Genomic DNA, 132,118 nt, shown 5'->3' with positions numbered 1-132,118 from the left:
CAATGAAATGTCTCCTAGTGTGGAAGATGGTTCACATGTACCATGGTAACCTCACCCTTCACAAAAATGCAGATAAAAACTTGAAATGACACTGCCAATTACTTATTCACCTACAAGAGGCAAAATTAAGACCTTTTCAATTTTACTAAGGGTTATCTGGTACTTTCATTGATTCATTTTAAAATAAACTATTCTTTTGATATCTAGAGAACAAATCTGAAAATAAACTGAAACACTGACTTAAAATTTATCAAATGCAATCATAGAAAAATAAAAATTCAGTAAACTGAAAAATTATTACTTGGAAAAAATAAATCCCATAGACATTACAGCATCCTATGCAGCTTAATTCTGTAGCTTTGCCATTTGCTTTATTGTTTGACAAACCTACTAACGTTGCAGGTCAGAATATGTTGCACTCATTTCCTAATTCCAAATCCTACTGTCTTCATTTAGCAATCTAGGAAAAAAAAAAGCAGTCTGAATTATACTGGTACTCTGCATGAATTCAGTGCCACCTGCAAAGGTCCAACACTTCAGAAAAAAGTAAACTACGCTTATTATACAACTTACTATCCAAGGAAGAGTCCTGTGTATTTGCCTTCATTTCACAGACTGAAATGCAAGTAAAACTTTATCCTGGATTTTGTTGGCAGACATTCTGTCTAAATTATCCTGGGAAGCAAATTTGCCAACTAAGCCAACTAAGGCCGAATGGTTTCTGCTGTCAGTTTTCAGAAGTGGTCTGTGATAGAAGAAGCACATAGGGGAGCTGGTCATCTGTCTGTGGTGGTACTCTTAAAGGTTTAAGATTCACAGAATCACTAAGGTTGGAAAAGACCTTTAAGACCATCCAGTCCAACCACTGACCCACCACCACCACCACATCTCTCAGTGCCACTGTTCCTGTGGAGCAGTCTTTCTTTGATGTAAGCAGCTATTTTTCATCTCTGACACAGCAGCCACATTTTTCCAGCAGTGAAATTTTCCTGTCAGACTTTGCTTGCTTCCCAGGCAGCTCATTTTTTCCTTCCCCTCTTCTTTCAAACACTGCCTTATCTAACCTACTACAAGTTAAAAACACTGGTATACCACAGAAGCCATGCCAGCACACCGGGATTCCAGACACTTTATGAAGCAGCACAATGAGAACCGGGCGGTACCTCTCATGACACTGATGCACAGAGTTCACTTCTGCAACTTCCTCGCTTTTATTTATTTGTTTGTTTGTTTACGTGTTTCTTAAGGGACAACGATGGAGCGGGATTAACCGCATACCGCCCGGCAGCGGGACGTTCTTAGCTGGAGCTGCCGCCGCGGCAGATGTTTCCCCGGGGTCTGAGGATGTGAAAGCACCACGCTTTCGCTCGCCGGAGCTCAGAGGTGCTCCGCGCTGCGGCCGGGAAAGCCCCTCCGCAGACTTCCCCGCGGCGGTCGTCCAGCGCGCAGCCCGGCCGCCGGGTGCCCGGTGGGGGTCGCTAACGGCTGCCGAGCAGCGGCACGGCGGGCGATGGCGGCGCAGAGCGCGGCCGGCGGAGGGACGCGTGGCCGCCCCCGGGCAACGGCTGCTGCCATGTGCGGGCCGGGCCTCCTCCTGCTCGGCCTCCTCATCGTCCTGCTGCAGGGGGTCTCGGCAGGTACCGTGCGCCTTCACCGTACGGTGACAAAATCTCACAGCCCGTCTACACCCACCGGTAGACGCAGGAAAGCTAAAGGGTTATTTTCTTCAAAAGCGAACAGTGAGTGCTGAGGGGAGAGGTGTTTCTCCTTTCTGCACGCCGGAGGAGCGGTATGCCTGCGTGCAGGCAGCTTGGTGAGGCAGCTGGCGGCTCGGGGACCCAGCTGAGAGCCGCACCTCTGTGTCATCAGCTCTGAAGAACAGAAGTAGTTCTGTAGTAGGACACCAAGACTGCACTTGTCGGGAGTGATTCTGCTGATCTCCTATCCAGCACGCGTGATTGCAGCTGTCAGCTGACACCTATTGGGAAATTTGGTCGTACAGCCTTGATGCTAAAACTGGGATTGCCTTGAAGTCACAGACCGGCAGAGGTTGGAAGGGACCTCTGCACATCAGCGAGTCCACCCCTGCTAAAGCAGGTTCCCTACAGGAGAGTATCCTGGCAGGTTTTGTGTGTCTCCACAGAAGGAAACACCACAGCCTGTCTGGGTAGCCTGGTCCTTTGTGAGGTTTTGAAGTCTGAACGAAACAAGTTGCTTTGGGTGTTCTGGTAATATTAAACTAGATTACTCATTTTAGACATCAGTGTGTTTAGGTGCCAGATCTTTTTATTTGCCAATCTGCTCATTTGGCCAAGTTTCACTAACTCCTTTCTGAGGACTTTTCCATGAGCAAGTGCTGTTTATCTTGCTCCATGACTTCTGCTCTGAACAGTTTTTCTTGTATTCCCACAAGCATGATTAGTGGTGAAGTTCTACTCTGACAAAACAAACAAACAAAAAAAACATAATTAGCAGCATTTTAGTATTTATTCACTGAAGCATCGCTCTTGTATTATTTCCTCTATCCTAGATTTTAATAGGCAGAATAGACATTATCAATTCCAAAAAAGACATTAATTTTAATTTTGTATCACTGAGAAGTTACTGTTATACTCTGGATTCAGATCAATGTAAAGAATATGAACCTTTCAAACTATTTTTTGTTTCGTTTACTAATGCTTGCATTTGGGGGTTTGTGTGGTTTTCCTTACACAGCACTTTCCATCAAGAGGCAGCTTGGAAATGCCAGCTGTCATTAAAATACTTGGATATAGGAAAACACTTGTCTGTTAGCACCATTAGGTAAAGATAAGTAGTATTGCTGTTTATATCTTCTTTTGGTATGGAAATCTCTTTAAAAAAATTACCTCCATACATAATTACTTTTAAAAAAATTCAGCAGTCACCATAACTTAAATCTCTTCCTGTAATTTTACAAGTTTCATTTATAAATGAATTGAAACTATGCCAATTGCACATTCTAGCAGTACAGCATTTTACTCATTAGTACACTGTTTAATTAGTTAAGTCTCATTTTAAACCCTACTTCCTGCCATTGGGCTTTTCAGACAAATATCATTTTCTGATCAACTATTCTGAAGATGACTAATTTTGCTACCATAGTGTTCATTTTAAGACTGAAACGGTCAGGATAAAGTATTTTATGAAATGGTTGAATTACTTCATGTGAAACTTAGAGCTGCAGAGTGGCATTCCCTCTCAACTGACTGCTCCTGTAGTCATTATTAACCTAACCAGATTCTTCCTTTGGGCAGGGAGTGAGAACAGACCCTTTACATGGCACTGTTGTAATGCCCCATGGATCAGGGAGGAGCAGGGGAGCTTTGTATGTATGCAAGTACAATCCATTTGCTGCTTCTGATCTAGTGTTGAGATGTTTCCCCTGCAGACAGAACTCCTTAGAAATACAGGGATGTAATCTCTCTCTTACTTTGAGGACTTTTTCTCTTGGGTAGAATTTATAGTTCAGCCAAATAGACGTTCAGTGCAAGAAAACGGAGTGTTAGCATTTTGCACTTAAACTGAACTCCCTACAGAAACTGTGGTGTAAGTTAGAAGGAAGGCTGTTGAGTTTAACTCCAGAGGATTTTAGAGTCCATTGATGACTAACATACAGATGTGATACTCAGGTAACAGATACCATATGTATCACTACAGACAGGGAAATGAATTCCTTTGCATTCCAGTAATAATCAGTTTTCTCTGCGTGGCTCTTCAGGCAGCTGGGAGGTTTTCCTCAGCCTTGGAGATGAATGGCTTAACTTCTCTGTTTCTGATAGTGATACAAAACTAGTTTTCTTCATCTATATTCATCTGCTTTTGTTATGCCTGTAAGGAATGCAGTACAAGGAAGGGAGAATCACACCCTGTGCATTGAGCTGCTTAAAAAACTTATGTGGAGAATTAATAAAGAGATCACCTTTATTTTTCTCAAAAAATGAACGAATCTTAGCTTTTCCCATTGCTTTTTAAGTGCTGTTGCAATTTGAGGAGATGGAATAGTGTCTTTAATGACTTTAAAATGCAGTTTAAGTTCTTATTTTGTTCTATCTTTATTGTGGTTTTGCTACATTTTCTTTGGAATGACCTCATAATACTTTTTCTGTGATAAGAATCTGTTTAAACTGATCGTATGCACTCTTAAACTAGTGAGTGAAAATGAGAAGATCATTTGTGCTAGAGACTGCCTGAGGAAGAGCCATTTAAAGTGATTAGGAGGAGAGGAAAGGAATTCAAGTAGGAAACCTGAAAAAAGGCTTCAAAAAAATTTCAAGTCAGTATACGAAGTGAGGGAAAGAGCATGTTGAGGTCAGACTCATATGTGGACAGAAGCACTTACTGACCGAAATGACCACCACACAAATGAAGTGTATGCACATGAAAGAGCAGGCAAATGTGATGTCCTTAATGATGCCAAAACAGTAATTTCAGTAGTTTTTTACACTGTCTTCCTTCAGTAACTACATTCTTTGAACTTTTTCTAATTCGTTTTATGTAAGCAGTGCAAGAGCTCCATCTCTGGGTTTAAATTATTATTGTAAAAAATCACTGTTTCCCATGAAGAGCTATGTATATCTGCTCCAGTGCACTAGAGTTCTGGAAGACAATATAAATATTCCAATTAGAATTTCAAATCTGTTTTGTTTTATAATTATAATTATTATTTATATTTATAATTGAAATCCTCCAATCCTTCTAGGAGGTCTTTGGGGAAAATTAAGTTATTTGAAAAGTTTTTACTCCTAAAAAAAAAAATAAAAAAAAAAATGTTGTGAATTGCTACTTGGTAAAGCAACATTATGAAGTAAATTAAACTGTTATCTGCAGAAATCCATCATATATGATACTACTTGTTATTTTCTTTCAATTTTCTTTTTCTACTCCACAAGTATTTTGAATAGAATTGTTTCCTCAACTGGCAAAAATAGGCAGTTCTTTTAACTTACCTTGATTATCTTGCCCTGGTTGCTAGAGAGTCTGACTCCCTTCTGTTTTCCATTGCAACAATGTATGGTAAGGGAGTACAGTTACCAGTTTCATAATAAATGTGGTGAATTGGTGATTTCCCATTATTGTTCTAATCAAGGTAAATCAAAGCAAAGCTGAGAGTCAACCCAGTCTTTCTTGTGTACCAACAAGTGCTGTAATGGGAAATGAATTTACTAGCATATCTGCTACTGGCTTCACTTGATATCTATCGAATCTAAATTAGCAACAAGCACAGTTCTGGTGCCACATAACTATTAAGCCCATCTTTGTAAAATTATTGCTACTAATTATATGTTCAGTTTTTTATTGCCAACTTTTGTGTTGAAGACTTTATATTTCTCTGATATTTACTTGCTTTCCCAGGTTCCCCTAAGGAATTCAATCTCACAAGCATGCCTTAACTCTCAGTAACCCATATTCTTTCTAAACATGAGGTGGAGACAAAGAACACAAGATACTGAGAGGTCTGTTAGCCAGTGTTCTCTTTCTGCTGACTTTCTGCAGCATATCTCGAATATCTGTAGAAGATACTCAGATCTGACTTGTGCTAAAATGCCCGCCTGATACTGCACACTGACAGATCATTCAGTTTTCTTTCAGAAGTCTTGCATCTCTTATAAAGCTTTTCAGTTGTTAGGAAAGGTCTTTTAAATCTCTGTTTAATGTAGAAGATGCAAATTAAAACAACCATTAAGAGCTTATATTTTAATTTCATGGAGGAAATTAAGAAAATCACATTAATAACAGAAACTATGTTTGTTACCTTGTTAGTGGTCAGTACACACATTGACTGACATCTAGACTGAGCATATCATAACAATGCAGCTAAATTTTATCCCCCTTTTGGACAGTATCTAATCCCCCTCATTATAGAGAGCCTTCATATGAAATGTGACAGTTCTTTTGTAAAAATTAGAAATATATTTAAAGCTAAAAATGAGAAACATGCCCTGTGTAAGACATTAGACAAATATAAAGTTAATACCTATTGAAGAACAAGTCCATAAAGGGTGTACATTGACCTGAAGCACGCTGTTTGCTTTTTCAGAGAAATGTAGTAGTTGTGTTGATGCAATTGTTTTATCTTTTAACAGTTCAGTATTCAAGAAGTGCAGAGTCAAGAAGCAATAGCTTAAAAATAGTGGGATCCATCTTATTTCCAGGTATTTTTCTTTAACCATTATGTAAACGCCTTCTACCACAAAAGTGCCCTTCTCTGTCATACTCCTTGTTGTTTAATTATTTAAAATGCCTTAATTAAATACAATTCTGTACTGACTTACCTATGTTACTATGATTTAGTAGGCCACAAAAACACGTATTCCTACCACTGATTTTTTTTATTCTTGCAATTTTTATAAAGCAAAGACAGTTATTTTCCAGAATTGTTCTGAAAACAACAGCATTCTTTGTACTCATCATTCTAACTGTAAGACCTTTGCTCCAAAATACTGCTTTCTCCCATTGTAGATATTCCTCCTGCTTTTTACTTTCTGTGTACACAGAACCTGAGTCTTATGTTATATTCTACAATAACAATTAAGAAATGTTAAGAATTAATTGCTTAATAAATCACGTGTATCTAACTCCAGTACATAATACAGTCACTTTCTTAATAAATAAAACAATTGTTAAAAAATTTGAAGATTAAAGAGGCTGTTCCTCATTGCCATATACTTATGTTGCCATCTCTTTAATGCACATCTTGTACTTGATTTTGGTAATACACCTCCCCCTAGTTTTCTCCATCTGTGTTTACACTTTCAGCTGTACTAATAGCATACCTAGAGGTGTTAAGTCAGCGCAAAATTCTTTTTTTCTGCCTTGAGAATAGTAACATATATGTTTCAGCAGGGCTGCTACTAAGAAAGGAGAACGAAACTAAGACAAAATAAAGTTCTGTTCTAGAAGATGCACATTCAGCTTTGCTGGATATTTCTCCAGACTTGACTAATGTGGGAGTTAGTATAAGTTGTTTTTTAGACTGTTCCATACAAAAATAATCAAAAAGCAGCTTGTGCATACAGAATAGATTTTGTCAGCCATGGGAAACAAACAAACTTATAATTGGGCATGTAGCAGTGAGATTCCTTTAGATAAATATTCTTTTTTGCAAACCTCTCTGGCATTTTACCTCATATTCAGAACAGAACTTCAGGTCCTAGAGTTGCTTCATGGCTATTGTGGTCTACTGTAAAATGAAAGATACACTTTCAGATTCGTGGTTAAAACTTTGAAAATACTTGTTTTCTTTCAGTGCAAATGGAAATGAGTCAGAAACCTGTGTGGTTTTTTTCCCCTTTGTGAGTTCCACTTGAAGTATAATCCTTTAATTTCCCACTTGTTCCTTGTATCATGCTGCTCTTCTCACCCAGAACTAACGTCATAAACAAATGAAAGCATGGCTTTGCAAGGTGAAGAATAATAAAAGGTGCTATATGACGCAAGGCATTTCTGATTAGAAAGACTGGGACATGTCCTCCTCCCTCCGCCCCTTTCCGGGTTAAAAACTGAAGTGACATCTGCAAATGATGTTTATTTCTATGATATTCTATTGTACATTTAAAAAGATACTCATTTCTGTTTTCTGCATTACAAGCCACAGTAACAAGCTTATTATTAGCTGGGTTGGACATTCCTCCTGTTCTTAACACTATCAAAATTCTAAATGTATTTTTCTGTATCAAATGTTAATATTTATGTCTGTATTCTGCTTAAGCAGTCTAATACTGTGCTGTGATGTTAAGAGGTTTTTCATGTTTTAATGACAGGAAACAATCATGCTTAAAGGGGAGAGAAAACTGGTGCCATTGCTACTACTTGACGTAATGGAAAAGTGAAAACTGTTTTTCTAAATGTTAATTCCTTCCTGCATCAAATATCTAAACAATTTTCCCCCTGCAGGGAATCTGAATGGCATGGTAAAATAAATGGTAATTTGTATATTTGATTCAATTCCACTTATTAAGTCAGATTCTCTAGACCACAAATGTAGTGGTTGTAGTGTTTATACTAGTTGTGGCTTTTCAACAGCATTAGGATAGCACGGTATATTCATGTTTGGAGTACTCTAGAGTATAAATATCTAGCATCTCATGCTTCTGAAGAACACAAATGGCTTGCAGAATGTCATTAGGAAGGGAAATAAAACAAACTATACACAACAAAATTACATTTACTACTGTCTTAACATTATATATCTCACTGGTAGGATAGCAGTGATAAGTATTTAATGCTAATAATAAACTTTTTTCAGTGAAAGTTTATGTCAAGTTGGATCACAGCAGTCCACATATTCTATGTGTTACAAATCACCTGCGAAACTCAGAATTGATTGATCCAGTATTCCGGTGGAGTGGACCAGGTGGTTATCTTTCTTCGGGTAAGAATTTATTTTCTTTCATGGCCCTCTGCACTCTCTCTCTTCTCCTCCTCCTCCCCCTAAAAAGAATCATGATAGTTAGAAAGATGGAACTGTGAATGGAGGAGAATTGAGAAGATTCTATGTTTATATGTATATTATATAAATGATAAACAATATACATATAAATGATAAACTTTCAAGTTTTAGGATAAAAATTCAGGATAACCAAAATAAAACACTGGAGATGTCTGTAGAAAATGGTGCCATCTCTAAGGAGTACTAGACAGGGCAAGGTGTAATGAAAGCAACAGAGGCTGAGGGTGACATTCTTTGCTGCACTGAGAGACAGCTGGGACTGTTCTATAAGGATAGAGCAATAGAGTCATAGGTAGCGTGATAGAGCCCCACCTCCTGCTCAATGACAGGCAACTTTCAGACATGAAGTTGCATATGGCCTTGACCTCTGGAGTTTGGAGGATCTCTACCCATGGAGATTTTCTGTCCTTTCTCTGGAAATTCTTCCATTTTATTTCTCATTTTCACACAATATTTACCTTATTGCAGTTTTTTTGGTATTGCTGCTTATTTTTTTGTGATGTATCTCTTCAAGGGAGTGGCTTAATCTTTCCTGTAACTCCCCCTAGACAGTGAAGCACTGCAATTCCCTCCCTAGATTTCTCTGGGATACACATCCTAGTTTCCACTGCCTGTTATCCTGTGCTCCAACTCCCTAATCATCTTACAGGCTTCCTGCTTTACTCACTCCAGTTTGTTAGCATCTGTCTTGTACTGAGGAGTTCTACAGTGCCAAAATGAGTACTGAAAATAATCACTTTTAACTGCTGGCTGTACTATTGTTGATACACCCCAAATCACATGATATGAAAACAGTCTGCGGAAATACAGTGACATGCTTTCTTGGTTCTGGTGTTTGCTAATTATCCACTTGGATGGAATACTGAGTAGTTGGGCTTTTGGACAGATCCAGATATGGCCACTCTAGTAGCAGTAGGAGCAAATTACTTATTTTTTTTATAAAGAATAGTATCAAAATTACAGATAAACCCTAATGTTTCCCATTTCCATGTTTTTGAAGAAAACTTTATCTACAGTTGCATCAACATTCAGTAGGGACAAAAATGAAGTAATCTTTGCTTCATAATAGTCTTATCACATGTCCTGACTCCTTCTGTGACTCCCAAGCCTGTCTCTTAACTCACACCAAATAGAATAATAATTACAGTTATGACTTCATTGTCAGGTTTGCATTTACAAATACACCTGTAGGATCAAATCCTGAATGTGCAAAGGAATTTGAAACTGCAGAAAAAGGGAAAATTCAGTTGCCATGTGAGTTATAGAAGGGGAATCTACAGGGAAACAGTCAACTTAAAGACTTTGTGTTGCAGCACCAAGCATCTTCCCTACACAAAACAAAAAACCCATGAAGAATAGTTCTTAAGCAATCTTTCTTCTCTGCTAGATTCTGAAGTCATAAAACAATCTCCTTTGCCAGCTTCTCACCATGCTTTGGTATCACCGTTCCATTAACTTGCTCTTCCCAGTAGTTGCAAAAGGCTGCGTGGGGACATTTAAAGTTACCAGTGTTGATTGCCAAAGTCATAGCTGTACATTTTCTCACAAAAGAAGACCTCCTGTACATTGGAGATGTTTCTAAATACCTCAGCTCACACATCTCAAAGGCTGCTTCTGTATCTGTTTTTTTTTTTTTCCACTCATCACCAGCACAGTGGATAAACTTAGTGCAGAATTTGCTTGCAAAATGCCTGACTGATCTCTCTTTTAGCACAACTTCCCCAAACAACTATGCTGGGGAATTATGTCTCAGGGCTGATGTCTAGAAAGATTAGCGCTTTCAAAGCATCATATGCCTGAGGGTTCCTAGTTGGCCTCTGACTTGAATAGCTGAAATCTGGAATTTGTTTATGCAGTCTCATTGAAAACAGCATCTTAAAGCTCAACTACTTTTTTTTTTTTTTATTAATCTATATTTACAAATCTGTAGTCAACATTCAGCATCACAGGAAAACCTGGAAATGAATACTAGGTTTGGAAGAACACTTGCAGAGCTATCTCTAATAAATTTATGCTGAACTCTCTCTGTTTCAAGATTTTGTGCACAAGTTAAGTTTAACTTTTGCAGATAGTTTCATTGAAGTTGGTATTTCACACTAATAGTGAACTTCACCCAACAGTAAATCAACAGGAAGTCACCAGGCAATTTCTATCTGACTTCTGGAACTACTCTCCATTCTGGACCACTTTCTTAACTGCAAAACAGATAACTGATTTGATGACATATGGTTTCAGTTTTTGTCTGAGTTCATTTCAAGAGTGTCTAATCTGTTACAGTATTTTTATCTCTGTCTCTGTTTGCTTTTTTTTGTGTTGGAAAAATTAATGATCAGATAGATTATCATACTTCCTCCTTCCTTTTGCTTCTCCATAGGCTTTTAGAAAAAGCTAATCAATCCTGATTGACTTCTTAGATCTAATTTAAGTAGACCACTGAGAGCAAATAGCAAAAATAATTTGGAATGAGAAAGAAAAAAAAGAAAATTATGAGGTCTTATTATTTTATTCTCTGGTTTCTTGGGTTCTTTTGGCTTCCATTACATGACTTCAGTAGGCTTAAAAGGATTTAAAGTGAAAATTTCTAAGACGGAAACAAGGAGCCAAAAACAGTGCTGGAATATATTGTATGTAGAGACATCATGGTGACAATAATATGAATAAAGCACAATAAAGATGGCGTGCTATCTCTGTATGGTAAAATGGAGCAAATACATTTCTTTATCTTGTTCTGAGTAATGCTCTTTTTATCTATGAGACTTTATTGTGTTATCTGAGTTTTATTTATTTATTTATTTATTTATTTATTTATTTACTTACTTACTTACTTACTTACTTATGTGGTTGTAATGAGCATTTCTCTGTGAAAACTGTGGGAATTGGCTTAATCTTTAGAAAGGTTCAACCTCACTGCTTACCACTAATAAAGTCTGACCTTAGAAGCCCTGGATAGATATTCATTCTCACCAGAATTATCAACAGACTACGGTTTTGAAACTTTGCCAGTAGAGAGAGTAAATTTTAGTTTTGGTGCTGTAATTAATGTGAAATGAACAGACCTAACTTCAGGTGTAACACATTGAAGTACATTAGGAAGGTAATATGTAATTGAAAAAAGATGTGATGGCAGTCTTGAAGGACTTCTGTTCTCCCATCAACTAGATGTTGGACAAACGTCTTAAATGCTCTGTACAGCTATTTTTCAGGAAATGCTAAAAGACACAGAAATATTCAGGGGATTTCCTGACACTTTGCATTTATTTGTTATTTCAGGTTATGTTAAAACAGATACTCATTTCAACTATCATATATAACTTCACAATTTAAGTACATTGTTTAAAATATTATTTATTTCAAAGATTTTTCTTTTTTTTTTTTAATGCTTATTGGAATTTGCTGACTTGTACTTCTTTGCTGCAGCAAGGACTGTGACTCACACATTCTACAGCAGTGATTATGTTCAGTTCAAAGATCTCAAATATCCAGCACAAATATATTTTATATGATTGTTCTTTTAGAACCTTGGGGGATGGTGTTCACAAAAAAACTGTATTTATTTATTAAGCATCAATGATTTTTCTTTAGTGATTAGGAAATAAAAATAGTAGCTTGCTTTACCTCTGAGTTTTTCTCTGATCAAAGCAGCTGGCACAGCCCTGGAATTCCACCGTCGGTCCTGGCTGGTTTCCTCTTGGAGTATCATATGCCTCCTGTGAGCAGTCCGTATCCCCTTTCCTGCTGTGGGCACCCGCTGGTGAGGTTTCACATCACTGTAGTCCACCAGGGATTCAATAACTTTTCCAACACCAGGCTGCAGCTCAGCATCCCCTCCTGCGCTTACAAAGCCTGAGCAGGGATCTACTAAAGGCACATCATCTCGGTGTGGGAATAAGGGGTAATTCGGCCCAAACGGAGGGGTGTCTGGATGGAATTTAAGGAAAGAATTGCTGTCTTTCTCTTCAAAGCTGGCGAAGTCATGTCTGTTCTCAGGACCTTTCATAAATGGCATGCACATCTTCTTGAACAGATTTTGATACTGTTGGTGATGCATCCTGTGAATTGGTTCAATTGACATGGCAGCCCACCTTTCAGCTCCATGAGAAACCATGGTCATTCTCTTCTATTTCTCTTATGTGGCAGCAAATTCAAAAGAGTCCGCTTACTCCCATTTCCTCAAGTTCCTGAAGTCTTAGCCAACAAACCAAAGTAAAAATAAGGGTCATCTTCCAGAACATCAGTACTAAGAATTCATAAAGACCAAAGCAGTGGCTTAAGTGGTGAATTCCTTCCCGAGAAGGGGATTTATCAAAAAGGTGCAAAAAGAATGGTGCTGCTAAATTAACAGTGAGTCTTTTTGTTGTTTGGTGACTATGGAAGCTACTTCACAATGAAATGTCTCCTAGTGTGGAAGATGGTTCACATGTACCATGGTAACCTCACCCTTCACAAAAATGCAGATAAAAACTTGAAATGACACTGCCAATTACTTATTCACCTACAAGAGGCAAAATTAAGACCTTTTCAATTTTACTAAGGGTTATCTGGTACTTTCATTGATTCATTTTAAAATAAACTATTCTTTTGATATCTAGAGAACAAATCTGAAAATAAACTGAAACACTGACTTAAAATTTATCAAATGCAATCATAGAAAAATAAAAATTCAGTAAACTGAAAAATTATTACTTGGAAAAAATAAATCCCATAGACATTACAGCATCCTATGCAGCTTAATTCTGTAGCTTTGCCATTTGCTTTATTGTTTGACAAACCTACTAACGTTGCAGGTCAGAATATGTTGCACTCATTTCCTAATTCCAAATCCTACTGTCTTCATTTAGCAATCTAGGAAAAAAAAAAGCAGTCTGAATTATACTGGTACTCTGCATGAATTCAGTGCCACCTGCAAAGGTCCAACACTTCAGAAAAAAGTAAACTACGCTTATTATACAACTTACTATCCAAGGAAGAGTCCTGTGTATTTGCCTTCATTTCACAGACTGAAATGCAAGTAAAACTTTATCCTGGATTTTGTTGGCAGACATTCTGTCTAAATTATCCTGGGAAGCAAATTTGCCAACTAAGCCAACTAAGGCCGAATGGTTTCTGCTGTCAGTTTTCAGAAGTGGTCTGTGATAGAAGAAGCACATAGGGGAGCTGGTCATCTGTCTGTGGTGGTACTCTTAAAGGTTTAAGATTCACAGAATCACTAAGGTTGGAAAAGACCTTTAAGACCATCCAGTCCAACCACTGACCCACCACCACCACCACATCTCTCAGTGCCACTGTTCCTGTGGAGCAGTCTTTCTTTGATGTAAGCAGCTATTTTTCATCTCTGACACAGCAGCCACATTTTTCCAGCAGTGAAATTTTCCTGTCAGACTTTGCTTGCTTCCCAGGCAGCTCATTTTTTCCTTCCCCTCTTCTTTCAAACACTGCCTTATCTAACCTACTACAAGTTAAAAACACTGGTATACCACAGAAGCCATGCCAGCACACCGGGATTCCAGACACTTTATGAAGCAGCACAATGAGAACCGGGCGGTACCTCTCATGACACTGATGCACAGAGTTCACTTCTGCAACTTCCTCGCTTTTATTTATTTGTTTGTTTGTTTACGTGTTTCTTAAGGGACAACGATGGAGCGGGATTAACCGCATACCGCCCGGCAGCGGGACGTTCTTAGCTGGAGCTGCCGCCGCGGCAGATGTTTCCCCGGGGTCTGAGGATGTGAAAGCACCACGCTTTCGCTCGCCGGAGCTCAGAGGTGCTCCGCGCTGCGGCCGGGAAAGCCCCTCCGCAGACTTCCCCGCGGCGGTCGTCCAGCGCGCAGCCCGGCCGCCGGGTGCCCGGTGGGGGTCGCTAACGGCTGCCGAGCAGCGGCACGGCGGGCGATGGCGGCGCAGAGCGCGGCCGGCGGAGGGACGCGTGGCCGCCCCCGGGCAACGGCTGCTGCCATGTGCGGGCCGGGCCTCCTCCTGCTCGGCCTCCTCATCGTCCTGCTGCAGGGGGTCTCGGCAGGTACCGTGCGCCTTCACCGTACGGTGACAAAATCTCACAGCCCGTCTACACCCACCGGTAGACGCAGGAAAGCTAAAGGGTTATTTTCTTCAAAAGCGAACAGTGAGTGCTGAGGGGAGAGGTGTTTCTCCTTTCTGTACGCCGGAGGAGCGGTATGCCTGCGTGCAGGCAGCTTGGTGAGGCAGCTGGCGGCTCGGGGACCCAGCTGAGAGCCGCACCTCTGTGTCATCAGCTCTGAAGAACAGAAGTAGTTCTGTAGTAGGACACCAAGACTGCACTTGTCGGGAGTGATTCTGCTGATCTCCTATCCAGCACGCGTGATTGCAGCTGTCAGCTGACACCTATTGGGAAATTTGGTCGTACAGCCTTGATGCTAAAACTGGGATTGCCTTGAAGTCACAGACCGGCAGAGGTTGGAAGGGACCTCTGCACATCAGCGAGTCCACCCCTGCTAAAGCAGGTTCCCTACAGGAGAGTATCCTGGCAGGTTTTGTGTGTCTCCACAGAAGGAAACACCACAGCCTGTCTGGGTAGCCTGGTCCTTTGTGAGGTTTTGAAGTCTGAACGAAACAAGTTGCTTTGGGTGTTCTGGTAATATTAAACTAGATTACTCATTTTAGACATCAGTGTGTTTAGGTGCCAGATCTTTTTATTTGCCAATCTGCTCATTTGGCCAAGTTTCACTAACTCCTTTCTGAGGACTTTTCCATGAGCAAGTGCTGTTTATCTTGCTCCATGACTTCTGCTCTGAACAGTTTTTCTTGTATTCCCACAAGCATGATTAGTGGTGAAGTTCTACTCTGACAAAACAAACAAACAAAAAAAACATAATTAGCAGCATTTTAGTATTTATTCACTGAAGCATCGCTCTTGTATTATTTCCTCTATCCTAGATTTTAATAGGCAGAATAGACATTATCAATTCCAAAAAAGACATTAATTTTAATTTTGTATCACTGAGAAGTTACTGTTATACTCTGGATTCAGATCAATGTAAAGAATATGAACCTTTCAAACTATTTTTTGTTTCGTTTACTAATGCTTGCATTTGGGGGTTTGTGTGGTTTTCCTTACACAGCACTTTCCATCAAGAGGCAGCTTGGAAATGCCAGCTGTCATTAAAATACTTGGATATAGGAAAACACTTGTCTGTTAGCACCATTAGGTAAAGATAAGTAGTATTGCTGTTTATATCTTCTTTTGGTATGGAAATCTCTTTAAAAAAATTACCTCCATACATAATTACTTTTAAAAAAATTCAGCAGTCACCATAACTTAAATCTCTTCCTGTAATTTTACAAGTTTCATTTATAAATGAATTGAAACTATGCCAATTGCACATTCTAGCAGTACAGCATTTTACTCATTAGTACACTGTTTAATTAGTTAAGTCTCATTTTAAACCCTACTTCCTGCCATTGGGCTTTTCAGACAAATATCATTTTCTGATCAACTATTCTGAAGATGACTAATTTTGCTACCATAGTGTTCATTTTAAGACTGAAACGGTCAGGATAAAGTATTTTATGAAATGGTTGAATTACTTCATGTGAAACTTAGAGCTGCAGAGTGGCATTCCCTCTCAACTGACTGCTCCTGTAGTCATTATTAACCTAACCAGATTCTTCCTTTGGGCAGGGAGTGAGAACAGACCCTTTACATGGCACTGTTGTAATGCCCCATGGATCAGGGAGGAGCAGGGGAGCTTTGTATGTATGCAAGTACAATCCATTTGCTGCTTCTGATCTAGTGTTGAGATGTTTCCCCTGCAGACAGAACTCCTTAGAAATACAGGGATGTAATCTCTCTCTTACTTTGAGGACTTTTTCTCTTGGGTAGAATTTATAGTTCAGCCAAATAGACGTTCAGTGCAAGAAAACGGAGTGTTAGCATTTTGCACTTAAACTGAACTCCCTACAGAAACTGTGGTGTAAGTTAGAAGGAAGGCTGTTGAGTTTAACTCCAGAGGATTTTAGAGTCCATTGATGACTAACATACAGATGTGATACTCAGGTAACAGATACCATATGTATCACTACAGACAGGGAAATGAATTCCTTTGCATTCCAGTAATAATCAGTTTTCTCTGCGTGGCTCTTCAGGCAGCTGGGAGGTTTTCCTCAGCCTTGGAGATGAATGGCTTAACTTCTCTGTTTCTGATAGTGATACAAAACTAGTTTTCTTCATCTATATTCATCTGCTTTTGTTATGCCTGTAAGGAATGCAGTACAAGGAAGGGAGAATCACACCCTGTGCATTGAGCTGCTTAAAAAACTTATGTGGAGAATTAATAAAGAGATCACCTTTATTTTTCTCAAAAAATGAACGAATCTTAGCTTTTCCCATTGCTTTTTAAGTGCTGTTGCAATTTGAGGAGATGGAATAGTGTCTTTAATGACTTTAAAATGCAGTTTAAGTTCTTATTTTGTTCTATCTTTATTGTGGTTTTGCTACATTTTCTTTGGAATGACCTCATAATACTTTTTCTGTGATAAGAATCTGTTTAAACTGATCGTATGCACTCTTAAACTAGTGAGTGAAAATGAGAAGATCATTTGTGCTAGAGACTGCCTGAGGAAGAGCCATTTAAAGTGATTAGGAGGAGAGGAAAGGAATTCAAGTAGGAAACCTGAAAAAAGGCTTCAAAAAAATTTCAAGTCAGTATACGAAGTGAGGGAAAGAGCATGTTGAGGTCAGACTCATATGTGGACAGAAGCACTTACTGACTGAAATGACCACCACACAAATGAAGTGTATGCACATGAAAGAGCAGGCAAATGTGATGTCCTTAATGATGCCAAAACAGTAATTTCAGTAGTTTTTTACACTGTCTTCCTTCAGTAACTACATTCTTTGAACTTTTTCTAATTCGTTTTATGTAAGCAGTGCAAGAGCTCCATCTCTGGGTTTAAATTATTATTGTAAAAAATCACTGTTTCCCATGAAGAGCTATGTATATCTGCTCCAGTGCACTAGAGTTCTGGAAGACAATATAAATATTCCAATTAGAATTTCAAATCTGTTTTGTTTTATAATTATAATTATTATTTATATTTATAATTGAAATCCTCCAATCCTTCTAGGAGGTCTTTGGGGAAAATTAAGTTATTTGAAAAGTTTTTACTCCTAAAAAAAAAAATAAAAAAAAAAATGTTGTGAATTGCTACTTGGTAAAGCAACATTATGAAGTAAATTAAACTGTTATCTGCAGAAATCCATCATATATGATACTACTTGTTATTTTCTTTCAATTTTCTTTTTCTACTCCACAAGTATTTTGAATAGAATTGTTTCCTCAACTGGCAAAAATAGGCAGTTCTTTTAACTTACCTTGATTATCTTGTCCTGGTTGCTAGAGAGTCTGACTCCCTTCTGTTTTCCATTGCAACAATGTATGGTAAGGGAGTACAGTTACCAGTTTCATAATAAATGTGGTGAATTGGTGATTTCCCATTATTGTTCTAATCAAGGTAAATCAAAGCAAAGCTGGGAGTCAACCCAGTCTTTCTTGTGTACCAACAAGTGCTGTAATGGGAAATGAATTTACTAGCATATCTGCTACTGGCTTCACTTGATATCTATCGAATCTAAATTAGCAACAAGCACAGTTCTGGTGCCACATAACTATTAAGCCCATCTTTGTAAAATTATTGCTACTAATTATATGTTCAGTTTTTTATTGCCAACTTTTGTGTTGAAGACTTTATATTTCTCTGATATTTACTTGCTTTCCCAGGTTCCCCTAAGGAATTCAATCTCACAAGCATGCCTTAACTCTCAGTAACCCATATTCTTTCTAAACATGAGGTGGAGACAAAGAACACAAGATACTGAGAGGTCTGTTAGCCAGTGTTCTCTTTCTGCTGACTTTCTGCAGCATATCTCGAATATCTGTAGAAGATACTCAGATCTGACTTGTGCTAAAATGCCCGCCTGATACTGCACACTGACAGATCATTCAGTTTTCTTTCAGAAGTCTTGCATCTCTTATAAAGCTTTTCAGTTGTTAGGAAAGGTCTTTTAAATCTCTGTTTAATGTAGAAGATGCAAATTAAAACAACCATTAAGAGCTTATATTTTAATTTCATGGAGGAAATTAAGAAAATCACATTAATAACAGAAACTATGTTTGTTACCTTGTTAGTGGTCAGTACACACATTGACTGACATCTAGACTGAGCATATCATAACAATGCAGCTAAATTTTATCCCCCTTTTGGACAGTATCTAATCCCCCTCATTATAGAGAGCCTTCATATGAAATGTGACAGTTCTTTTGTAAAAATTAGAAATATATTTAAAGCTAAAAATGAGAAACATGCCCTGTGTAAGACATTAGACAAATATAAAGTTAATACCTATTGAAGAACAAGTCCATAAAGGGTGTACATTGACCTGAAGCACGCTGTTTGCTTTTTCAGAGAAATGTAGTAGTTGTGTTGATGCAATTGTTTTATCTTTTAACAGTTCAGTATTCAAGAAGTGCAGAGTCAAGAAGCAATAGCTTAAAAATAGTGGGATCCATCTTATTTCCAGGTATTTTTCTTTAACCATTATGTAAACGCCTTCTACCACAAAAGTGCCCTTCTCTGTCATACTCCTTGTTGTTTAATTATTTAAAATGCCTTAATTAAATACAATTCTGTACTGACTTACCTATGTTACTATGATTTAGTAGGCCACAAAAACACGTATTCCTACCACTGATTTTTTTTATTCTTGCAATTTTTATAAAGCAAAGACAGTTATTTTCCAGAATTGTTCTGAAAACAACAGCATTCTTTGTACTCATCATTCTAACTGTAAGACCTTTGCTCCAAAATACTGCTTTCTCCCATTGTAGATATTCCTCCTGCTTTTTACTTTCTGTGTACACAGAACCTGAGTCTTATGTTATATTCTACAATAACAATTAAGAAATGTTAAGAATTAATTGCTTAATAAATCACGTGTATCTAACTCCAGTACATAATACAGTCACTTTCTTAATAAATAAAACAATTGTTAAAAAATTTGAAGATTAAAGAGGCTGTTCCTCATTGCCATATACTTATGTTGCCATCTCTTTAATGCACATCTTGTACTTGATTTTGGTAATACACCTCCCCCTAGTTTTCTCCATCTGTGTTTACACTTTCAGCTGTACTAATAGCATACCTAGAGGTGTTAAGTCAGCGCAAAATTCTTTTTTTCTGCCTTGAGAATAGTAACATATATGTTTCAGCAGGGCTGCTACTAAGAAAGGAGAACGAAACTAAGACAAAATAAAGTTCTGTTCTAGAAGATGCACATTCAGCTTTGCTGGATATTTCTCCAGACTTGACTAATGTGGGAGTTAGTATAAGTTGTTTTTTAGACTGTTCCATACAAAAATAATCAAAAAGCAGCTTGTGCATACAGAATAGATTTTGTCAGCCATGGGAAACAAACAAACTTATAATTGGGCATGTAGCAGTGAGATTCCTTTAGATAAATATTCTTTTTTGCAAACCTCTCTGGCATTTTACCTCATATTCAGAACAGAACTTCAGGTCCTAGAGTTGCTTCATGGCTATTGTGGTCTACTGTAAAATGAAAGATACACTTTCAGATTCGTGGTTAAAACTTTGAAAATACTTGTTTTCTTTCAGTGCAAATGGAAATGAGTCAGAAACCTGTGTGGTTTTTTTCCCCTTTGTGAGTTCCACTTGAAGTATAATCCTTTAATTTCCCACTTGTTCCTTGTATCATGCTGCTCTTCTCACCCAGAACTAACGTCATAAACAAATGAAAGCATGGCTTTGCAAGGTGAAGAATAATAAAAGGTGCTATATGACGCAAGGCATTTCTGATTAGAAAGACTGGGACATGTCCTCCTCCCTCCGCCCCTTTCCGGGTTAAAAACTGAAGTGACATCTGCAAATGATGTTTATTTCTATGATATTCTATTGTACATTTAAAAAGATACTCATTTCTGTTTTCTGCATTACAAGCCACAGTAACAAGCTTATTATTAGCTGGGTTGGACATTCCTCCTGTTCTTAACACTATCAAAATTCTAAATGTATTTTTCTGTATCAAATGTTAATATTTATGTCTGTATTCTGCTTAAGCAGTCTAATACTGTGCTGTGATGTTAAGAGGTTTTTCATGTTTTAATGACAGGAAACAATCATGCTTAAAGGGGAGAGAAAACTGGTGCCATTGCTACTACTTGACGTAATGGAAAAGTGAAAACTGTTTTTCTAAATGTTAATTCCTTCCTGCATCAAATATCTAAACAATTTTCCCCCTGCAGGGAATCTGAATGGCATGGTAAAATAAATGGTAATTTGTATATTTGATTCAATTCCACTTATTAAGTCAGATTCTCTAGACCACAAATGTAGTGGTTGTAGTGTTTATACTAGTTGTGGCTTTTCAACAGCATTAGGATAGCACGGTATATTCATGTTTGGAGTACTCTAGAGTATAAATATCTAGCATCTCATGCTTCTGAAGAACACAAATGGCTTGCAGAATGTCATTAGGAAGGGAAATAAAACAAACTATACACAACAAAATTACATTTACTACTGTCTTAACATTATATATCTCACTGGTAGGATAGCAGTGATAAGTATTTAATGCTAATAATAAACTTTTTTCAGTGAAAGTTTATGTCAAGCTGGATCACAGCAGTCCACATATTCTATGTGTTACAAATCACCTGCGAAACTCAGAATTGATTGATCCAGTATTCCGGTGGAGTGGACCAGGTGGTTATCTTTCTTCGGGTAAGAATTTATTTTCTTTCATGGCCCTCTGCACTCTCTCTCTTCTCCTCCTCCTCCCCTAAAAAGAATCATGATAGTTAGAAAGATGGAACTGTGAATGGAGGAGAATTGAGAAGATTCTATGTTTATATGTATATTATATAAATGATAAACAATATACATATAAATGATAAACTTTCAAGTTTTAGGATAAAAATTCAGGATAACCAGAATAAAACACTGGAGATGTCTGTAGAAAATGGTGCCATCTCTAAGGAGTACTAGACAGGGCAAGGTGTAATGAAAGCAACAGAGGCTGAGGGTGACATTCTTTGCTGCACTGAGAGACAGCTGGGACTGTTCTATAAGGATAGAGCAATAGAGTCATAGGTAGCGTGATAGAGCCCCACCTCCTGCTCAATGACAGGCAACTTTCAGACATGAAGTTGCATATGGCCTTGACCTCTGGAGTTTGGAGGATCTCTATCCATGGAGATTTTCTGTCCTTTCTCTGGAAATTCTTCCATTTTATTTCTCATTTTCACACAATATTTACCTTATTGCAGTTTTTTTGGTATTGCTGCTTATTTTTTTGTGATGTATCTCTTCAAGGGAGTGGCTTAATCTTTCCTGTAACTCCCCCTAGACAGTGAAGCACTGCAATTCCCTCCCTAGATTTCTCTGGGATACACATCCTAGTTTCCACTGCCTGTTATCCTGTGCTCCAACTCCCTAATCATCTTACAGGCTTCCTGCTTTACTCACTCCAGTTTGTTAGCATCTGTCTTGTACTGAGGAGTTCTACAGTGCCAAAATGAGTACTGAAAATAATCACTTTTAACTGCTGGCTGTACTATTGTTGATACACCCCAGTATGCAGTTAGCCTTCACTGTTGCAAAAGTGTGCTTCTGAGTCATGTTCAGGGTCCACTTGGACTCCCAGGTCCTTTTTTTTGCAGGGCTGCTACCAAAAATCTTGTCTGCAACTGTACATTGCAACTGTATATGCTACTCTTACTCTGTTCCAAGTGCAGGATTGCACTTGTGCAATTTGATTTTTTTTGCATACTTGACAAGAAGGCATCCTGTCCTGTAATGTAGGTCAGTGGTAAAGATTCTAATCAGTACTGGTGCTTGTAGCAGCCCTGGAGAAAGTCCCTCAGATATGGCTGCTAGTTACAATTTGAACAATCAAGTAATCTTCTAAATGGAGATCCATCCAGATCTTTTTAATCTATGTTGACTGTTCATAGTCACAGTTTTGGCATTCATGGGTCTTGAAATGGCTTTTGTTAGTTCCATCTTTGAAGGGTTTTGAGGTGAGAATGGCTGACTTGTGATTCCCCATTTCCTCTGGTCTGTTTTGAAAGTGGATGTGTTATTTGCCTCTTTCTGATCCTTGGGGCCACATTGCCATCAAAACAGACAATCTCATTCTGGTCTATTAAGCTGTGTATGTCAAGCTCACTTCAGTAAGTCCCTAACATCATGCTTCTCATTTCCTGTAGCATCCCCTTAAGCTCTGGTAGAGCCTGGGACAAAGCTGGAAGGCATCTCTTGCCAGGAAAGAGTAAAACAAAGAATGTTTACTACCTCACTGTTTCCATGTTCTTTGTCACTGTGTCATTCAGCTCCCTTCATCCTTGGGCTAACACATCTGTTGCTCTTCTACTGCATGTGTCTATGTTGGCTCTTCACATGCATTGCCAAGGTCAGTTTCTGACAAATCTCTTCACGGCTCGTTTAAGGCTAACATTTTTCATAAAGATGCTTCTGATGAAACCATTGTTGTAAGCTGCTTGTATGGCAGGAAAACTACCAATCACTGTTTCTTCATTGAATATGTTGGGCTACTTGTACATTTTTTACAATTCCCACATAATGAGAAAGATTTCTTAGAGATCATGACCTGCTCATGAGCAACATCTTTCCAAGTGTGAGCAGGGAACCTAAGTTCTGTTTTTTATTTCCCTCTGTATATGTCTCATTTATTCTTTAATGTAATTTCGGTACCTTTTTTTTTTAAAGTACACTGTGATTAATTTTAAACCTGTTTAATCTCTTAATTTAGTTTATAGTTTAGGTTATTAAGTATTCACCCTTTTATAATGGCAGTGTTAGTGAATTCTGTTTGCTTTCTTCTTAATCTGTACTGGTGTCTGTCAGACCTCTGTCCTTGGTGTTTGTGTATTTTCAAGCAGCTTTTCCTGTTGTGTGATCTGAAGTACCGTTGATATCATAGTGATTCTTCATTCTTAATCCGCTACATGCCAGCATTCATAGTAGAGCATCTCAAGTTTCTATAGAATCTGACACTGCACTGGTTTTGCTCTCAATCTGATAACAGGCTTAACCTCGAGGATGAATTTATAGCATTCTTTGCCTCACAGTTAAAGATGTTTTTGCTTTTACTTAAGCTTCTGGGCTATGTCACTTTACATGAAAATGTTAATCTCTCTTGAAATGAATATGTAGTGGTTAGCTGTGTGTCCTGCATTGTAAATGATATATTTTGATGCCCAGTTTGTGATGCATGACAAACACTTTATCAGATATATTGTCATGTGTATATGTCCTGAGCTTAATGTGATCAGACAGAAAGCAGCCTCCTGATTCACAATTAACAAAAATTGTCCTTTTCAGTCCTCTGGCTTCTGCTTACCCAAATGACAGTTTCGACAGTGTTAACTATGCAGAAGAGAAGACCGTGGAGACCTCAGACTTTCATTTGACGGGTTTAAATGTTTTCCTGAAGACTGCTTCAATAATATCTCAAGTTGCTGTGCCAGACTTGGATGACTAGCAAAAAACTAGGGTGGCGGGGATTCTTGGCTCTGTGGAAACTTTAGATACGCTAGAATCAGCAGCAGGAGGGCAAAAACCATTTAAAAAAAGAGAAGAAAACATATCTTTTCCTGACAGAGCTTTCTATAGAGATGTGAGGATTTTTTTTAGGAAAAAATGTAGAAAAAACGTAGTAATGAAAGGACTTCAACTTCAGACAGAGAGATGGTTCCTAATCTCCTAGGGGTGCTGTCACATTCATTTTCTTTCAACTCAAGTATAAACAAACACTTAAGTTTCTAGTTTATGAACTGTTTGTTGTGTGAGAGAATTTTCTTGCCAGGCCTTCTTTTATAGTGGGAGTCTAATTCCCTCTAAGTGGTAAAAATCACATGGACTTCTGTGTCCAGTTAGTCTCTAATATCTATCATAATGAATCACCATATTGGAAGGAAATTAGCATTCATAAGCATTTATCTCAGTGTGTTCATATAAAATAAAAATAATCCTGTTAATGGGAACATAGAATTATGAATCCAGTCATAGGAAGAGTAAGAAAATGCTGCTTCTTGAAACATTTCAAAATAAATGTACGAACTGTGATAGAAAAATGAATTTATCTTTCAGACAAACCACCCAAACCACTCACAATAAAAAGGTGTATTGTGCCCACCAAATTTGTCAAAATATATACATAGAACATCACGACTACAAAAAAAACTTACAAGGAGCAGTAAAAACTCTGCTGTTTGTAGTCATTAACAAGCAATTCTGTTTTTTGAATCTTTGTTCTAGTTCACATATGTGTTGTCGAAAGAATAATGAAAAACAAAATACTGCACAAAATTTCTTTTTAAATCATTTTTTAAAATTTACCATTTTTCTTCAGTTAGCAGAGTGACTCTTTTGTATTAAGATCTGGAAATTATACTTTGAAGTTTTTGAGACATCAGATGACTGAGAATAAGAGTATTTTAAAACACACTTTAAACAGAAAAATTGCGTTTTATGTTCTGCATCCTAAAGTTTCACTGCATAAAAAAAAGAATTTTGGAGGGTGTTTAAATAGAAATAGTTAAATAGAACAGAAAATATAAGAAAGTATCTCATTCTTTTTGCTAATGCAAACATTGGAATAGGTTTGTTTTACTTCGGTGAAACCTAAGAATAAGTAATTATAGGAAAGTTACTGTTTTTTATACACATTGCCACCTAACATACTCATGGAACCTGGAAAATTATCTAACTTCCTCTCATGGAACAAAAATAACTTCTCTTTTATTTCGTATCATGCTATTTTATGTTGACCACAAGGAAACTCTGAACATGATCACATCCTTTGTCCATCATGTATATGAAATGCCTCTTGTGTAAGAGAAGCACATTAAATCATATCATGTCATCTGTATCACAAAATGTGACATGAAATCCAAACTCATCTTACTTATCTTGTTCCAGCAGAGTAACAGAGAAAAAAATACTAGATTTAAGAAGAGAGTGCATAAATCAATTGTTTTTCAAGTTTCATTTAAAGGTAATTGTTTTTTTTCGTGTGAATCCAAACTCACATGAGTAGGCAGTATGCGTCCAGATAATCCCACACAGCAAGGGATGTTTCCCTAGGAAGAAGGAAAGAAAAGGAAGGAAGAAAAGTGAAACAATATTTTGATTTTGTGATCCATACAAAGATTCTTTACAGACAGATGTACCATTGAAACAGTTAATGACTACTGTTGTAAAGTTCTGTTCCTTTCTCGTATAGAAATATTCATTGTTCAAGGTAGGATAAAATTCTAAAATAAAACCAGTGACTTAATCCATTAGAAGAACTGCTTAACTTTCCTACTTCTATTCACAGTTCATACATTTTCAAAAAAATCTTTGTGATCATATCTCTTCACTGGACGTCCAGGCTTTGTCTTTTCTGGATTTCTTTGTCATCTTTGAAATTTAGTCATGGATTCTGTAGATATAGCAAATCTGGTTGTGTTACATCTTAAAGGCGCTCCAGCTAGGGCAGCTGAATATGCCAAAGATCCAAACTACGTTCTTAAATGTATGCTAGTTTTCTTACAATATTCTTCTGCTGGCTATTTCAGCATTCGGTAGCAAATGACATCCTAGTTTATAGACTCAGTTTTTTCAACCAGGACTTGAATCATCATCTTTATAAACACAGTACATATGAGACAAAACTAAGTTGATAAAATGTTTAAATTGATTCTTGAGGAACAAAGTTGTCTCACACCCTCTGGCTAGGTGTGTGAAAAGAAGTGCTTTGATCAAGCTACTTTTTTTTAATATCTTTCTTAAAATTGTACAGCAGGAAAATCAGTAAGCATCCAGAGTAACAGTATTTTGTTAGAATAAATAGGAGTGTGGCTTTGAAGTGAATTGCTTAATTTTGCTTACTTACCACATTTTATTTGGATCGTGGACTGGTTGTTGGGTGCAGAAACTGGATTCCTTTTGAATAAAGCTAATTGGAAAGGTCAGCTTTGAGAGAGAACACATGTTCTGCCTGTAAAACCATATTAGGACTAATCTAAAGTAAGGACCCTAAAATGTGTTCAATATAAATCTTATGTCCTTAGGATTCACTTTTTCAGTCAAAAAATACATGTTTTTCACATTACTCTAACTGTCTTAGATTTCATACTATAGATAAAAGGCCTAAAGTACTTAGAATATTAAAAGTTTTTTTTTCTTGGGCTTCAAAAAGCAAAACAATCTGTTCTCAAAATATTTTATCCAGTGAATATTTTACCTTCAGGTCTGTTATAATCTGTGCTAATCTAGTGATTCCTAAGGTTTTCTTTGACAGCTACCAAGATAAGCTACTGTTTAAGAAATCCTCAGGCTTGTTGTCACTGTCTTCAAGTTAGGAAAGTGTTCATCAAATGTCATCACGTAACCCACAAGCAAGCTACATGGGAGAACTGCATTTTCTCATACTGACAGCTAACTTTATTTCATTACATTTTACCAGAAAATAGCAGTGTGCAAGTATCACCAACAGGAACTTTAATATTTGGACACTTCAGATCTGACCTGAGTGGACTTTATACTTGTTCCCTTGTTTATAAGCTTATTGCTGGACAACCTGATAAAAGACTCACGATAAAATATCTTATTTATGGTAAGTTATTAATGTTGTTAAGTATGCTGTTACCTTGAAGAAGATTTTCTTTTTAAATATGTTTTGCTACTTATAAAGAAGTAATGCTTATTTAAAATTTAACTTGGAGAGGTAAAGACATTTGGTTTCTCTGGATAAATTTTTTTTAATAGCTGTTGCTACCAGGCAGTTCATTTAATGGCATTTACAGAGCCTTAAATGAAGGTCACTTTTTGACTAAGAAATTTATGAATACAGCTCTTTTTACAAAAGAAACATAAAACATAGTGGAATGGAACAGATTGAACAGATAATAGTCCTTAATAACATAAAAATAGTATAATTTAAAATGAAATTATTCTTTAGGAGACGAATTTTAGCACGGCCTTATTTCACACAGGTTAATGGCTTAATTATTAATTGAATGTGTTTTTAAATTGTAAATTATGTATCAAGTAATTACATAATTAATTAAATAATTCCTTCATAACTAGAGATAGGACAAGATGGAATGGCCTCAAGTTGCGCCAGGGGAGATTCAGGTTGGATGTTGGTAAAAATTTCTCCTTTAAAAGAGTGGTCAGGTGCTGGAATGGGCCTCCCAGGGAGATGGTGGAGTCACCGTCCCTGGAGGTGTTCAAGAAACATTTGGATGTTGTACTGAGGCGTGTGGTTTAGTGGGGAAATATTGGTGGTAGGTTGGCAGTTGGATGGGATGACCTTGGAGGCTTTTTCCAACCTTGGTGATTCTATTAATCTATGACAATACTGGTAGCTTATTCTTTCCTGTTATGATTACATATCCATTTGTTAAGAATGGCTGATGAAGTGAAATATTATAAAGACAATATCATTTATTCATTACTAGATCTCTTTTCCTTCCTTAATTCTTGAGGAGGTTTAGGTAGGAGTTTGTATTGTCTTAAGCAGGAATGATGTCTGACATCAAATTTGAAATGTGTATCAGTATTCATTTAAAGGCTTGCTAGAGCACAATAACCTAAACTAGCCTCTGATGTAAATTAATTTGACTCTGGCCTTAGTAGCCTTGATATAGAATAACTATAACCTTTAACAGTTACCTTGTCTGAGAGAACTAGAAGAAATTTATTTCAATTGTGATGGGAAAGTTTACAGTTTTCAGTAATGCAGTCTTACATTTTTCAGGAAGGATACAATCTAAATACTTGCATACCAAATTCAAAATTCAGAATATGCAGCAGCAAGTGAAAGGAAATGAGTGAAGCAAAATCAACGTGGAGAATCTAATTAGCTGTCTTGATTGGATGCCATATTCTTGATATTTTGATGCGTTACTGCCAGCATTTAACAGGATACAGGAAAGCTGGAGAGGAACTCTTTATCAGGGAGTGTAGTGATAGGAAAAAGGATACTTGTTTTAAGCTAGAAAAGGAAGGAATTCTTTACACAGGATGAGTGTGGTGAGGCACTGAAACAGGATGCCCAGAGAAGCTGTGGATATCCCATCCCTGGACGTGTTTCAAAATCGGGCTCTGGGCAACCTGGTCCAGTGGAATGCATCCCTGCCTATGGCAGGAGGCTTGCAACTACATATTTAAAGTTCCTTCCGATCCAGACTGTTCTATGATTCTATTAGTTTTTTGTTTCTTTGTTTGTTTTATTTTTTTCTTGTGGCTGGTTTGGTTTCTATTCCTTCATTTTTCTTCTCTGCAAATCTCCCTCCTTATTTCTATGTTTCTACCCACACCATGACCCCTGTTCTTCATTCTTCTACTTCTGTTTTCTATTTAGCATTCTATTGATATCTAGCTGATAGTAAGCTTTGGGTAAGTAGAGTGGTTATCATGAAGCAACTAAACTCATGCATTTGATGGTACATTATATCTGTGAAAGATGCCCAAGTGTGCATGTAGCTTTGCAGTAAAGTTTAAATAGCTGATTCTTCATTAAATGTAAATTTCATGTCTGTATGATAGCTTGTTCAGGTACTTACATTGATAGAGAAGGAATTTAGATTCAGTTTTTACATCCTTTAAAATACTTCTTTGTAATAGTTGACTAAGAAGAGTAAAAGACACTACTATAATTAAAGATAATGTGTGAGTTGAAATACTTCACCACATACTACAGGCTATTTTCTAACATGCTTCTTATTCTTGATGCTTCTAATATAGTTTACTGTTGTTTAAAAAAAAACAAACCACAGCCAGCAATAAAGTAACCTATGGATATAATTAAGATATGGACTTGTAAAATCTCGTGTTTCTGACTAGCCCAGAATACATTATTTTATCATTAAAAATTAGTTCAAATTAGTTCAAATTAATTTTGTTTATAAGTTAAGAATTTAAATCGACAATTTTATTTGCAAATATGTGAGTAACTCATTTTTTCATACATTTTCCTCATCATCATTTGCATTTTTTCCTGCAGCTTATTCTGATCCTCAGTATTACTATGAATTGACAGTCCAGTACCATGCAGCCCCGTGCAGTAGTTTTCATAATACTTCTTTTGGGAAGGCATTGCTTCAGATACTAAGCAAGCTTGTTGCTGACCTTTCATGTGAGATTTCATTAATTAAGGCAGAATGCCACCATGTAAAAATGCAGAGAGGAGGCCTACAGAGCGAAATATTCTTTACATTTTCAGGTAAAAATCTGTCTTGGATTTAGAGAATGGTTAGATGTTAGATAATTGAACTTACTGCTTATATGCTGAAAGTGTTATGTGTATTTAATTTTTCTAATTGTAGAAATGCTTCAAGGTATTGCATATGAATCTGCTGTCTGTAACAAAAAGCAAGATGATCTACTCGAAAGTGTGTTTTTTACATTATTTCATTAGAGTACAGAACTTTTTATAGCTTTACATAGATCAATATATATATATTTTTTATTTATTTTGCATCATAAAACTTTATCATGTTCCTTGTTGCACACTATCATGGGAAGAAAAGTGATGCATTGTATTCCATAACTCCCTGGATGACCTTCCTCTTGTCAACTATTATAGATGTATAAATCTCTCTATGGATGTGGTTTGGAGTTAAATGAGATGAATCTCAGTGCAGTTCTTTCTTTAAGTGGCAACAGTAAAAGAGGGATATTTAATATTTTTCCATTTTTTTTTTTTTAAATGGACGGAGTATAAAGGAGAAGTAGGTAAAACCGATTTACAAAAGTGCGGGGTTGACTTTGGTATTTGTAGTTTCCTTTAATCACGATTAAAAGCAAATAATCAGGTGGTTTTGTCAGATGTCACTAAGCTATAGGATATTTAAGTGTTCTTACTGAGTGCCATTGTATATTGTAATAATTACAAAACATTATATCTGATATATCTGATATTCAGATCTTTTTATACATAAATGATCTCACAGTATCTCAGTTACCATTCTCATAAAATTAATGTGCTACAAATACATTTTCACCTTAACATACACTAATTTTCATAAAATGTTTCTATTAACAGCTTTTCACTAAATGCATCAGTTGTGGAAGTCAGAAATCTTAACACTGTATCAGTCCAAAGAAGATATTATTTTACTTTTTTTGAGAGTATTCCTTCTAAACAGTGAGACCATTTGAAAAAAGGTCCTAGATCCATTATGCTATGAAAGCAGATCTAAATAGCAAGTAAAGCAGTCTCACTATATATGTAGTTCACTTGAAAACTTTGTTATTAAAAGAGCTATCTAGTTTGCAGTTGCTGAGCTGAATGTGGATAAGAACATATCTAAAGTTTTCTTGAGCTTAATGTTTTCAATTATTTAATATTTTCATATATATTATTACATTAGTCACTGTATATCGAGACATGCAGTTTTAAGATAGCCATTTCTGAACAAAGGATACGAGTTGCACTTTGTTTTCCACTTTCCACTTTCCAAAACAGTGAAACTATTAGTTGTGTTTCTTTAAAGATGGTATTTGTAGTGGATAGCACTGATGTGAAGAGGGTCATTAGTTTAGGTTAATTCTAGGTTTGTTGAGATGACATAAATGAGATTTAGCCAATGTGCAGACTTCATAAAATATTTAAGCAATACTTTGAAGCTTTTCTACAATTGAGGAGAAGTTCTCCAGTTAGAGATTTAGGTGGATTTAAACTTTGATATAACCCAATAGTAAAATACACATTCTTCAGCACCTTGAGGTGTCAGTACTTTTTGATTTCTAAGCAGCTTTTGGTGTTTCATAATTACTTCTATGACAGAGGTAGGTAAAACTTAAGAGAAGTGAAATTAACATGTTAACAGATAATGTTATTATGGCAGATTAATCAAGTGCCAGTTCCGGAGTGTAGGCCAGCAGCTTCTTAAGCATGTCTCAGGCCTTCACCATATCATGCTAGTCATAGTTGATGAGGAATGTGATCTCATGCAGATGGATTACTAAAGTGTAACCATTTTTTCTTGAATCCATTCTCAAAGTTTTCCTTTGGTTCAGTACCTCATAGAGGTTCCTATGAGGATGGAAGGGGTTGAGTGTGTGAGTATATGGGACTGAGATGTGCACAGGAAGAGATCAGTGGGGGAAATTGGGAAATCTTTAAAAACATTCATATTGCTGAAGTTGTTCTTCAGAGAAAACTGGAGTCTATTGAATCTGAACAATCAGAAGGCTGAACTGTTAGGATCCCTGGCTGACTGTTTCTAAATCTGTCTTTATAAAACCAGAATGATATCTAGGTAAATAGAGAGAGAGTAGCTTATTTATTTTATTTTATTTTATTTTATTTTATTTTATTTTATTTTATTTTATTTTATTTTTTGAAAGGATTTGGATATCTATATGTCTGCAAAGCATCCAGGATTTCATATTTTCTTGCCGTCAGAATTTACAAATAAAAATGATTTCCCATGAAGTATTTAAGTGTAAGCAATAAACTTATATAGACATAGTGGTAATGTCTATAGGAGGACAAATTAATGTTTTTAAAATATTGCAAGTTAGCCATCTGAAATGTGAAATTCCCAAACAGTTGCATCAGAAATGATTAGAATCTTGTAAACAAGTAAATTAAAATGTTGATTTCATTGACTTTGTTCTTCTGTAAACAGATTGTATTTTGTTACAGTTACTTGCTTAGACACAGAAAACAACAAACTATGTCCGCAAAGTGGTTGTGATGTACCTCATAGATTATACAAGGTAAAGTAGATAAATAAAATTGTAACTAACATAATAGGCTACTTTCATATAGTAAAATATTAGTCAGTTAGTAAATAAACCAATATGAAAGTTTTAGTGGTTCTAAATTAATAAAAAATATAGAATGTAGTTAAAATTGCCAATATTCTGTTGCCCTTATGTGTAAGGCAGATCACACTTATCACTTTGCATTAAGGAAAGTATTTTAAGAATATGAAGAGTAGCAAGATAATCGGGAAGCTTTGGACAAGTCTTGCAAATATTAAACATCATATTTTTGCAATGGCATGCCTTTCCATCACTTGTGATGGAAAGTGATTCTGTGATCTGCTAAAATATTAGCTCCTTGAAGATTTTGGCTCTCACAGTAGAGAAAGAGAAGTCGAACTTTTGCTTATCAGGTTAACTTTGATTCAGAGATTCTTAAAAGGCGAGGGAAAAAGAGGAAGGAAGGACAGGAGGAAGATATGCCTTCTTCCCTAGAAGGGGAACACTTAGGACAGTGTATATCATGAATATACTGCACTGCAACCTGAACTAAAGTACTGTAGGAACTTAAAAAGGAAAGCTCAAGACAGTTGCGACCTTCAGTGTTTTTTTTTGTGGGCTACATCTAAGCACCTTCCTCACAGTATGTTGATTATAGATGTGCTCTCTGTTCAATATAGTGTTGTTTTTTAATGCTGTTCTAAAGCATCTGCTATTTTACATCCATTCACTGTCAAGAAATATCAGGTACGTAAATCATGCGTTGGGATTCAACTGGAGTGGGAAGGGAGTCACAAATGTGCAGTACTCATTAAACAGTTTCCATACTGTCCACTGGAAAAAAAAATACATTTGTGGGAAAGCTCATAGTCAAGGTTATCTTTTTCATGCAGACAAAATCAAAATAAGAATGCATAAACACATTTGGTTTTGCCATTTTTGTAATTTGTGTATGCATTTTCTTTTTTGTGTGTGTGGTATTTTCTTTTTATTGAACAGAGATATTCAATATGGATGGAAAGTATGAAATATAATTGGACCTAAATAATAATACTGTTATAAGAGGGAAATCTGCAAAACTATTGATGAGCTACAGATATCCAATGCAGGATAGCTTTAATGCTATAATCCAGGTTCATTTAAAGCTGAATCAGTTTAAATGGTTGTATTTATATAATCCTGAACATTTAGAGAGATTGCGTTAATTGAGCAAGGTTTATCTAAATTTAAGACAACGTATCAAAGAATATCAGATTACCTTCCTGTTTCCATTCTACCTACCTGCTACAATCAAAAGATTTAGAAATATATCATTTAATTCTTAATCTCAACTCACATCCACATTCCTTGGTCTTATCTTCTATTTTGACCTCTTTGCATCACTGATTCTAAAAAAAATACTTACTTGTTTCAATTTAGGCAAGGGACCTCATAGAGAGATTCTTTAAGAAAGAGGTGGAAATTAGGAAGAAAAGTTCTGAACCATTGCCTGAAATATACTACATTGAAGGTACACTGCAAATGGTGTGGGTTGATCGTTGCTATCCAGGATATGGAGTGAATGCTGTAAGGCATCCAGACTGCCCAGAGTGTTGTGGTAAGTGACAAAATTCTTATATCTTACAAGCATTAAATACTGTTACAATTGTTTTTATTTCAACAAATCTTGTTGATTTATGTTTTAAATGGCTTTGTCAGATTTTATTTCCCCCTGGAAAAAAAGTCATTGATATGATTCCCATGTACTGGGATTGAAGCCTCAAAGGAACATCAGGAGTCAGATGCATAGAGTATACATCTGTGGTCAAGCTTTTTACATAGATAATTCTTTACAGAGCTAGAATTGGTGAAAGAAACACTGGATTACTTATCAAAGAATATTAACAGAATGGACTACACTTTAAAAAATAAGTACTTATAAGGAGAAAATAGACAACAGAAGGAGACAATTCTAAAAATGTAGGACGTAGGAAATGTTTCCATATGCAGTTGTTTTTTCCCATTTCTTATCTTTGTGGGAAAGACATAATTTCAGGAAGGACAAGATATATACCAAATTCAGTGCATTTACTGCAATACAAAGTGTCAGTTCACATTATTTCAAGAAAAAATACTTGAAAATCAAGTTTAGAAAAGCTGTTAGGATGATCTGTTTTGTAAAGACTGCTGTTTTGTTTTGGTCTTCCGCCCTGCAGTATCTTAGTCCATTCTAAACTAATTTATATTCTTTTTTTTATTCAGAACAGAACTTTTGTCTTAGCTCTGATGGTCATTTAATATCAGTAGTGAAAACACTGTTGTTTTAGTTGCTACCACCTTATATACCTCCTGCTCTAGACAAAAATATTACACACAGTGTCAAACCAAAAAGTTGATCATTGTTCAGCTGTTAATAACAGATGCATCTTTGGCAGATATGGAGGCAAGATTTCACAGTACCTGAAACAGTCCTGAAACGTGTCTGCTTACTACTTCCCATAGTTGCAGATGTCATTCTGCTAGTATTCTCAGACATATACTCTTCTCTTTCATTTACCTCTTGGTATAATTAATCTTTGCCAGAATCCTAAACATCATATCATGTGCAATATAGCTGAAAGAGTCCTCTGCTGTATAGCAGTCCATCCTTCTGCCTCAAAGCAAGATAGGAGTTTTTACTGACAGATGTGTCCTGCATGATCTTAAAAACCTCTAAGGATAGACTTCACAGACTCCTAAGGACATGTAACACAACACAGTACTCAAAATCCTTACCATTGGAAAGCTTTATTTTAAGAATTTTTTGTGGTTTTCCTTGATTTTGTTTATACCTGTTACTTCTTGTTAGGTGTGTCACCAAATCTGGAAACAATTCTGTCAACTCTGGCTTAGCAACAGCTTTTGTATATCCTCGAAGATTCCAACCATTTTCTCTTTCTGATATTGCCTTCATTGAAATAAAAGTTCAGTCTTTTAGGTCATGTTTTGGGCTATGGCCTCTGCAAGGTATTACTACTATCTACTAAAAGTTCTCTACATTTCTTTTCAATGTCTCAGACTTTATGAGTAGTTCTCAAAAGACCATATTAGCATGGGAGAATTGCTTTGCGTATCTTAGATACATGGCTAGTCATACTCACTGTGACTGATTGTTTTTTGGTTTGGTTTTTTTTTTTTTTTTTTGGAAGCATACATGCAGTCATAGAAGCATTTTGATAAATGTATTTCCATGAAGCAGAGTTCAGCTTCTTGGGTGGCCCACTATTTTCACTGAGTTGCAAAAAGCAGGTCATTTAAGAGCTAAATGACTCTTAATGATATCAGTTAAGAGATTTAAGGTCAATTTTAAAACTGTTTGGAAGCTTTGGTCTCAGTTGCTTTGTAGTTAGAAGATCCAGCTTCTAATGTAAAGTAATTCATGGAAAGTTTCTATTTATTTGCTCTAGTATAGAGACTGACCTTTAACTTACATTTTTTTACAGTTAGAACAAGTCAACCACTTTTTATCTGCTTTTGACAAACCTTAATCTCACATGCCCCATTTTGAGTTTAATTTTCTTGCACACAGATGGCTAGAATTTAGCAAGGTGTTTCACATCAGCTCTTACCAGTGTCTTTTACATAATTAGTACCTTTATTTGATGTTAAGAACATCTAATAATCTTGTTAGTGAAAAAAAATTAGTAAAATTTGTCCAAGAGCAATGCCTTTACCCATTCCTCTCAAACTCTTATTTCTCCTTTATGCATCATTCTGTAATCCTTTCAAAATTTCCCTTCTAGTTGTAGTTTTCTGTAGTTTATTGAATTTGCGTGTGCTGCCATACCAGGTGCTTTCAGATTGATTAAGTATTTGTCTTCACTGTAAATCCACATCAAGCTGTATTATTTTCTACATACATGTATGCATTCATTCATGAGATCTTTACATAGAGTAGAAATCTGACCAGCTGTTCACTAGTTTGATTCTTTTTCTCCTTTCTGAAAAATATATAATGCTTTTCTTAATCATCAACCATAGATTAGTACCTGTCATACTGTATCACCACAGATGCATCGCAAACCTCAAATAATTGTGTTACCTGTATACATGCCAGTTCTATTTTGGAATATGGAAACATGTTTCTAAGCTGCTGATCTCAATAAGAATGTGACAGAATTGGAAAGAGTGCGGCATAGACCCTGGAACATGGAGGAAAAATTATGTATATCTATTGCTTGATTCATAAACAAAAATTTACTCTAGTTTTCATACATCAAAACAGTGGATGTTCAGTTTTACCTGTTCTGTATCCTTTACTGTTTTTATAATACTTAGTATCATGTCACACTAATACTTTCAGAGTGATGGTTTACTACCAATAGGAGTTTTCTGTCATAGAAAAGGATTCTGAGTGTATCATTTAGTATCCAGCAGCTGTGTAAGTAAGCTACAAGTCAACTAGTTAAGGTTCCATTATCCTTTTCATGCTGTCCCCTAAATAGCAGATTGCACAACAGTGGGATGACCTTTTTATCCCGTTGCAATAGAAGGCTACCTTGTTCCAATTAAATAAATTAAAGAACCTATGTTATTTCCTAGAAGTGTATCTATAATCTTTGACAAAAAGAATATAGTTATTCCTCTGGTATACCAGTAGATGCTTTTGCTTATGTGTATTTGTAAAGCTTTCTCTTTCCTGTAAAGCCATCTTGAGTTGCCTAAATTCATGTACTAAAAATGCAAGGTGTAGATGACATCTGCAGAGGACTCCCTCTTGCTTATATTTCCTAAGACCTCTAAAATTTTTTCCAGTCAATAGCAGTGGCAAAAAAATGCTAGGGAAGCTAGTAACAGCCTACTGAGAATCAACAGAATCCTGCCAGCCGCAACAAATGAAGGTAACCCAAATATTGAAAGTCCTGCTAAAGGTTTGGGCAGTAGAGACAAAGAAGTTGTTATTAAGCTAGGCAAAACCAAATAATCAGTTAAACACAGACTCTGTAAAAGGATGGAATGTCTTAAATACCACTGCATACTGAGTGCTAATGCTATTCATTAAAGATCTTTCCTAAACTAAGGCTAATATTGCCAAATTGAAGGTAGCTGTCGAAGATAAATTTGAGATGCAACCAAATAGCTGAAATTCTGCTTTCATCAACTAGCAGAATACTGGGGAAAAATAAATGATCTTTTTCTTTCAAACAGATAAAGATGTATTCTGGACATTTCAAATGTAAGTAGTTCTATATTAATACCATTGAAATTCATTGATTTTTTTGTGTCCATATAGTTATCTGCAGCCCAGGATCTTACAATCCCAGTGATGGAGTTCACTGTCTTCAGTGTGACACCAGTTTGATATACGGAGCAATGACGTGCTGACGGTAGAGGGACTGGCAAAACTGCAATAGCTCTCATGCATTTTAACCTGGCAATATTAATAAATATTTTTATTTAAATATTTAAATATTTACCTGAGTACAGTTTGTTCTGGTTACATCAAAGATTACACTTGTTTTTAAGAAATAATGATTCATCTGTATATTCTAGTTTGTATCACTTAGGTATACTTCGTTTTTAAGGTCTTTGTAATTACCCACCAGATTAAAAGCAGTGAAGATAATTAACTATTTAAATCAAAAGAAGAAGAAGAAAAAAGGTGGAGCTATTTTGCATAGTTCGTTCTTTGTTCCAGTCATCTCCTGTTGACCTGGACTAGCAGGACTATGTATAGCTTTCATCTACCTGACTGTTTAGTCTTTGGTTAGGAGAACTGTAATGAACAGCTCAATATAGCACCAAGTACAAAAACGTTAACAAAACTTTCTTCCAAGGTGAACTATAATAGTAATACTGACTACTCGGAAAATTCTTTTCAAATAATGTAAAATTTCTTAGGTTGTGCATCTGTTCTACCATTAAAGATAGTTTCAGCTAACTCGCTTTTACCTGAAGAAAACAAACACTAACATAAAATACCATGACAATTTTTATGACGCTCATTCATTACTTTTGTAAAAGTGTCAAGAATTAGTGAGTAGATGGCTTAATACAATCCTTGTTATTGTTACTTATTAGTAGCCTCATTTCAATTGGTATTCTGTAACAGAATTCTGTTTTAAATCCTATTTATGCATTCCCTCTCTTACCTGCATGACCATGAGCTAGATGTGTGTAGGTCATTTTTAGCCCTTTGCCATCTGAAAAATGGGGTTTGCATGTAATTGTGTTTTAAAGCACAAGTATGAACCTCAGGTTTAAAAACATCCATCTTTCCATATTTTCTTTTCAAAAAAGGACTTAAAAATACTGTACTACTTCTAAGAAGTAACTTTTAAACATGACACTGCATATTTGTTGAACATTAGCATAAACAGCGTAACAAGCAGAATATATAAAATAGCTATTTTTATCAAATACCACTTGAAAATAAATAGCTGAGAAAGAGCACGTTAAAAAAAAACATTTAGTACTTAGTTAGGAAATCCAACTCTGTTAAACTGTAAGCCATAGAATGACTGAAGGCTACCCAGTCCTTATTTTCACTTGGTAATAAGAAATAAATGGACCGCAAATGAGAGGAGTCATTATGTTTGGTTGGAGTACTGCACATCCTTACGTTATCTTCATAATTTCCCAATCACGACAGCATTAAATTAGTTAGCATTAGTTTGAAAAATCAGTGGCTAAAGAGAAAGCACATTTTGCAGTATTAGTTTCCAAAAATATGGAATTTGTTTTGGTAAAAAACCCAACCTAACAAGTAATAAAGGCACACAGAGCTTCCTACAGTACGGGTAGCAAATTAATTTGAGAATTACCCTATGAAATGAATGTAGGCTTTTTAAGGCAGTAAAAATATAAATTAAGCGGTATTTTTACATTTATATATCTACCTTTCTATTGTACATCAAAACCAGAACACTCTGGTTGGCAATTTCCAACCATTTCAACAATTAAAGGCATTAATACCGTCATATCTGTACTAGGAAGGAGAATAATAAAAATGATGTACTTTTAATTGGGGTATTATACACATTAAAATACCGACTTTCTTGTCTAGGCATTTATATGCATATTAGCAGAGTGCTGAAATGATATATTTTGGTCCTCTTGATAAATAAAATTCATTTTAATCCACAAAGTTTGCACGCCCTTTATGACATTCAGGAAAAAGTAAAATAAGCGTTATAAAGTTTTGCCTTTGATTTTGTCTATTATGAACAAAAGCACTTCACACGAACCTTTGCAAATGTTTTCTCTCATTCACTGATTGCAGTCAAGTACAGGTGCTTTATTATGTATATATTATGTGAAAGAAATCCTGATCTCTGTCAACAGTATTAAACTGGACTTCTAATTTCCTCTTACTGTCTTATCTAAAGTTTATGCTCTTCTATTGCTGGATCCAGAAGAAAGAAATTTGTGTGTATTGCTAAGGAAAAAGGGTTTCCTTATTTTTCTACTATCAAAATTAATTGCTTGTTAAATTTATTTTTATTTCATGATCTTAGATCTTCTTTAAGTTTGCTGTTTTCCCCCCTTTTTATGGACTGGTATATGCATTCCTAATTTCAAAGCTTTTCATAAATTCACTTCTTTGCAATAAGTTACAATCTCTGCTTAAAAAATCTGCAGCAGTGCTCTATTTTGCTGGAACTGGAATGTTTAGTGTTATAGGTGGTATTTTTCCCTTTTTGCCAAATAAACATGAAGCAGGTGAACTTTGTAAGTTCTAAATTAACAAGATTATTTGTAAATCTAGGTGGCAAACTTAATATTTGCCATAGATACACTCTAAATAATTACCTCAATAGGACTAACTTCCTATTTGTTATTATATTATTTTCAACAAAAGCTTTTTTTAATGCTGTGTATTTCCTAAAATTCAAGAATTTTTTTAAAAGTAGGAAACTGTTATGTTACAGAAATAGGATTACTATTAGCTAGTAGCCGGAAATGAACTTAATTAACAAATATTTCTGGTAAATTGAGAGTTGATTGTTTTTAAACATTAGCTTTTGTGTGCTAATTATGTAAATGCTTTTTTATTACTGATTAATTAATACATAATTTTGATTTGTCTGAAACTGATAAATGGCATACGTTTGGACTTTTCCTGTATCTGTCAAAGCCTCCTAAGTATTATGGAGCTATCCAAGTTTAAATACTGAAGTTACCGTCAAAAGTAACATCAAATATTACAAATCTTGACAGTTCAGTTCATATTACACAATAAGAAAACAGAAGAGATTGTTTTCCAAAATGAGGGAACCTTTCATCATATCTTTTAATTTTTACTGAGAAGCTTAAGAGCTTCATTAAATTTCGTTTCATCATGGCTTTCAATTTTCAGTGTTGTCCAGCAGGACCAGCTGGAGCACACTACTCAGGGTTTTGAACATCTTCATGGACAGAGACTCTGCTACCTGTCAGGGCAATCTCGTCCAATAATCAGTCTCCTTTTACACTAAGATTATTTTTTTATCATTTCCAAATGGAATTTCATAGATTTCAATTTATGTCCAAATACATTTCCTGTTTACTTTCCTTAAGATATGCTTTGAAAATATCCCTATAAAGCGCCTTTATGACATTGTAGATCTGTTTTTCCTTTTATTAACATTCCTGCTGTAACACTCATTTTCTCTGTCTCATATCTTTCCTTCTTATCCCATTTTCCCTTTAAAATCTTGCATAAGTATTTAGGTGAACAACTGCCCTTTCCTCTTGAGTTTTAAATGAGTAACAATATTACTGTTGCACACTAACTGGTATTTTATAATTATCTGAACCCATCTAGAATATTATCTCTTCAGGCACCTACTTACACAGGTTTGAAGCCAAATTAATGTACAGTACACTCATACAGAAACGGACAAAGTCAAACCAAGAATTAATTCGGCATTTCTTCAACTGGGAAATAAGCAGAAGCAATAGAAGTAGAAGCAGCAATGTCATACTCATGTCAGTGCAGCTACATATGAACATCTGAGAAGAATATAGATTTTTCAAGGAACAAACTTCAAATACAAAATTATTAATGAGCTATCACTGTATTCGAAAACACGGCTTTCGTAGACACAACCACCTGCAAAGCTGAAAAACTCCTCATGTAGGATACATACATAGGTCACTCTGAAAGTAATGCACCCTATTTATTTCCATTGAGGTAACAACAGATACAAAGAGCACAATGAAACTATTTGATAGAGCTAGTACTCAGCTGCAAAACACTGTTTTTCACATAGTCACTACCGTTAGCTAAGCATTTTTGCCAGTGTATGCCTCACCAGTGGAGGTGACCCACTGCTTCACAGCTGCTATCATGGCATAGCAGAATGATGCCCATGCGGTTCATCTTTGAATGGATGGAAGTCAGAAGGTGCCAAATTCAGACTATACAGTGGGTGTGGTAGGACAGTTCAGCCAAGATAGGCAATGTGCTCTATGTGCTTCAAACTGGTATGGGGCCTGGCATTATCATCTTGCAAGAGAGAAGTTGTCATCTTCTCTGGCCTGACTGGAAGTTTAAGCCTTCAGTTTAGTCAGTATCACAATGTAGCAGTCTGTGTTGATGCTTCCACTGGGTTCCAGAAAATCAGAAGGATCTTCCCTTTCTTATTACAAAATAGAATGCACATCACTGAACCTGCATCTTGAACTTATTTTTCTATGGGGAAGTCACTTGTTGTCACACCATGGACTGGCATTTTGATTCAGGCTCATAGTGGTGACCACATCTCATCACCTGCAGTGCGATGCAGGACACTGTAACCTTCAGCCCTGTATTGGTTCAGTTGGTCTCTTATAAACTTGCATGTGGTGTTCATTCTTTTCCTCTGTGAGCATTCATTTGTGAGATTCCGGTGTTGCCACCATCATTTCCAGTGTATTGAAGATGATACTCAGCTCCGTGTACAGTTCCCTCGTCATAATCTACTGGTCAGTGAGGATGAGCGATTGAGATGCTCTTCATTTTTCAGAGTGACTGTCCAGAATGTGGCTTGTCTTTTTTGTCCCTGTCACCACTGCTGAAATGCACTATCCACCACCTCGCTGTGCTCACAGTGTTTGATCTCTGAAAACATTCAGCAAGCATTAACAAATGTCAGTAGGCGCCATTAGTTCTGTATGGAGGAATTCAATGACATCCCTTTGCTTCATCCACACTTCCACGTCAGACACCATTTTGTCAGACTGCCCCTCTGCTGCCGTCTGTCACATGACAACAAAATGGAACAGAATACTGATGGGAAGGTTCTACTTCTATTGAAGTACCACCAACATTAATCTCTGATGTCATGGGCCAACACCATAAAATAGGAGGCATTACTTTCGGAGCAGCTCTCATAATAGCATTTGCATTGGAGCTAAAAACAGGTAAGTAGGCTTCAACTATGCCACCTTTAGGACAATATACTCAACAAACAAAACCCACTATTAGTTAGCATTATTCTGTAGCAATTACTTATTTATAACTGAGCTTTTTACTTTACTAATGTGCACTTTACTTGCTTAATAAATAAATGTAAAATTCCCAATAGCATCTAAATTGACTGTTGAGAGACACCAAGTCTTTATTTTCCTTTTCAGTATTTTTTGATGTTGGTTTCTTTTTTCTGCCATCAGAAGAATATGTCTCAGTAGATCGGCCAGTGTTCTATTTAATTTGGTTCACTGGAAGTGATGCAGATGGCTTCACTCTTATTTTTTAAAGTTATAGATGTATTACTTGACCGAACCATGACATTTAGAAAAATACACATAGCCAGCACAGCAGCTGTTTTTTTGCTTAGAGATTAAGTATGCTTAAAGATGACTGGTCTCTGACTGCATTCTATACTAGCTATTTAAAAAACAAAAACCAACCAACCAACCAAACACTTCTAATTTCCATATTTTTTTCATTTTCCAATTCCATAAATAGGAAAGTTTCTGTTTTAAGCACGTCTGTGCAAAATAACATTATGTATCAGGATGGAAATAGCTCCCTAACTCCATCGCAAAGGCCCAGACGCTGCTTGGCGCGACCATCTTCTGGGAGTTTGATTCTGGGGGTCATTTGCCTCTGTGCTGGGATTGCTGATGGTATTACAGGGTACTGGGTCTGGCTGGGATGGAGTTATTCTTCATGGTAGCCTGTCTGGTGTTGTGTTTTAGGTTTGTAACTAAAAGGATGCTGATAACACACTGATGTTTTAGCTGTTGTTGAACAGACCTTGCACACTGTCAGGGCCTTCTCTATTTCTTAATCTGCTTCCCCAGTAAACTGGGGGAGTGCAAGAGTTTGGGTAAGAGACATAACCATGCAGATGACCCAAACTAACCAAAGAGCTATTCCACACCATACAACACCATGCTTAGCAGTAAAACAGAGAGGAGCAATATTTAGGTATGTTAATTGTTTTTTGTTCAAGAACTGGCTAGGAATCCATCTACCTATGGGAGGGAGGTGGTGAGTGATTGCCTTTTCATCACTTGTTTTTTCACTTTTTTCCTCTGGTTCTCATTCCCTTGCTTTTGCTCTTCCTTTTCTCTTCTGTGTCTCACTGAGAACAGAGTGGGGTGAGGTGCATGGGTAAATGAGCTGCTGTGTGGTGCTGCCTTGCCTCCTGCGATAACAACAAAATGCCTGTACTCCCTGGTTCCACAGCTGGGTGAGGCTACTGACATCTGCCCATCCTCAGGAATGGCCAAAAAGGTCTTATTGTAATAATACTAGAGGACAAAGCTGGACGTAGCCAGTGACCTTGGCATGAAGAAGGTCCAAAGATTATCCACTTCTATCTTACTACATAAAAAAAATAAAGAAATTGCATCTTAGCAGACTTGATGATTATATCTCAAACAGAAAGAAAGATAGATAATGTCTCAAAATATAGTCTTCAAGAAATAATCCACAGAGCTGTCTGTCAAGGTGAATTTGTTCAGGACAATCTGTATCAAATGGGAACGGACCAAGCTATTGCTAAACTAAAGATTACATGAGTATGTTGGTGCCAGGACTGAAAGATGAAAAATATCATTTGGAAAAAAAAAAAAAAAGCAATAAAAAATAGTTATAAAAGTTACACAAGGAAGACACAATAAAATAGCCTTTAACCTTGTCATCAGTACTTCAAGAAAGAGAACTTCCCAGACAAACATAAATTCGAGCCCAAAGAAAGATAATAAAGCTTAACCAAAGCTTCAGTGAAGCAGAAGGTACAAATGAGAGACAAAACACATTCTCTCTTCTTCCAAGAAACAAAATAAATCTGCAGTCTGTATCATCCTTCACAGCCAACAGCTGAGTTAGTGACAAGCCAGCTGTAATACTTCTAGCATCCCTGCTAGGAATTCAGGCAACTGGAAAACAGCAGTGTCCATACAGTGTTTACATACATGCATATCCACTTCAGGGAAAGCTATTTACTGAATTTTCGAGTGATTTAAACTATTCAAATCAATAATGCCTTCCCCTCTCCCACTGTTCTGTGAGTAGGCCATGTCTGACTGTCACAGAACTGTCTGTGCAAGGGATGTTTTCTTCATTTCTACCACTCCTCTTTTCCCATTCCATCACTGGGGAAAATAAGTCCCAGCAATAGACAGAAACACACTCAAAGTACAGATTGGAAGAGAGAACTGTGACTGACTGAAGTCACAGGCAAAACTTCCATGGTCTTCACCAGTATCAGAAAATCACACTTTGTATGGATCCAAAGTGTTGGATCCATGGAAACCAGGTTACTGCATGGCAATAAGTCGCAAGGAGTAAAAGGGAATTAAGCAATGTTATTCATTTTCTAATATTTATTCATCACATTCTTTTTTTTTTAGGAAAAGCTTAAAGTAAGCCCTTGTTTGTGTTCTCTTGAGCCACTGTCTTAGCAGATGTTCAAAGCAGATACAATCCAGGAGTTGGAGATAAGCTAAATTAAAACCAACATGGATCTAAACAAAGGCTCTAAGTGTCGGAAGCAGGGAGACGTGATTCACTCCATGTGTGTCCAGAGTCAGCTTCTCTTCTATAAATCCTTTGATGGATTTGAAGAGCTGGCTCAAAACATTTCTTGTCAACACACAGTGTTACACCACCTGTGCAGATAGTCAGACAGATTGAGATGAATCAAAAAGCTGAACAAGCACCAGCAAGGCAGAAACAGCAAGGTCTAGGGGATGGTTCTCTCTTGCCCAAGGATGTGCGTGTGCAGCCACAACCCATCCACACATCTCCACATCTACTGCACGTTACACTGATGATGCCATTCACTGACTTACCCTATTTCCACCAGCTCAGCAGTGCTGTATTGTTTATGTCACAGAGGCATTTGCCCTGCTGTAATATGTTATGTCTGAATTTTGTATTATGAACTGATTTTGTCTAATTAATGCTTTATAAAAACAGGTAAGAGAGACCAGTTTTGTATTACTGCTTCAAGTGATCTCAGCTGTGGACCAGCAGACCTATACCAGTGCAACTCAGAAAAGGAGCAGACTCACTTTTATATTACAGCACTACTCATAAGTGCTTAAGTGAGCACATTCTCTGTAAGCATACAGGACTACATTTTTTTTCCAACAGCGAGGATGTCAAAGTTTTATCTTATAGTGACTCCTTCCTGGCCACTAAACTGAAAATAAACAAATGGAAAAAAAATACCAAAACACAAGAACCCAAAGAAAACTCTACCATGATAAAACTAGAATAGAAATGTAATGTTTAGTTATGTGCATGTACACAATAGGACAGGCAATGATACAGTACTTTAATCTGTACTGTCTATATAAAACATTTATTTTTAAGCTCTATAATGTTAGTATAGAAATACATAGAATATTTTATAGAGTGTATTTTAGTGTACTCACTGTGAAAATAACACATTTATTAAGACAAGTATTCTTATGTCCAAACTTTATTTAAATATACGCACTGCTTTGCCTTGCAGAATTACGTGACTGTGAAAAACAAAGTATCCATAGTCAATTTGCTCCTCACCAGAATCTTCTCATTCCGATTTCCCTGGGTCATCCACAGTGCTCACTGCTGTGAGATAGTTTATAAAAACCATGAGAGTTCTTGGACTGGTAGATTTCCTATATTTGTTTGCATTCATGTCTAGTGCACATAGCTTGTCGTTCAATTCTCCACGTGCCTTCTTCGTAAGTGCAGTGACATATAGTGCATTCGTCAGTCTTCACCTCTCGGCCTGCAGGAATGACAGTGGTTTCTGCAAAGCAGTTTGGACCTAAAGAAAGGAAAGAGTTTGTTACGTGATACCCACAGCACACCATAATCCAACACAATTCAGTTTTAGTCTCGAGCACTGAAAATCTAACACAAAGTCAGTAACACTGGGCACAGTTAACAAACAGGGTTGTTGTGCACATCACATAAAAGAGGCAAAGAGGAAAGGAGTCTTGCCTTCTAAACTGGATTCTGATTTTCTTCTGGTTTCAGCAAGGGTTGCCCTGCCCTCTGCAAGTGAGGGTGAGATACATCCCTTGTGTGAACACAGCTATGACAGGCACAGACTGGTCAGAATGCCAAAAACAGATTTAAGCAAGAGAAAAACCTGGTCATCAATGATGAAAAAGTGCTATCAGGGAGCAGATTATAAATGTGATCATTTCTCCATTGGAAGCATACACTGCATTTTGTGTAGTAGTCAAAGTATCAGATTAGTTTATTTTTCATTTCATGAGAAATTCCAGGATGTAGAAGTACCAGCCTCTTCTGAATAAAGTCTCTTTTCATGTATAGAATGAAGTATTCCATTTTATATAAGTCAGCAAGTCTACAAACGTCCTTTCTGTAGTACATTGAAGTGACTTCATTTCCAAGGAGGAGGCAGGAGAACAAGCCACCGGCACTAAGTTCACAGCGCTAATCTGATCCTTTCAGAAGGTGACATCCTCACATCTCTACACTGCACAAGGCTGTGCATGCTGCATTATCTACAGCTCTGTTAAAAAGAAGTATCTATTTCTGCCTTGAATATCCACACACGTTTGTAAAGCAGCACTTAACCCTACCAATCACCTCCTGTTACTTGTGTTCTCAGCATGACTGGGCCCGCTATTCACTGAGAGCACAGAACTGCTGGGGCACAGCCTGGTTATCCTGCAGCACTGCGTGCCACCACCTACCAGGTGGGATGTGCAGCGTGGGACGGCGTGTTCCCATCCGTTCTGATATTGTGATGCAGCTGAAATTCTGATAGAAAGCTCTGGCAGTCAACTGCCAGCCTGTCTGCCAACACCAGTAAATAGATCACAGGTGAAGTTTAATCTTCCACCCCCAGAAATCTGCTGTAGGAACTAAGCCACACACTTTTATTAAAGCATTTTCTCTGAAAACCAGTGCTAGCCCCACATTTCAAAGCACAACACAACTCAAATAGTTCACAGATCAAATTTAATAGTTGTATCTCTGGTTCAGACTGTGCATTCATGCACTGATACAGTGCACAGCCAGTTGGCTGGCTCATGTCCAGCTTCTTGTCCACCGGGACCCCCAAGTCTTTCTCCACACATCTCATGTAAAGTTACCTGCATTACTACCCTAGCATGCTTTTGTGTTTGCCCATCCCTCAGCCCATCCCTACAGCACACTAAGAAGGAGAGGACCTGAGCAGTGCAGGAGAAGGATGAGCTGCTGGATACCTCTGCACATGGGGCACTGTCATGCTCACAACTGAGATAGAGCAATTACTGACTATGCCATTCTCCATGGAATTTTGAGAGATTTCCACTGTAAGCTGCATAGCTCTATATCAGTTAAATACACTATTCTTCTGGGTATAGTAAGCTTTCATCCCAAGATGGGTCCATCCTCACTTTAGGAAGATACCTGAGTGTTTTACATACCAGCTTATAATAGCTTTTTGATATAGAAAGCTGCATGATATAAAGAGTTAAAATATTAAAAGTAGAATCCACTTTCCATGAAGAAATTCTCTATGAGACCTGCAAGGCCACTTGAAATTCAATCACTATTTAAAAAGCATGATAAAAAGATGTGATGACAATCCCATGTACAAGATTTAATTCATTCTGGAAAAATCAGTGTTACAGGCTATACTTGATTATAAAAACCAGACAGAGAACAAAGTAAAAACTGTGCAACTTAGGTAATGTAATTCACTAGAATTCAGAGTACAAATGCTTCCATTCACTATAGCAGTACTTCAGTGATATGCGTGACTAATCTTACTTAAAACAGAAAGTTATTAAATGTAAAGAAAACAAGTTCATCTCAAACTGTTAGACTATATTTAATATTTAATATGGAGGAAATGCTTCTGTTGAGAAACCTACTGAATGGCAACAACCATCTGCTTGAGAAGGCTACCCAACAAAACCAAATGACACCAACAAAGCATGTTGTTGAGCAAGTCTCATGCAACTGTTCTACGGAAAATCGGCCATTTCCTGATTCTGCATTTGCATCCCTCATTACTCTAACTGCGAATGTTACCCAGTACTAAAACTGGCAGTGGTCAACTCACATCCCTGCCTTATCTTTTTCTTTGTGCGTGCACAACATCCTGGTTAATGTGAGAGGTAAGGTCACCAATGAAGAGCCTGAACTGACTGTATTACAGCAACACCCCACAGTGAATGCCAGTACAATACAGTATTCAACACTGAAAACAGTTCCCCAGCTCTCCTTTCACTGTTTCTCCAGATCCTAAGATATCTTCTCCCACCCCAGCCTCTCCTGTCCCTGTGTCATGGGGAAGGCAGGGAGTATGGAGAGCTGCTCATCATGGGTATTGTGCTAATGAACCAGTAACTGATGCCATTCTCCTTTTTCCTTGGAGGGGAAACTGAGAAATTGAGGATTTTAAGGGGCAGTGGGACAAGAAGGTTGAGTGGGCACAAGAAGGGTGGTTTTAGACCAGAAAGTGCCATTTCCTCACTTTCCTTTAGGAGGAAAACAGAAAGTGGTGTCTCCTTCAAATTCAGACTGGATACGCTGCCTGAAAGGCATGGCATTTGCTAGAACTTCTGCTTTACTTAAAATTCTGCAGTTCGTATAGATTTAGTGGGATTTCCAGCTTCCTGTCACAAAGGGCAAGATATTTTGTGAGTTCTTAAATAGTTCTACAAATTATCTCACTTCGCACATGAAAAGCATTTCAAAGTAAGCAGGGGGCTGCTCAAATGCCAAAGCATTGGTGGATTTTCTGGCTGGCTGTTACTGGTGTAAGGAGGAGTTGCAGCTGGATGTTACTGGTGTACAGAAGAGTTGCAAAGTGCAGCTCCTCTCTGTCACCTACAAAGCAGGCTGCCTGCTCCCTGCCAACACCACTGCAGTGACATCTTGTGTCTGTGCATCCTAGAGCAGCAGTGGGTTGTTGAAGCCTATTTCATCTATTGCACAAACGTCCTGGGCCACATCCCTGAGTACGTTCATATAGCTCTAAGGAAGGTAGTGGTGCTGCACATCTTTGCAGTGAATTAAGATCTTACTGTATCACTCTTAAACCTGGCAGAAAATTCAATATGACATATTGTACCAATTCCAAGCACAGTCTGAAATCTACCATGACATCATTTGTTTTCCTAAATTATGTCCTGACGCTGTCAGACTCTGTTTGAGCCATGCCATACTGGTAGCTGTGGAGATTTCTTTCCCAGAGCTAAAGCATTGCTGCTGCTGCTGTCTCAGCAATGCCTCAAAGCAGCGAACTGACTGCAAGCCTTGTGTTGTCACACCGAGCACCAGATTGGAGTGCTTGAAATGTTTGAAACAGTGAATCACAGCTTCCAAAACAGCATTTGTGCTGGGATGTAATCAATCAGGAGAGCCTATCTGGTGGTTAATTTATAACTGGAGTCTCATTTCTTACATATTTTAAAAAGTTTATAAATGTTATCGAGGTAAATGCAACAATTCTACCCTTTTTCCCCCCCACTCCCAAATTCCTTATGTTGATACTTTGCAAAGCTTTGTGACTTATGTTTTATGCTTTAGTGTTGATAAATGCAACAATTCAATTAAAATGCAAATTCTGTTATCTCAGAAGTGAACAGCCGATACCAATTATCAACAGAGAATGCCCAAGCCACTCACCTACAGAAGCAACAGCATCTGTAACCTTGACAACCTTGCCAGAGACTCTCTGAAGCTTCTCCTCATCCTCCCCTTCCACAAAACCACAGCTACACTCTACGGAGTTGTATCTATTTTCTCTGCAGCCTGTCCCTGATTTTGCATATGCACATGTTCCTATTAGTTCAAAGATACAAGTCAGACACAGTAATCCGATACATCATGTTTTAATCAACTGTTTTCATCAGGTATTAAACCAAATTATGGACAAAGAAATCTGTTCAACTGCAAGTTAATTTGCCTGGAGAATAAGTCATGGCAAATTTTAGCCAATTAGTGACAACCTGCAGTGACAACCTCTGCAATATAATACTCTGATGTAAGACTGCTCTGGGCTTTGGTTTCATACTAAACTCTCTAATAGCTGCCCTTTCAATAGCTCCTCACAGCAGTCAAACAGGTCACTTCTAAGGTATCCGATAGCAGACCTGTCTACACTGACAGTTACATGATGGTCATCACTGTGGTATTACAGCACTTTCTAAATGGCATAACTTCAGCACTTAGCATAGCTCCTCTCTGATCCTTCCTTCCTTCCTTTTCCTTCGTTCCTTCGTTCCTTCCTTTTCCTTCGTTCCTTCGTTCGTTCGTTCCTTCCTTCCTTCCTTCCTTCCTTCCTTCCTTCCTTCCTTCCTTCCTTCCAATTTAACAAAGAGATTTCGAACAGTTAGTACATGAAAGACATATCCTATGCTTGTCCAGGAAGGCTTAAGAAGCACACTGTACCTGCAACAGCCAAAAGGTGCAGAGGGAAGTGCATGGGAACAGAGCAAACATGCAGCAACAGTTTCTAACATACAGTTCCAGTTTCAAGAACTCTGAATCAGAGGAACTGTTAATGGCTCCTGTGTGCCCAGTAGTCATTAATACACTTCTCTACAATTAGTCTCTCCAAAACCCTGGTGAAACCATAAAAGCTTCTACTGCACTTGGTAGCAAGGAGATCCACAGCTCTTGTGTGCAGCATAAAAGAGGCTTTTTTCATTGCCTTCTGCCTTCCACCTGCTACCTAAATTTGGTTCCCCAAATAGCTCTAGTGGCAGAGGCAACAACAGCCATTCCCCATTTGCTGTGTCATTCCAGTAGCCCTCCATTGCATTTCCCACCTCCCCCATTACCACACCTGCAAACCGAGGAGGCCAGCTCTGTAATCGCAGCCCCCGCTGATTACTTCAAGTTCTATTCTGTCCTTTCTGGGCTCTGTGGAGCACCCATGCACACAATGAGCATGCTGCAGAAGCACCACAGACTTGTGCTGTGCCACAGTGATTTTTTCTGCAGTGCTTCCTATCTCCCTCTTGTGTCCTGACATTTGACTGTGTGTTGTGACTACTGATGGACTACTCATGGCATTTTCATGAAACTCTTGATTTTATATCAGATGGAATACCTATAGAAATAATTGTTTATTACACAATTATGGAAAGGTTGTGGTTGGAAAGGGCCTTAAAACCCAACCAGCCCCAATCCTGTGCCATGGGCAGGGCTGCCACCCACCAGCTCAGCTGCCCAGGGCCCCATCCAACCTGGCATTGAGTGCCTCCAGGGACGGGGAACCCGCAGCTTCTCTGGGTAGCCTGTCCAGCTCCAGCACCTCAACGCCCTCTGAGTGAAGGCATATTATTTAAATTTCCCCCCTTCTAGTTTAAAACCATTCTCCTGTTGCCTTTTGTTGTTACAGAAAACTTTCCTATTACTTGGCAGTCTTCCACATACCGCTACAACATTTGGTAACTCCAGGAACAAGAAAGAGAAGCCTTCCCCACATGGTTCAGATACTTCCTCCTGGCTTGGTTATCCCTCAGGCTTCTGTGTGATCTGCTGCAGGCACAGAGGGACTGGCGGCACACAGGTCTGGAAACAGGAACAGACAAGCTTCCTGCCTCCACTCCTCGCTGCACTGCTGGGACCCAGTATGTCACAGCACAAAGTTGACTTATATTCAACTGCATCCAGCTGGAAGCCACACTTGGGGTCTAAGATCTGAGGAGCAAACCAGGGGTACAGGCTGACCATGCCTGCCTCCCAGCACAGTGCTGACACAGCCAGATTTGAATGCAGGCCGTGCCTCCCTCATTCCTCTCTCATCTAATCGCGTTCTCTGAAGATGGTATCTGCACGTACTTTGTGCCCTTCCAATCTCTAATCTCTTCTAAGGGTCCGTATCTCTCTGACTTGATTTTGTTTCCCTCTCATGTGGATATATATAATACATTTATCTCCTGCCGAACGCCAGCCTGGAAGATAAAGCACAAAAAGCAGATGGCAAAAGCAGTCCGTGACGAGTGCAACAGAGTCTCATTCCCTCACAACAATAAGTTCATCACCCTGCTGCTGCTGACGCGCCGATAGCTCCCAGCCCAGTGCAACCTTTTGCTCCCCTCGGTACCTTTCGATGCTGCTGAACCAAATCCAAAAGAGAGTTTTCAATTACAGAAGAAGGATTTGGGTAGACCCAATTTTAAGAGCAATTTGGGACCCTGATGAGTCATGAACTGTTTCTGTGCCTTAAGATACTGGCAGCCAGAGAACCATGGCAAATATCTTAATAGACTCAGTAAATGTCTATGTATGACAAGGAGAATAAAAATAAAGGTATTCATCCATTTGTGGTTTCACCTAGCTGCAGCGGGAAATAATGTGCTGTCTTTCATAAAAGCAGTGTTTTGTTCACGCTAGACAGAGCCTTTGTGCTTTTAAGAATAATAAACTGCCTCCCCTTTTTAGGGTCATGTTTTGTTAGATGCACGGCAAACTGACAGATTGCAAGAAAATACGCCAAAGGCAAAACAATTAAAAACAGTATTTTGCCATGTTCTTCAGAAGAGTGGGTGTAAACAGCATCTGCTGCCATGGGACAACAGAAGATGCTCAATGAAGTTCTTGTAACAAAATGGGCTGATCACATCCTCAATGGCATGTCTGTCACAGCGGGGATATCGCAGCCAGGCACCTGATATAATGTGTGCATTTGTATGTGTGCATGTGTTGCACATCTTAATACAAAAGATAAAAAAGCCACAATCTTATTTAGAGTTGGGTTTTTATACCCTGCTTAAGAGACTTTCAAACCCTGATTATGATTCCGTTCTATTTTCCTTTTAATTTGTCATACATAACAGTACTATCGATCAATGTTTTGGTCTGGTTCCCATCCTAAAAATGTGAGAAGTGTCCAAAAATTTGATGGACCAGCAAGTAATCTCAGCCCCTTTGATGACCCTTGACAGCACTGACCCTTCCCAAGTTCATTTTTCACCACTGTGCACTCTGTGGTGACACGAGCACCTGTGGAACAACCATGCAAAATGCTGCGTATTGCAATCAAGGCTGCACAATTACTCCTCCACAGACAGAAATGGCTTGCAAGAAGGGAACAGTGTGTAATCCTGACAATGCTGCTGTCTCCCTGGATCTTTATGTGTATTTGGAGAAGAGAAATTTAGATATCGGCTTTTTGTGTACAGAACAAAAAAGCAGCTCAGGCACATTGAACACTCCACAATCAAATACTGCACGAGGCAAACAGAAAGCCTCGGAGCATAAAAGGGCTCAATTAAATATGAGGCTTGAGTGCCACAAAAATAAACTGCATCAAACAACTTCCTTTATCCCTGAAAATATGGGAAGGACTCGAATACTCTACTTACAGTGGTTTTCAGAAGTCCTACAGCTCATAAAGGAATATTGTGTTCCACCCAGAAACGGCACCAATTAGACATGAGCTGAGCATTGTATCTATCTCGCAGCGAATTATATCAATACTTCGAGCCAGCAAGTGGCACATCAGTTTTGCACACAGCTTTCTTGCAGCTCCACCATCACCCAGGTGACTGGAAAATGAGAGACGGGCTGTAATGCTTTGGGAAGACTCACACTGGAGACCTTTGACAAGGAAAGACTCACAGAAAGGCTGGCAGGAGTATGAAGTTAACAGGGTGAATCCTTCCCCCTTCAGCTGTTTTTTCACCCAGTGACTGCTGGCTTAGTGAGGTTCAGTGCCTGGTGAATGATCACACACCTCTTGGCCCCAACCTCTCTTAGCCTCAGTGGGACACAACAGCCTGTCCTTCAGACTCAGAAAGCTGCATGAAATGCCTCTGCTGAGAGATCCTCAGCAAGTTATCCTAAAAAACTACTGGGCAAATTAGAACAAGCTTTGCACTTTCAAACGCATGTGCTATGGGCCAGTAATTTAACGCATCAGAGCACTGCTAACATAGGAACTAAAAGCATTCTAATTTGAAAAAGCACTGCTGCACTGGCTGCCATACAGTCCATCAGCCAGGATGGTTAGGTCAACAAGAGGTGTGCAGTAACACACAGGGTTGGACGGATCCAGAAAAGTGCACAAAGTGCAGCATGCTAATGCGTGTTCAAGAATTCTTACGGAAAAATGCCTTAAAACTTCAGCTACATTGAAAGCTAAAGTGCTACTATAATACAGTATAGCACAGCTTTGGCAGTCAAGTGGAATATAAATCTGTGTTTTTCTAGTTACTATAGGCCACTGGAAAGTGAGAATAGGTACAGAAGGTTACCGATGGCTACTGATTGCTACAAGGAGTCGTTCAATCAAAACAACAACAAAACAGTACTGGCCAAATGTCAGCCATTTTTTAACCTTATTTTAGAATGAATACATTGCACCATGTTAAATCAGGGTTTGCTCTTCCTAATGAAAACTACTTATAAACAAATACTAGAGTCACTCAGTTCCAGAAAGACTGTTTCATCAGACAGTAACTACTTTCCCAACTAAACAGTCCTCTTGCAAAATTAGGCGATTTTTAAGGGGTTGGTTTGGCAGCTTTGTTATTCTTGCTTTCCCAGGGGCTTGCCTACACATACGAGCCCTCATCCAGTTTCCCTGGCAATGGCTTTCTCTGGTTGTACTTGTACAGATGGAGCTAACATGGCTCTCTAGTTAGTCTACTGAAGTGACACAGACTAAACTAGAAGAGGCAGCTGTACCGGAGGACCAGCAGTTTGGTGTCACAGATGCCACTTGCAGTGTAATCTTACACAGTAGTGCTGTGAGAAATGTGGTTAGGAACAAACATGGGGATTAGGAGTTCAGACTCTTAAAGGGAGTAAAGTTCGTGCATTGACAGAAATAAATGGTTTGGAGTATCAGAAGTGTCAACTTCATATCAAGACACTCGTCCTCTAGCAATTTCTAGAACATATCTGCAGAGTTGTGCTCATTTTACCCATTTCCTCTGAGCTCAATGACAAAAGATGAGCATTCAACAAAGGCTGGCTGCAGTGCACAAATATCATCCCTCAGTTGCAGTTCCTTGTATAATGAAGCATCATCTTAGTCTGTGGTGATCTCTGAAGAAAGGCTTCCATGACCAGAGCAGGAATTGCAAAACAGATTCCCTCCTCAAACAACAGTCACCTTCCACCATCCAAATTTCCACACTCAATGTATGATCATAATTTGCTCACCATCCCCTCAAGCATCTGTAATCTCAGTCCTTTTCGATACTTCACTCTGGCAGTCATCTCCCATCCGTGCTCCACAAATACTCCTGAATGCACATCCTGGCACTGCCCACCACGTATTTCCCATCATGTCTTTCTCTGGACACCCCCTACCCTGTTCTGCTTCTGTCTTTCAAGATGAGAGCTGTACTAGTTGTGCTAAAACTGCACAATTTATCCTCTAGTATGGGAGTTTAAGTGAAGAGAACACGCACCATAAAACTGTCCTAAAGCAAACAAGAGTAGTGTAAGATTTATTTAAAGCATAAGAAAACTGTATCGATGTAGGCTTCACTTAACTGAATAATGACCAATTCCTCTCCTCCTTCCACCTTTCACACTTATAGTGGTTTCAAAAATCTGTCTTCTAAAAATAATAGCTTATATTACATGGTTAGAAGCAACATGGTCTTATGCCAAATATTTACAATTATAAACATGTTGTACATCACTTTAAAATATAATGAATTCTAACAACATCCTTTGCAAGCACTTTTGCCTTTATGGACTAAAATAATAAGCTGTATTTCCAAGGCTGGAAAAACAAGTTTACTTCATTGGAGTCAGAAAAGAAAATGAAAAGCCTCTTCGCTCATCAGTCCTAATGGATTACCACTATTCTGAGGTACGAAAATTTCCAAGGTGTACAGTGGTAACTGCTGGTCATTTTAAGTTGCTGCAACATTACGTGAATACGTGTGAAACTAACAGAGATGTTAAGTTTTCTCAAGATGAAATTCTTTATGAAATTTAAGATGCGCCTACCCAAGTTATTCCACAAGTGAGAAAATCACAGTATTATGGATAAAAGACAGGTTATGATATGCTTTCCATGCTACCAAATCAATAACACAACCCTTTCTTCAACTTTAATGATTTTTCCCTGGTGGTTACAAAACACAGAACTAAGACAGCCTACTTTGGAAGGACTGCATTTTGTACCTGCTTTGGAAGATGAAGAGAAAAAATGAGGGGCAGAACAAAAGCAGTGCTGTAAAAGAAAAGTGCGCCCTCGTGGTCAAGAAGGAAAATGGGATCCTGGAGTACATTAAAAGTGTGCCCAGTGAGTGTGTCCAGCAGGTCAAGGGAAGTGATCCTCCCCCTCTCCTCTGCCCTGCTGAGGCTGCATCTGAAGTACTGTCTCCCATTTTGGGCTCCTCGGCTCAAGAAAGACAGGGAACTTCTAGAGAGGGTGCAGCAGAGTGCCACAAGGATGAGGAGGGGTGTGGAGCATCTCCCTTATGAGGAAAGGCTGAGAGAGCTGGGACTGTTCCCCCTGGAGAAAAGAAAGTTGAGAGGGGATCTTATCAATGCTTTTAAATATTTGATGGGAAGGTATCAAGTGGATGGAACCAGGCTTTTTTCAGTCGTGTCTTACGACAGAATAAAGAGCAACAGACAGAAACTGGAACGCTGGGAGTTCCATCTGAACATGAGAAAGAACTTTGTTACTTTGAGGTTGACAGAGCAGTGGGAACAGGCTGAGCAGAGATGCTGTGGAGTCTCCAGCACTGAAGATATTTTAAACCCACCCAGACACTTTCCTGTGCAACCCACTGTTTTGTCAGGGGTTTTGGACTAGATGATCTCCAGAGTTCCCTTCCAACCTCTTCCATTCTGTGATTCTGTGCCACATTCACACATCTCCTGAATACCTCCAGGGGTGGGGACTGCACCACTTCCCTGGGCAGCCCATTCCAGTGCTTGACCACCATCTCTGAGCAGAAATTCTTCCTGATAAGTAATCTAAACAACCCCTAAAGGATAGGAAGTTGCACACCAAGTAATAGCTATTATTCTGTTAATCAGAATCAGGAAAGCAAATTTAAGGTTTAGTTCCTGACAAGATTTTAGGACCTTGTCTACAGATAGCTACTTAGAAATGCAACCAACAGCTAAATAAATCTAAATATATTAAGTTGCAACTTAATCCACCATTGTATTGTGGAAGACAATTCCCTCATGTTTCCATTTCTATCACAATTCATGAATCAATAACTATTCAAAAGAGATGCTTTAGAGTAGGAAGAGAGGGGAACCAGAAGACAGTTGATTCATTGTGAGGCAAAACAGTCAGAAGCCGCTGGTGTTGGAAGAAACCAAATTAGTGGGAACACAAGCTGTAAGGAAAAAGGCAGATTTTAAAGGATCATCTATCTTTACATGGAAAGACAGGTGATTTGAAGCGAGAAACGTGAATTATGAAAAATTCAGGAACTGGTTTTGTTAAATACTAAAATTGTCTCTGGGAGTTATACAAATCCTTTCATCTTACATGAGTACTGCAGTACAGATATTGCATATCATTTAAAGGTGCAGACATAGAAGGTTATGCACTAGCTAAAATAAATTTTCTACACAATATTGCTCTACTTCTTCATTTTTGGTATCAGAGTTCAGCGCTGATTTTTACATGTGCAAAATTAAGACTGTCATTTGACACTGTAGTACTCTTCAGCTGTCTTAGTGCTCACTTTTCTTCTCCATTACACAGGCCTGAAATTGAGAGGAAAGCAGCAAAGGAGCGAATCCCCTTGGAGTAGCCATGTCTGTGTACATGAGTATATTTATGTAGTTGTGGGTTAGGGTCTTGTGAAAGAAACTTAATATGAGGATAAGCCAAATGTTTCCACCAACATTCCCACTGCAAATATTTAAGCGATAACAGTGAATCTATTTTATGTATTTAGCCACCAACTCTAACATCACTGAAAGGGCTGTTTTGGCTAGAATGATGCAACAGTTGAGACCAGTCAGATAGTAGGATACAGACATACCTTCAAAAGAAATCAAGGTTCATGAAGCAATTGCAAGACTACAATCTAAGCAGCGGAAATTCATATATGAAAGTGATAAAGTGAGAAGAGACATGACATTTCCTGTCACTGGCTGAACATTTTACATATCCTATCACTAAGCCATGAGCAGACACTACCAACATTACATAATCTACTGTTCATAGGAGCAGTCGCTTCAAGCTCCAGCAAAGATGCTCTTGAAAAAGGAACAAATCAGGCCTTATTGAAGTAACGGACCAGAAAACTGCCTTGGCCCACCAGACAACGGGCCCCAAAGCTGGTCAAGCTGGCAGAGGGTTAAGCTGGTCTGCTTCCAACACTTCTCTTACTTTTTTTTGGCCAGCACATCAGACTTACGGAGCAGTTATTGAGGCACAAAAGTCAGTCTTTGTGTTTACAGTAATAGAATTATTGTAAACTTATTCTTAAACATTTTCACACATTATATGTTTCTTCTTGTAGAATTATCTCCAAAGGCAAGTATTAGGGAAAAAGAAATTCTGGAGGAAAAACAGCTGGTGCTTTTATGTTTATCTGAAAGCCATGTTTGTTTTCTTCTAGGCAAAACTGGAGCCTTAGGAACTCATAAATGATTCCCAAGACACTTTGAACTGATTTTCACAAAACTCAGATTACTGCACCAGAAAAAGAGTAGTAAATAAAAAGAAAGTGGCAAAACTAGAAATTACACTTTATTTTTCTACTGAAGTTACTACTCCTAAATATCCTATAAGCAGCAATTAAAAGTTCAATTTATGATTACAATGTTAGTCACTCCATTTGCCTTTAGGGCATTCTTTTACTCTGAGTTAATAAAAATGATCCCTCCTCACCTGTAGTACACACAGTATTTGCAGGAGGATGGCCAGGAAAATGGATGTGGATAGTAAATTATTAGTTTACAGAACCCCCCTAGAAGACAAAACTAAATTAAAAGCTGGAGCTCTTCATTACAGAGTGGATCAAATTTAAAGTATGTGAGATTATGAGATGTGGAAGGGGAATGTCTCCCAGAAAAGAAGCAATGTCCTATTGAAGGGGGAATAAATATCAGTCTAAGGGAAATAAACCAGCAGCTTCTCTGAGTCATTTCCTTTTGCACTGTGTGATTTATTCCTGTCTTGTGCATGGACTGACCTTGCAAATATTCCTTTTGCACTTGATACCAGAAGCTTTAGTAGCACAGTATGTACTTAAAAGTCTACACATACTAATAGATTAGTAATTTCTTCTCTAATCCTTTATTCCAACTACACGTGCAGTTTATGCATTGTAGCACTGAAACTGGTGTATTTAAGTGTATAAAAAGTAGGTTTGGTGGGGAATCTTCACAGAACATAAGGTTGGGGCATGTTCTTGAGTGAGAATGGAGAAGTGGTCAGAAGAAGAGAAGTTTTTAGAGAAATCTCATTTCGACCAGGAAATGAATAAGTATCAGAGGAAAGACGATTCAGCCTGCAAGAAGTAAGCAGCTTAAGAGTCATATGGTATCTTCTGATTTCCCTCCCTTTTTCTTTTTACCTGTTCTTGCTTATTGCACTGCTTACAAAGGACTGAGACTGTTTCTTGCTTTTTTATTATTTTTTTTTCTTTTTGCACAGGACCTTGCATAGCAGCATCTCAATCCTAATTTGGAGATTAATCATCGTTACAATCAATAATTTTCTTTCTATAGGAGCATTAATGATTTTGCTTCAGAGTCCAAATACTGAATGCTAGTTATTTGACATTGCTGTTAAGTTACGAAGTAACATCTTATTAAACAGCGAGGAAAAGTTACAATATATATGGATTCTCTTACACTGGAGATAAAGGGAACAACAAATGACAAAAGTCAGAAGGCTCTGGGAAGACTCAGAGCTCTCACATGAATAATAGAGACACACACACAGTAGCACTGGGAAATAGCAAGGTGGTTCTGCAGTGGCTGAGTTGCAGTGATACCTCTACCCACCAAACACCAAAAAGCCACTGATTGCAGTCTCTTGGGATATGGCAAATAGTAGCTGTGACTTCAGCTACCTCAGTGACTTTCGTGACTCTGAAATTTGACCCATTTCCCTCTTCTAGTCACAAGAAATATTCCTCAGGGACGTACTGGGACCACTGATCTTCATCAGCGACACAGATGATGGCATTGAGTGCACCCCCAGCAAATTTGCAGATGACACCAAACTGAGAGGTGCAGTTGAAACATTGGAAGGAAAAGGAAGCCATCCAGAGGGATGTGGACAGGCTGGAGAAGTGAGCCCATGAGAACCTAATGAGGTTCAACAAGGCCAAGTGCAGAGTACTGTATTTGCATTGAGGCAGTCCCAAACTGGGGGAAGAACTTGAGAGCAACCCTGTGGAGAAGGACTTGGGGGGTCCTGGTGGACCAGAAGGTGGACATGAGCCCGCAGTGTACGTTTGCAGCCCAGAAGGCCAGGTAGTTCTGGGCTGCATTAAAAAAGGGGTGGCCAGCAGGGAGAGGGAGGTGATTGTCCCCCTCTACTCAGCTCTTGCCCCACTGCATCCAGGCCTGGGACTCCCAGTACAGGAAGAATGTGGAGCTTTTGGAGTGGGTCCAGAGGAGGGCCACTAAGATGATCAGAGGGCTGGAGCACCTCTCTTGTGAGGAAAGGTTGAGGGAACTGAGCTTGTTTAGCTTGGAGAAGAAAAGGCTCCGGGGAGACTTCATTGTGGCCTTCCAGTACTTGAAGGGAGCATATAAACAGGAGGGGGAACACCTGTTTTCGAGGGTGGATAGTGATAGGACAAGGGGGAATGGTTTTAAACTGAGACAGGGGAGGTTTAGGTTAGATATTAGGAGGAACTTTTTCATTCAGAGGGTGATGATGCACTGGAACAGGTTGCCCAACGAGGTTGTGGATGCCCCATCCCTGGAGGCATTCAAGGCCAGGCTGGATGTGGCTCTGGGCAGCCTGGTCTGGTGGTTGGGTGACCCTGCACATAGCAAGGGGGTTCTAACTAGATGATCACTGTGGTCCTTTTCAACCCAGGCCATTCTATGATTCTACAATCTGTTCACTTTCTTAAACAAAACAATTATTTTTAATACATTTCTCCTGTTGTATTTTGAAAAGGGAAAAATAACCTATATTCTTTAGAAGAAAGTAAGTTTCCCTTAAAATTGCATTACAGAGACACTAGTCAATTTCTAACAAGCATTCAATATATGCTCGCTGTCAAAAATGCATGTGGAAATAATGTTTCTTTATTATTATTTTACAGACTAACAACAAGGGATCATTTTATTTCTAAGTAGCAATCACAAAAAAGAAGGTATAATTTTTAAGGAAAGCCTTGACCATAGTGCTGTGAATGAGATCACTTAAAATAGGTTAAGGCACTTTGGGATGGAAACTTAAATGTAATTTGTAAGATTTCAGGCAAATTGCACTGAGTAAAACATCAAGGAGTCTTCCCTCGAGCTTGAGTGTTGGTTGATTTCTACTTTATTAGGAACACTGCTCCGGGTGCCCACACTAGCAGCAGGGCAAAATAATCCAGTTGCAAAGATAAGATTCTCCGAGAGAATCATATGCAAACAGAAGCAACTCATCTTCAGAACGCCTGTCATAAACAGTATACTTTAATGCATCTTCAGCTAATGCTGCAAACACTGTAACTGTCAAACGATACTGGGACAAAGTCAAAATACCCGAATATAGTTGAATAATCAGATTGATAAATTTGGATTCCAAGCTTTAAGACTTCCTGGCATGTTGTGTCATTTTCCCTGGGCACAAAGTCTTAGCAAATAAAGTAACTCTACACCTGCAATTATGAGACTCATATTTTAGCTAATTATGCTGTATTTATTCATACTAAATAAAACTATGTTGACAAGTAATGATTGGTAGATACTGATAAATCACAAAGGCTAACTCTTAAAATGTCAGATATAGTGGAAGGTAGCAAGAGAAACTTTGCTTTTCATCTCTTTAGTACTTCCTCTTTCAGCCTTTCTATCTTTTCAAAGCACAGCTTTTAAAAGCTGCACTCACTTATTTTTCCCAATAACTAATCTATCACAAGTTCTTCCTGCAGAAGCCGTTGCTTCTAAAAGAACATTTCTAACAAAGGATTCTGGTTAAAAGCCAGGTTCCGCTTCAAGGCAGCTATAAAGTAAGAAAAAATGTCTAAAGGAAAGGGCTAGCCTGCCTACCAATCTTTGACAGCATTCAATTTCATTACAGACAGACATCCTAAGCCTTGTTTTTTTATTTGTTTTCTATTAATCAGAAAATTTTAAGAGAGGCTCCCGGCCTCACCTCTAGGTGTTGATTTTCTCCTCTGCCCTGTGTTTGGTTTTCAAGTGTTAGCTATACGAAAGGATAGCCAAATTGAAAGAAGACATTTAGCCACCTAGATCTAGTAGAATAGCGTGCCACTTCGGCCATGTGGCAAGAAGAAGAGTAAGGAATGGTGGAAAAGAATTTGGAAAAGAAGAAATGTGAAAAAATAAAGATACCAAACAATCCTCCTCGTCCTTCAAAAGAAATATGGAGTCCTTCTTTCCTATCATTTTGAAACACAAAGAAATTTTCCATGTGCTAGAGGTATTTATATTTTCCAGAAAGCCACCTCTTTTAATAATTAAAAAAATAGCTGGGACACTGTATTTGGGAAATTTGGGAGTAAAAGGGCACACATTCATTAAGAATGCATCCCAAATGCAGCTGGCACAGCAAAGGAAGTACTGGTTTTGCCTTTGGAGCCCCCATTACTCACTCTAAGGAAGAGAGAAGATTGACCCCCCCTCAGGGTCTCACCTGAGGCCCTTTTGGGATGCACTGGCCACCAATGTTTGCAGCTCAGTCTGAAGGACCAACCAAGGGCAAGGGCTGCAGCGTTCCTAAGCTGAAACTTGCATGTCTGTATGGTCCCAAACTAGACCCAAGGCACTAGAAATACTTCAAAAGAGTTCATCTAATACAAATCAAACACATTGGGGAACACCCTTTCTTCCTCCAAGTATCAGAGAGGGCATGAGCACCTCACATCAAAGCAAGTTTTCTCAAGCCCACCTCAATGTCAGGGCTGTCTGAATCACAGTCCTCAGTGCCACCATGCTTTCATTGTTTTGCTGGCTACACAAATCCTCCTATCACCACATGCACACAAGAAATACAATCTGGTATGCAATTTTTCTGTCTTCCAATATGTGTGTTTTGTAAAATAAAATGAACATGATTGAACAGCTCCAAGCTGTCACTGCATTTGACCTCCTCTCTCCACCTCTTCTCACTCGGTCTGATCCTCTTCCTGTCAGACAGTCTTTCTCACCCTCAGCCCCTCCTGATTTCTGACACAGCATCAGGAGCCCATCTGTTGTGCAGCAACTGAGCTTTGAGATACCTGTGAAGTAAAAGACCTGAGCGGCAGGCTGAGACATACTTCACCTGTCTTTCCCTTTCTTATATCCAAAACTGCCACAAACTGCAAAGGTTTTACAGAACTGTTGCAAAACTGTCTGAAGGAGATAAGGATTGCTCTCTTGTGCAGAAAAATACTTCAGAACATACTAATTAGTAAGTTGTTATGGATGGGGAGAACCCCACATATTTTCTGGATTTCTGGCTTGGAAAAGTTTTACTCAGCTGGTGAAGGATTTAGAAAGTTTTTTATTAAAAAAAAAAAAAAGAGCAAATTTTCAAGGCTATTTCCATTTCAGATATTTAAAGATGGAAGGTTTATGTAGCCAAACTTTCTCTTTTAATGTATAAAGCAATGATGCACAAGCAGAGGACCTAGGTATGTGAGCAAAATCAATTCCTTTCCTTCACTGTGAGTTTGCATGAGAGACCAGCGACATTGGCTTTATGTCTTGAGTCTGTAAAATGGGAACAATCGCTGTGGACTGGATGGGGGGTAGAATCTCTCTGAGGTGAAACAAGGGCACACAGTAGTGGGGAGCTCTGCAGCTTCCCGCAGCAGGTGGTCAGGAGAATGGACACCCTGTGCTGAGCAGCTCTATCTTTTAGCAGGAAATAAATAAACCTGATAAGCCTGCTTTGGTTTCTGAAAGTGGAGCAGTTGTACCAGGACTGATTTTTTTGGGGGATAAGGCCTTGAGATTACACTTCACTATCAGTTTCTTCTTCAAGCAAATACCAACTGCTGCTGCAAAGCTGCAGTCCAAAGGAGCTGCCATGTGACCACTTTTGTCACAAAACCTCAACTCTGCAGGGGGATTATTAAATCCATTAGATACCCCACCACAAGTTTACATCTGTGAGGGGAGGCAGATTCACTAACCCATAAAAGAGGGGGAAAAAAAAGTGCAAATGGTGCTGATTACAGAGCCTAAAATTATTTTACCCAAGCATTAATTCTTTAAAAAAAAGACCATCTTTAGTTTGCAGTAAAGCAAGTTCATTGTCAGAGCAGTACTTCTATTTTCTTCTGGCCAAAGCTGCATAATTGAATGAATGAAGCCACTGGCAGCCTTACATTTCAGACCACCAAAAGCCAATATGAACACAAAACTGGGATTATTAAATATTCAAAGCCCTGTACCACCCAAAGCTCTACAGGCAACTGTTGTTTGAAACAAAGAAGAAAATGCAACTGTGTCCCATCTTTAATGGCATAAATAATCAAAATGACTGTTATTATACATCATTCTGTACTCAATATTCTTGCAATATCACTAACAGCATTTGAACAACTTCTTAGTATGCTTGTAAGTATAAGGCTAGAAAAGGTATTTTAAAACACCGTCTTCAAACATGATCTGATATGTTGAGGAAATTTTTTCTAGGTATGGTTTATACATGTTGAAAATATACAAGAATATACTGCAGAACCACTGCCTCTCTGCATTGCCTCAGCTCATTCTGTATGCCTCTCAAATAAGTCTGTATTTTAATGTCTGCTCCCATACAAGACCTTTTGAAACTCTTACACAGCATGGCTTTATACTGTAAATCCCAAGGGCCTGAGAGGTTGGGAAACCATCATATTATGCTGAATCTGTATTACCCAGTGGTCTAAACTTCCAGAGATCCCTCCAAGAGCGTGTTATTTTCTGTGTAGGATTTTACTTTGCTGCTTTAACAGTAAGAAGACTGAAACCTTTTACTCTGTGATCCATTTAATGATAGCTGTAGCTTACATACTGCTGTGCAGTATGCTGCGTCCAAAGGATACAGTTCTATGATCATCCAGGCAAGAGCATGGATCCCATGCAAATAGGAATGCATACTGCTGCTCAACACAGATACAATGATTTCTTTATGTATTTGAAACTTGCATTTTCAAATCAGTTCTGCATAATCGGCCATAAACATGATCTATTGTAAAACAGCTAAGAAGCATAGGGTCATTCAATTTACAAAGCACTACTTCTATATAGGCTTTGCAACGCTGAGAGTACACTGGACTCACATTCAAATGTGCCACTCAGAAGAGAAAACATCACCACATCCAAAGCCCAGGTCAAAAAGATCAGTCCTAAATAATACATGTATCTTCTCTGTCTGTTTCTGTGCTATGGTGATGTGCACACATACACACAGGACCATCACAAAAAGCAACTGAAAAACAAGAACTGTAATAATGAATAGTAATATTTATTGTTCCATCAAAGACCCTGATCGTGATACAACACGTGACTAAATAACAAAACTTGCTCTGTCACAATCTGCTGCCAAGCGGGAAAAAAAAGATGGGTAAGAGAAAGGGAGTACCATTCACATCATTTTAAATACAGGGGATTCCTAAAATCTCATTTGTTCAAAATGACAAAGAAATTGTATCAAAGTAGAGGGTTGTATGAACATGCTTAGCAGCATTCAGTGCATGTGAAAAATGAGTTAGATCCATGGCTGTTATACACCAGATTACCTCCGTTGACTTCCAAATATGAACTTGAACAACATGTATTATTTCAGCCCTGCTGAAAATGTGGACCAATTCTATACTGCTGCACAGAAAAATATATGAACGTAAATATAGGCTAGAGTTTAAGTATTTCCTTTTTGAAGGCAGGCCTAAGCTTTTAGTATACAAACAGCAACTTTGTAAATGGAAAAGAAGTGAAGACTCCAGCCTGATGATGACTGCCAGCTGGAAAGGTGCCTACTTGTACAAGAAATAAGTATTTCTCATCAATCACAGGCACACAACAGGGCACAGTGGGAAATGTGTGATGCAGAGACACTTGTTTTGTGTTAGAGATAATATGGAAGAACAATCGGATCAGGCTTTGAAATGGATCAGCATGAAACATGTGATGACCAGGTCGGTGGTTGAAAATATTTCTGAAAATACTTTGAAAACATTGCTGGAACGTCTTCTGAAGCAGACTGAAATGTAAGTCTCCAGCAGAAACAGCTGAAAGCTCGTCAGGGACTTACATGCACCAGAGGCATCCTGCAGTCCACCCCAGTGACTACTGCCTCTGAAAGAAAGAGCAAGGCTTGAGATCACAGTGAGTGCCTTTCCAAGCACAGCTGGAGGGATCCAAACTAAATGAGGAAATGTGCAGAGCCCCCCAAAAAGTGCCCCAGGGTAAAGGAGGAGGCAATGACAGAGAGTACACACAGAGCAGCTTTTGCATCTCCCTCATCTTTAACACTGCCCAGAAGAAATGCAAGGGACAAGCACTGGGTACCAGCAGCCTGCGAAACCCTTGGGGCCACGCTCTCAGACACTATGGTCTGTCTTAAGAAACTAGGGCAGGAGATGCAGACGCAAGTTGCAAAGAATTCTTCTAGAGCCTATAGCTGACAAATTTCTATCATGTATGTATGTTGACTGGGATGTTTGTCTCACTAGCACCTATTTCAAGCTGGTAAACCTCTATGGCCCTAGCTTAATTATCAGAACAACTTACAGTAACAAACAAACTTTCTCTCTCTTTCTTTCTGAAGCTCCTGCAAAATCACTGCCTCCTTCCCATTAGAGCTTTATACTGTGTATAGAAACTACATTAAACAGTACTAGATGGATAGAAGCTTAAGGGAAAAAATAGTAAGTCACTCAGGACCTCATCTCTGGACATGCTACACTAGATGGGCATTTGATTTTCAGTTCCTGCTAGCTCAGGAGATGGTGCAAGTAGGCACAGATGCCAAGAAGTTCCAGCAGTTGACTAATAAATAAGAATGGGCTGTTTGAAAGATGAAGAGAGAAATACTGGAGGATGAGGAGACAAGCACTGGCATGTCTGAAACAATCACATTCCTTAAGCTGCATGAGTCCAACTCCAGGACAGGGATTTCTAAAACTTGAGGAAAGTTCTACTCATCTGGATTTGTAATTAAATATATTGGACAAGGACATTTTAAAAGCACCTGAACGGCTGTTCTTGGCTTTATGAATTTTGTCTATCCTGCTCAAGACATGGAAGTTGCCTAATTGCTTTCAGAAGAACACAAAAGGCAGAGAGTCTGCACACCAGGTACTTATGGATCTTCTCAACGTGAAACTTCAGCTTCTAAGGCTCTATGCTGGATTGTGCTCTCACAACAGACGCATACACAAAACCACACACTGATGTTCTTCACTGTGGAAAAATGCTGTACTGAATGCTAGCATCCCTACATCTCATGTTCTTCTGTTTGCCACAAGAGTACCTTTCAAGATGGTCACTGAGATGAAAGCTGAATCTCAGTGTCAGTTTTGTTGGTACTTGGGTTACTACAGGTGCACAGGTGTTGGAAAGTCCTTGCATCATTAAAAAACAAACAAAACAAACCAACCAAACAAAACCAAAAAACAAATGAGACCGTTCTGAACTGGATCACATAACCATTTTTCCAAACAAATATGATGGACCACGCAATGCAAACCACAGAAGAGGCAAGTTTCAGCTACCGTCACCACAGGACATATTGTCATGGAATATTCTTCTACAAGTTGCGCAGGTCTGCATGCACACTGCTATTCTAGCTCTTGGCAAAACTTTGAATTACTGTGAAATATCAGTGAATAAGGATGCTGGTATTACCTCCTGAATTTCCAGTTTTTTAGATGACAAACCACTGGTACAAGACTGCTGAGAGGTGTGTTGTAACTGAGCAATCCCAAAAGATGGGGTTCAAGTTGGGCAGATATTTTAGGATCCAAAATGATCACTCAGCTATTGAGGACCTCCTTCTTAGAGTTCTCAAGAAATTTGTAAAAAAAAACAGACAACAAACACCACTCAAACAGGTCTTGATAGTCTGCTAATCACCTGCTGGATGTTGCTGGTGATGCACTGACTACACAAACTGTAACAGCAAACATCAAGTACGTCTGTTAAAAATCACCTTGAAAGCAGTTTTCCGTCACTTACATGTCATGATCAGGAGTTCCAACAGAAAACAAATGTTCAGAGCTCCACAGAAAGTACTCTGCGAAGATCTCAAGAAACTAATTTGGATCAATTTATAATGCTCCGAACATAAACAACTGGACATAAGAGAGTCTCTGACACTCATCTTGGTCCTTTTCTTATACTGCTGGTAATAAATGAGACAAAAAAAAAAAAAAAAAAGTGCTATTTTCTTTAATTTTATTTAGAAGAACAGTGCAGTACAAGCCCTACTAAAAACTTCCCAAGACCATATATTGAAATTATTGATAATATAAATCTGATTCAAATAATCAGTGGTGTGAACATTAAATTTACAGAATATATCCAGTTATCAGCTCTACATGAAAGTGCAAAACTTTTCTGAACTTGCAACATGTTAAAAGGAGTCATTTTTTTAAATGACTTAAGATACGGGATGGAGCAAAAGCATGCATATGGAGCATATAGCTGCAGGTTATAGAGAAAAGAAACAGAGAAGAAAAACAACCTCATCAGCATTTTCTGAAAGCTCATGAACACGTGGGTCAATGAAAGCAATCCCAACCAACCTAGCAGTAGAGGGACTCTAAGGAATAATTTTTTCAAGCCTCTGGTTAATTTCTTTGATCCTACTTCTGGAAAACTACTGACAATCCAACTTCTCAAATCACCTTTCCATCACAAACAAATGACTTTGCTTGTTCTTCAATCTTCACAAAGCAGATTGAAGCCAACAATACTAGTGCTAACTGCCTACACACATGGCATTCTGTGGGGGCTCAGTAATGACGGAACTTATCCAGTGCACAAAAAATTCAGAACATGCAACACAATTTAAGCACAGATTAACAATTTGTTAATGTATGGGCTGAAAGCTTGCATAGCACTGACAGGTCGTTTTGATGTGACACCTGATAAATGCACTTGTAGGCAAAGAAAGCTGGGAACTCAAAATATTTGGATAGATGTTTGTTGATGAATATACTCCTTTTTGTGTGTATGAATGCACACAGTGCTTGTACTGCTCTCTCAGAAACGTCAGGAATTCATATGCCACCTCCACATGCCTAAAATCACATAACTTACCAATTAACACCACCTGTTGCCGAACACTACTGTACCAAAGCAAAAACTGACTCTTTACCACAAAAAGATTCCTCATCCAGCATACAGGAAAAGAAAAGTGTCAGCTGGAAATACCCATAGCAAGCTTTTGCTGCCAGGATCAGCAAGTTACAGATGGATAGCTATAAAATAAAAGGAAGACTAGAAATTCAGTGGATTCCAAAGAAGGCTGGAGCTTTTGAAATAAAGTTTGTGTCTACTCTTGTCAAATCCATTACAGAATTATTTAGCTCCTCCATGGCATTTCAAATTCGTTATCCATAAAGATGGTGCTCTATAAATCAGAGATAATGTGTATATATGCAGCTAAAATATTACAGTATACTAGGAAACAGACAAGAAACAGAACACTGTCAGTGAAAGTAATTTCTTCTTTTACACAATTGCCAAGATGGAGGTGTTGTGTATATGCTTCTTTAGAAGGAATGGAAAAAATTCCTAACACATGTATGCAAGAGACATACATGCATGCTAGCTGTCCATTAATGAAGTGGAGAAGAGAAACACCAAACTCCCTGGAAAGGTTGCTTCAGGCCACCAGCTCTTCACAGTTCACTGCAGTCAATACTGCAAGAGAGCTCTGCTCCGCCGCAGGCACCTTTCCTCAGTGCAAGCTTAGTACTTGGTCTGGTAGTGAATGGCATTGGTTCATCTTGGATGAAAACCCACAGCAAAGAAAAGCAGAAGAAAATCTTTACTCTGCAAGATGAAATTTAAGGTTGTAGCTCTTATTACGGCTTGTTTTTGGTTTGCTTGTTTGGTTTGTTCAGAAAAGCCCAAGAAAACAGGAGTTTCAGGACCTTTACAGCATAACTTAAATGAGTGCAGAAGCGCAGACTACATTTTCTCCCACTTGGGAATGTTGGTTATCTCCACACAGACTATGTCATGCTGGAACAAAACCAACTGCATCTGAGTGAATAACAGGACAATTTAGACAAACCTGTTCTTACTTCTTTAGCCCCTTCTCTAAAGCATCTGCCAACAAGAGAAAAAAAAATGGCCTTCTGACAGCTGTTTCAAGGAGCAGCAAATCCTTCAGAGTCATGGCAGCATCTCATATGTCTGGCTCAGGATTTCCTTGTGCTGTCCTGGCAGGCAGCAGCTGGGATGAGAGGGGAGTCTGCTTCCTGCAATCAGTGGAGTTGTTTGCTCCTCAGATCTCAAGAAAAGAAAGAAACTGGTTCAGAGCACTATTACCATTGGGTGTGTGTTTATGGACAGCTACTACAGAAGAGATGGTGTCTTAAGTGACATCTACCCAGTATCACTATCATAATCCAAACAATACTAGTGAAGTCTATGGTCATCTTACACTAATTATGAAATGTGCAGTTTAATTCCCTTATCTCCTTTTAAGGCAAACATCACAAAAAACGTACTCTAATAATCAAATTAAAGAAAATAAAGAGTAGTGCAACTGTGATCACAGTCTGTGTAGTGAAACACCGGTTTGTGGTTACTCACATCTGAAATACTGAAAATTATTTACTAACGTTTAAATCACTTCAACTATGATTTTCACACAGGGTTTGAACATATCAATACCACTCAAAGACAGCTTCAAATAAAGAAATAATTATTCGTGGGCTTCCAATTTTAAGTAATACTTCCTGTTGCAATAATAAAGTATGATTAGTGTGGCTGGCCAGTGGAGTTTCACAGTTCTTATTTCTTACAGTAGCTTTTACCAAGTATTAAAGTTGAAATCATTAATTCAAACCCTTAAAATGTTGACATGGTATGTTTACTACCAAGTCTTAAAAATAATTGGGTCATTATCATTAAAGCTCCTTAACTGACTCCAACTTGAAAGTGCTGGGAATAGTTGAGATACAATGTTTAAAATGAACATGTTTTTAATCCCATTTTTAATGCTATGTGATCTAAACAACCAAAACATCAAAGACTGCACACTTTTTAACAGATTTTTCACTTTAATCACATCCAAATTTCCATTTCATTTTCCCCTTTGTCTCTCTCCATTCAGTGTTCCTATTTATTTTAAGTTACATTAAACACGCAGCAAAGAAAGATGTGAAATCCTAAACCTGCTGCTGAGGGCACAATCCCTACAGCAGCAACCCCCCCTCATTCACTCAGGCCACTCCATTGCCTTTTCCAATTATCATTAGCTTCACAGCACAGACAAATGACTCAACATATTCTCTAATTATCAGTAATCTAAAGATGACTTCCATTCACAGAGAAAGTAACAAACAACTCTGGTGTGACAGTTCTCCTAGCTTCATATGCTGTGAGTGGGAAAAAAACATCACTCATATATTACAAAGAATGCTGAATATGAATATAGAAGCCAACAGACAGGGAAGTGATGTCCTTTGCTCAAACAGTATGTTGCTGTTGAGCTTTTGGAGGACAAGAACTGCAAGGAAGCCTCCCATCCTCTTAGTCCGTGTCCTCTGGTAGCGCTGTGGTGATAGGATAGGAATAGCACCTCCAAGGAAGGCAGTGGAGAGGTATTTACTTCAGATTCACGTTCATGCTCACAGAGCTGGCAATTAAGATTTTAGGTGCTTTAGCGATTCATGGTTGATGGTTGGGCTTCTTTTCCAACCTAAATGATTCTGACTCCATCATCAGTTTGATCCTGCTGACTTCCACCCGAAGCTAGCAAAATTTCAGTTGACTGAAGTGCCAGTTAGCTTGATACCACACTCGGCCCTCATACTGTGACGTGCCAATATATATCCATTAAATCACCAGGCGTTTTACAGATGACACACTTCCACAAGTGTGTGAAGCTTCCCAGCACTGAATCCGTATCCTGCTCAGCCCAGCCAGCCAGACTGGCTCAGCCCTAACTTGGCAATGGATTCCTTATTTCCTGCACCTGGCAAGTGGGCACTGCGGGTGAGACTGGCTTTTTTTCCTGAAACACAGCCATGCTAATTTTCACTGTGGCCTGCTTTTTATCAGCTCAGCAGCACCAGCAATCAAGCCAGGAAAAATGCTAGGTGCTGAATGTGCTCACCTTGGGCACTGTCCATTGTTCTGCTCCCCAAAATCCTTATAACCTCTCCTTCCCTTTCTCTTAGTTCTCAGATATGTGGTTTCTACCTCCTGGGTGAGCAGAAGATTGGAAAATGTAGAAAACTGCAAGCCAATGATAGGGAACTGAGAGGTTTGAATGTCTTGGAGAAGACTGCGCAGTACCAGAGCGAACTTCAAGCCTTGATCAAAGGGTGCGGGAACTTCTCCATTAAACCCTTTGAAGCCATTCACGCCATCTCAGCTTGGAAGGCCCAGAAAGACACTGCTATCTCCTATGGTCTGACAAATTCAAAATCAGTTGTTAGCAGGTAAGACAACAGCTCAGTACAGGCTTAAACCTATAGGTTTTGAAAGAGACCTTCTGAATATTGGAAATGTTCAGCACTAAAGAGAATTGAGTTATGGAGCACTTTCACACTGCAAGTTGATATCTGCACAGACTTATTTCATCCTCTTCCTTCTCCCACTCTCCTTACATTTGCATAATTATTTACTTAAGATATGAGCAGCTGTCTGATATTTTACTTCACAGTTAATTTTCTATGCTACTGTATTGTCCAACAAATAGGCTAGGCACAAAATAAAATAACACAACTTTGTCTTTTCTGGAAAGGGAGTGTAATACACAATGCCATGAGTTATGTCATTTTTTACCCATAGTGAAATGCAACTGCTGATACTGATTTTGAGTATCAACAGGAGACTGTGTCCTAGATCAGGATCCAGATGGAGTGCTGTTGTACTGTCTTGCTGGTTTTGTCTGCATTTTTAATTTTCTTTCCTTTTTCCCCAGAGCTAACTTCAGAAAACAGTCTATCCTTATTTCAATGTGTTAGGACTGCATAACCACAGACTGTGAAACAGAACCAAATCAGACTTGATGACACAAAACTCTAGCATTGTATCTACATGTCTATACACAGGTCAAGGAACTCCTTCCTTTCTTGCAGTTGTGCAGCAAAATCTGTAAGACCATGACAGTGGCAATTTGATTTCTCCAGTAATTTGTAATTTCTTAAAGAAGAAGTCCACAATAAATAGTTATAATTGTACACACAACTCAACACCTGCTCTATGTTGAAAACACTAAAAACAGGCAACGACCCAAATCTAACCCAGCTACAGTTCAAACCAGTGAGTCAGATGATTGGCAATTAAGATTATATAAAAAGAGAAAACAACCCAAGAGACACTTCAACTTCATTTGCATGTAAATTCTCATCAAACAATAGCTTTTACGCCTTTTTTTTTTTTTTTTCATCTCTTCAAAAAAGCAAGGCAATACTGATGGCACTAATATATCCCTGTGTATATGTATTATTAATAAATATATGAGACAAAGTGCCTGATTTACTTAAGCATTTACACCTTCTTTATTATTCTAATGTGAACAATTAAAGAAATTCAAGCCAAGGCCACATAAGCAAACTTATTAAACTGAAGTAAGCATTTTAATGAATAACATTAAATAACATTTAAATTACATTTAAAGGTCTCCTGAAGATTCCTTGCTTCATTAACTTGTCAAGCCTCTAGATTAATGTTTGATGATATCCTCTATTTTCTTCAGTATTTTCAAACTTCACGTTGGTGCAAGATCATACTGCACCATTCATTAATTGCACCATTCATTAATAATAACCATGATTGGGAATTTTCCTTCCATACTTGACATGTTTGTCACTGGTAGCCAAATCCCCTAGTTTTGTGGCTGTAAGAGGTGACACGTCAGGGTGAGAAAACCGCAGTATGTACAAGAGATGCAATTGATAGTTGAGAGATTCAAGATTTGGGGACTGATACTGAGCACTTCATTCACAAAAATAGCAACACACCTTATGACAAATAGATATTTTGACTGTAAACTTGTAAGACCGGGGCTTTACTTCTTATTCTTCTTTTACTAAATCATTACTACCTAACCTACTCCCAGGCTTTCAGTGTCTTTACTGCTATTGACAACAGAAACAAACTTTTGTGACCATGTGGTTTGAAGAAGGAAGCACTGAGGAGTCATGATGCATTGCCTGACCTAGGCAACTCATTCCGAAGCACTCACACATAAATATAACCCAAATGCAGCTGGGAGAGAATCCTTTTACCCAAACAGTGAGTCCATTACCACTGCCAAAACTTCACATTTTCACTTTGCAATCCGCAATATTTCCTTAAAATGAAAGAGGAAGAAAAAGTAAATAATTCCCCAAGTCTCATCCTTTTTTTCCAGCTAATATCAACTTTCTTGCAAACAGAAGAGGGCATCATAGCTTTCCCTCAACAGAACACAGAGAGAAGATTGACGTATATGGGCAGCCCTATGACTATTCTCTGAATTTGTCATGCACAGGATGCTTGACTTAGACACAAAAAGCCCATGAGTGCATAAAATATATCACAGAATTTGAGTATTGATACAGGAAGTTTTACTGCACAGGTAGGACTGCATCTTAGAGCCTTGTCTTCTTCTTCCTCCACTCTTCTAAAAATATCCATGTGGCTTCTGTACTTACAAAAGACAAATTGGTATCTTTAAAGACTTCAGAACTGACACATTATGCCTACATGGAAAAACATCATCATGTCTGCACACCCTGCAAAAACAAATTAAATTTGAGTGATTTCACTTCTAAGTTCCTTAAATCCCTCTGCTGCTCACAATTAGTTTCAAATTCATGAAAAATCTATTATGACTAAAGGCAATAACTAATTAAAAATATATTTATAGCAATGAATTTTCATCTAATAGCTCTATTTCTGGAATATTCCAGTGGACCTGGATTACAGATTACTGATTACAGATCTGTACCATCAAATTCTTTTTTCTTTTTTAAATAAACACTTAGCTGTGCCAAGGCCCCACTCTGTTTCATGCATTTTAGATAAAATTTTCCAGCCAAAGCAACAGAACCATGCTGTGATGGAAGCCACCATCAGATGCACATAAAATCTCAATAAGTACATCAATAAAACGGCCACTTAGCTCCTATCTAAGGAAGAAAGTTTTAAGACACTAATAGATGACTTTGTTGATGATGATTAAAACAGTGAGCTGGATGTGTGCTCATACAGTGGAGCATGCAGCAGGCAATTTGTTCTGCTCTCCCCTGTAGGGTTATAGCCAGTCAAGAAGGCACAGGGGCTCTGCACGATGCATGGCCACCACTGCTCTGCTTTCCATACCTCACAGTCTCTAATTCCGGACGTGTGCCTGGGTACATTCTCTCCCCTTTCACACAGAAAATATATCAGACTACAAGTGAGAATGTCTCTTTTCTACCTCAGTATTGCCAACCAACATTTTTCTTCAGTGTGTCATGACCTTTTTCCCCCTCTGTTGATTCCTTCTCCACTCTTTCTTCCTTTTCATTCTTCTCTTTTTTTCCACATTCCTGTGACTTCCATTTGTTGTTGGTTTTTTTTTTTTTTTTTTAGTTTAAGTCACTAATCCCTAAATCTAGGCTCTTTATTGAAAAATTTCATATTTCAATGATTATATTAGAGATGTACTCCCATGGTCATTCCAGATCAGAAGAAATGTTTTCACAGAGTCTACAAGTTTCTAGACACTGTACATAGACATTACAAGGACTAAACAAGGACTAGCACTCTCTGGAAAACTCTCTGTAACTGCTGTTTTATTCCTTTATGAAATTAGTCTAGACAGAAAGGGAGGGAAAAAACAAGCTTTTCCTTTGAGATCCCTCTTCTTCATTACATTAAAAATATAAACCTGAATGTAGCCAAGCAGAAGCCTGGGATACAGTAATATTTTGTTTTATAGTTCTAGCACATGCAATCTTAACTATCGTTTACCCCAGCCTCTGCTAACAGATCATACCAGTGGGAAAATAGCCAGTGACAGAAATCAAGCTACAAACCTGATACCTGCAGACTATCTCAGTCCTGCCAGTGGTCTCAAAGATCACAGAGAAAATACAAAGACTGCACACTTGTTTCTGGTTAAACAAAGAAAAAGTGGATTTTTATCAGTTTGATGGTCACCTTTTACATAGCACTGTTTTGTCAAAAGCCACAAAAGAAAAAGCTTAGCAGCAGGTAAAGTACATGTGGCTTTGACCAAACTCAGAGATTTATCTACAATATTTTACAGTAAGAATTATATTCTTTTCAAGAGCTGAAATAGGATTACAAAGCATGGAAACTGAAATCTTAAAATATATCTCTATATTGCTGCCTATGACCGAGCAGTTTCATTAATAATGTCGTCCTGAAAGATTTTAGTTTTGCATATAAAGTTGGTGGAAGTTTAAATGTATCACCTGTCTGTAATCCATATTAATTTTGGCAGGCATTTTGAATGGATGCTCTAAGAAAAATGGAAGATGTCAGTGATTTGCATGCTATTATCTAACTTGAAAGTTAACATGACTGTTTCCTTTTTCATCCTCATCCTGTACGTGCATAACCGTGGACACTGTACCTCCTCTACCTATTTTCCTCTCCTCTTCCATGTGTTACAGAGGCACTGTGAGCCTGCACTGCCTTAGAGGTTGTGAGCTGACCACATACTGTAATCATGAAGCTCTATATGAAGACTTCAAATAGACAAGGCCAGCTGCACAATGCTACATGATACAAGCATTTCTGAAAACACCTAATATTTTTGTGCTATCAGAAGAATGTAAAAAACTTGAAAATTTCAACACACTGCTTGTCCTCTGAGACAATACAGTAAGTACAAAAGCAATGATGAAAATGAGAGTCATGACAGCAGAGCAGAAGCAGAAGCTTTCTCCATAAAGCTGGAGATGTAAACTCAAGTCTGTTTCACGACCCACATCCCGGGCTACCTTAGCAATGTAGCTGTCAGCAGACACCTTTCAGTTCAGCTGAGAAGTCAGAGCTAAATAAATAACATGCTAACTACGTTTGTGCACATAAGCTGCAGGAAACTTGTGTGCCTTAAGCGCAGTAGCCAGATGGAATAATTAGACTCAGACAGATCATTGACCTTCCTAATAAAAACACCCCACAAATGTTAGTTGACTGAATAAATCTGTGTCATGTTAAGAAACTGCCAAATAATCCACGGAAATCCATCTATACTGACTCACAGTGTCTCAGCGGGTGCATCTTGCAAGAGCTTTAACATTCGGTTTTGGGTTTTCTTCAGTATTTCTTGAATTTTCTCTGTGGAAAACAGCAGTGGGAGTTCACTGCTGCAAACTACTCAGCTGTCTTTCTATGAAAATTTTGAAAGCACATATACATGCATTTATGCTAAGCTATTCTCTTTTTAATTATCACTGAGGCTGGGTTGTCACAGTAAAACAATTTTAGGAAAGTAAAGGCTTTGAGACAGCACAAAATGCAAATGTCATCAGTTCACCTTTTATAAATGGAAGGCATGACACCCATTTAAATCATGCTATTTTATCTTTAATCATAAAGGCAAATATAATCTATTAATCTTCTGTTTGAAAATAAGTTCATTATTTCACAATTACAAAGGCCGCATGAGACACCACTGACTCGCTGAAATCAAGAGAAGCTTTCCTTCCTTTCTGCGCCATCTATTTTTCCTTCCTCAGTGTGTATCTCAATGTTCAGACACATACTGATGAAGAATCACATTCACAGGAGACTACTCTGTTATTTTCCAGGCATTTTCGTGTCATATAATTCATTTCCTAGCCAATATATCCTAAAACAGAAAGGATTAGACAGAGTTCCAATTATTGCTAAGCACAATCTGTTATGAACAAAGCACATATCACAACCCCAAAGACAAGCAACTCTGGAAGAAGTTCACAGGCAGAAGATAACAGCAACTCCTCAAGAGTCCCATCCCTCTCAAGAAGATTAGAGCTGGCTTACTGAGCTGCAGAGACTGGTTGTGTTTTTCCTGTATCCCTGAGGCCAGGCATTCTCAGGGAGACAGTAATTTAGATATTTTTCACACAGAGGGTGGTGACGCACTGGAACAGGTTGCCCAAGGAGGGTGTGGATGCCCCATCCCTGCAGGCATTCAAGGCCAGGCTGGATGTGGCTTTGGGCAACCTGGTCTGGTGGTTGGTGACCCTGCACATAGAAGGGGAGTTGAAATTAGATGATCACTGTGCTCCTTCTCAACCCAGGCCGTTCTATGATTCTACGATTATCCAGAAGCTTTGTAAGTGCACATTACATTACCCAACACACACAGCTCCACTTGGCCATTCACTGGGCATTCCTGTATGAACAGATGCATCTTGTTATTTGAGATTTGTATCTATACAAGCAACTTCCACAGGGAAAACTGCGCATCAAAAACTAGACCTTATTTAAACAAAACACACATTTTCAAAAAATCAAAATTAAACCCCCTAAATATTCTGATAATTTCAACTCATAGCAAGCTCTGACTTTGAAATACCACTATTTTTTGGTTGGGATATTCCAAAGTGATAGATGTGACCGATGCCAAAGTTACAGTCAGGGCTTTGGTAAAGTAGTTTTATGTCTTCTACTCCACACAGCGTGCACTCATATATATACATATCAGCTATCAACATGTAAGGAGCAACAAATCTCAATAGTATCATAACAGTATCTATATCTTGTTCTCTTTTCAATCCCCTGGCTGAACGTGATTTTAACTGCTATTCAGTTGGATTCCTGCTAATGAATTAACATACAGATTTAGAACACACAGAGCTATATAATTATTAAGCAGGCAAACAAGGAGAGAGAGAAAAAGAAGGTAACAGATCAAATCATCTTGTGATTTATGTAGATGTAAATTAGCAATCACTGTATTAAAACTAGAAGGAGTACAAGGATGTATGAAATGTCTCAATCAAACTACTTAAACTCTCTGTTTTATCTACTTAACACAATTCCCACGCTCTCCTTAGTGTACAAGTTCTCTTCTCAACAGCAGTATCCATAATACCAGTTTGCTGGAAGACACTAAACACTGTAATAGACTTCACAGTAGACAGTCCAGTAATGTCACACTCCACAAACAAAGAATTCATGGGATTAAAGCATCTACAATGTTCCTAACTGATGCTAAGCTTCCTGAAAAGCATATTCACAGATAAGTTTCCCCACTGCCCTTATGCCACCTATACAGAACTGTGTCACATTCTCATCCCACCTGGGCCATAGCCAACCAAAGTCTGCCCCAGTTTATAGACCATCCGCTACACTGTAAAAAGAGATTTGACCTTAAAATTACTTTAACACTGACCTCTAGTGTCAATAGATGGGAATTTAATTTTTTATGGAGTCGTTGGGTGGAGTTGAATCTCGCATCTGCAAGGACTCAATAGGTCAGGTTGATGGCTGGATGATCTTGAAGACCTTTTCCAATCTAGATGACTAGGTGATTCTACAGTTCCATTCCCACTTCCAACAACATGCAGTTAAAGATATATCTCCAATTCAGGTACATGAGCTACAGACAAGGGAGATTTTCACTTTCTGCCGCCTACTCATCCAGAATATTTATCTCTAGTAGCAGGACTCAAAATGGGAGTCCAGATTCACTTTACCGCTCAGTATCCCCAAAACTTGCTTCAAGGATGGCAGAGGTTTCCAGAGGGCTCCTCTAAACAGCTGATACCATGGAAATCTTTATGGAAGTTACTTCTGGAGCATGGGTTTGGACTGCACAGACAGCAGGAGTGTACAACAGCCCCGTGAAGGATTAGGCAACACAGCAGACCAGAGTCCAAACTGAGTTAGTTACACGTGTATCCACATATGCATCAATACAAGCACATATATTTCAAAATAACTGACATGACTCTCCAGCTATTTTCAATGCAAATAATCTGCCATCAGAATGAATTTAACTAAAAAGACTATAGATTAAACCCTTCACTGATGTGAAATGAAGAAGTCTTCTCACACCAGCAAATGTTATCCCATAATGGAAACTGTACAACAGGTAAAAGCTTTCTGCTGATGAACTGCCAGCAAGAAAACAGGTTATTTTCCAGTATCGCAGGTACATATGTGGTACACTCCAAGAAGGTGTGCTTGTCAGCAAGTCAGGCAGCATACAAAGACCCCCCTTCCTCCACTGCTCCTCCACAGGAGATGTTAGCAATCTCCTGTGTGCTAGCAGCTCACCTGATCCCAACAGAACACAACAGCAATACCAGGAGGGAAACATCCCTTATTTAAACATAGCGAAATAAACACCGAGCCTGCAGATTTAATGTTTAGGCTACAGACCAGGTAATGAGATTTTCTGATGTATTCCAGCTGTATGTAGGAGTGCTTAGGGATGCACATGGATAATTAGATATAAATACCTATGGGACAAGAGAGAGAGAGTGATACACTAAATAACAGATGCAGAATGGTCTCTGAAAGTTGTCATAATCATTACCTCACTTGGACCTCAGCATCAGGGAACTGGTCTTAAAAACAATCATTTGCTCACGTTAGTGGCTGCCAAGCCTCCATCTAATTCGTTCATTAGCAATATATCAGGTTAGCAAGCTACCATGGCAGGAAAATAATTAGCTTTCCATTGCAGGGTGGCACATTTCTCTATTGCACTGACATAACAAATAACTCTATAAACTGCTATCATTTTTTTTTATTTTGAGGCCTATTTTTAATTTTAATTAACTCTTCCAAAGACTGCTTTAAACACACAAACTGCAATGACAGAGAGCTCTTTGACCAACCACTGCCGTCTTAGCATGAATGGCGATTATACAAGCAATTTATGGGTGACCTACCTTTAGGTCATCTAAACACAGCTTCATAGAATAGCTGAAAGCAGAACATGCCAAAAGGCATCCTCATTAGTTCTCCTCTCCATCATCTGCATGTACTGAGTAACTTGAAAGCATAATTTCAGATGGTGCTATTGTGTTCCAACACACATCAAAATGATTGTGCAACAGTTGTGTGGGAGATGGATTGCTACTGTTCTGAAGATTTCTTAATTAGGTTTGTTGTTTGCCTTAGTCAGAAGATAAGTGTACTTCCAGGATGCATTTGGCTGGGCTAAAGTCAAAGTAGCCTAGCCCTTTTTCTGCAAAGTGCTTTGAAAAGAGGTGGTTCAAAAAGGAAATTCTAAGATGTGGACAGCAGGAAGAAACAGTAACACTGAATATTGCTCACACAATAAAAAATTCCTATAACCAGATTTCTTTCAGACTACAGTATATAACTCCAAGGAGTTTCACTGTAACTGGATTAAGGCTGTGTACAGGAACTGCTGAATCACAGCCTGAACCTCTGATTGATCACCTGAGGCAAGCAATGAGTCAGCCACGGGAGCACAAATGAAGGTAATTCACCTGTGCTACTGGAAGGGGTGGAGCCTGGCTCCTCCTTCCTAGATCCCATTTTAGTGCTGATTGCCACTAAGAATCTTTTTCTAGAGATCACTTCTTGTGGAGAACATTGCAAGCCTACAACATCGGTTAGCATTTTCAATTATTATCTTCCTGTTGCAATAATCTTACTTAGCCTAACTTTCCTGGATATTTCTTAATTATAACATCTGTATAATCATTGATTACGCAGGCTGGTATTTTATTCCTCACATCAAAGATCTGATCTTTATTTTAACACTGGTAAATGATTATCTGTACTCTCTTGTGCAGTGTGTTATGTGGGTTAATTATATGGTGCACTCAAAGACCTCAATATGTATGATGACTTCTGATTTTCTTCCTTCTCTCTTGATTTTGCCTTATGGATACAGGGAAGATGTTTGTTGGTAATACCCCTTTCCCTCAGTACAACACTTAACCCTGCAATGTCTGATTCAAGTGCTAAGAACACCAGAGCCCTAACCTAATATCTTAGGGGAAATTTCAGTGGGCTTCAAAGCTTTCTTGCTGCTCCTCTCTGTAATTCTGCAATCTCTTCTTGCTAAGTGCTCAGCAAACACATAGCATTATACAAATAAGGTGGGAGGAACCAGTCTTTGTATAACAGCGTACTTCTAATAAATGCAAGCCTTTCTTAATGAAGCCTGACAGATGTTTATAGAAAGCATTTCTCATTGATATTTAACTAAAACCCTTTGGCAGAAATTTTAATAAGAGGTCATCAAAATACCCAAGCAATTTCTCTCACTACCTGACATATGGGTATGGTCAATTACATTTACCATTGTGCTGTCTTGTTACTCAGCTTCATAAAGATCATTAACAGTCACGACTCCTGCTTTCTGTTCTATCTTTAATTGGACTCATTAACTGCATATCTCCCCCTAAATTGTCTAGATTAACCTGTAATTTCCATTCTGATCTGAAAATGTTCCAGAGGACTTTAGACCATAGAGTTTGGGTTAGTATTATCAAAAAGGAATAAGAATGCTTTTGGAGCAAAGGAAGTAACAACTTTACTTTTTCTGAGAAAAGCAATTAACACCACAGTCCTGCAGAACTACCTTTGAGAAAAGATGTGACATGTTGTAAGTAAATATTTCATACAAAAGAGGTCCTAAAGCAATTGTTTGGATACAGATGTTTTTTTATTTGAGGCTAATGACCGAATAGGATTTCGAATCCTGCTACAATGTATTGCTTGTTCTTTTTCCTGCCATTACTGTGGCAGGAAATCTGATCAATTCCACTGGAAAACAAAAGAAATAAATGACGCGTTATGTGAGCCTCAAGTAAAAAGATGGTTCCCTGGTACTGTATTAGCTGACTTGTGGAGGGCCTTCCTGCAAGTACTTCAAAGTAGTGTCATAAATAGCCATTGTGCAACAGCAGTGTGTTCCAACATCACAAGAAACAATCAGGGGTCAAGAGGAGAATACTCTTCATCCCAAAGACTGGTTTTCACACATTTTACACAGGCCAGAATTACTCCCATCCAAGGACTCCAGCACAGAAGAAAAGGCTCAAGACTTTGCGCAGAAGGGCATTTAGAAGAAAATGAAGTTTTTTGGTAGAAAATCATTCTTCTATTTAAAACATTTTCCTAAATGAAAAAAGCAATAAAAACGTTTGGTTGCCTGTCATCTTTGGAATGCTAATCATTATGGTAACTGTGCTGGTAAAGGAATTATTTAGAAACTGTTATTTACTGTTTATATTTTTAATCACAGCTACATAGCTGAACATGCTCAAGGAAGCAAAACTGCATGGATAATTGGAACTGCAAGGAAACAATCTAAGGGTTCACGAAGTGAAAGCTGCTTCCAACTTAAAACCCAAGGTTTTAAATTAGGACAGCATTCGAATATCCAGTTGATACAGATGGGTGACCTGCTGGGCAAAGGTAATTGTCAGGGACTTAATTCAGGACTGTCACAGCACACAACACAGAGGAGTTCCCCACAGCAGCGGTCTGAAACAGTAAGACACCATTTACAGCCATGAGACTAAAATTAGCAAGTACTGCAATTTTACAAATATTAACAAAAATATCAGAGGCTTTTCAGCCTCTTGGGTGAGAACCTGTAACTCCTCTTCATTCAGAGTCCTGTTCCAAACATGTAAAGAGCCATACAAGTCAGCCCCTGGTCAATATAATGTCAAGAAAGGAAAAAAAAAGTTCGTGTTCTCCATCAGATCTGTTCTTCATTCACAACTGAAGTTTAAACAGGACTGGAAACAAACTTCTGAGACGGTTATCATGCTCTTTTAAAACTGAAGACATCCCAAAGGAGGAGGAGCTGCAAGGAGTTTGGGCAGCCCTCACATTAGCAATGCTGCCCAGTGTGGAAAGGCCACCTTGGGGGCACAGCGCAAATGAGAGAATAGCAAAGCATTAACAAACAAAGTCTGAAAACCTCAGCCAAACAAAATCAGCTTCCATTAGGCAATAAGTCATCCAAATCAATTCACATCTTCCTTAACCCTTACACTCTAACTACCTGTGGAAAAATAAGCACAGAAAATTACACTGTGTTGAGAGGTAAAAGGAGATTTTGAGTGTATCACTTACCAGAGGAATGCACTGCCTGTATACTAACAAATTGCAACACCTCACTACAAGACTCCAGCACCCCTCGAAGCCAAGCACTCTTTGATGCCTTAATGAAATAGCAATGAAAATATATATATAAAGACAATACACAAAGTATGTATCTTTCTTCAGTGCTCCTTTTATCTGCATTGCAAAATACCCAGCAGCCATGTACTCCTAACACTGTATTGTTGTAGTGCCTAGCTTCTACTTGCAAGGGGAACTATCTGTAGAGAATACAGCTGAAAGCTGAAATGGACAGGTGCTGTGGTTCAGCTAATGTCAGAAAATACACAAACTTTCTGCAGCTCAATCTTGAACAAGGTAGAGTTTTTGAATCTAAGAGATCAAAGTTTAATCAAACACTATGGTATTCCATTGATACAGAATTTTATTCCAAGGATATACAGTGAAATGCATGTGAATATTTCAGACTTTGGGTTCAGACATGCCCTCCAAAACTTTGCCACAATTCCAGTAAGCAATGTATACAAAATTAAAATAGACATCCAAGAGCAAAATCTGGGAGCAATATTAACACTGGAAATATATTCCCTGATGAATCAGCATAAAGACCAAAACCAAATGCAGAAAGAACTTCCCTTCTCTTAGCACTAATTTTCAGAACTTTCTCTGAACAGCAAAGAAAGAGCACTGGATGCAGTGTGTGGGGCACAACGTAAGCTCCAGGATATCTTAACATCTTTTCTAACTCCGTATGTATGTGCAAATTATACTGTAACACAAATTCAAACAATTCTTATATGAAAAGCTGTTTTAAAAAAACAAAAGTAGCTGATGAGATCATTTTGAGGGAAGACGGGATACTCATTTCACTGGAAAACAAGAAATCCCCCAGTGTGCCTCCATGTGAAAGAGAAGCTGTCAACAGATCAAGTGATAGCACGCTGTTTACCGCAGTATCTCGGTGGATATTACCATGAAGGCACTGTTCTGTTTGAAATACATCCAGGATGGTAGGTGCATAACAGAATCATGAAGAGCAATGTGAAGTATGTATTTCTTTTTCTAATACATGTAAGTTGTCATAAAAGTTATTCTCCTCTCCCACACCCCCAAGAATTTCAGGTGATTTTTTGTGTTTTTGTTTGTTTGTTCCTTGTATTGACAAAAGGAGCATTCTCATCTTTCTGCTCCTGGAGCTGAAGCTAAATACCTCTGAAGGAGCCGTGACACACTGAAGCAAGGTCCTGACTGCACTAGGAGGAGTGCGCAGCTCGTTCCCCCAGGACTCTCCCTTCCACTCAGCCCTATGGCACACTTCCTCACCAACTTGTTTAACCTACAGCAAAGAGGCAGTCCCTGCCAGCAGCTGTCAAGGATGGCTGACAGGACAGAATACAGCAGTAATACAGCAGCTAAGCCTGCAGTATCAACTGAAGAGAGAAAAACTGGCTCCTGAAGAAAAGCTGCTCAAGCTCACCACAGCAGTCTGTAATGAGAAAATATTGCAGACTGAGTTCTGGAAAGCCTATAGGATACACTGCCTTAATATTTTAATAGGTTATTCTGCATCCTCCTGCCTTAGTATATAAGCACTACTTTAAGCATTAGTATACCTTCAGATTGCCCTCACATGTCTGAGCAAAATGACAGGATGCTACATACTCAAGCACAGTTATTGTTGCCTGTCAACAGCAGAACTCCCATCTGAAAGCTTTTTGGCTTATAGTGATAAAAACAACAGAATACATATACATGGTACTTTTATGCAATAAATATAGAGATTTCTATGCAATAAATATAGAGATTTTTCCCGTTAACAGATTAAGGCTCGGTATAACTGGTATAACTCATTTTGCCATGTCTTCAGACAGATCCTTCTCATCCTCTGATAACTGTCTAGCGTTAAGTAAACCAAATGCTTTGCAGGCCAGTGTAACATACACACTGAAGAAATACACTCTGGGGCAGTTACAGCATCCGCAACTACTTAGCTAGCTCAATGTGGAAATACCGAAGTCAACAATGGATCTCATTGTGTGTACATACATATAGAATCATAGAACCATCAAGGTTAGAAAAGATCACTAAGATCATCCAGTCCAGCCATCAACCCATGACCACCATGTCCACTAACCCATATCCCTCAGTGCCACATCTACTACACCTTTCTTGAAAGCCTCCAGGGATGGTGATGCCCCCACCTCCCTGGGCAGCCTGTTTCACCACCTCATCACTTTGCAGTGGTAATCCATGCACATTACAGCAGGTCTGATCCAAAAGAAAAAAAAATGACCCAACAACAAAATCCTGGGATTTCTGCACTGGAACCACATGCGGCTTGTGTAGCCATCAATCTTCCAAAGTAAAGAGGAAAAAATTAGAAGCAGAGAGAGAGATTAAATAGTGTTAAAGGGATCTCTTGAAACAAGATGACTCAGACTGATCTTCCTCGCAATTTCATTAACAGAAGATACAGAAGCAATAAAAATTACTATTACCAGATTACTGACTTCACCTACTAGATTTGAAGCCACTCTAAACACTCAAAGCAACCATAAAGGAACAAGTCTGATATTTCTTTATTTTCCATAAACAGTTGCCAAATTTTCTGCTACAGTTTTTCACCTACCTGCATATTCACTAGGCAACTTTAATCACATACAGCTGTTCATGAAACTTTAATGGTGTTTTTCCCACTGAAACATTAATATTTTCTGGTTAACAGTCCCATATTATAAATCATTTTGTGAAACACAGCCAATTAAAGCACAAAGTTTCTGCAGAAGTTTTTGCTAAGTGACTGAAGATCACAGAAACACAAAATAAAAACTATCCACATAAAGGCATTTGAGTGCCTGAACTGAACTCAGCAGAAGGGAGCAAAATACTGGCGCATAGAGCACGGACAGAACAGGGATTAGGGTGTAAGGATTTTTTGTTTACTAGGTTATTTTTTAATGAAAATTCCTTTTTTAGTAAAATGATGTATTGTTTCAATCTTAGCAACTGGATTTTACAGTTACTTTGTAATCCTATAATTACATCCAGAAGATCACCATGACCACCTGATTTGATCCCTTTCTTAAGGGAGACTAAGAATCACTCCCTGACTTTTAAACTTCTGCGTCTTCTCTGCTTTATATAAATTATTTGCCACGACATCACTGAAAAGAGTCTTTAAACCAAAAATAGATAAAAGAGAGAAGAATCAAAGATACTGTTTATTTAAGTTTCAGCAGTTCAACTCTTGATGTTTGCAATAGTCCTGCCTTGACATCTACCAGAGCAGCATTACAACACTTTCTCTGCTACTGAGACCAGGCCATATACGGTTGACGGGATATAATATTTTTTTTAAGCATACTGTAGAAGGATATTAAATTTTACAGGTCAGATTCTCCATGGTGCTTGTATAAGGCTGGGGCTGCAGGAAGAGCAAACAACTCACTGCCATGATACAGTGCCCCCGTGTCTGCCTGGAGAAAGTTCCCTTGGCCTTGTTATGGTGGGATGGGTCTCCAGGCCACAGCTCACACATTTTCCACCATTTTTAAATAGATCTGGGTCTCAAACTGAGACAAAGCTATGTTGTACCTCTGAGAGTGCTTCACACAAACTGAGCTTCCCACCTGTCATTCAGAAGCCTATCTAAGCCTCTGAAGCACAAACAGGTAAGTGCTAAGGAGGCACCTAGACCAGCTTCTTTCTGTCTGGGATAATCTTTCAACGAAACAAAAAACTGCTGGGGACCTTGGAACAAAATGGTCTGCGGTTTTTGTTTGTTTGTTTGTTTGTGTTTTTTGGTTTTTGTTTTTTTTCTAGCAACTCCCTTTCAGGCTCCATCTGGACCTTTGGTTTTGCCTCCCACACAGCAAGCTCAGTTCAGCTGTGCACAGCTACCGGGGCTCAAACAGAGAGCAGAAGTGGAAGAGACAAGCAAGGTAATTCAATTTAGAAAGATAATTCACTTTTGGTATTAGCCATTCCCCCGCCACCCAAATGAATCACTAGCAACAAATACCCAACCTTTTTCTAATGGAGAAAGAGTGCTATGCTTATTATCTTCATTCTTCACTCCTGATGAGCTGTAGAAATGTTTGTGCCTGATTCTCAGCATATTGGTATTGATATAAAAAAGGGTCTGCCTTTACAGAAGCAACCACAAAGGAGGAAGAAGAACAGGACAGGGCACTTGTTACCCAGTACAGCTCTCTGAAATGCAATTTAAGTTTGCGTTGTTTTTTTTTTTTTTACTACTGCTGCTGTTGGTTACCTGAAGCTCAACCTCCACATGAAGAAAGCCTCTCTTCCATTCCTCTCTGTCTGTACTTTGCATCTTTGCAGGGCATATAGATGTGATAAACACAAAGCAGCTCCCTTCTTATAGTGCCTCAAGATATAAAAAGGAAGCAAATTCCCCCTAACCAAAGATTTTATCAGTGAGGTACACCTTTCATCCCTCCTGTAAGCTACTTTTCTGAACAAACACTTCGTTGAAGTACTGCCTGTCCCTGTCCACAAAGAAGAAAGTGACATCTTCAACTATGAAGGTATCTGGGCTCTTTCTTGACAGACAGAATGTGATACAGAAGATTATGAGATTCTGTATGTGAGGCGGTTTTTGGCTCTGCAAGTTTTCCATTCATTTCTTTGGTTGAAAATAAACATGAAACTATGCACATGCAGCATTGCACAACAGCCTATCCCTCCTTCATTGAAGAGTTGCTGGCACTTCTGTGAAATCAGGTTAAAGAAGTCAAAGAAGTCACTCTCTCCTTCCTACAAGAGAGAACATACATTGTCCCACATCTGCCAGGTGATTGAATTCACTCATTCCTAATCATGACTAGCTCCCCCTAACTTTCCTCCACAAATCTTATTCAGGTATTTGTGTGAGTTCCTATTGGTGATGGATGCAACCGTCTAGCTCCAAACCTGTTGGTTCACCGCCAGTGATCTACAGGTCAGGGAGGTTGGGAAAGCACTGTATGGTATAAAGTGCCAGGAATGGGAGGCATATCTAAATAGGATTTTATTCATTTATAGTGCACAAATTCTATTCAATACACAGAACCCAAACTTTACCCTCTACCTTTTCTTGTTCTATCTACAGTAGGATGCTGAGTATGAAAGCAGTCATCTCACTTGCACACTCTCCATGGCTCTCTAGAAAGGCAGGTTCCACCTTTCCCACCACACGGGCTATGTGGCTGAGCAAGGTGTACATCTCTTGAGCTCCTGTGGGTTACTAACATGACATTGTTGATGTCATCCCTGCTGCAATCAGCCCTGCAGCACAATGCTGTGATTGTTTCCCCTGACTCACATTCACAGCGCATTTGTTCCAATAGGCTTGAAAATGACGGGATGAGGCAGGCTAGGTTTTCCTGCTCAGTTGGTTTTTGCTCCAATCTAATTAAAAACATTCAGTAACTCACTAGAGTTCCTTGCAAACTACACACATTCCATGCTTTACAATAAACTCTGAAAGCAAGCTGCCTGATATTTTCTAAATCAGCTCCTTAAATTGAGAGGATTTCTCAGGAATTTCTTTACAATAATATACCAAAGCTGTGTGTTGAACCAGAAAAGTCAAGCCTCTTTTGAAACATCTTGTTTTTGCTGTTATTGTTAATGGCTTTATTTTCTTGTCTAAAAGCTAACAAGGAAAACCACTCTTGGTCCTCTGACATGCACAGAAGTGACAGGACAGCTCACTGGAAACAGTCAGCTCTGGTCACCTTGGTTTGAAACTGGGTCAGTGATGCCAGCTTCTGGGTATACCGAAGGAATATGCAATTAATTTGGGGATTCAGAAGCTGAGGGCATGAACATTCTCTGCTTGCAGGCAGAACTCAAGTAATCCAGCTTTTGTGCTTAAAGAGCAGGCAGTCATGTCATAACTAAGGCGTGTTTACATATGGTTTTTGAAACAGGCCTCCTTTCTGGGAAATGCATCAGGGGATCTTTGGAACCAGTTAAACCAAACCCCACATTGTCACACCAGCTTAATTCAGAGGCAAGTGGGAGATGGCCACCACCGCAAGTATGAGAGAACACGTGCTGGCAGAAAAGTCGTTGGAGCTCCGAACAGTGCAAGCACCTCTGGAGACAGTCAGAGGGAAAGACCATGCATACTTAACACTTAACACATTGTGCTTTCAACTCCGTCCCTGGCACCGAGAACAGACCTTACTCCTGCCAACAGTCTCTTAGTCCTTGGTGCCTCATGAAATACCTGTCCTCATCTCCAAAAGCAGAGTACACTTAAGCTGTACCGATGGGAACAAATTCCTTCAGGGTTGTAACAACCAATTAAGGGATGGGAAGCAATTACTTCTATGTCCATACAAATGAAACTCCTGCAATGCAATTAACTATCCCTTATCATCTACTGTTGAATTTCTGAAAAGCACATGCTGCACATTCTCTCCTTCCCTAGCTTTTTCACAAATTTAATCAGTTTGTTTTAGCTAATGCAGTGGAACCAACCTATTCTAGAGAAATAATATACGGCTGCAAATTACCTGAATATTTTCAAATGTTTTTTTTTCATTTAAAATATAATTTGAGATTTTGCAGTATTCATTTCTATTAATATATTATCATTTCTTCTTTATAAGTGATGAGCCAGTGTGTCATGTAATTTTTGTCTTCTAAATAGACCAAGACTTTGATCTAATGCAAGCCCTTGCTGGGAGTTGAGAGACTTTCTGTCTAATTTAGTTACAAAAAATATTCAATTAAATTTGGGAGTTTAATTCATTTAGTTATGAAAATTAAATGAGCTCAATAAGGTACATTTGATTTGCCTCAGGAAAAAAAAAGGGGGGGGGAGGGGGGAAGAGAAGAATCTGTGAAACGGGAAATGAGGAGGGGAAAAAAAAGTAACTTTTCTTCTCAAACTGAAAGGTATATAACATGAAGAGCCTGCACGCATTTTAGTGTGGCTATATAAAACATATCTACAATAAGTTTATTTACAGTTTCAATCCAGAGACCACATAAATAAATGGCATTAACACTCTAAGTCTCCTGGGTAACAAAAATACTGATAAGTCATATTTGAGTCCACCTCAGTCAGTGGGAGATTGGACTCCTCACACCAGGAAGGCACCAGTCTTACACAATCTTTCTCCATCTCCCTTTGGAGAAAGAGGAAGCAATGGAAATTATTCTGCAAAAATGGAACAGAGCCACTTGGATCCCTCTGAGAGAAACCCCCTTCTAGTTCTCCAGCAGTCACTTACCATTTTTGCAGATAGGACAGCACTGATCAGGCTCATATACTGGATCCACGCACTCGGTCTGGGGACAAGCTGACACAGTGCACAGCACTTCACCATTGGCTTCACAGCGACACTTCTCACATGGAGAAACCTGAAACACAAATCCACTCAACTTTTAATACTTTCAATTCTTCTTTCCTTTATCTCTTATTCTTCTTCTTTAAAAAAAAAAATGCTTTTTATGGTCTGAATAATGCAGAGGGCAAGGCTGGGCTCCTGCAAAATTACAGGTCTGCAGCAAAATGAGTCGCAAACTCTGCTGTGTTCCAAATGGAACTGCTAAAGGGATCTTGGGAACAACAACTTCTTAGATTTTAACACAAATAAAGTAAAAATATTCCTATATTTTTAGTGAAATTCCAGCATAATAGGTTCTTAATTCAGTTGAAATTTTGTTTAATTTTGTTGGATGTTCAAAAAATAATTTAGCAAAAAAACACTGCATTAAAAATAAAGGAGAATTTTTGCTAAATGAAACATGAAACTCCTTTTAATGGAAATTTTCATTGCATTTTTTCCAGGTTTGAAACCTCTTGGTGGCAGGAAGTTGCATTTCACTGAATGCAACTTCACTGAAAATGATCATTGCCATTGTGAAATAGGGAAAAACATCCTGTGAATTCAGGTATTTCCCAGGGGTTAACTACTGTTTTGTAATATGTGAAACTTTCTGAAAAGAAAATGCAACTCAAAGAAAGAGACGAAGCCAAAAAAGAAAGAAATGGGGTCATCCTTTTTTACCTCCTGAAACGTAACTGGTTTTGAAGAATTCTGCAGAAAAGAAGCGCCAGGAGATAACTACTTAAATGACCTACTTCAATTAAATTAATTTCTAACAAAATGGAATCAAGGATCCCTGTAGGAAAGATGTGGACTGTAAAACGTCTGTATTTGTTAGATGTATAATTCCAGTTGTTCTCTTCCCCACAAGGTGCTGCACATGGCATCTCTAATGTCCTTGTACTCCTAGAGGAGCTAGAGGTAAAGGAAGGGCACCAAAGAAGAAACTGTATACGTTAAATTGCATCACTATTCTCAAAAAAGCCCAACATTGCTATCTGTGCTCAAAGCACAGGATGAAAATCTGGCTGCATGTTAATAACAGTGATCCTCTAAATACATCATCTGTGCACATTCCAGGTTTACTTAAGGTTAACACTTCGACAAGGCTGGTTTTGCTTGCAGTCTTTCCCATTCCAGATTCCAGCTGGTACAAAACAACCAGCTTCTGCATTTCTCCAACATGAGCAGAGTAACCTCAAAGCTAAAAAATATAGTCTTTGTTATGGAGAATCATGCAGATCTCTAACTTGCAGATTCTCTGGTATCTTCTCCCTCCTTCTGAAGCAGCCTATCACATTTTTTTTTCCCTCAAGTCCATTCTTGGCTTGCTTGTCCTGTTCACATCTTTCTCACTTCCTGAGTTCAAATACTTTGATGCTTGCACAGCATCATCTCCAACTAAATGCTCATCCATGCTTTGCCACTTCTCTTCCCACCTGCCAGGACTGTCATTTCTTTATGCACTCGTGTATCTTTTAACACCATCCCCTCTACTTAGAATGCCTAAATAGGGTCTCTTGCTGTGTTGCTTTCTGCTTTTATTACTATTATTTATTTCAGACTTCCTTTGCTAGCTACTTGCTTCTAGATTTCCCCTTGCTTTGCACTCCACTCAGGACAAAAATACATCATGCATTTATAAAATGCTACATGGAGGCTGACAGCCCACTACCGCAGACTTTTATTGCAGGCTTTTGGACAGGAACTTTGTCTTGTAATTGTTCAAAGACTGCCATGTTCACTTGCAGAGTTGGAACGTCAGCAGATGAGGAGATTTCTGATCTAGTGTTCAGAGTCAGCTATTTCAGGCAGTCACTTGAATTCCATGTGAAAGTTTGAACGTAAGCAAAAATGAGCTCCTGCAAGTCATTAGTAAGAGTCTTCCCTCTGGACTTAGGTGCAGAAAGAAATGCTTATTAAATTATGAAAAAAAAAAATTAGAAATCCTATTTGATCAGTGCTACTAGAACTCAGTTCCAAGGATAAGGTTCAACAAGGCAAATCTATAGCTTTCAATAGGCTTCAACATTTTTATGCATAAGTCTAAAACTTCTACAGTAACAAACCATTAAGTAAAGCATTGATAATACTGCAAAACAACAAACAAAACTGATCCAATCTTTGTCTAGTAATGATAATTTGGAATGATGCCCTTTCCTCTTATACAGTGTATAAGATGTGTTCAGTTAAGGACCACATCGTTCATGAATCAGATCCACTACTGCTCATGTTACACTGCCTGTTTGGTAATGATGGATTGTTTCAGGAGAATGCATACAGAATCCCAGAACAATTTGGGCTGGAACGGACCTTAAAGCTCACCCAGCCCCACTCCCCTACCATGGGCAGGGCTGTCACCCACCAGCTCAGGCTGCCCAGGTCCCCATCCAACCTGGTCTTGAGTGACTTTAAAGACGGAGCACCCACAGCTTCTCTGGGCAGCTGTGTCATTGCCTCGTTACCCTCATTTGGAAGAATTTCTTCCCAATATCTAATCATAGAATCATAGAATCATCAAGGTTGGAAAAAACCTCCAAGATCATCAAGCCCAATCTAAACCTACTCTTTTGTAGTTGAAAGCTATTGCCCTTTTTTTTTTAGCCACTACGGGGTCTGGTAAAAAGTTTCCATCTTTATCACACACCTTTAGCAAGCACTGCCAACTGTTAGGCCTGGTTTTCTTCAACTTTTCCCTTACTGGGTGGGATAAACACTCCTCTGATGTCTCTGTTAAGTCAACTGTACAAACAGCAATTCGTGACAGCAGTTCGTGACTCCCTGCCACTCCATAGTCCAAAGGTTCCACTTTCCACTTACCCAGGAACATAGATTCCATAGGAACATGCCCATGGGAACATAGCCATGTGGCAAAGCCATCAGCCACACAAGGTGTTATCCTACTCCAGGTATGTGTCAGAACCAGAGATCAGATTCCAATGCTCACAAATCCTGCTTTGTTGCTGCTTTCCCCCCCACTTTTACGAGGCTAATTTTTATACCTCAATGTTTACCAAAGTCAGTAGGACCACACGTACAAGCTTAGCCCACTTTGGTGAGGAAGGGGACTGGCATCAACGAGGTTCTGCATACATTTGTGCTCACAAACCTCTTTTCAAGCATGTAAGTGAACCGCAGGAGCTGCTAGAACGGTATTAGTGTCAAGCTTTATCTATTCATTCTTGGACTAAATGGTAGAGCACTGCTTTTTATACATTATCATGATGTAGCAGGAACTGTAGAAAAACAATTTCTTATCTTAATGGCAGCTGAATACTTGGGGACATAACCATCATTAGAGAGAGAGACAATAAGACAGTGTATTACAACAGAAGTTAAATAAATCAGAATGAAAAGAAATTTTTGGTCCTTCATTTCTTCTCCTCTATTCCTGTAACGTAAGAACATTCCCTGCAGCACAGTCTCTAATGATAGCCAATGCAATGAGCATTCCACTTGTTCATCTGGGAAACCACCAGTCTCGCAGAACTCACACTTAGCACATTTGACATAACCAGGCTGGACTGGAGACGACATGACCTAGCAATCTCTCTCTGAAGACTAACGATGCCACGACTCTCTGGTCTGCAGATGAAGTTATTAACTACACAGCAGCAGTAGATTTGTCTATGAAAAAACTGGGTAAAGACAACAAGAAGCACAGAAGTCTGAAGTATTCACCAGGCAGCTGTAAAACCTGTAGAAAATGGAGTACAGATGGCAAAAATAAAAACTTCTTTAGAACTGTTTACAGGGAAGTTTATGAGCAGATGTGTAAACATTTTGCTATCAAGTTGCAAATGTAGGCAAAAACGCAAACACATAATTGTGTAAACAGGTAGACTTCCCACTAGTAGAGCATGAAGAAAACTGAACGTTAATAAGAGTAGTAGGTTTATCAAGCAACTTACAACTTAAACTGTTGCAATTAAGAAGTGAGAAGTAATTGACACTCATTAAAGTTCTGATACACAGTAAGCTGAGCTTTGTCTTTTCCCTTCCCACATGCCAAATAAAATATTATAGATTATATGTAATCCACATTTGCTCCTTGAGCTTTGAAAACATCTAAACTTAAAAAAAAATCATAATCCCAAAGTGATTTGCTATTCTGCTGGAATTTGAATAATTATTTTCTTTCACACAATTTCGGAGAACATAAACAGAATTAGGCTGACAAGAATTAAATGTACCAGCCTTGCTTTTATTTCTCTATCACTTCACAGTGTCACAGATGTTTCAAAATTTGTTTGGGTTTGTTGACTTTCAGATTTCCAAAGTATTCACCCCCCCAATCAAAAATAAATAAATAAATAAATAAAATAAAAAAATCACAATTTTTGGTGGCACAGACATTCAAAAAAAAAAAAAAAAACACCAAAAACCAAAAAACCTGTAAAGCAACAACTTTCAACAATGCAGATCTTTCTCATTGAATAATACACTTCTGAAGATTATTTATGGTCCCTGTAAGGCTATTACTTCATATGTCAGCCTGCATTTCCAAATGTTACTGTAAGACTGAAAAACATCTCATGGAGTACGTGCTCAGCAATCTCTAGCTCCAGTGCTGAATTTTATCCTAGTTGCATTTCACCAGCAGTGCTGAGGCTTTTGTTCCAGTTTCACTTGTACGGATCCCACAACGATGCCTCTGCCATAGAGCATCACGATACCCCCAGGAGAGCAGAGCAGTGCTGATGAAAACAGCTTCAGGAAACCTCATCCTTGTGATTTTGTATCGATATTCCTATTCTTTTTGAAAAGCAGAAAAACACAGGTGTACACACACACACACACACACAGTGCCCATGGGTTTGACTGTCAATCAAAGGAGAAACACATCAAATCTTCATTACCTGGCAAACTCAGCTTCTGAGTTAGCACTGGCTCTTTTCAAGAAGATGTTTTGCTGTGTTGAATTATATACAGATTTTATATAAGCAGACTCCTAAACCTGCATGTATATATATACACATCTGCACGTAAGTATTTGTGTAGGTAACTTCCCTGAAAAGTTAAGTCACCTTTTTCTTCCTTCAGTGATGTCTGATGAGTGGCAATAAACAGAAAACAAAGGTGAAGACAGAATAAAATCAAACTTCTATCCATTTATAATTCCTTACCTGACCTTATCAAGAGGTGGCATACCAGAAAGCTCAGTAAGACAGCCAGCTTTAAACGTGTAGAAAAAGCCTTTGTGTGCGATGATTTGCATTTGCAGTTGTTTCCACCGAGCAGCAATCTGACCACATCTGTGCTCTCCTTTGCCAGGCATCAAAGCTAATTGTGGGTAGATGGGCTGATGAATGTGTTTACAGTTTTGTGCCTGTTTTATTGGAACCAGTGTGGGAGCCTGACGAAAAAGCAATGTCCTGACGTGTCAAAACGAAGCAGTTGCAAACCCACTGCTGTGCTGTGCTGGTAACTTTCCTTGCACACCTGGAGCAGGCACCCATTCTCCTTCCTTTCCAAAGCCGACAAATACAAAGCAATAAGGGAAATACTATTTCATTGCAGGAGGGCATCAGTTCAACTACATAAAGGCTGAACAGGGTTAAAAAAGAATTTGGAAACCAAAGCCTGTACTAAAATTTTTGTAGATGTCACTCTTTGTGCTCCCTTTTTACCAAAGCTGCCATCCATGCTCAAGTATAACAGAAGTCCTAAGGGTATACTCTCCCAGCATACACTGAACAAGGTACTTCAGATTTGCTTTACAGCCAGTAACAGGACACCACTGTATACAGAGAAAAGCAACTTGTTAGAAGTTGGGCTTACAGTGAGGAGAAGCCTTTCAAACCTCCATATGGAGACCTGCACAGAGCACGTGCAAAAGCATCACTGCTCTGTCTGCCATTCAGAATTAACTTCACTGGAAAAGAAGGAATCTTACAACCTATCTCTGAAGTGTCACCAACCTGTCACTGCTACAGTGGTCTTCCTCTTAAAGGGGAACCACTGCCCCAGAGCTGAATGCCATCTCTGGGAGGATGCACAATGTCTTCTGCCATGCTTTGAAAACAACCAGTACTCTGCATGTAAAATGTGAAGACATAGAAATAAGCTTCTAAGATCACACAGACACCACAGAAAGCAGAGGGGGCAACTTATTTACATCCCTCACAAATGCTATTTATTTTCCTCCACCTACGAGAGGCTCAAGCTGACAGGTCTCCAAAGAGTGCTCAGCTCACTCAAGCCAAAGCTGTGTATTCCCACAAAGGTGCTGAACCAGATCTGCACCTGCAGCCATTCTCAAGCAAGTCCATACAGCCTGCCTGCAGAGCTCAGCCACTACAACATGTGAAAAGGGCAAGATAAGCAACCAGGAAACTTCAAAACTTTTCAGTGCACTGCAGAAAACAACATACATTTTCAATGATAATGACCTTGGACAGCAGTGTTTAAGAGGCTCTGCTCAGAAAAGCTTTCTAAACACAGCTTTTCAAGTCCTTTGTTTCAACATAACCATAAGCCAGACAGTAACCCCTGCTCTCATTAAAAGGCAGGCCCATCCTTGTTCTCTGAAAGTATTACACAACCTTTTCAGCTCAGATTAGGCAGCATATAAAAAGGGGAAGAGTTAAAAAAAGGTATCATCACTGCCTGATTGCTGGGAATGGGAGTCAGCCCGCAACCCTTGCCTGGTCCCTGCACGGCACAAGTGTCACAGGGAACGGTAAAACAAGAGAACAAACGCAATGCTGGAAATCCTCCTCAAATCCACGCCACTGCCAAGCAGCATCCTTTCAAGTAGCATTTTTTACTGTAAATACCAAAGGAATTAATAGAGACCAGCCCCCTCATTTAAAAATGTTACAGTATCGCAGCACAAGAAAGGTCATGTTTGAGGGGAATATTTCACAGCATCGCAGAAGCAGCGCTAAAGCAGAAATGAAAAGGGGAGGGGAGACTCAGAGCACCCTCCAAACCCCCCGTGCGGCTCCAAGCGACCGAGGCCTTGCGAAACGCCCTTCTGCTCAGCCCTTACCATGAATTCCTCGAGGCTCTGGTAGGTCTTCCCCCGAAACTCGCAGTAGTTCTTCCTCTCCTTGCACTGCGGGCAGCACTGCGTGGTGTCCACATGCACGCACCGAGGGTGGAGCCTGGGGCACTCGGGCTGCATGCACAGTGGGCCCTCCTCCGTGCACAGGCAGGGGCAGGCTGAGGGGCCCGGCGCAAACTTCTCCCCGATGGCGTAGACGAAGCCACTCTCATCCATGCAGCCCTTCCCGCGGTAGTCCGGGTAGGCGTACTCTTCCAGGGGCTCCGGGGTAGCGCTGGCCACCGCCGCCGGCAATGACGAGGCCTCGGCTGGACGAGGCGCCTCGGCCGCCATGTCCCGCTGCTCTTGGGCCAGTACACTGGCGGGCTTGCCACCTGTCCCCTGGCTGCTCCAAGCTTGCTTCTGTTTGGTCCACGACTCCTTGTTGGAGTAGTTCCTGCTGCCTTTGCTCTTCCAGTCCCTGCCGCCCTCCTCCCTCCCGCTGCGGCTGATCTCGCCCACTTTCCCCGCACCGGCCTGGCTGTCCCTCACCGACGCGTGGTCCCTCTTCTCCTGGCTGGCCTTGATCTCCTGCTTGTCCTGTGCCCTGGCCAGCTTCTGCAGGGGGATGGTGGAGCTACAGAGGGCAACCATTAGGCAGCAGGTTACCAGGAGAGAGCTGGAGAGAGCTCCAATTGCCATTGCAGTAGAGCTGGGCATCACCTACTGCATCCCACAGGGGACACTGCGCTCACATCGGAGGGAAGTGCGCGGCGGATCCGCAGCCCTAGGAAGAGAGCGGTTAGAACACTTCAGCCCGGGCACCTCTCCCCCACCCCGACGCAACGACACCTCGAGCACCATGCGAACCGCTCGCACCGGGCAGAGCACAGCCTGCTGCTGCGGCCATCCCTCCTCCTCTTCCTCCTACCCCGCTCCGGAGCGGACCTCCGCTCGAGCTGCGCACGCCGACCCCCGTCCCGGGGTCTCGGTCTCCCCCGGCGGCAGCCCCGGGGCCGGGGCTGAGTGAAAGCGTTGCCCGGCGTGGAGCAGCGCGGAGCCGGCTGCGTCCCGCTCATCTGCATGCACGGTGTTTTTCATGAACCTCTTACTCAGCCTGAAGTGCAGGTTTGTTTGGTTGGTTTTTAAATGCCTACCATTGCATCGAAGCGCCCCGAGCCAAACTACATCCCTCCCGAACTCCCCAAACAGACACGCAGCATCTCTTCCTTCCCGTGTTTTAAAGACACGGCGGAGCCCGGAGGAGTTCCCGCGGCACCGACAGCGCTCCCGGCTCCGTCCCCAGCACACCGCGCATCACACCCCGAACACACACGCATATACGTACGCTGCTCCGGCCGCGGCGAGCCGAGACGCTCCAGCTCCCGGCGCAGCCCCACCTCCGAGGTACGGCTCCTCAAAGCCATTTAAAAGCCGCAGCACCGCCCGCCTCCCCGGCCCTCGCCGGCGGCCCGGCCCGGCGGGGGCGGCGGCACCGCGGGGCACCGCGCCCGCTCCTCCCGCAGCCCCGAACTTTCCGGCGGGGCCCGGCCCGGCGCCCCCCTACCTGCGCGGAGCCGGGCTCAGCCCCGCCGGCTGCTCGGGGCTGCCACGGCGGGGCTGCGGGCTACCCGCCCGCCCGCCGTCCCTCCGCCAAAGCCAACGCACCGCCGCCCAGCCGGCCCCGCCACCCTCGGGGGCGGGCTCCGCCGCGGCCCCCGCTCCCTCACATGGCGAAAGGAACCGCGGCACGTCGACCCGCTCCGGGCCCCGCAGCGGGAGGGAGGAGCGCGGGTGGCGGTGCGGAAACTTCGCCGGGATGAGGGCGTCGGACGCGGTGCGAAGCCGGAGCGGACCGCGGGTGGTGGAGGGGCCGGCGGGTTCAGCCTGGCCAAGGCTATCTGCATCGATCGGCTCCGCTTTGGTTAGCGCCCTCCTTAGCCCCACTTAGCAGCGATCCGGTGTGTGGTACGCGAGTTGGAAAATGTATTTGTGCTTTCGGATGGCTGACAGGTGCTTCTGTGCTGAAATACCTTGGCGTTTTTCTCTGTTACACAGAAACTAGGAAGAGCGGGTGGCTTCATCAGTGATGGCTGAAGCGCAGGTAGTCAGAGTGGCGTGACAGAAGCACAGAAGAAAAGCCCGAGCAAGATCTGTGCTCATGTTGTTTTCCATCTGCAACTGAGCATGGGCTGGGAGCCCAGTGAGGTTACTTACACGTTTGCTTATTTGTTTAATGCTAACCCGCATTAGATGCTATCCCAGGATAATCTGCAGTGACTTTTGCCTTGCAGATGTCCCAGTGCAGTCCACCAGCTGCACTAGCCTGAGTGCTGCAACGATCTCCAGAAGCTCGCTGTGCCCAGCTCAGGGCTGGGCCGCATTACCCAAAGCACTTCAAAGTTCTAAGCTAAATAAAGTTTTCGAAAGTGTTGTCATTAAAATGGTAGCACTGCAGTATGGGTGCTCAGGAGAGCAATGGAGATTGGCTGGATATTAATGTTTCAGTGCTAAGTACCTTCCTGAGTGCCTGTTACTTCTGAAAGCCCAGGCACTTATACTCCTCCAGGGCAGGATGCAGGTGCAGCTCTTTTGGCTGCTGGGTTCTCACAATGAACGTCCATGAGCCTAACTTGGCTTACAGAATGATTTGTTAACACCATCTCACATCTCTCATAACGAGCCAAATAAGGGTTTCATTTTCTGAAACTTTAAAATTCAAGGTTAACATTTGGAAGAAAAGCAGCCAAATGGTTACAGAAGTAAAATGAAGCACCAGATGCCATGCAGATTCTAGGCTACATTTCATAGAGCTAAGCTAGGCCTTTCTCATTATTTGACTTGAAGTACTTCTTGATGATTCATACAAACTGGGGGAAGATCTCCTTGGGAGCAGCCCTGTGGAGAAGGACTTGAGGGGTCCTGGTGGATAAGAAGCTGGACAGGAACCAGCAGTGAGCACTTGCAGCCCGCAAGGCCAGCTGTGTTCTGGGCTGCATTAGAAAAGGGGTGGCCAGCAGAGGGTGGGAGGTGATGTCCCCCTCTACTCAGCTCTTGTGAGGCCCCACTGCATCCAGGCCTGGGGCTCCCAGTACAGGAAGGTCATGGAGCTCTTGGAGTGGGTCCAGAGGAGGGCCACTAAGATCATCAGAGGACTGGAGCACTTCTATGAGGAAAGGTTGAGGGAACTGAGCTTGTTTAGCTTGGAGAAGAAAAGGCTCCGGGGAGACTTCATTGTGGCCTTCCAGTACTTGAAGGGAGCATATAAACAGGAGGGGGAACACCTGTTTTCGAGGGTGGATAGTGATAGGACAAGGGGGAATGGTTTTAAACTGAGACAGGGGAGGTTTAAGTTAGATATTAGGAGGAACTTTTTCACGCAGAGGATGGTGATGCACTGGAGCAGGTTGCCTAAGGAGATTGTGGATGCCCCATCCCTGGAGGCATTCAAGGCCAGGCTGGATGTGGCTCTGGGCAGCCTGGTCTGGTGGTTGGATGACCCTGCACATAGCAGGGGGATTGAAACTAGATGATCATTGTGGTCCTTTTCAACCCAGGCAATTCTATGATTCTATGATTCCACGATTCTATGATTCTGTGATTAAAAGTTATCCTCTAATTATCTCTGAATAAAGAATTGAATCTTTGCTTTTTCTAAAACAGTAATTTTGTGCTTTTATCACTTAAACCCTGAGGTGGGTTGAGTAACCAGTAACTGGTATACAATACCACTGATTCTTGGGGAACAGCTTGAACTTTGCATTTAAAGTGCATCAGCTTTACATTTACAAGTGCTTCCAAGCAGCAATTAGTTGTGGATACAGCGAGGCAGAAGGCAGTGGAGGACCCAGGAAGGTAAGGCAGAGAGAATCAAGTTTATGGCTTTTACATGTTCCCAGGTGAAGCTCTGGTACAAAGGCTGAGAGGACCTTCAGCCCCCAGGTCTTTATTAGAGACCTGTCTTCTCCCAGGTCTATCTACACGTCACATGGACTGGGCTGGAGGGTCAAGATAGTGCTATGTAAAATGAAAGGTGAAGTCTCAGAGCTTTCTGATCTGAGCCTTCATGGCAAAGTGGGAGGTAAATAGCCTCATTCTTTATCTGAAGGATTTCTCATTGGACTTAAGCCTCTGTGCATTCAGATTCATAGGTATATCAAGTGATGGATGGTACCTGACACTAGGATGCTTCCTGACTACTTCATTAGTGTCACAGAGTAAAATTGCAGAATATTATAATCCAAATGGTCTGCTATCAGATATGGAAGAAATGTTGGGTGTTTTCTTCAATGTGTATCCTGAGCTAGAAGAGAGAAACATGAGAATCTTATTTCAAGGCCACTTTCTCAAATGTAAATTTGAAACTCTTGCTGTAACCTAGAAAACCCTGGAGACTGAAGCCCTTCTGTTTATTCACAGAATGGATATGGCATAAGAAGCACATGTCCTGATTTCCCCATTCTGCTCTCCCACTAGCAAGGATCAACTGCATCTCTGGGTGAGAAGTGAACTCTACATCTCCCTTCAAGACACTTTCCCTTCTGCTGTGTCTTGTCTATCTGGGAACTTTGCACTAGGCACGCTTCTTTTTAAAAAGCCAGTGCTAATTTAGCTTAATTCAGTTAGGAACCAGTTGGAGTTAAACCAAAGGCTTCAGCAGCTGAAAGGGAAATGGTGTTGGCAGGGAATGACTCAAGTTAAACTAATGTGATGGCCATCTTCATTAGACCAGGCTTGAGAGAATGACATTCATACTGGAGGTTGCTGACTGTTAGTCAGGAAACAAACCCCAAAATGAAAATAGTACTTGAAGTGCAGCTTCACCAGTACTGAGTATAGACGGATAATCACCTCCCTGGTCTTGCTGACTGTATTATTTCTGATAAGAGCCAGGATGCTGCTGGCCTTGTTGGCCACCTGGGCACACTGCTAGCTCATGGTTACTGACCAGCACCCCCAGACCTCTTTCCACCATGCAGCTCGCAAGCCACTCTGCTCCAAGCCTGCAGTGTTGCCTGGCGTTGTTGTGACCAAAGTGCAGGAGCTGGCACTTGATCTTGTTGAAACTGACCTCAGCCCAGCTATCTAGCCTGTCTAGATCCCTCTGCAGGGTCTACCTACCCTCAAGCTGATTGACACGTCCTCCCAACTTGATATCATCTGCAAACATACTGAGGATTTTCCCCAGTGTCCCCTGTCTTCAGTGAGAAGATGGGAGAGAAAAGAAGCAGCACCTCTGTGAACCTGTGGAGTTTCTGTATTCACGAAACCCTATGCAAAATTCAGGTGGGCTTTGATGTTGTGGTTACTTGTGAATACAAGGTGTGCTCAGGATGAGTCATGCAGCAGGAGGTGTATGCTCTGTGTGCACCACTTCTGAGTTTATGGGGCAGAAAACATACCCAAAAAGCAACTCTTTCAGCTCTGTGTACCACCAGATCTGCTAGCTAAACAGATGATCATTCCTTTTTATTTTACTTTGTTTCATTATTCCCCCTGAAAGGAAGAGTGTTGTTATATGAAAGGCATTTTTTATTGTGGTGCTAAAGTGGCAGTTGTTCACATCACAGCTTTAGAAAGGTAGCAATTTATGGAATAGCATTAGTCCGGTCGTTTCAAATGAGGCCTCCAAATAGCAGTCAGTCTGGAAACTAAAGGAGACAAAGCCAAGGTACGTATCGCTCGAACAATTCATGTATATTTGAGAGGCTGAATGATAAATAAGCAGTTTAAACAGCACATTATGAAAAAAAAACAAAAAAAAACAAAAAAACCCCCAACAATAACAAAAAGCGAGCTTCCATGACTATTTTTAACTAGGTTAGCTTTCATCTTTTCATTTTTATTTCTTCTATTTTCTTCATTCCAGCTGTCAAAGGCTACTGAGCACACACTGCTCCAGTTCTTCCTTTCTTCCTTGCTCTGATGTCTCCAGCTGACTTGTAAGTAGTTATTGAAGAAATATTACACAAACTGCACTTACAATTGTCTGTCTTCATTAATGGTTTTTAAATTATTCATTTTATCACTGATAGTGATCTGTTACAACATTTTTTTTTTCTGCTTAACATGCAAGAATACAAAACTTAAAAATCCTTTGTCATGTAGAGCTCAGGCTCTTCCATGCAAGCACTCTCCTTACACTTCAGTAAATCACATTTTTGCAGGTTTGGGAATGCATATTTTTTCTTATTATTTTTACTTCTAATAGAAAAAAATCTCCATAGACCAGAGGGAACTGTAAGCTTTAGAAGTCATAAGTTTATGAAACATCTTTTAAAGATGATTTTTGCTGCTACTGAAATGTTCTAAGAAACCTGCCTTTAGCTTATGTTTTGTCTATTAACTTAAGCACATTCCAAGTATAATAGAAATAAAATACCTGCGTCCCTAATTAAACGTATTCATAAAGAGGTTTATTCCAAAATGTAGGAATGAAGTCTAGTTTTGTTTTAAACGATGCATACCTCAAGTAATATCATGTAGAGAAAAACTCTCTTTCTACTGTGAGATCACTTTCTCTGCCCATCTACCCCTTTAAGCTCTGAGTAGACTAGTGTATATATTCCAACTCAGCAACAGTTCCCTTTATGGACATTAATCCTCATTAAAGAAAAAGGGAAATATGTGCTACCTTTTCTCGGACACAGAATCACAGAACAGTTGGAAGGGACTTCAAAGCCCACCCAGCCCCAACCCTGTGCTATGAGCAGGGCTGCCCCCCACCAGTTCAGGCTGCCCGGGGCTGCATCCAACCCAGCCTTGGGCACCTCCAGGGATGGGGCATCCTATGTACAAGTATGTACAAAATGTGTACAAGTTCTGCCACTGTAAATCTTTTCTATTTTTATATGCTCGTTGCAGAACTGTACTTGAGATTTTCCCAATGTAAACTTCAGAGAAGGATTACCATCTTAGTTGCAGTAGTTAAATAATAATTGTGCAGTGAAACCTTTGGAGAGAGAAGGAGAAACTCAGTCCAGGACCTGTGCATATGGGCTCATTCTGAGCAAAAATAATTGTGTATTCAAAGTTTTTAATTACAGGATGCAAGAATAGGTATATAAATGGATTTTGATGCACCTATTTTCACCCCAGTATTAGTAGCCCAAGGGAAAGAGGATTTTAATCATGTTCACAATCTTATTAGACATTTCTGCCTTTTTGCTTGAAAAGAGGTAACAAAGCATGTTTGCGTGTATGTGGTCGTGCACAGAATAGCACGGGATATTTAAATACACTTTTTCATAAACATATATTTAGTAGTATGCCTTTGTCTTCCTTGTTGCAAACCAAAGGGATGCAGCGCTAACCTTTTTAGTTTTTGCACTGTCATTGTGCTAGAAAATGGAACAAAGTATTTCTAAAGCTTGTGTTTAGCACTGTTGAGGGGGAAAATGAATTTCAGCTGAAAATACAGATTGGTGTTAATGTTTTCCTATACTATTTATAACTACTCTCTTGTTTTATTTGTTAAGTTGCTCTAGATACATTTGTTTTTACAGTAAGTTTCTTCAATAGAAGAATTGACTATCACAAGTTTTAAGATGAAGGTAAGAAAAAATAAAGGCTGCTGCTGTATAAACTTATTTAGCACTGTAAGTTTAACCAATGCTAAGTAATATTTTTAACTTTCCTTAAAACTTCTTTATCTGGAGTTGTACTGTTTAGAATTTGTTCTTCTTCAAACAGGTTAAGTTTGTTGTGGTTTAACCCAGCAGGTGGCTCAGCATTTGCTCACTTTTTAGAACGATGGATATGTATGCTTGTATCTGAAGTAAGCATTTTAAAGAGATATTTTTCTCATTCAAACACTCATGTTGACATTATTTGTGAAGAGTAAGGCTACCTAATGTATAGTTGGGAATTATAATCTTGTCTCCGAAGACAAGCCCTTAAAAATAAAGCTTACACAGCTTTTGTATCATCAGACATGCTTGGTATTACAATGGAAGTTTTTCTTCTTTTTTTTCCTTTTCATACTCATTCAACAAATGAATATTGCAAAATTAGATATTAAAAAATTAAGGGATTCATAGTAATCTATGAAAAACCCTGCATTTCTCTCCATGGTTTATAGAACTATAACCACCAAATAGCTGATCCTGTAATATAACAGTTTTCAGACTCCAAAACTCACTGAGTATACACCCCTAGATAGGGAAGTTTTAGTGAGATATTTCCAAGAATATATCTTCAAACTTTTCCTATTCTTTGCCCTTCCTTTGTTTTATTGTTACCTTGCAGTTTGTAGCAAATGAATTTTTTGCAATGACACGTAGTAGGTATAAATAATGCATCCTCATCTTATTCTGTTGCCCTCTTTACTTTTGAACCTGTTGGCCAGCCTCAACCAAGCTTGGCAAAGCAACTGAGTCCTTGAAGCTTCACAAAAATAGGTGGCTTGGTAGAGAATAGCAGCATTGTACTGGCTGTCCCTGAATATGTGCTGTGACCTCGTCCCTTACTGCACACCAGCAGCTCTGGATGAGACAGCTCCTGCTTTAATACCCATTTTACAATTGATACAGTCAGAGCTTACACACTCATGAACACTGGAGCTAACTGATTTAAAGTCATCAGTCTATAAGAAAATGCTGCTAATTCTGGTGTTCAACCCCTCTGCTTTCCTTTCATAACCTTTATGTACACTGTTACAGAATTGTCCCTTAACAAATGATTCTGATAAAGTACTGGATCGGCAATGGATTATTTTGTTTTCCATTTTTTGATTTAAAGGCTTTTAAATTAATTCATATATGTTTGATAATATCATAGTTTAAAAAAACTGGAGAAATTACATTTTGTGGCATATTGAAAGTTTCATGAATTGCATATTCCCAAGTGTTCTGTCTTTAGATCTAATTATTGGAGATGATTACATTCAGGAAGTTCTGCAATCACAGAGGGTGGTGATACAGTTTTCTGCATGCCTTTAATGAAAACAGTTATATAGCTCAGAAATTATGATTTAGATTATGAGCTGTCAGAGCTGAGGAAAAAAAAAAACAAGATTGTGCAGTTTTTGAGTTAATACTTGAGTTGTGAAACAGACAGATGAAAGAATTATTTTTTCTTTTGGTTACATATAGGGTCTAGAGACCCCAAATAAATTGGGTTCCCAACATGTAGGCACTGCACAAACACTTTCTGCGTACCCCTAGAATTGGACATCCTCTAGTGACTGGGAAAGACGGAAAGGGAGAACAGCAATGAGTGGCCTGAAATCTTACAGTGAGCAGGTCAGCAACTGAGCCGAGAAGAATATTCAAAGCTCCTGGTTCTCTCTTCTTTCAGTATTTCATTTGCTAGTCTGTACGGCCTTTGTTCCTCAGTAAGATACTAAGTCCACAGCTGAAAAGCTGATGTAGTAGATTCCTTTTATGGGTGCAAAATTGTAGGTGTTCATTCATGCAGAAACTTTGCACCTTGCTTAGTTGTCCCTGCCATATTTGATGTCATTAGAACATCTACAGTAAGCAAGGTGCTAATGGTATCAGGCTGAGCATGAAAGAAACATGTGTTATGCAATCTTGATAATAAATGCAAGTTGGTCATGCTGATTTAATTTATTATTTATTGGAAGGAGTGAACAGGAAACAATGCAGTTTATGTGGCTATCCATAGTAATGCTTGAGAGCTGTTTCAGACAGCTCAGACTTTTTGTATTAGGTTCCTACAAGATAAATAAAGAAGGAGACAATTCAGGTTCTGGAAAAATCTCCCCTGTAGTGCTGGTGACCAGTAGATCAGGGATTGAATGTTCTATGCAGAATGACAAGATCACTCCCTCCCCTGCCTGAGCATATTTAATACCGTGGTTCTATCTTCCCATTAAAATAACCACTATCCTACCAGTCATTAATTTGTTTCTGTTTGATACTCATAACACATTTTGCTGAAAAAAGAACTATCACTTCAGTTGAATCAGAACATCTCCAGCAAGAAGAACTAAGCAAACCACACCTCACGCTGCCCTACAGCTCAATTTAGGGCATAGAAACAGATAGGATTTAAGCCATGTTTTCTTCTAATAGCTCTGTCAAATCTTACCCTGACTAGAAAGTATTCCATAAACACAGGCTTTCACTTGAACGGGGTCTTATGCTCTACGATTTCAGTCCTACTTCCTACTTCTCTACTTCTGCAAGCCTATTTAACTTGTTTTCAGGATGAATATTGTAGACCAAGAACTGCCCAAAGCTCTAGCAAAAAAAGTAAAAAGTCAAGTCTTGCTCTAGGGGTAAAATGGTTATTGAAGACTTTTAAGGATATTAAACTGGATCGGTCATGAATTGGTTTGGCTGAGCCAACCAATCCTAATACAGCTATCCTTACAGGCCATTAAACTCTTATCTTCTAAGGTTTTCAAAATATAATTTTCCTTTTCCCATTAGTAAAATTAAATGAGGTTTTAGCAAAATTACTGACTCATCAAGCAGATTCAGACTGCTGAAAAAGTGCAGTAATTTCACAAATATCTGTACCTCAGTCTGCCTAAGAACAGCAGCAGTGGAGGAAAAGAACGGGCAGATCAATTCAGCTGGTGGCTGTAAGACTCAGGAAGCCTTTCCACAGTCCTCGCTAGCCAAGCACGTAACTATGATAGCAGGGAGCCAGTTTGTCGAAGGACCTCAGCCTACTGGGCACCAAACTGCTCTGAAAAACAACGGCAATTAGTGAAACATGGACTTTGGAAAATTTAGCCCTTATCATACTCTAAAAGCACTGCCTAGCTCTTTTCCTTGCTTCCTAGCTACAGTTCTGTCCCCATCACTATTTTCTGCAAAATAGCAGTCAGCTGAGAAAGTAATCTAGGTGTTGACATTTGAAATAAGCTTTTTTTCTGCTACCTGTTTGATTTCTGAAACTTAAGCAATTAGAGTTCTTTTTCCTCATGTCATTTTTTTACAAGACTATCCTTAAATTCCTTTCTCATGACGGATTCAAGAAGAGATCTTTATTTGCACATACACAATTTTCATGGATTATTGGGATGAATTCTGGAGCTTTCATACAATAAAATTGGTTTGTTTCATGTTGCTAACTTCTACATAAGCATCAGTCAAAGAATTAGGAACAAGTTATTCCCTAGAGCTAAAGCTACCATAGCATTCACTCTTTTATGGCTGATATCCTGTTGAGGTTTCATTTTCCCCTGTATATGCTGGATATCAATCAATTCCAATTGCTTTTTTTTTTTTTTTTTTTTAATTAAGGAGACTAACATTGTAGCCACAATGTTAGATGTCTTACTTTCACTCCATCAAACAGTAGCTGAGGCCTTTAGAGAGATCCTCACATGCAACCTGCAACCACCCTAAGCAGTCACATTTCTCTCTGTAAATTAAATTTCTTTAAAAAGTCTCATTTTGTCCTCAGGCTGAATTTCTGTTCCAGTAAATTCTGATCTGCAGAGGTGTCTACTTCCCATTGAAATTGATCAGAGCTGCCAGTGACCAGAGCCTCTATAGCTCAGGCCCTCCGGTTGCATTTATCTCAGAGTACAAATGTTGTTAACATTATGGCTATCTTTGTGTAAAAGCCTAGTGAAAAACACTTCTGTGCTTTTCACAGAAGTGACATGTCTGATTATGGCACAGTCTCACAATGCTCTTTCTCAAAGACTTTTGCCTGGAGTTTAATTTTTTATTCCTAGTAAAGCATGTAAGTAAGGAATAAGAATATGTATAAGAATAGACTCTTGAAAGTTTTGTACTTTTTCAATTAAGCAGAATTGAATGAGATAAAGGAAGAAAAAGAAGCACTTTCTCCAGCGCTTTTTTTCCCCTCAGTTGGGATTAATTTTTCTTTTGAAAAATTGAGAAGTTTATACGTGCTTTTGGAAGAAGAAAATATCAAGTGCACCTGAGGTTTTAAACAAACAGTTGCTACTGTTAAACAAATCCACGGTGAGTCGTAGATGGAAGAAAATCCCTGGAGCAGAGGCAGAACTCCAGTAGTAGTTCACTGGGTCTATGCCTAGGCTCTTGCTTTGGTACTAAGGGGATTTCTCTGACAGGTTGATTCAGGCTTTTGATAGAAGCAAGATTTAATGAGAATACGTTCACTGCTTCCTTTGCTGCCTTAGTGGTTGGTTTCCAGGTTTGGTGTTAAATGTTGCATGGTGTTAAATGTCTGCATTGTGCATACCACAAGTGTACCTTATTTTCTCTTTCCTGCAGCGATGCTCACACTGAGCAAGAAAAAGCTACTTTGTTTTGAGGTATACCCGATGGCTTTGTGGGAGGGAGCCCCGTGGAGTTGGGAAATGATAGAGGGTATGAGTTTTGTGAACACAGCTGCTCAGGGAGAGGGAGAGGAGACTGAAGAAGGTGGGTGTGGGAAGGTGTTTTTGGTCCACTTTTAGTTCTCACTGCTCTCTGCTGTTATCAACTGACAATAAATTGCATTAATATTCTGCTTTACTTGTGACAGTAACTGGGAAGTAGTCTCCCTGTCCTTATCTCAACCTTGAGCTTTTTCCACTGTATTTTCTCCATCTCTCCTTTTGAGGAGGGAGAGAGAGTCTCGGTGCTGAGCCACCTACCAGTGTAGAATTACCACAGTAATTCAAGATTGCCAGATGTACCACAGGGTAAAGAGGCCACATGGGTGGATATGTTACTCTTTTACTTGCCAGTTGGCAGCTGGACAATCAAAGGCTCTTGTCTTATTCAAAGTGCTTTATTATTTAGTTGTTGAGTATATGACAAATAGGTCCCACAATTTTTCATCTTGAAGAGAAGCTTCAATAGGTGATTCAGGAAGAAACTTGCTTTAGATGATCCATTAAATTCTTGTCTAAAGGACAGAAATTTAGTGTTGTGCTGGAGTGAGGAGCCCTCCATCCCCAGGGTTAATTGGTACAATTGCTGAAAAAGACTGTCAAAGCCAGTCAATTATATCAAGGCTGTAGGAGCTTGATGACAAGCCTCAGGTCAAATCTCTCGGCACAAATATATGCAGTATTTTATAAGTGGCACTGATGTTGCATCAGGGAGAAAAAGTAATAGTAACACAGACAGAGCTGGAGCGCTGCATCCACCTTGCTGGCATGGGGTAGCAACTTGGATTTTTCATACTCAGAAAAAAAAAAAAAGCATAAAAAAATGGGTATTTATTTTAGCTATAGTAATCTAAGAATAGTCCTGGAAACAGACCTGAAGGAGTACATGTCATCCCAGAATTGCATTCTTTAAAAACAAAAAACACATTACAAAATACAGAAGTAGACACACACATACATACACACAAAAAAACCCAAAAACCAATAAATTTGCTTCCTTTATCTGACCTGTTTCTGTCCCTACACAATAAAACCTCACTGGAATGAAAAAAAAAAAAAAGATGTCTCAGCTGCCTGGAGAATTGGTCAGGCAGTGCAGCAAGTTACCTGCTGAGGAGAAAGGCAGGGAAACAAGGAGAGTCAAGTGGCATGTTTTGTGTGGAGGGTTGGCTTGGAATTTCAGCATCATTAATGCTGTGATTGCAAAAGCCTTAGATTTTGACAGATTTGTAAAAATATGGCTAAACCATTTACTGAAGTAGCCTGATTTCCTTTTAGAGATTTTAGGTTGTTTCTATTTTGTCTTCTGCTTGAGATCATCACACCACAAAAATTAAGAGTTTGAAAGGATCTGTTTAGGAAGGAGAAGACTTATGAGAGAGACTTCTGTAGCATTTCTGAATCACTAACATATGATAAGTAAAGTGAATTTCCATTCTTTTCAAGAAGTAGAAAGTTGAATTGAGATCAAATTAAATAATTCATATGAAATTGTATTTGGTGATAAAGAGCTGAATGACAGCCCAGCATCTAATTTTTATTCCCAAAAGAGATAGTTACTCCAGTAGCTTTCTTAGAGCTATATCTTTATATTGCTCAGCGCAACATCTATGATCTGTACATTTCCACATTTCTCTCAAGGATTATTTGCTTAAATGTGGAAAAAAAAAAATACATGCACTGAAGATCACCCAATAGTAATGGTTCACTAGCAACCTGTAAGGGCAGTAAAGCATAAACATGAAAATTCCCTGTGTCCTCTTGCATTGCCTCAACCGTTGGGTAAGAGTTATTCTACTCCTGCCCAGTTGCCCCCTGATGAAAATTCCTGTGAAACAGCTACAACTGCCATGGCTGCATTTCCTTTGATTCAAAGAATATTGCTTAATAGAAACTTCTCATAAAAAATCTCCAACCAGCAGAATGTAGCATGTATCTGTCTTAAAATCCCAGGTAAAAAACAACAACAAAACTAAAACCTGTCAGACTCTTCAACTGTGTACAAACCTATTTAAAAGCAATACAACAATCAGGAAGTTAGAAACTCTGCTTCCTAAAGTACTGTCTTCAGCAAAGGTACATCATAACCACAACTTTGTCCTTGCATGTTCATGTTGTTCTACTTTTGAAAGGACTACACCAGTGAAAGCAGGTTATCACAGCTGGTCAGTCACTGTTGAAATAGCTGGGTTGTTCTCGTGAACTCTATTGTGAAGCTTTGATTTGAGGGAGAAAAGAATCAATTCTACTTTTTGCTTTCACTTCCAGCTCAGGATGGATCTATTAGACCTTTTTTCTCCTTTGCTGTTCTTTGAGTGCCGAGTCTTCTTTTCCACAGCATCCAATATGCAGCCCAGAAGTGCACACGTGTATAAATACAAATATGTTCCTGGAACCAACAATAAGAGGATAAGCCTGCATGTTACATTCTTCAATCCCTGTCACTAGAGAGCAACATAATTCAGTTTTGCAAAGCAATGAGAAACCTGACTATCTCTTTGAAACAAACTACATAAGGAGCTCTTAGAGGAAACCAGGAGATAACAGAAAAACTAAATGAATTTTTTGTATTTGTTCACTGTGGCACAGCATCAAAGCTTGCTTCTCAAACTTAAGGTTTTAAAACTCAATTGATATATAAAGATCAGCAGCAATTTCTCAGGACTCATCCAAGATTTTTATCTTCATACTGAACTACAGTGGCCATATGAAAAAAATAATTTATTATTGGAGACTCGAGCAAGACAGTTATGCCTCACAAATCTCTTGGCCTTCTTTGAGGAAACCAACAAGGATGTGAATAAAAAAACTTATAAGAATTTATAAACACATGGCATACCTGTTGTGTTGAGGAACGAATCACGCATCACAAATTTCTTAAAATTCTGAAGTCACTGAAAATTTGGAGAAGAATGACCCAATTAGTGAAGTAAAATAAACTGCAGTTTTCTAGAAAACTTCTGTCAAAGTCTTTCATCAGAAGTTGCTAAAAATTAAACTGTTGTGCTGTCATGGTTTCATGATTTTTCATTATCAGTATTCCACATCATAACATCATGCAATGCACTGGGGGTTTGACTGCTGATGCTCAAGTTCCGGGTGCCTGTCCAGAGGAGAAGAAGAGCTACGTTTCCCCAGGGGGCTTTGCGGTCAGCGAGGAGATATAACTCCCGGCAAGGTCACCTGATGCTCTCTTCTTTGCCTGCACTGCTTCGCTTGCGCTTCTCTGCCTGCGCTTCTCTGCCTGCGCTTCTCATCTCAGCGTTGTGGTAAGGCCGATCCACCATCAATTTCACATTCTCTCTCCTTATAAAATTCTGTTGATACCATATTTAGTAAATTACTTTGTTTTACCTCAGATTGTTGCCACTGTTTTCAATTATTTCGGGGTCCCCTATTTTCTTTTTTTCCGGAGGCGCGGATCCGCGGATCCCTCCGCCCTTCTAGTCACGGAACCGGGCCGAACCAGCCCGTAAACCGTTGACATTCTTGGTGGAGAATGCGGGCAACAGTTGCTTTTTAGCTTTTTGAACAAAAAAGTGCCTTGGGAGAAAGATGTGCTCATGGATAGAAAACTAGCTGAAATGCAGGAAATAGGGAGCCAGCTTTCACCACTGACATACAAGAGTGGTAGAATTCGTGAGGGTCTTTTTTTTTTTTTTTTTTTTTTTTTTTTTTCACAGTAGTATGAAAGGATCTGGAAAATGGGTGAAAAGTGGAATGACAAAGTTTCACATAATTTGACAATCGACATTAAAAAAAAAAAAGGTCAAATACTTGATGGAGCAGTAGGGAAGAAATTTTGTGAGTTTAAAATCTAGTGCCCCAAACTAACTGACAGTCAAAGAGAAAAAAAAAAAAAAAAGAAATATTTGGAACTATTAGGAAGAAGTTGAAAACAAATAGAAGGACCATCATGACACTGTAAATTCACATCCTGAACATTACGTACAGTTCTGACCAAAAGTAGTTGTGAAGCCAAACAGAAGAGCAAAATGAAATCTGGAAATACTGAATGATTTGTATTTGATGGAAAATAAATATCAAAGACCACAGAGAGCAAGGAGAAACAGAAATCTGTCAGATAAATATGAAACAATATAAGAACAATTTTTCAGCATTTGCTGTGCTACGGGAATTAGAGGTACCCAATGACCAGTAAGGAAGTTTAAAGCAAACCAAACCTGCTATTTTTAATACATACTTATATGGTGAAGTTTGTTTCTAAAGAATATTTTGTGTTTAAAGAGCAGTTAAAATTATGAAAGAAAATATAGAATCATAGCATGGCCTGGGTTGAAAAGGACCATAATGATCATCTAGTTTCAGCCCCCCTGCTGTGTGCAGGTTTGAAAGTTAAAGGTTATTAAATAGAACGGTCCAGGTGCAACCCTTAGGAAACCTCTGAACTGCAAGCTACCAAGAGACAGTACTATGAAAAGTTTATTCTATTTTTGGCCTGTTTTCACATTTTCTTTCCCTTTCCATCTGATGTGGACTACTGTGAGAGACAGAAAAACAAGACTAGAAATGGTCCTCTATCAGGCTTCTTATGTAAACCTGCCTCATACTTTTTGGATTACACATGGCCTCTCATTTCCTGTAGATGTTTGGTTTTGAATTCTATTTGTTAGCAGTTTTTTCTGCAGTTTTCAGAGATTCACTGCAGCTAGCTACCAGTTTAATTAAAAAAAACAAACTTTACTTGATATTATTTCTTTCCCACCGATTTTTACTTCTTGATATTACTGAGGTTTTTATTACAAAATGATAACTCTAGACCATTTTTTTCGTAGAAGGACACAACCAACTTATATTAAATAGTTTTAATTTGCTTTAACTATTCCCTATTGTCCAACACATTCTCTGAGATACTAGAAAATACCATTTCTTTCCTTATTGATTTTTTCTTTACTATAAAACAAAGCATTGATTTTTTTTTCCTTCTGTCTTGTGTTTCTAATGATACTTAAATTAACATGGTTCATTTGTATGCCACCTTACCAGAACTGATGAATCCTTCTTGTCAGACCAGCATCACCAATAAAAGAGTGTAGGAGCTTTCACTTAATCAGCAGCCTGATAAATGCTGCTTCAGTTGACAAGAGTGGTGGTTAGACTCAGTCTTCCTCTATGCCCTTGGGCAAGTCTCTTAATCTAGCCTACCTTTCAATTCTATGTGTACAGAATAGGGAAATTCTTTATCTATCCCATATATGTTTGAGAGTGATAAAGACCCATTAGGGAATGTTGTATATGCTCAAATACCTCTTGCAAAGGCACAATGCATGATCCCATTATTTGGATTCAGAAGAATGAACACGTCACAGTATCACTGACACAACCTCTCTTGTCACTGAAGTAATAATTACATTCCTGAAGCTGTAATATTCATCCTCTCTAACTGAAAAGTCCTCTGCCTTAAAGGTGCTATTCAATATCACTGAATGGAGTTTGTGTTTACAAAATAGGCAGGATTCTGTAATTGGAAAATAATTTGCTACCACTTATTTTCTTTCCTGTGAGTTTCGTTCAGCTTCCTTGCTCTGTAGTATCTGCCAAATAGATGAACCTTGCAGTTATGCCCTGCAGAACTTCTAGAAACACTCGAGTTGTGCCTGTTCTCCAAATAATTCTGTGACTCTCCAATAAAATCTCAAATAGCACTTATTCATTTGTTTCTTTGTTGCTTGGAGCATCTAGTATTTTGATGTTGTTTTGGTGGTGGTGGGTATATATATATATTTTTATTATGGTAGGTTTTTTTTTTTGTGGTTATGGTTCTTAATTATTATTTTGCATTGGTCTTATTTCAGCTTTGATTTCTATTTTTTCATTTGATAAGGTAAGGTAACTCCAGAGCACAAATGTGAAGGGGGTTTTTTGTCACAGTTTTAAAGACTATCCATTGATCAAGTATTTGACAATAAAGCAGGGAATTTTCCATCTTACAACAGTATTCCACAAACTAAAAACTCAGAATGGAGTGCTGGAAGAAATTTCTTTGATAATCAAAGTTATCTTTCTGTCAGTGCATACCCTGCCAGTAGAAAACATCTGCAGAGCTGGGCTGGACTCCAACCTGTGCTTAGATCCTGAAAGAAGATCCAGTGCTGTCAAATTCTTTTATTTGGTACAACTCAAAACCATATGATAAGTGCACAAAGAAATAGAATCCATTGACCATGGCACTGGAGTACATCCCTTTAAATAGACTAGTCTCCCCTGTGGAGGAAGACAACTGTAGAACTGCATAGTCTAGTATAACAGAACTTGGAAATACGTCAGCAAATAGTGCCTGTATCAATCCTCACTGGCCCAAAGCAGTTTCTGAGCAAGTTGCCAGGATCAGATTCCCGTAACTAACCAACTTGAAATTGTCTATTTTTTGAGTCAACTGTTTATAGAGGTGCATTTTCCTTATGCATATGTCTTGCAATGCTCTTATGCCTGTTTATAAGCTTGTAGGTGTGAGAAAAGTATGTCCTTCATAACGATGAAAAGAATAAAAATGTTCTAAAGTGATAGAATAAAAAGTGATCATGTTTTCAGTTCATTAAATTCTGTATCAATTCAGAAAGAGAAATATTTATGTGGGATTGAATTTGGTGAAGAAAACCAAATTCAGAAGAAATCCATGGTAGAAGTAGACAAATCTATTTATACATTATTGCAATACAAAGATTATTGTATATCCAGGTAGAGACTCATTTGTACTCTTCAAAGACAATTTTGGCTGTAAAATTGACTATCAGAAGAAATGAGCACCACACAATAGTGTGTATATGAGTGTAAGTGAATCATTCATACTTGTCAGAATTTGCTGATTCTGTAGAATGTCTGCTGAGCCTAAAAAGTGTTCTTAAAAAAACTGAGAAGTCTTAAGTACTGCAGTCAAATTGACAGTCAGCACATTGTCTTTTTTTTTTTTTTTTCTTGTTTGAGCAATAAAAAGTAGTTTAGAGCTCACTAGTTACAAGTACTTATTAAAAAGCTAATGGAAAAAGGCAGACCTAAAAGTGCAGAAGTCTCTAAATACAAAGGCTACAGTTTAAAATATATTTTCTCCTATGCACAATGGCATTGACCAGCTAAGGAACATGAACCTTTGGCAGTTATGGAGACTGCAGATAAAGAAAATAAACCTGCAGTCAAGTATTCCAGAGATGTGCAGTCTTTGGGGTATACAAGGGAGTAGAGCAGAAGGCAATGAAATTCTTTTCAGGATGGGAACATTTAACTGAAAAATATTTATTGAATTGCATAAGGTTAATGCTGAACTGTGAGACTTCTGCAGATCTCTTTATTTTTTGAGGGTAAATTCAAACCCAGAAAAAAACCTCTATTGAGAAACTACTGTGAAACCGTTTGGTGATTCTTATCATGGGAATGAAAATCCCATAGTGGATAAGCCTCCATTCACAAAAACTGCCACTGACATTAACCGGCTTCCTTAATTATGGTGTTAGTAATGACAGTAGGGATTCAGCTGGTGCTGGAAACTGAACAGCCTTTTCATTTTGTGTGTGTCAGCTTCATCCAGACAGAAGTACAGGGGTAAACAGTGCACAGGCATGTTGATCTGTTATGCAGATTAAAAGGATTTCTCCATATTAGCTTGGAATATTGCACTAAGACTAACTCCCTATCAGTAATTAATTAAAGGCAAACCATATATGACAGCTTTGTTAATGGGCCATGAAACACCTCTTACAAGTGGTTCTGGCTGCTATACATAAGCCCTAGGTTTTCAGATATTTGTAGCTTCGTAGAAAGTGTCTGCATTGATGGAAGGCTCTCAGCTAAAAAACATTTCTACTGTTTGAAAAAGTACCAACTTGTAACTGCAAGGAATGAAGATATAGTGCTGGATATTGCAGAATCTTTAACTAACTGTTTGCAGCAGCAACCAAACTATGTTGCAGGAGAGTAGTGTATAACCTTGACAGAAGGTCTTGGAGAGGATAATCTTAAAACAACAGAAAAAAATATGGATGAATAAATAAAATGATGTTACACATCAGTAAGCTTACCTAAGGAAATCTCAGTTCTGGGAGCAGAGATGGTTCAGGCTAAAAGATCTTGAGTCTCTACCAAGCTAACTGATTTTTTTTCCTCCTTATGCTGGTGAACTACACACAATCATGACTTCAGTCTGGTTAAAGATGAAAGCAGTCGATTCATTTAAAAAGACTGAAATCCACTTGGAGCAAACTTCACAAGCTAGAGTGAGAATATCATGTAGCACAGAGAAAGGATCAAATTAAATTGACAAAGTTTGTAATAAAGGTGAGGAAGCCAGCAGCTGGGAAGCCAGGATGCAGAAAAGGAAAGAATCAACACTTTTTCATCTTGGGGAAAAAAAAAAAAAAAAAAAAAAAGTTACATAATATACTGCAGCACATTTGATTTTTTTTTTCTTTTCCTAGCCAGAAAGTCCATGTGGGAAAACAAAAAAATTTGTGAGCTTCATCCTGCTTCTTCACATAGGCAAAATAACAGGGCACCAAAACTGAGATTAAGTCATAAAAATGAGGCATAAATACTGAGGTGGTTGAATCTACTCTGGAGCCCATGCGACTTAGACACCTCTAAGGATTAAATCTGCAGTCATCTGTGGGAGGAGAGGTTGGCTCGACCTCGTCAAATGTCGACTTGCTGATAATACGGCGCTGGGAAAGAGAGATGAACAGAATAAACAGGGATGTTTTGTAGCTAAGCATAAGATAAGCTCTCTGCTGTTATGAAGACTTGTTATGGAACTTACTTGCTTTCTAGCCAATGGTTCGTTAGTGGAAATGTACTGAATATGCATGTTAGAATATAAAAGGCTTGCTTGGGAAAGTAATGTAGATAGAGATACAGCAATACAGAAATCTTTCTTGCATGAGAACCCTGTGTTGTGTCGCTGACTTGCGACAGTCATCTCCTTGGTCTTGTCCCATGTAATACAGACTTGTCTAAAACTGTATACTCTTTGATGCTCACCTGTCTACACTTATCATTTCCATGTTTAGTGGAAAGGCAATGTCATGGAGGTTTCCTACCTCCATGTATGGTCAGAAGAGATCCCCTGGTGCTGTTGCCAGGGATTTTGAACATCTTCATATCTTTCCTTCACTTTGATTTTGCAAAAAGGACCAGAACAAAGTTGTAGATTAGTCTCGGGGCTCTATCAGGACAGAGTCTGCTGGAATTGGGTGCAATGCATGTATTTGCATTAATGTCTGGTAAAAAAAGCACACATCTTGCTATGTGAATGTGTTTGTGTAGTCAAATAACTTCCAACTGACTGACAAACCCTTTCTGAAAGAAAGTGCTCTGAATAATCCATTACATAAAAGGAAACAAAAATGCAGCATATAAAAAGCAACAGATTTAAAGCTTGTTCATTTGAGACATTGCAACAAGAGCATACATATAATACTCTAGTTTCACATCCAGTCAAAGACATTTGTGCTTTGATGCTGGTAAATAGTTTGAGGGTTCTTTTGAAATGTTATTGATCTGTACGTCGGTAGCCCTCAGAAGCACAGCTGTCTTTCACTACCTTGTTGGTTCTGGGAAATTGACTTTATCATTTACATTTTCATTTCAAGTGTCCAGCCTTTAAGTTCACTGGCTAGAATGTATGCAGATACCATGCCTGGAACAAAAAGCTGTAGCCATTCATTTTAATCATCGAGGCTTGAAGAAGATCAGCAAAGTGTTAACTATCTTTCTCCAATATTGGGAGAACCAGTATGTGCAATACTGGGATTTATCAGATATTGAGCTTTTGTATAGTGAAAATGCATTTTAAAATGTGATGTTTCCCATTTCCTATATATTTAGAAATTCCAAGGAAATTGCTTTATTTCCCTGACCTGAGAGGTACATGTCCTCAGTCAGGAAGTTCAGAAAAGAGAACTGAAATGAAATAACTACTAAAGTTAACCAACATAGACTAGAATTTGATTCTATCTTATTATTCGTAAACTTTTGCTTTCAGTACAACAATAGCAAGGCTAATGGTTTTTAGTGGATGGCCTGATCTATACCTACTGCAGCCCACAGTAGAACTCCCTTTCTACTTGAGCAGTACACTAGGACATGCTAAATAATTATCTATTATTTTGCTTAACTTGGAAAAATTTCCACCTATAAGGCTGAAAATCCATAGATTTTTAGTGGCTTAACTCTACTTGTTGCATTCCCAAGTCTGAAAATACCAGTTTAAGTCATTGGTAGAGGACAGGTGGAAGAGAAAATATTTATGTTAAAAGAGCAGCCTTTTTGAGCAGCAACATAGTGCTTGAAGAAGCACTTCATAAAGGTGAAGACTTGTTTTTCTGCTGAAGACCGGTATTTTGATTGGAGGACTAAGAGAGTGTGAGAAGTTCTCATTACCGATGCACAACAGACCAATACTGCCACTTCTGCAACAGATTTTGAAAGCACCTGGCCATGGCTATCAGAAAGATGCTGGTTGTGTTTGGTACTGAACTCCGTATTGCATTTTCCTGAATGGAATCTTTGATGGCTTTGACTTCCTTGGAAAATATTCTTTCTGTGTTAGGCAAATATGTATGAATGTCTTACCTGCATTTTGAACTGTTCCTCTCCTCACTACAGCTGACACAAGCCAAAACCAAGATGTTCTTTCCTGAAAGGTCAGGAGAGTTAGAGGATTCAGGGATCCTGTGTGTGAAACAAAACTCTATTTTCTCCTTCTTGTGCCTAAACAAAACCCTTGACAACACAGCACTTGAGGCCATACACAACAAATCAGTTGGCACTGCAGGCTGGTTTGGCAAAGATTTCTATGTATGTTACTGGAAATAAAACTGGGAAAAGCACAGCCTCAGCAGGCAAAGTCTTACACACAGTCTGGGATGACAATCTGCCATAGAGGAGAAATTCTTATACACATACTCACTTTCAGCACGTTTTAGTTCTGAGATAGACTAGTATTTATCCTGTACAGTATTGTTCTCCTTGCAAAAGTTAATCTAGACTTACTTTTATACAAACACATTTTCCATATAAAACCCACAGAGAGGGGGCAAAGGATGCCTTGCTTTGTAGGAAGCATCATTCTCCTGGTGTCTTGCCAAAGCTTTGTTAAACTGATGCACTGATGACTTATTTTTCCTGTCAGTGGAGTGCTGAAGTCACAGAGGAGAAAACTGACTGCTCTTCTTTGTGCTTTGCTCAATAGAGGGCAGAGGGGAAGCTGCATCCCCTCATCTGGGCAGGCTCGGGGCAGGCATGATGAGTAGTTCACACAGATTTGGGCGAAGAGCAGGTCACAAGCACGGCTGTAACTTATACTAGAGGAACAAATCTCTGCACTGTTACCATCAGGGCCAGCTTATCCAATTTGGTCTTCCAGGAATTCCAGGATGCTTCTATACTTTTTATTATACCTATGCTAGGTTGTAAAACTGGCCCTGCATATCAGCAGCATCCCCTAAGGAGTCTATGGGTTCTCAGAATCTCCTCAAGTGCTCTGGGGACCAGGGCCAGAACCCCAGTAAACCGCACTGCTTAGCTCCTGACTCCCAGCACATCAACGAGCATGCATAATGAAAGCAGGAGACATCCTTTACTGCAGGCAGGAAAGTTCCTGTATTCAGTAAACAAATTGTTCTGTGAGAAGCACTCTGGGCTTTGCCTTCTTTATATAAGGAAAAAAAATGCTTCTGTAAATGAATTTACCTTCTCCTTCTCATAAATGCAGGCTTAGTCTAATCTCTGTGTGTTTTAGCCCAGAGAAAAGCCCTGCCCTCTAGGAAATGCTGCTCATTTGTGCACAGTGAATTATCATGATATTTTGCATTCTCCAAATGCTGAAATGCTTTGGCTCCTCGTTCCCTATTAACTGGAATGTTTTCTCAGGTTTGTAAGACAAAATACTCTATTTTGCTCTTGTTTGTGCTTTCAGATTTAATATACTCATAATAATTGAATTGAAGCCACTATGCCATTGCTGAATATCCATATTAAAATCAGTATATATAATAAAGATATACACGTGGACTTATATAAATATAATGCATGCATGCATTCAATACACGTATATCCAATTTTTAAAATTAATTGCTACGGATTCTTTTATTTCTTCAGCCATACAGAATGTTCTGACTCTAATGAGTGCATTTGTGTAAAAAAAGAATGTTTTAAATAATACAAATGAATAAGTATGTTCCAATTTCAAAACAGCATGGGACTGTGAATGTTGTTTTATTCAATACTAAACATGCGTTAGCAATGTTTCATATGCAGATTTGAATTTGCGTAATCTGTTTTTTAAGACATTGGCTATGATTTTACCTATTCCCCAGCAATTTCTTGCCTCCAGAGCAGTGGGAGAAATGACCTTTTAGATGGAGGAAGCAACACACCATAGTTGCATTCGGCTGCTGGCACAGGGTACTGAAGCAAATGGTGATGACCCAGAAGTCTTTTGGGAGTTCCTGCAGGCAATGGAGATCCTTCTCTTCTGAAGCATATGCTCAGATGTTGATAGAAATTATGAATAAAACATGCTGAACTCAGTCTACACTGATATCTCTTCATTCTGTTCAGCAGAGGTCAACACATAGGACATCAAAGTCTTATACCTCCAACAGAGAGTTCATTTAGTTGTCCTTGTCTCACATCTCCCCTTCCCTGTCGCAGGTACTCACAGCTGCTCTTGTGGTCCCAAAGCAATAAAGAACCTACAGCTCTACATCTCAGGAGGAAGTGGGAGACTTCCCACTGAGGAGTCACAGCTAGCTGGTATTTTTAGCAACAGCCTCACATCAGACATCCCATCCTGTTGCATCCCTCACTGTGTAGGTTTGCACCACAGGGCTGAGTTCTGAGGCAACCCTCAGCTGAGACTTAAACACCCTGATCATTTACCCAGTGTGGCCAATGGTGGCATCAGGACAGCAGCTGCTGAATCAAGGGATGCAGAGTTCAAAAAATGGAGAGAAAATGGGCATTCATTGAGCTTTGGTATGTAACTACCTTTGAGAATCAGGTCAACTTTTCCTTTTGTTGTTACAATTTTATGAACGTATGGTTGGTTCTAAGTAGCACTAATGCGATGTAGAAAAGGATACTGGAATTGATGCCTCTGAATTTGCTATCTCACATGAAGGAAACAGGTGAAAATTCATCATAGTCTCTAATGACTACTGACAGAAGGATTAGAATGAGAAGAAAAATATAAGATAATTCAAACATAGTAAGCTATTGATTTTTAAGGACTGTGGTACTATCTACATCTGTAAGTGAAAGAAATAAATTATCTTTAATTGGTTAAACTATCAGTCATCAGTTCAGAGTCTGAGGAGCTTTATATGTACATAGACAAAAAGACACACAGCATCGTGGACTAAAACAAAGAGGTGCTGAGCTGCTGCAGGATGCAGTGATGTAAGGTTGGCAGGGCCTGGATAACTCATCCTGGATGCCCTGTTCCTGGATGCATTCAAGGCCAGGCTGGATGTGGCTCTGAGCAGCCTGGTTTAGTGGTTGGCGACCCTGCCCATGGCAGAGGGATTGAAACTAGATGATTATTATGGTCCTTTTCAACCCAGGCCATTCTATGATGATTCTATGATGATGAACTGTGATCTGCAGGCACAGGCAGAAGCTCTGTGGCTATTCTTTCCTTGTTGGCTAACATCATGTAACAACAGCAGCAAGCCTGGCTCAGAGGGACTGGCTCAGGCTTGATAGCCTATGACTTTATTTCATGGCTTTTCTTTTGTTTTCTTTCAAGCAAATACAACACATAAAGGGTGCAAAAGATTGATATCAGTCTAATCAACTGGGTTTAATACATATACACTATTGAAACAATTCATAATTATTATTATTTTGCTTATGTTGCTAACCAGGGAATATTTGATGCTTGCGTAATCTTCTAGAACATGTTTTCTTCTGATAAATAGGTTATGCTACTGAAGGAATGTGGGCATGCTGCATGGAAGCTGCACAAAGCTAGATGCTGGCAAATAAGGTCCCACCTGGAGTACCACATCCAAGCGTGGGGCCCACAGCACAAGAAAGATGTGGAGAAGTAGGAGTGAGTCCAGAGGAGGGTCACAAGGATGGTAATAGGGATGGAGCGCCTCTTTTATGAAGAGAGACTGAGGGAGCTGGGCTTGTTCAGTCTGGAGAAGAAAAGGCTCCGGGGGTATATCATTGTGGCCTTCCAGTACTTGAAGGGGGTTATCATCAGAAAGGAAATCTACTTTTTACATGACTGGATAGTGATAGAACAAGTGGGAACAATTTTCAAAATAGAGGAGGGGAGATTTAGATTAGATATCAGGGTGTTGAAATGCTGGAAAAAGTTGCCCATAGAAGTTGTGGATGTCCTGTTCCTGGAGGTGTTTAAAGCCATGTTGGATGGAGTTCTGAGACAGCCTGGTCTAGGTCTAGTGCCTGATCTAGTAGTTGGCAACCCCTGTGGAAGGGGGTTGGGACTAGATGGTCTTTGAGGTCTCTTCTTACTCAAGCCATTCTATGTTTCTGTGATTCTATTATTCTATGAAATAAGAGCGTAATCCTCCACTCACAAAGGTGCTGTCCTATACAGTCACACTGTCATTTGTTCTCCTTCAGCACAAGGTCTTCAAGAAATTAAAGGATGGCAGAATCATTAACTTGAAAAAAACCCACAGCACATGCAACACAATCTTTTTCCTTATGGTAACGCCCTATGGCTAGCAGAGACCAGAGACTGAGTTGTCCAGAAATGTAACCTTATAGTACAATTGGCATAGCCTTTATGCTTTGCAGTCATGGTTAGATGGAAACAGAGATCCAGACACACCAACATTTCTGAATTGTTGACTTGGCCCTATTACCACTGCAGACTTTACTTGTCCCAGTATTTCATAGTAGCAAACTGACAAATAGCCTTAGCATGAACGCATCTAAGCGTATGCCTATACCAGTTTTTTGAGATAGGAGACCAAGAACACCCTGAGCTGTTTACACAGTCAAGCTCTGGGTTAGAGTAGTGGTTCCTTGGTGCTGTTTTGGGCATCTCCCATACAGACACCGACATCAGCTCTGCTGACTACACCTCACCTGCAGCCAGGCTGTCCAGATGTTGGTCCAGGCAGACATAGCTAATCCTGTCTATCATTAAACACAGAATGACCAATTATTTGATTTATTCTTCACAACCAGGACAAAATTTACAGTGTACTAATCACATTATTAATTAAGTTATTGAGACAAGAATTTTATGTTCATTACTTATATTACATCTCTTTTCATTACAAATAACCTGTTTCCAGAGGAACATGGTGACTCAGAAGGTCCCTGCTTTTTGTCTTTTATTCTTTCATATTCTTGCGCTTTCTCTTCTGATAAACCTGACCTAGGATAATTTGCATTCTGTACTACAGATGTATTTCTTTTTTAGCTAGGCTATTTTTCAATCTATAATTTTGATTTACTTAGAAAGCAAAGGTAATGAAATAAAACAAAAAATAAAAATAAACAGTTGTGACAAAGCCTTATTAATAAATTTGAGAAAATGTGAAACAAATGAGAGACATTAAATATAATTTATTAGCCAGTCAGCTAGGATTTGGTAGCAATGATTTGAAATACCTGCTTCTTTCTTTTTTCCAGTGATGGTTCATGATAAAGCAGTAATAGAAATGGCAGTAGAGCTTGATTAATACATCCTGAAAGACTGACAGCTCACATTTAAGCCTCCTTTTTTTTAAGGTAGAAACTGTTTTTCCCTTGTGTTTCATATCTTGGATTAAAAAACATATTTCAACAATAGTATCTCCTATAAATTGGAATGGTTATTCAAAAGAAATATTGAAATAAGTACCCTACAGCTTTATCTTTTCTACAGCGTGTATGTAAGGACTGCCATGCTTTTTTATACACATTTTTAATATTTCTGACAATATTTTGTCCTAACATTGGTGATATTTTCACCTGTGTAGAAGGACCATAACCCATAACCGATTTATTTGATTTTGTAGCTTTGATAGAAGCTTAATAATTTTAAAACTCCTTGAAAATTGGAGATAAAAGATACTGAAACATACTATGGTTGAAGTAATTGTATCATAGGCATTTCTCAAAAATCTGAGAATTCAGCATATCATCAAGGTGGAAAATTTGAGGAAAATAATACAGCCATAACAACAGATGATAAAGTAAAAATGTCCTGACAAGAGGAATGCCCCATTGCATTATATTTTTTAGAAATACCAGCTACAGGATGATCCAGCTAAAGGCATTTATATACCTCCTGAATACAAGTAATCCAAAAGTTGAAAAGTGATAATAGAGATATGCCTGGAAATATACTTAGCCTTTTTTACAGGATTGAATCAAGGTATAAGCACTTAACAGAGAAGGTTTATTCACATATAGGCTGCATAATACTCACATGCGAATATTATGATATTTAATCAAATATGTCCTATAGATGTTATCTTCAAGATCTTCAGCAGCTATTTAGCACAGAATGTACTGCTTCTGCGAGAATGATCTAATAGGATTTTCTTCTTCTTATCTGAGTCATGATTGTAGTATTGGTAATTTCAGGAAATGCACTTTCCTGCACTAAAATCAGATGTGTATTTATGTAAGTGTTTGGTATCTGCAAATAATTGAAATATACTATTTTATCATTGACTTCACGGGAAATTACTGTCTGAGGACACTGTCAACTAAATGCATATGCATTTCCAATCAGTGCTTTTGACAAAAATTCAGACATCCAGACAGTCTGCCAGCAATTTCTAAAAGCATACAACTTGTAAAATTAAATCATATCTCTAGAAGCACACGTGAGCCTTGATTGAAGACATGGTTTTATATCAAAATGAGATGAACATGTTCCAGCATATATAATATTTATTAGGCACCTGTATGCAAAAAACTTCAATTGGTCTGTTCACAAAAACATGCATTGGTAAGAGTGAGCTGGAACACTCTGCTCTTTGGCTTAGGTGCAAGCTTCATTTAAATTGTATTTAATGCAGAGGTACCTTCACAAATAACCCTTACAAAACATGTATTTTCCAACTTCTGTTATTTATTATATCCTGCTACCTCCTGTACTGAAGTTCTTGCTTTGTGGTACCAGCTCACACATCTCGTGCTGGGGTTGTGCTGGCTGCTGTGTGGCCATGCTATACACCCCATGACCGCTCCCTCCCAGTACTGTCTGCACCAGGCAGCCCAAGAGTAGCTCACTGAGCTGCACTGACACAGTGCTGCACGTACCCCTACTGTGGCCTTCAGCCATCTTGCTGCTACTCAATATGTTCCACCACACAGTGCAAAGAACATTTGCTGTGCTCTTTCATGTACCTATGGGGCCTCATGAGAAGAGGCATGCTACTCTAATTACCAGCTGTGGGAATTCAAAGCCTGGTCCCTCCTTTAATCTCTGTACCTAGCTCTACCAAAGCTGCCTCATTTACAAAAGAATGACTTATATTTTCTTGCCTACAGCCAGGACTGTTTCCAGGCACAATCAAAACTGGCACCAAGCTCTTAGGAACAGCCCAGGACCTCCTTTTCTCCATTATTTATGATAGCACCTTTCAAAGCCAAATCCACCACTGTTTTGCTCAGATAAGCAACAGATACAGTGCTGGGGAGTAGGACAGCAGTATCCCAGCAGCCATCACTGTCTTCCTCCTACGTCACATGGACAGGACAGGCTGCACACAGGTCTCCAGGTGTTCCCAGACCTGAAAATCCACAGCATTTCCATCTGCTGCTGTAGGACACCCCCACTCAGGACATTTCAGCTAGCCTCCTAATAGCACTTGTGTCTGCTCTGCTGCAGATCACTGAGTTTTAACATTCTGCTGTGCCAGTGTTGGCTTTGCAGACCAATGTACCCACATAAGGAAACTTCTTGAAATCCATCTTTCTCATATGACAGCTCACATTTAATTTAATTTCTAATTAGAAATAAAACTCCTGTGAATGATCTAGGGGAGCACCACAGTCCAGCTGACTATCCATAACAGGCATTTCTCTCAAGATCTTTTTTCTTTGAAGCTGAAATTCAGTAGCAGATCGCTTGCTAAGGAACAGCTAATTTTTGAGGAAGCCCTTTTGCTCACTCTTACTAACAGAGACGACTCTTAGCTGCAAACTTCTTGCAGTGCATGCAGCTGGGTAACAGAACTGGATTTACCAACCTGCTGCAAATGGTGGGGAAATTATATGGGGAAAACACTGAAGGATATATAATCCTGGAAGGAAGAAAGTAAGAACAAAATGTGGAGACTGCTTTCCCTCAGTGGTATGTTACTGGCCTGACCTCAGCTTTTGCTATTATTGAGAGCTGAAACAGAACTCTTTGGTCCCTATTTCAGTAAAGCACAGCAAGCAGCCTGCTGATGCATTAATAAGAATAATAGTAGCATAGAGATAGAAAGTTTTCCATTCATACTTCAGTGCAAAGTCCTGCACCATCTACCAGGCATATGTCACCTATCAAGACATGGGAAAAAGTTGCTTACTCAAGATCTCAGCATGGACAGCAAACAGTTCCTTGCTTTTGACTCAAAAAGGTGAGAGAGAAAGGAGGCGCTGATGTCTTGAGCCAAGACACATACCTCTTGTAACTTATGTGGAATCATAGAATCATGGAATAATGGAATATCCTATGTTGGAAGGAACCCACAAGGATCACAGAATCACCAAGACTGGAAAAAACCTTCAAAATCCTCCAGTCCAACCATCCACCTACCACCAACACAACCCTACTAAAACATGTCCCTCAGTACAACATTCAAATGTTTCTTGAACACCTCTAGGGATAGTGACTCAACAACCTCCCTGAGCAGCCCATTCTAGTGCCTTACCACCCTTTCAGAAAAGAATTTTTTCCTAACATCCAACCTGAACCTCGCCTGGTGGAACTTGAGGCCATTCTCTCTAGCCCTACTGTTAGTTATACGGGGGAAAAGGCCAACTCCCACCTTACCATAACCTCTCTTCAGGTAGTAGTAGAGAGTCATAAGGTCTCCCCTGAGCCTCCTTTTCTCTGGACTAAACAATCCCAGCTCCCTCAGCCATTTCTTGTAAGACTTGTGCTCTAGATCCCTCACCAATTTAGTTGCCATTCTTGGACATGCTTCAGGGCCTCAATGTCTTTCTTGTAGTGAGGGGCCCAAAACTGAACACAATACTCAAGGTGTGACCTCACCAGTGCTGAGTACAGAGGGACTTCTCCTGCTGGCAACACTATTTTTGATGCAAGCCAGGATGCCATTGGCTTACTCGGCCACCTCGGCACACTGCTGCCTTCTGTTTAACCAAACATAACACCCAACACCCCCAGGTCATTTCTTCCATACAGTCTTCCAGCCACTCTGACCCAAGCCTGTAGCATTGCCGGGGGTTCTTGTGGCCAAAGTGCAGGACCCAGCACTTGGTCTTGTTGAACTTCATCCCATTGGCCTGTGCCCAGTGATCCAGTCTGTCCAGATTTCTCTGCAGGGCCTTTCTACCCCCAGGCAGATCGGCACTTCCTGCCAACTTGGTGTAATCTGCAAACTTACTGAGGGTGCACTCAATGTCCTCATCCAGGTCAATAAAGATATTGAACAGGACAGGTCCCAGTATCAACCCCCAGGGAGTACCACTTATGGCCGAACACCAGCTGTATTTAACTCTGCTCACCACCTCTGGGCCTGGCCCTCCAGCCAATTTGTGTCCAGCTCCTGGCTCCACTCAGGACCACCCAAAATTCAAATCTTATGTCTGAGAACATTGTCCAAATGCTCTTTGAAATCTGGCAGCTTGGGGCCAGGACCACTGCCCCGGGAGCCTGTTGCATGCCTATTCCTCTGGTGAAGAACCTGTTCCTGACCCCCAAACTGAAGCAGCTCCATGCTGTTGCCTCAGGCTGAGCAGAACTCAGAGCTGCCCATCCACTCCCCTTGTGAGCAGCTGCAGGCTGCCATGAGGCCTTCCTTCAGCTCCTCTGCTCTGGGCTGAACAAACGCAGGGTGCTCAGCTGCTTCTCATGTATCTATGAATCTCTCATTTTGCTACCTTCAAGTTAGGAGCTTACTGTAGTTCATTGACAATGTTCAGTATATAATAGAGGCAGTTAGCTTCAGTAAAAGATCTGAGGCTACTCACTGAAAGAATACTCTGTGCTTTTGGGAGGGGAGAAGAACTTGTGTGCAAGACTGGGGTGAAGGCTCAGGGTAAGTTTCAAGACCATGTTAATAATTTTCTTTTCTATTCTTATTCAAAGCTTTCCTACTCACAAGGGAAACATTCAATTAAGAAACCCCTATGGAGCAGAGGGAGAACCCAGCAGGCGAGGAGTCAAAATCTCTGCAATCAGCAGTGATAAAGGGCTGTTATTTTGACAAGCAGGATAAAAATAAAAAGCATAAAAGGCTGCAGCAGGAGGCCTGAAATGGACGCTGAGCTTTCTCCTTCCTCAGAGTGGATTTGTTTGCTATGGTAAGTCATGCATGATTGTTGGAGCTAATACTCTGATTTGTCACTGCTTTTATCATATTAGCAGTTACTGTAGTTTGAAATGCGTTAAGCAGAGGAATACTCGGTGTGTGAAATG

The 132,118-nt window shown here is 39.3% G+C and overlaps 2 protein-coding genes across 4 annotated transcripts; one reads left to right on the top strand and one right to left on the bottom strand.

Annotated features, from left to right (window-relative positions):
• Window positions 1-14,362: 14,362 nt before the first annotated feature.
• Window positions 14,363-37,594, top strand: ZPBP (zona pellucida binding protein). Of its 2 annotated transcripts, none has more exons than XM_010708540.4 (8): window positions 14,363-14,489; window positions 18,957-19,025; window positions 21,119-21,244; window positions 26,997-27,146; window positions 29,541-29,759; window positions 32,190-32,263; window positions 33,671-33,848; window positions 37,503-37,594. In XM_010708540.4, exons 1-8 carry the CDS (start codon window positions 14,363-14,365, stop codon window positions 37,592-37,594), a joined length of 1,035 nt encoding a protein of 344 aa, XP_010706842.2. The 2 variants fall into 2 exon arrangements, with proteins under 2 accessions (XP_010706842.2, XP_019469393.2); XM_019613848.3 differs by having other exon boundaries at window positions 14,363-14,591.
• Window positions 37,595-45,022: 7,428 nt separating this feature from the next.
• On the bottom strand, window positions 45,023-101,039 carry VWC2 (von Willebrand factor C domain containing 2). 2 transcript variants are annotated; one of them, XM_085220484.1, is made up of 4 exons: window positions 100,810-101,039; window positions 99,249-100,029; window positions 92,156-92,285; window positions 45,023-46,446 (listed from the first exon to the last, which is right to left on the bottom strand). In XM_085220484.1, the coding sequence occupies exons 2-4, from the start codon at window positions 99,960-99,962 to the stop codon at window positions 46,295-46,297; spliced, it is 996 nt and encodes a 331-aa protein (XP_085076610.1). In that variant the 5' UTR covers window positions 99,963-100,029; window positions 100,810-101,039; the 3' UTR covers window positions 45,023-46,294. The 2 variants fall into 2 exon arrangements, with proteins under 2 accessions (XP_085076610.1, XP_085076609.1); XM_085220483.1 differs by having other exon boundaries at window positions 100,591-101,036.
• Window positions 101,040-132,118: the final 31,079 nt, after the last annotated feature.

The sequence above is a fragment of the Meleagris gallopavo genome, chromosome 3 (assembly GCF_905368555.1).
Source record: "Meleagris gallopavo chromosome 3, MGAL_WU_HG_1.1, whole genome shotgun sequence".
In the NCBI taxonomy this organism is placed as follows: Eukaryota; Metazoa; Chordata; class Aves; order Galliformes; family Phasianidae; genus Meleagris; species Meleagris gallopavo.
This window is presented reverse-complemented; position numbering and strand designations above follow the sequence as displayed.

Excerpts from the sequence above, each read along its gene's own strand:
- VWC2 (XM_085220484.1), bottom strand. The coding sequence starts at position 99,962 with ATGCCCAGCTCTACTGCAATGGCAATTGGAGCTCTCTCCAGCTCTCTC. Across the intron at positions 92,286-99,248 it reads AGAGCCTCGAGGAATTCATG|GTTTCTCCATGTGAGAAGTG; the intron begins GTAAGGGCTGAG and ends TTTGTGTTTCAG. Across the intron at positions 46,447-92,155 it reads CTGTCCTATCTGCAAAAATG|GTCCAAACTGCTTTGCAGAA; the intron begins GTAAGTGACTGC and ends TCCTTTCTTTAG.
- ZPBP (XM_019613848.3), top strand. The coding sequence starts at position 14,363 with ATGGCGGCGCAGAGCGCGGCCGGCGGAGGGACGCGTGGCCGCCCCCGG. Across the intron at positions 14,592-18,956 it reads ATTTTCTTCAAAAGCGAACA|TTCAGTATTCAAGAAGTGCA; the intron begins GTGAGTGCTGAG and ends ATCTTTTAACAG. Across the intron at positions 21,245-26,996 it reads AGGTGGTTATCTTTCTTCGG|AAAATAGCAGTGTGCAAGTA; the intron begins GTAAGAATTTAT and ends ACATTTTACCAG.